At 43.6% G+C, this 130,260-nt stretch overlaps 1 protein-coding gene and 1 long non-coding RNA gene across 2 annotated transcripts; both read right to left on the bottom strand.

Moving 5' to 3' along the window:
- Nucleotides 1–17,968: 17,968 nt before the first annotated feature.
- Nucleotides 17,969–67,109, bottom strand: LOC132225499 (centriole and centriolar satellite protein OFD1-like). The gene is made up of 13 exons (XM_059680608.1): nucleotides 67,021–67,109; nucleotides 66,533–66,631; nucleotides 44,935–45,041; nucleotides 39,315–39,388; nucleotides 37,645–37,739; nucleotides 36,516–36,705; nucleotides 35,208–35,338; nucleotides 34,569–34,680; nucleotides 29,561–29,690; nucleotides 27,979–28,091; nucleotides 26,875–26,994; nucleotides 18,928–19,079; nucleotides 17,969–18,272 (listed from the first exon to the last, which is right to left on the bottom strand). Exons 3-13 carry the CDS (start codon nucleotides 45,039–45,041, stop codon nucleotides 18,057–18,059), a joined length of 1,440 nt encoding a protein of 479 aa, XP_059536591.1. The 5' UTR covers nucleotides 66,533–66,631; nucleotides 67,021–67,109; the 3' UTR covers nucleotides 17,969–18,056.
- Nucleotides 67,110–75,881: 8,772 nt separating this feature from the next.
- LOC132225521 (uncharacterized) lies at nucleotides 75,882–77,144 on the bottom strand. Its single transcript, XR_009450961.1, has 2 exons — nucleotides 77,050–77,144; nucleotides 75,882–76,660 (listed from the first exon to the last, which is right to left on the bottom strand). It is a non-coding gene; the product is annotated as an uncharacterized LOC132225521 (long non-coding RNA).
- Nucleotides 77,145–130,260: the final 53,116 nt, after the last annotated feature.

The raw sequence follows: 130,260 nt of genomic DNA, 5'->3' as shown, positions 1-130,260 counted from the left end.
ATTGACTGTACCTCTGCTACACCCACAAGCCACGCCAATCAGACAATCAGGAGCAAATATGCAAATTAACCCAACTCAGATGGCGGTGGCCACGGAGCTGGAGCAAACAGGTGACTTGGATTGACCCCAGAAATGGAGGGAGCCAAGCTTCCAGCCCTGCCCTGCTGGCCCTGAGCTCTGCTCAAGCCTACAAAGTTTCCATTCTAGAAGATAGATAAATCCCAGATAACTGCTTCCAGCCCATGGCCTTGGCCAGCCTGGAAAACAGCCATCAGTCCCTCACCCAGGCTGGCCAAACCCCCCATGTGTGAAGGTCCCCCACTGGGGGGCTTGACTAGCCCTGCAAACAGCCATAAGCCCCTCACCCAGGCTGGCCAGGGCATCCCAGTGGGGACCCCCACCCTGAAGGGGAGGTGTCGCTAGCCTAAAAAACGGCTCTCAGCCCCCTGACTCAGGATGGCAGGCATCCCATAGGGACCCCCATCCTGATCCAGGAACACCCTTCAGAGAAAAACCAGCCAGCCCCCTACCCATGCACCAGGCCTCTATCCTCTATAATAAAGGAGTAATATGCAAAATTGACCCCTAACAGCAGAATGACTGGGAATGACTGGTCACTATTGACACACACTGACCACCAGGAGGCAGATGCTCAATGCAGGAGCTGTCCCCTGGTGGTCAGTGCACTCCCCACAGGGGGGAGCTCTGTACAGCCACAAGCCAGGCTGATGGCTGCCAGTACAGCAGTGGTGGTGGGGAGCCTCTCTCCCACCTCCTCAACAGCGCTAAGGATGTCCCAACTGTTTAGGCCTGCTCCCCACTGGCAAGTGGACATCCCCTTAGGGTTTCCGGGGTTTCCAGAGGGATGTCTGACTGCCAGCTTAGGCCTGATCTTCTGGGGAAGTGGGCCTAAGCCAGCAGGTGGACATCCCCCAAGAGGGTCCCAGACTACAAGAGGGCACAGGCCAGGCTGAGGGACCTCCCCCACCAAGGTCACAAATTTTTGTCACTGGGCCTCTAGTCTATACTAATAAAAGTGGTACTATGCTAATTAGACTGGGAGACCTTCCAGGAGACCTCTGGACATTCTTCTGGACAAAGCCATGGTGGCAAGGCTGAGGAAGGGGTGGTTAGAGGCCAAGAGGGGGAGGGCATTTGTGGGGTGATCAGGCTGGTGGGGGGGCAGGGCTATTGGGAGTAACAGACCAGCAGGGGGGACCAGTTTGGGGCAAGCAGGCCCATCAGTGGGGGGTCAGTTGGAGGTGATCAGGACAGCACGGGGGGGGGGGGGGGAAGATGGCAGTTTGGAGTGAGCAGACCAGCAGGGGGGGCAGTTGGGGGCAAGCATGTCAGTGGGGAGGGAAGGTGGGGACAAGCAGGCCAGCAAGAGAGGGAAGTTGAGAGTGAGCAGGCTGGCAGGGGAGGAAGTTGGGGGGCAAGCACACTGGCACAGAGGGTAGTTGGGGGGTGACTAGGCTGGCAGAGGGGGCAGTTGGGGGCAATCAGGCAGGCAGGCAGGTGAGCAGTTAGGGGGTCAGCAGTTCTGGATTGTGAGAAAGATGTCCGACTGCCGGTTTAGGCCCAATCCCCTTCGAGCGGTCCCAGATTGGAGAGGGCGCAGCCTGGGGTGAGGAACACCCCCTACTCATTGCACGAATTTTGTGCACCGGGCCACTAGTTTTAAATAATTACATTTCTTGATAATGTAGCCTTGTTTGTAGGTCCTTTATCTTCATCACTTTGACTATTTCATGCCAATCCCATCTGACCTGGTGTTTCAGCTGATAGTCCTATGGGACCCTCCCCTTGTAGGGTAACTATCTTTATCTTGAAGCTTTTAAGATTTTCTATTTGTCCTTAACCTTTGCAGTTTTAATTATTATATGTCTTGGTGTGGGATTCTTTAGTTCCTCTTGTTTGGGACTGTGCTTCATGACTGTGCTGTTTTTCTTCACCAGGCTAGTGTAGTTTTTGTTCATTATTTCTGAAAATAGGTTCTCATTCCCTTACTCAATCCCTTCTCTTCCTGGTTCCCCTGTGATGCAGATGTTGGTACATTTTATATTGTCCCTAAGTTCCCTTGAATTATCCTCTTCCTCTCTCTCTCTCTCTCTCTCTCTCTCTCTCTATCTCTCTCTCTCTCTCTCTCTCTCTCTCTCCTCTCCCTCTCCTGTGTTAATCCTCACCTAAGAGTGTTTTTTTCCATTGTTTTTCAGAGCATGGGAAAAAGAGAGAGATCAATGTCAGACATATCAACTGATTGCTTCCTGTATGCATTCTAAACAGGGGCAGGGACAAACCCTCAACCCAGGCCCATGTCCTCAACCAGGAACATGGTGTGCAGGTTGATGCTCTAACCAATGAGCACACCAGCCAGGGCTAATTATCATTTTGTTTTTTTGTTCATCTGATTGTGTTTTGTTATACCCCATCTTCCAAACTGGTGCATCAAACCTCTGCTTCATTTAACCTACCATTTATTCCTTTCAGTGTATTCCTCATTTCAAATATCATACTAGTATTCTTTTTTTTAATGAGCAGTTAAAAGTGAGATTTTTTAAAGGTATTTTCAGGAGAGAGAAATGTCAATGTGAAAGAAAAAATAATTGATTTCCTTCAAATGTACAGATTGGAGATTGAACCCACTTTTAGTTTATGAGATAATATTCCAACTAATTTAGCCACTGGCCAGTTTCAGATATTGTATCCTTTATTTCTGACTGGTTATTTCTTATGGTTTCTATATTCTCTTCCATGTGGTTGTAGTTTTCATTAAGTACCTTGTAGTTCTAAGTTCTTTGAGCATCCTTATAACCTTTTCCTGAACTGTCAGATAAGTTGTTTGCCTCAATATTACTTAGCTCTTTGATTACATAGATCGCTACCAAATAAATGCCCCTTGAATAAATCAGGTAAAGATTTGAAGTAAAATAAAGACCACCCATTTATTTTCTGTGATAAAGGACTTTTATGGGTGCGTCTGTTTTTCCCCCAACACAATCTTTCCTTGCAGAGCCCACAAAATTGGTAACTGTAAATTCTTTTTGAGTAGTAGCTGATTTATCAAAGCCAGTTCTCAAATTACATGTAAGATGTTTATGGGAAGAAAAACTGTTCCTGGGTCTGAAAGTGTTAAATATGTTGAAATATAAGGAACTTGAAATGTAGATTTTTGTAGGAAAGATGAGGGAAATAAATGTGAAAAAGTGTTGCCACATCAACTGTAAAAATTCCCAATCAGAATTTTTATATTTTTGGAATAAAATAGTTATAAAATGAAAAATGTATTTTTACTACTAGAAATTAGTTAACACAGACTGCATGCTTTGCTTGTAATTTTTAAGTTTGATTTTGAAATTCACTTAATTATTTTATGTTAATTATGTGGTAATTATTTACCCAAAATAAACATTGTTTACATTTTTTAGGTCTTTTGTGTAATTGATTTTTATTGGGTAAAAGACCTTTCATAGGAAAGATATTTGCTCTACAGTTACTTGAAAATAACCACAATGTTTCTGAATTTCTGCATTAGTTTATGAAATTACTCTATGGTAAAAGCACCCTCTTGTTTTATATTTGCCTTTTCTTAATAACTTTGGACATTTTTCCAAGTGCATTATATCTGTATAACTTTTCTTCTGCCTTTTAATATTGACTCTACTGGAACATGCTTTCAGTATCTGATGCCTCTGATTGCAGAATGAGTATTGAACTTGGGTGGAGCAGCAGAGCCTAATCCCAGGTCCCTGCCACAGCCCACTTGGGCGGAGCCAAGACTGAGAGGCAGAGCTGCGGGGACTCTGAGGCCCATCACAGGAGGAGATATATAGATCAGAGCCTCCCCACTAGTTCAGTTCCGGCTTTGAGTCTGGAATTCCTTGGACTAGAAGATCTGTGAAATAAAGGTTAAACTTTCCTCCCTCAGAGTGTTAACTGATTGTTCTCCCATGATTTCTGCCACATTTTTGCTGTACAGAAGCTTTTTGGTCTTAGGTAGTCTCATTTGTCTCTTTTTCCTTTGTTTCTCTTCCCTTGGAGACAAATCAGAAAATATATTGCTTCAAGAGATGTCTGAAATTTTACTACTTGTAATCTTCTAAGATTTTTATTATCTTACAACTTACATTTGTCTTTAATCCATTTTGAGTTTATTCTTGTGATTGGCTTAAGATGGTGGTCTAGTTTCATTTTTTTTTTTTTTTGCATGTATCTGTCCAATTTTCCCAACATTTATTGAAGAGACTGTCTTTACTCCCTTCTATGCTCTTGCCCCCTTTGTCAAATATTTATTGGCTATAAAGGCATGGATTGAATTCTGGGCTCTCTATTCTATTCCACTGATCTATGCCTGTTTTTGTGCCAATACCAGTTTGTTGAGACACAGCAATGGCTATATATGACAAATCCACAACTAACATCGTACTCAACAGTGAAAAGTTGGAAGCTTTTCCTCTAAAATCAGAAGGATGTGTACTCTTATAACTTTTATGCAACACAGGATGAATGACCCAGCCAAAACAATTAGGAAATAAATAACCCACCTATCCAAATCAGAAAGAAGTACAAGTGTCTCTATTTGCAAATGACATGGTATCATATATAGAAATCCCTAAGTATCCTACTATTGTTGGAACCAATAAGAAAAATCTGTAAACGATGAAAAACCAACATATAAAAATCAATGCACTAACAATGAGATATTAGAAAAAAAAATTAAGAAAACTATCATTTACAACAGTATCTACACTAATAAAAGAGAAACATGCAAATTGGTGCCACTAAGCTACACCTACCAGACAATCAAGGTGAGTATGCAAATTAACCCAACAAAGATGGCAGCAGCCATGGATCAGGAGGCTTGAGTTGCCCCCGATGATGGAGGAAGCCAAGTTTCCCCCCGACCCTGGCCACGCTCAAGGGAGCGAACAACACGCAGCCGCGGCCAGGAGCCTGAGAGATCAACACAGAGGGGTGCCTGCTCCAATCCTCAGCAGTGTGGCTGGGGGCAGGCCCCCAGTGGACACGGACACACACACACACACACAAACACACACACACAGGGTGCCTGCTCTCCAAGCCTCCGACGCAGCTGGGGGCAGGCCCCCAGCATACACACACACACACACACACACACACACACACACACACGGCAACACGGCAGGCCCCCAGCATACACACACACACACACACACACAGAGTGCCTGCTCCAAGCCTCTGCTGCCAGACTGTGGCTTAGGCCCACTCCCTGTCAGTAGGACATCCACTAGGGCTCCCGGACTATAAGAAGGGGCAGGCTGGGCTGTGGGATCCCCGAGCCCCCAGTGCAAGAATTTCGTGCACCAGGCCTCTAGTAAAAATAAGAAAATACTTAGTATATTTAACAAAGATAAAACATCTATACATTGAAAATTGTAAGACACTGATAAAAGAAACTATAGACACAAATACATGGAAAATATTCCATGCTCAACTGGAAGAATGCTGGTAAGATGTTCATATTACCCAAAGAGATCTAAAAATTCAATGTAATACTTATCAAGATTACAAAGTCACTTTTTTCATAGCAATAGAAAAAAAATCCTAAAATTTGTATAAAATCACAAAACAACAAAAATCTGAATAGCTAAAATGATGTTAAGAACATAATTGGAAGCATCACACTTCTGATTTCAAAATATGTTACAAAGATATAGTAATCAAATAGTATGGTATTGGCATAAAAATATACATAGATCAATGAAACAAAATGGAGATCCTAGAAATAAATCCACGCTTATATGGTCAATTAAGTTATGACAAAGCAGCCAACAATGTACAATAAGGAAAGAAGTCTCTTCAACAAATTTTATCGGGAAAGTTGGGTAGGCACATGCAAAAGAATAAAAATTGGACCGCTATCTTACACCCTATACAGAAATCAACTCCACATGGAATACAGACTTGAATGTAAGACCTGAAACAGAAAAAAATTCCTAGAACAAAACATAAGCAAGCTCCTTAACAGATTTGGCAATTATTTTTGGGGGGTTTAAGACCAAAAGCAAAGCTAACAAAGCCAAAACAGATAAGTGGGACTACATCAAAGTAAGCTTCTGCACAGCATAGAAAATCATCAACAAAATAAAACGGCAAACTAGATAGGATGGGAGGAAGTATTCGCAATTCATCTATTATATGATAAGAGGTTAATATCCAAAGTATATATTCTATCCCTTTCATACAACTCAACAGCAAAACAAATTAAAAACAATTAATCCAGGCACTAGGAGCTACAGCTGGCATGGACCCTGCAGGGCTGGATGGCGGTGGCGGTGGCGGCAGCCGTGGTGGGGAGGACAGACCCCACTCCCAGTGGCCATTCAGGACCTTTACCTGACGGGCCCATCACTCGGGATCCAGCTGCCATTTTGCTCAAGAGAGGAAGGCGTCCCAGGACTGCAGGTACTTCCAGCGAGGATTCTGCTTCCACGGAGACTGGTGCAGCTATCAGCCCCCACAGCCCCCGGGCCACTTGCAGTGGGGCCGCCGCCATTCGTAGCCGCTTGTCACCCAGCCAGGACCCCCGCTGGGGCTGACCCGCAGGGGCTCCGAGTCCACCTACTTTCCCTCAGTGGCTGTGGGTAAAGGAGGGGCTGAGGCCGAGGCTGGCGCCTTCTGGGACACGGAGCCTGGCCTCGAGGGGCTGGCCAGCCGGAATGAGGAGCCTGGTGGCTGACATCATCTGATGGAGATCACGGCTACTCCCAGAAGTCTCGGCCTAAGTCAGACCCTGCCCAGGGGCTCTGGGCCCCACTTCAGAGCACGGACCTTGAGAGGGAGCAAGACAGCCGGTATGTTGTGTGTGGTATCTGCATGGACAAGGTGTGGGACAAGCCGGAGGGCAAGCGTATCTTCGGCATCCCGCCCAATTGCACACAATCCCACTGCCTGGGCTGCCTGAGCACATGGCGGATGAGCCGTCAGCACTTCCCGCTGAATGTCAAGGCCTGTCTCCAGTGCCGTGTCTATTCCAGCTACATCATCCCCCACAAATTCTGGGTGAGTGAGGGGGCAGAGAAGGAGCAAATCATCAGGAACTTCAAGGCTCAGACCAGCCAGATCCGATGCTGGTACTTTGCGCGGGGGAAAGACCGCTGCCCCTTCAAGTCTGACTGCATTTACCCTGCACCAGCTCCCGGACATGGCCCCGTCCTCGGCTTCTCCCTGCCCATCCTTGACTTCTCCCTGGCCCAGATTGCACATAGCCGGCCTCCGGGAGTGAGATGGTGCTGGGCTCCGCAGTGCTGCTGGAGGACGGATGTTCCTGGATTATAACCTGGCCACGGCCTTCTGGGGTTAGAACTCCTGGTGGATGGCACCAGTTCTTAACTACGGGCTCCTGCAGCCAGGACCAACGCGTGAGAGGTGGGGCTGAGGGGCAGGGTGTGCTAGGGGGAAGGTCTTTCCCCTTTTGGGGTTTCTAACACGTCTGTGACAAATGTAAAACTTGTATGGTATCTATGACGTTAACGGAGCCCACTAAGTGGGATGGAATTAGCCCCCTCTCCACCTCCATGAACATGAGAAGGGTGGAGGGCTCTGGGTAAAGGGGAGGGTTCTCACTGCCTTACTAGGGACTTGGATTTTAACTTTGCCCTTTTGTAGAAGGATTCTGACAGAAAACCAATAAAATGCACCTAAGCCAAAACAAACAAAAAAATTAATCCAAAAAATAGGCAGAATTGAAGACGTTTTTCCAATGATAACATACAAATCGCTAACAGGTACATGAAAATGTGTTCAAAATCACTAATCAGGGAAATGCAAAATCAAAACCACAATGAGCTATAACCTCACACATTTAGGTTGGCTATCATAAAAAGAAAACGAAAGACAAATGTTGGTGATAATATGGAGAAAAGGGGAACTCTTGTGCACTCTTGGTAAGAATGTACACTGGTGCAACCACTATGCAAAACAATATGGAGGTCCCTCAAAATATTTAAAATAGAACTACCATATGATCAGCAATTCCACCTCTGGGTATTATCAAAAGAAAATGAGAACAGAATACTGAAGACTCTGCACTCCAATGTTAGCAGATATAATGCAGCATTAGTCACAATAGCCAAGATATAGAAACAACCTAAGTGCCTAGTGTCTATAAGGGATGAATGGAGAAAAATATGTGTGGGTGTGTGTAAAAGACTACTATGAACAATTATAGGCCAACAATTGAACATCCTGGATAAATTCCTAGAAACACAGCCATGAGAAGAGATGGAAATCCTCGCATATGCAACAACATGGATGATTCGTATGCTAAGTGCATAAATTACAGAGACAAATGCTAAATCTCGATATGTGGAATCTTAAAAAGAACTCATATAAACAGAGACTAAAGTAAGGGTTTACCAGAGGCTGACTAGTGGGCAAAAAGAGATGTTGGCCAAAAAGCATATACTCCCTGTTAGGGAATGAGTAAGATTGGGAAATTTATTGTGTGTTATAGTAACTATAGTTATAATGCTATGTTGTATAATTGAATATTGATGAGAGTAGGTCTTGAATGTTCTCACCACAAATATTTGATAATTATATGACATGATGCAGGTGTCATTGAATGCCATCGTGGCAAACATTTTGCAGTAGTGTGCCAAATAAACACATTATATACCTTACCTTAAACTCACAATCTTCTGTCAATTTTATCTCAATAAAGCTGGAAGAAAAATAATGTTATCTAAGAGCTGTTGCAAGTCAAATTCTTGGTGGCAGTATGAGTAAATGTTTTGCTTATGCTAAGTGTGACAAAAAAAAATAGTGCTTGAATTCTTTCAATTACTTTCCAAAATATTCTTCAATAGCCCTGGCTGGTGTGGCTCTCTTGGTTGGAGTGCACCAAAAGATCACAGGTTTGATTTCTTGTCAGGGCACATACCCAGGTTGCAGATTTGATCCCTGGTCAGGCACGTAGGGGAGGCAACCAAATTGATGTTTCTCTCTGTCCCTGTCTCTAAAATTAAAAAACTAAGAAACGAAAAACATATTGTCAAGGATTAAAAATACTTCAAAGATAAATTTCTTAAAGCCTAAAGAATGACACTAAAAAGCCTTATCATTTTGTTGTAGAACTCAAGGGCTAGACAAGTATTAATGGCAAAAACAATTCAGCTTAGCTTGTATTTGTAAAGGAAGATGATCCACTCCAGGATTTTCCTGGAAGGACTGACCAGATAAATCCTTCCTGTGTTAGGCTGGATTTGGGTGAAGTGCATTTTCTAAAGGCCATTCTGGAAGAGCTTCTAGGGGCTGAGCCATTCCCAGTCCTGGGATGTATTCCATAGGAGCAGCTCCAGCACAGCCCAGGCTAGAGGCAGCTGTGCTGGTCTAGACACCTGGGTCCTGGCTGAACAACTGGATAGGAACAAGACCTTGGTCAAGTCTCTAACCTCTGTGTCCCACGTTCCCTAATCTATAAAATGCAGGCAGTCACACTTCATACGGCTGATATGAGCATTAAGTGAGTTAATACAGGTACAGGTTTAAAGAATACCTGACACACAGTAAGTGCTCAGTAACTGTTACCTTTTTCTTCTCAGGGTTTGGGTTCATTCTCAAGACAAAGATGTCAGAAATGAAGCCCAGTGTACTATGCTATTTCTGGCACCTGGAATGAAAAACCTTTGTCTTTATTTTGAGGGACAAATCAGAAGGATGGTGCTGGTTTGACAGGCAATAGCCCAACTCTGGAGAGCAAGGAACACAGAAGAAACTACCAAAATGCAGTCCTGAAATTTGACCAATAACATGATTTTCAAAGAAATATCTAACACAAAAATGGAGGAAAAAAACACGTAACAGCTCATTCTAGTGTAATGTAAGGTCTAAGTATGAGAAATTCTGATTATTTTTAATTTTATACACTAGAGTACCAAATGAAATGATGAAAAAGAAACCACCCTGTATTAAACAAACTTTTTTTATTGAGAATTGTATTTATTACATTGTGTTACATGAGAAAAAAGCTGGGCAGCACAGGTGGTTACCAGAAGTCACCTGGTTCTTCATGAGACAGGCCTGTGAAACTAAATTAGAGAAAGACAAAAATTTTAAAAATTTATTAAATTCTTGTCAGTTCATTAGGGGACCTTCCTAATGTTCTCATTCCTTTCCTAATCAGTAGCCATTTCATAACTTCAAAATGTAAAAGATTCTTTTGGCAGTCAGTAATTTTGATTAATTCAATAGTTTCTTAAAGGCAGACCTCAACATATGAACAGTACCCTTGGGCTAACAAAGTCAGCAATATGATAAATGAGTTGCATAAGAACACAATGTTGGGGAAAGCATACCTTTAATCTTTATCACTAGGGAGCAGCTTGTCCACTTGTGAGTCTTCTCTGACACTCTTTATTGAGCTCTGAAAAGAGGAGAAAGAATAATTTTGAAATTAGAGGTGTATTAATGTATTAATTTTATTAAACAATTTTGATTTCTCTGAAACTCTTAAAAAAATGATTTTGAAAATATCAGAAGATCACAGACATTCCAGAAAACTGGGATCTTAAGCCAGCCAAAGGAATGACATTTCAATTTTTCAATTTTATTTATTATTTTGTTAGCTTTTTTTTTCTTTTGGTTTTCCCCTTTTTTTTGTTTGTTCCTTTTTTTTTCTTTCTTCTTTCTTTGTTCTTCTTTTTGTTTGTTTGTTTGTTCCTTTATTTCATACTCCTGTACACATTATTTTTTCAAACACGTGAGCAAAAGACACGTGAGCGGTGCGCTCTTGTCCAGGGAGCATTAGCCCCGTGAGCAGCCTGCGTCGAGCCAAAGAGAAGCAGCCTCATGTGGCCTGCCCCTATCCAAGGAGCAGCAGCTATGTGAGCAGCCCGCTTCCCCGTCCAAAGAGCAGCAACCACATGAGCAGTCTGACCTGTCCGAGGAGCAGCAGCTGAACAAGCATCTTGCCCTCGTCCAAGCAGCAGGAGCCGCACAAGCAGCCTGCCCAATCCGAGGAACAGCAGCTGTGTGCCCATCCGAGGAGCAGCAGTTCTGCAAGTGGCCCAGCCCCATTCGAGGAGCAGTGGCAGCCCAACCCGGTCCGAGAAACAGCAACCACACGAGCAGACTGGCCACATCTAGTGAGTGGCAGCTCTACACAGCATGCACCGTAGGAGCAGAGCCACAACAGCCTGCACCTGTACGATGAGCGGCAGCCGATACTAGGAGCAGTAGCCCCACAAGCAGCCCACCACATCAGAGGAACAACAGCAGCATGCAGCCAGCCCCCAATCAAGGATCAGCAGCCACATGAGCAGTCCGCCCCAGGTCAAGGAGTAGCAGCTGCGAGTGTAGCCGGCCCCAACCAAGGAACAGCAGCCTCGTGATCAGCACATCCTCTGTCTGAGGAACAGATTCTGTGTGTGAAGCCTCCCCTCACCAGCCAGAGAAGCCACCACAGCGGTGACCAGCACCCATCAAGGGAGCTCTTGCCAACTGAGGAGCAGCTGCTATAATAACCGCCAGAGGAGCAACCACAGCCTGACGAGCCACTGCCACCCAAGGAGCAGTCGCTGAATGACTCAACATCTAGATATGTCAGTGAGATCAAACATGGGTAGACAAAGAAACCCCCGAAAGAAAGAGAAGGAGGACTCGCCAGAAAAGCAGCTAAGTGAAACAGGCATTCAGCATGACAGAAAAAGAATTCAGATTAAGGGTCCTGGAGTGCATAAACCGGATGGAGGAAAAACTCCACAACTTATGCAAGAAGCAAGAAGAAACAGATGAAAAAAAATCAATAAATTATGTAATAACAAAGAAGAAATGAAGAGTGATATAGCTGCAATAAAAAACACCATTGAAAGTTTCAACAGTAGACTAGGAGAAGCGAAGGACCGAATTAGCGAATTAGAAGACAGGGAAGCAAAACTCCCAAACTGAATTGCAATTGGCAAAAAAATTAAAAGACAGGAGGAGAGCCTAAGGGAGCTATGGAACAACATGAAGCGAAACAACATGCGAATAATAGGGGTGCCAGAACTACAGAAAGAGGAACAAGGCTTAGAAAACCTATTTGAAGAAATAATATCAGAAAACTTCCCTGAGGTGGGGAAGAAAAAAAAGTCACACAAGCAGAGAGAGTCCCAAACAAGGTGACCTTAAAAGACCCACATCAAGACACATCATAATTACCATGGCAAATGTTCAGGATAAAGAGAGAATCTAAAAGGCTGCAAGAGAGAGATGGAAAATTACATACAAGGGATCTCCCATTAGATTATCATATGATTTCTCAACTAAACACATCAGGCCAGAAAATAATGGATGGAAATTTACAAAGTGATGCAAAGCAAAGGACTGAATCCAAGAATACTCTATCCAGCAAGACTATCGTTCAAAGGTGAAGGGGAAATAAGAAGCTTCACAGACAAAAAAAGGCTAAGGGAGGTTATCACCACCAAGCCAGCAATGCAAGAAATGCTAAAGGGACCAGTGTAAAAAGAAGAAATAAAAAGCTCAGATAGAAAACAGACACAAAAAAATAGAAATGGCTACAAACAAGTACCTTTCAATAATAACTTCAAAGGTAAATGGACTAAATGCTCCAACCAAAGGACATCGAGTGGCTGAATGGATAAAAAAAAAAAAAAAAAAAAAAAAAAAAAACATGACCCATACATTTGCTATCCACAAGAGACTGACCTCAGAATCAGGGACTCACACAGACTGAAAGTGAAGGGATGGAAAAATATCTTTCAGGCAAATGGAAATGAAAATATAGCTGGGGTAGCAATACTTATATCTGACAAAATAGACCTCAAAGTGAAGGCCATAATAAGAGATAAGGGAGGCCACTTCATAATACTAAAGGATTCAATATACAGAGTATTTAACCATGATAAACATATATGCACCTAATGCAGGAGCACCCAAATACATAAATAACCCCTGGAAGATATCAAGGGAGAGATTGACAACAATACAATCATAGTAGGGGACTTTAATACACCACTGACATCACTGGATAAATCCTCTAGACAAAAAAATTGGCAAAGAAACAGCAATCCTAAATGACTCACTAGATCAGATTGACTTAATTGACATCTTCAGAACATTTCACCCCAAAGCCACTGAATATACGTTCTTCTCAAGTGCTCATCGGACATATTCAAAAAGAGACCACATATTGGGTCACAAACAAAGTCTCTCCAAATTCAAGAAGATTGAAATCATACCAAGCATTTCCTCAGACCACAAGGGCATAATATTAGAAATAAACTACAATAAAAACATCTCAAAATTCTCAAACACTTAGAAATAAAAACACTTAGAAGCTGAATAGCATGTTATTAAATATTGATTGGGTTACCAATGAGATCAAAGAAGAAATGAAAAACATCCTGGAAACTAATGACAATGAAAACACAACAATCCAAAACCTATGGGACACAATGAAAGCAGTCCTGAGAGGGAAGTTTATAGCTCTACAGGCCTATCTCAAAAAACAAGAAAAAATGGTAGTAAATCATCTAAGTCTACATCTCAACAAATAAGAAAGAGAGCAACAAGAAAAGCCCAGAATGAGCACAAGGAAGGAGATAATAAAGATTAGAGTAGAAATAAATGACATAGAGACCAAAAAAAAAAAACAAACAAAAAAAAAACCAATACATAAAATCAATGAAACCAAGAGCTGGTTCTTTGAAAGGATAAACAAGATTGATGAACCTCTAGCCAGGCTCACCAAGAAGTCAAGAGAGAGGACCCAAATAAACAAAATCAGAAATGATAGTTGTGAAATAACAACAGACCCCAGAGAAATACAAATGATTGTTAAAAAATACTATGGACAACTCCACTCCAACAAACTAGACACCCTGGAGGAAAAGGACATATTCCTAGAAACATACAACATTCCAAAACTCAATCAGCAAGAATCTAAAAATCTCAAAAGGCCAATAATTATGGAAGAAATTGAAGCAGTCATCAAAAAGCTTCCAGCAAACAAAAGCCCAGGACCAGACGGCTTCACAGGGGAGTTTTACCAAACATTCAAGGAAGAACTAAAACCTATCCTCCTCATACTACTACAAAAAATTAAAGAGGAAGGAACACTTCCAAGCTCATTTTATGGAGCCAACATCACCCTAATTCCAAAACCAGGTAAAGACAACACAATGAAAGAGAATTACAGGCCAATATCCCTCATGAACACAGATGCCAAAATCCTGAACAAAATCTTGGCAAATCGGATCCAGCAGTACATAAGAGAGATCATACACCATGACCAACTAGGAGTTATCCCAGGGATGCAAGGATGGTACAATATCCGCAAATCAATAAACATGATATACCACATAAACAAATTGAAAGAAAAAAAACACATAGTCATATCAATTGATGCAGAAAAAGCATTTGACAAAATTCAACACCCACTTTTGATAAAACCTCTCAGCAAGGTAGGAATAGAAGGATCATACCTCAACATAATAGAAGCCATATATGACAAACCCACAGCCAACAGCATACTCAATGGGCAAAAACTAAAACCATTTCCCCTAAGAACAGGAACAAGACAGGGATGCCCACTCTCACCACTCCTGTTCGACAGTGTACTGGAAGTATTAGCCATTGCAATTAGACAAGAAGAAGAAATAAAAGGCATCCAAATTGGAAAAGAAGAAGTAAAACTGGCCGATAACGGTTTGGCTCAGTGGATAGAGTGTCGGCCTGTGGACTGAAGGGTCCCAGGTTCGATTCCGGTCAAGGGCATGTACCTGGGTTGCGGGCACATCTCCAGTGGGAGATGTGCAGGAGGCAGCTGATCGATGTTTCTCTCTCATCGATGTTTGTAACTCTATCTCTCTCCCTTCCTCTCTGTAAAAAATTAATAATATATATATTAATATATATATATGAAGTAAAACTGTCTTTATTTGCAAATGATATGGTATTTATTATACATAAAAAAACCTAAACACTCCATCAAAAAACTATTAGACTTAATAAATGAATTTGGAAATATAGCTGGATACAAAATTACTGCCAAGAAGTCTATGGCATTTCTATGCACCAATAGTGAACTTACCAAAAGAGACACTAAAAAAACAATCTCATTTACCATCGCACCAAGAAAAATTAAGCTACCTAGAAATAAACTTAACTAAAGAGGTAAAAGACCTCTATTCAGAAAATATTCATGTTCTTGGAATGGTAGAATCAACATCATTAAAATGTCCATACTACCCAAAGAAATGTATAAATTCAAGGCACTTTCCATTAAAATACCAACGACATATTTCACAGACCTAGAACGAACTCTCCAAAAATTCATCTGGAATAAAAAAAAGACCCCAAATAGGTTCAGCGATCCTGAGAAAGAACAAAGTAGGTAGGATCTCAATACCAGATATCAATATGTATTACAAAGCCACTGTTCTCAAAAATGCCTGGTACTGGCACAAGAACAGACATATAGATCAATGGAATAGAACAGACAGCCCAGAAATCAGCCCCAACCAATATGCTCAATTAATATTTGACAAAGGAGGCAAGAACATACAATGGAGTCAACATAGTCTCTTCAATAAATGGTGTTGGGACAACTGGACAGATACATGCAAGAAAATGAAACTAGACCAACTTACACCATACACAAAAATAAACTCAAAATGGATAAAGGACTTAAATATAAGACCGGAAACCATTAGAATATTCGAAGAATCCAAAGGCAACAAAATCTCAGACATATGCCAAAGTAATTTCTTCACCGATACAGTTCCTATGGCATTGGAAACTAAACAGAAAATAAACAAATGGGACTACATCAAAATAAAGAGCTTCTGCACAGCAAAAGAAACCATCAACAAAACAACAAGAAAGCCCACTGCATGAGAGAACATATTTGCCAATGTTATCACCGATAAGGGTATAATCTCCAACATTTATAGGGAACTCATACAACTTAACAAAAGGGAGATTAAACAATCCAATGAAAAAAAATGGCAAGGGACCTAAATAGACACCTTTCAAAAGAGGACATTCAGAAAGCCAAGAGACATATGAAAACATGCTCAAAGTCACTAATCATCGGAGAGATGCCAATCAAAACAACAATGAGGTACCTTCTCACACCTGTCAGAATGGCTATCATCAACAAATCCACAAAACACAAGTGCTGGAGAGGATGTGGAGAAAAAGGAACACTCATGCACTGCTGGTGAGAATGCAGACTGGGGCAGCCACTATAGAAGACAGTATGGAGTTTCCTCAAAAAACTAAAAATGGAATTCCCATTTGACCCTGTGATTCCACTTCTAGGAATATATCCCAAGAAACCAGTACACCAATCAGAAAGGATATATGCACTCCTATGTTCATAGCAGCACAATTCACCATAGGTAAGATCTGGAAACAGCCTAAGTGCCCATCAGTAGATGAATGGGTTAGAAAACTGTGGTACATCTACACGATGGAATACTATGCTGCTGTAAAAAAGAAGGATTTCTTACCATTTGCAACAGCATGGATGGAACTGGAGAGCATTATGCTAAGTGAAATAAGCCGGTCAATGAAGGAAAAATACCATGGGATCTCACTGATTTCTGGATAATAAAGACCATTATAAACTTATGAACAAAAATAGATACAGAGGCAGAGCTGCCTCAAACAAACTGTCAAACTACAGAGGGAAAGCCGGGGAGGGTTGGGTGGCTGGAGGGGGGTGATAAGAGATCAACCGAAGGATTTGTATGCATGCATATAAGCATAACCAATGGACATAAGACACTGGGGGTAGGAGAGGCCAGGCGATTGTCAAGGGCGGGGAAAAAAAGGAGACATATGTAATACTCTTTGTAATACTTTAAGCAATAAAACAATAAAAATAATAAAATAAAATAAAATATCAGAGAGGAATGGAGAGGGAGAGATAGAAACATCAACAATGAGAATCATTGATTGGCTGCCTCCTGTACGTCCCTCACTGGGGATCGAGCCAGCAACCTGGGTTATGTGTCCAGACCAGGAATCAAACTGTGACCTTCTGATTCATAGGTCAACACTCAATCACTGAGCCATGCTGGTTGCGCTGAAAACTTTTTGAAATATACAGTAGGTCCTCGGGTTACATCGCGACATAATGCGATTTCCCCCGTTAAGTCGGAACCCACCTATATAAGCACCTACATCACTCACATGGAGGACATACACAGCAGTAATGAAGTGAAAGAGTAAAAAAAAAAAATTAAAGCAAGATAACAATTCCTGACCTTTACTTGTGGCAGATAATAAAAAACAAAGCACATATGTACATATGTCGAAATGACGGAACTTTTTTTTTAATACTGTAAATGGGAGATAGTGATGTAACCACAAAACAACATACATTGAGTTCAACGTAACTCGAGGACTGCCTAAAGATAATTTGAGTCCAAAAAGTTGACTTTTAGATGTGAAATTTAGCAAGCACTCTAACTATCCTGTGCGCATTCTCAATAGCCATAGTATTCTAGACTTATGTAATATATTAGAGGCGCAGTGCATGAAATTCGTGCACTCAGGGGTCCCTCAGCCCGGCCTGAACCCTCTCACATTCTGGGAGCCCAAGGGGGATGACCGACTGATCGCCTTCGCGCTGCCATAGAGGTAAGAGAGGCTCCCACCACCACTGCTGCGCTCGCCAGCCATGAGCCCTATGGGAGCGCACTGATCACCAGGGTGCAGCTTCTGTATTGAGCATCTGTCCCTGGTGGTCAGTACCCATCATAATGACTGGTCATTCTGCGGTTCAACCATTTGCATATTAGGATTTTATTATATAGGATTCATGTCTCAGATAGTACCAATCCATTTGTTTTTCATTGATAGCACTTTCATTCTTGTTCTGAAAATAATGAGATAGCTCAAATTTTACAAACCTTACAAATCAAGATCTGTTCACTCTTTGGCCCAAGCAAAAGTGATAAAATTTTGTCAGAAGTGTAATATACATACGACTTGAGGCTCCATTTGAATTTTGGATTTCCTCTGCTGTTACCTTTTGTCTCCAACTCCTGTCCCAAGGTTTTCTAACAAACCACAGAAGCCCTCACATCCTCACATACAGACCACTTGGTCCATAGCATCAGTACCTTATCCACCTTCTTCAGGTCTTGGTCCTTCTGGGTGATATGCATGTATTTCTTTAAAGCATATTCACCACAAACAGATTTGTCCTTCATTTCCTGAGCACTCACTTCTAATTCTTTCTCCATTTCAGTCTTGAAAGACTCTTCAATAATCTGCTGTAAATAGATGAACAGCAAAATAGGAGATACACATATACATTTTAAAAACATATAGTACTATAACTCTGTTTCTTTATGTGAAATGTGCATGACAGAAAACTGTTTCATTCGTTGCTACTATCAAAGTGGCAAAAATATATCATGTGATGAAGAATAGGAATTACTGTGCCTAACGTGTCTGTGTTCCAGATCAAATGAGCCAGGAATTCAAGGAACATGATACAGAAGATTAATCTACGTAAGGTCCAGCAGGCATGAGAAGTAGCAGGGTAATCCATCTGCCTGGGACCAGAATCAGGACACAGAAAGTCAAAGACAATGAGGAAGGAGGAGGGCAGGGCAGCCTGAGGAAGTCACCAGATTGGCAGCCACCTCTCCCAGTTTCCTCTGGTCCTAGCCAGCTGACCTTGAAATCCCTTACACAGGGAAGTTCTACAGCAAAGCAGAGTCCATCTCCTTTCCGAGTGTGTTTTCAGGAACATGAGAGTGCATGCTCACAAACTTGCAAAGCTCCCCTTTTCTATGAGACTCCTATTATGCCCATGTACAGCCCTTTTCAGTGGGCTTAAGCACAGGAGAGGATTGGGATGCCTGCAGCAAGCTTTTTAAAAGTTACCTACTAGCATGGAGAACTGAGCTATACTTATTATACCTTTTCTCGATGCAGTTTTTCTAGTTTTCTCCGTTCTCTTTCCAAAGCTTTCTGTTCATTCTGCCTTCTTTCTTCTCTCAGCTTGTGTTCTTTCAGCAGGTTCCATATTCTTTCTTCTTCACTCTCTTCTCTAACTTCTTTCTCATCTGCACCTAAAGAGACAGAAAATAAAGAGCAGAGACCCAGGGAGACTGCTCAACTTTCAGTTGATTGTGTTGGCCTGCTGATCCATCTTCATGGTCTCGCAGCCTCCAGCCCCACACCTGGCACAGCACCTGCCTTTTACTTTACTTAGATGAAAACAAGTCACCCTTGCCATGAACTTCAACTGTCCTCCCGCCACAACACATTTCCTTATCTTCCTCACCCCTTCTTCTGTACTCTGCTCTTTGCAAGCCTTGCATTTCTGCCTCTATACTCAGTTGTAACTCTCTATTTAGGATTCTAACTTAAACATTAGTCTGTATTTATACAGCAGTTGTATAACTCTTCCCCTAATTCCCACAAAAGCAATCGAGCCTCTCCCGCCCAGAACAGTACAAAAATAGTACAAAACCTGCACCCTGCCCTTGAACCCCCCCTAGTCATCTCACCAACATTTCCCACTTGCCCTGGGCCGATCCCTTCCTGGAGTTTTAGCTATGAGCTCTGCCCGGATCATTCCCACATCTTTTTCTCTAGCACAGATCTCTCCCCCAGTCTCATCCACATTTCTGGCCAGTTCCCTACCATCAACACTTGGAAATCCCACAGCATCAGCTTCAGACCTGAAGTTATCATTCCTGTCCCTTTAATCATGCCTTTCTACACTGCATTCACTCAGCCACCAGGGCTTACAGGCTCTAACTCCCCCAGCTACTACAATTAGAGTACCTCTCACCTTTTACCTGGACAGCTGAGCTGAAATAACCTAATCAATGTGCTCACCCTGACATCAGTCTCTCTGCCTTCAAGCAACCACCATCAGCAGCACCCTTCATTTCCTGAAAAGAAGACCTGGATTTCTGTTGCTGTCTCTGTTCTGGTGGTGTCCAGACCTTCTTTCCGGACTGACTTGAAATAGCACACTACTTCTGCACTGGGAACACTGCACCTCCAGCAGCAGACTCATGCTACCTGGATATATCTGTGCCTCCCTTGCTCTGTGCTTTGCTTTCAATCTCTCCCTAACCTAATGCTCACTTCCTCCCACCTCTCCCACACAACCCCAACACTGAGCAAGCGCCCAGGACCCTGAAAAAAGAGATAAATGAACAGAAGCATATACCATGTTCATGGACTGGTAGAATTAATATCATTAAAATATGCCTACTATCCAAAGCAATCCTTAGATTCAATGCAATCCCTATAAAAATGCCAAGTGCATATTTCACAGAATTAGAAATATGCAAAAAAAGTAAAGATACAAATTATGAACAACAAATATACATCTATCAACAAGTGAATCTAAGAATCAAGTGAATAAATAATCTGATGAACAGAATGAACTGGTGATTATAATAGAATCAGGGACATAGAAAGGGAATGGACTGACTATTCTTGCCGGGGGGGAAAGGGGTGTGGGAGATGCGGGAAGAGACTGGACAAAAATCATGCACCTATGGATGAGGACAGTGGGTGGGGAGTGAGGGCGGAGGGTGGGGCGGGAACTGGGAGGAGGGGAATAATAAAGATTTAATTAAAAATATATTTGCATATAAATTTGAATGTTCTGAACATTCAAATGAGATACAGAACACTGAAAAAGACCCCAAATAGCCACAACATTCTTTTTTTTTTTTTTTTGGTATAGCAAAGGCAGAGATTTATTAAAGAATAAGCACAGACTCCAAAGTGGGGAGGGGGAAAGAGTACCACAGAACGGACTCCCACATAGGGAGGGGGGTAGGGTCCCCTAGCCACAACATTCTTGAGAAACAAGAACAAATGAGACTACATTGAACTAAAAAAACTTCTGCAAAGCAAAAAAAAAAAATCAGCATCAAAATGAAAAGGGAATCCACTGTATTGGAGAACATATTTTCCAAAAATACATATGGTAAGGGGTTAATTTCCAAAACATATAAAGTACTCATATAATCCACCAAAAGAAAAACAACCCCATTAAATATGGACAGAAAATCTAAATAGATACTTCTCCAAAGACAACATACAAATGGCCAAGAGACATGAAAATAGGCTCAATGTCACTAATTATTAGAGAGATGCAAATTAAAATGACAATGAGGTGCCACTGCAAACCAGCCAGAATAGCTACCATTTAATAAGTCATACAATAAGTGCTGGTGAGGTTGTGGATAAGAAGGAACCTTAGCACACTTCTGGCAGGAATACAAGATACAGCCACTAAGAAAAACAGTATTCCTAAAGTGACACCTCTCCACCACCACATTTACACAGTATTTTGTACCTGCCTTGTCACAACCACATGAATCTGTTTGTTCTACATCTATTGTTCCCGGCTTTATTTGTCTATTCCCTGTAGCTCAAAGCAAAAGTCCTCAGCTGTCACAGGTTTAACTCAATGTCAATCCCACAGATGGTTATGCTTGCCTTTCTCCTCTGGCTCTGGAAGAGCCTAAGCTTTTGTAGGCTACATTTTCCCCCCAGCAATGCTAAGAGACAAATTCATAGGTTCACCAAAGGATTTTGAAGGTTTTTGCTAACAGGACAGAAACAACAGTCATTTCAGTCTCATACTCCTGGTCAAGAAATTCAAATACCAGAGGAGGCAGTTGATCATTTTCACAGGCAGAAATGCAATCTTCTTCTTGCTTGCAGACCTAAATGCCATCACTTTATCACATGGAATAGCAATCTCAAAATAGAAATGCTGTTTGGTTGCTGACTTTAAACAATAAAGAAGAAAAAAGGACTATATCTTTGCTGTGCATTGCATAACAAAATTTCTTTCAACAGACCACATATATGACAGTGGTCCCATCTTCTCTCTATATAAAAGTCCAAGCAACAGTTAAGACTGGCCGGTAGCTATGATGTGCACTGACCACCAGAGGACAGACGCTCAATGCAGAATCTGCTCCCTGGTGGTCAGTGTGCTCCCACAGCCAACCTCCCATGACCAGACAACTTCCCATGGTTGCTCCCCTGACCCCACCCCTGCCAGTAGGCCCCGATCAGGAGTGTACAAGATGGCCCTGTTCACCAGCCAGGTCAAGGGACCCCACAAAATCATGCACCAGGCCTCTGGTAAGATTATAATGGAGCTGAAAAATCACTACTGTCTAAGTGGTGTGGCTATCACCACATGGTAACGTAATACAACGCATTACTCCTGTGTCTATGGAGATGCTAATGTAAACCAACCCACTTTGCTGCCAGTCATATAAAAGTACAGCACATACAACTATGTCTAGTACCTAATACTTAATAAATATAATAAAGGACCATGTCACTGGTTTGTGTATTTACTACACTACACTTTTAATCAGTTTTATAGTGATTTTTTTTTCTAATGATAAAGAAAAGTGTGCTGTGAAACGGCATCCCATGTTATATGGGCAGCAACTTCATATACCTCCTGTTTATTACATCTCTCAATGGCGTCATTTTCTCCTGTGCTTGATTTAATCTTGTTTTGTACAGTAACATGCTGTATGTGCTTGTACCGGAGGGGCAATAGGCTACCTGGATGTACAGGAGGCTATACCACCTAGATTTACAAAAGTGCACTCTGATGTACACACCACAATGAATTCCCGAAGGACACATTTCTTAGAATATATACCTGCTGTTAAATGGTGCATGACTGTACTTTGTAGCTACCTAATTAGTATTTCCACTGGACATCTCAAAGATATCAAGTTTTGGATTTTTTCACTTCCCTTTGTATCCAAACGAAGAGGGGAAATGATGATTATAAGGGAATTTTTCAATGATCAATGTAAACATTACTTAAGAATAATTTTAAAAGCCATTGTTACAATTTTCATTCTATCTCTGAGATAGAACACCTACGAACTCAGTTGGTTTCCTTTATTGTAATATTTTTATTTCCTACTCACCCAGGTCTCTGCGAAACAACCTATCACAGCCACTCTTGGGTGGTCACTGCCCCTACTCAGTATCTATCCCATCAGAGGTCTTGGTGATGGCTAGCTGACTGCTGACTTCCCCACTAGAAGCTCCATGAAGAAAGGGCTTGGGTTGGCCCACTGCAGTATGCCCAGCTCCCAGCACACAGAAGTGTTTGTTTTTCTTTTTTCACAATTAAATCAATGAGGCGATATTGGGTGATAGAGTTTTCATATATGAAGTGAAGGTTCTCAATGAAGTCTCGCTGAATGAGTGCTTTACAGGATGGTTTACCCTGGAATCAGTGAGAACAATCCTTTCAAAGTCTCTTGTTTCCTTCGGCAATTCCTCATCTCCCTGAGTATGCTGACTTAAACCAAGAAACTACTTACAAGAGGCGTTGAACATGATAGTCCCATCCAAACACTGGAAAAACAAGAGGTGGTTTTACTTAAGAAATTTCCTTTCAAGCTTGAGGCTTAAACTCTTTAGTTCAAGGAGAAAAAGATCTGGCTCGAGTATGAGACAAAGCTCTAATCTCCCCCTAAAGCTTTCCTCCCTGATTCCACACAGGGGAGGGAAGTGTGTAAATTAGAGACAGTAAGAAGAAAGAGAAAGTGGGCCAGACACGTTTGGTGACGAGTTTTCCTCCAATGTCATCAGCTCTTCTGAAAACTGAAATATAAAGGTTCTTCTGTCATTTTATTTAAAGACATGAAGGAAACAAGGAAATATTAACATACTACAATCACACTGAAGATGTATATGGGTATTAACCGCCATTTCAATTTTATACTATGATTTCCCAAAATGGAATCGTTTTTGAAGAACTGTCTTAAGCAAAAAGGTAACTGCTTTGTCAGACTATGGACAAATAAGAAAAATACAATCTTCCAAAACTCAATCAGGAAAAATCAGAAAACCTGAATAAGCCAGTAAGTACTGATGAAATTGGAGCAGTAACTAGATAACTTCCAGCAAACAGAAGTCCTGGTCCAGATGGCTTCATAGGGAAGTTTTATCAAACATTCAAAGAAAAACTAACACCTAATCTCCTCAACTATTCCAAATATCCAAGGGAAAGGAACACTTTCTATGAGGACAGCATTACCCTAGTCCCAAATCCAGATAAAGCCACTACAAAGAAAGAGAATAATCCCTGATGAATACAGACCCTAAAATCTTCAACATAATTTTAGCAAATAAGATCCAGCAATACATTAAAAAGCCCATACATCATGACCAAACAGCATTTATCCTAAGAATGCAAGGCTGGTACAATATCCACAAATCAATAAATGTGATATATCACATTAACAGACTGCAACACACAAAAATCACATGATCATTTCAATCAATGTAGAAAAAGCATGGCAAAATCCAACACCCTTTTTTGATAAAAACTTTCAGTAAAGTAGAATTAGATCATACCTCAACATATTGAAAAGCCATATATGACAAACCTACAGCCAATATCATACTCAATGGCTAAAACCTAAAACCATTTTCCCTAAGAACAGGAAGACAGGGATGCAACATAACAGGATATAAAATTAAGACCCAGTAAACTATGGCATTTTTATATACCAATATTGAACGCTCAGAAAGAGAAATAAAAAAACAACCCCATTTAGCATTGCAACAACAAAAAATTGAGACTTATGAATAAACTTAACCAAAGTGGTAAAATACCTATACTCAGAAAACTATAGCACGCTGAAAAAAGAGGTAGAAGAAGATATAAACTAGAGGAAGAATATACCATGTTCATAGATTGGCAGAAATAAATATCATTAAAATGTCCATACTACCCAAAGCAATCTTTAGATTCAATGCATACCTATTAAAATACCAATGGCATATCTCACAGACTTAGAAAAATACTCTAAAAATTATACCAAAAAAGACCTCAAAAGCTGCAGCAAGCTTGAGAAAGAGAAAAGTTGGGGGAATAACAATACTAGATATCAAGTTATACTAGAAAGCCACTGTAATCAAAACAGCCTGGTACTGGTACAAGTATCGCAAACAGATCAATGGAACAGAACTAAGAACCCAGAAATTGAACCACACAACTATACTAAACTAGTATTTGACCAAGGAGGCAAGAGCATACAATGGAGCAGAGGCAGTCTCTTCAAGAAATGGTATTGGGATAATTAGACAGATATATGCAAAAACATGAAACAAGACCAACTTACACCATACACAAAATAAACTCAAAATGGATAAAAGACTTAAATTTAAGTTGTGAAACCATAAAAATCCTAGAAGAAATCACAGGCACCAAAATCTCAGCCATCTTACATAGCAACATGTTTACGGATACAATGCCTGGGGCAAAGGAAACTAAGAAGGAAATAGACAAATGGGGCTACATCAAAATAAAAAGCAGCTGCACAGCAAAAGAAACCATCAAGAAAATAATAACAAGAGCCCTGACTGGTTTGGCTCAGTGGATAGTGTTGGCATGTGGACTGAGGGTCCTAGGTTCGATTCTGGTCAAGGGCATGTACCTTGGTTACAGGCACATCCCCAGTGTGGGGTGTGCAGGAGGCAGCTGATCGGTGTTTCTCTCTCATCAATGTTTCTAACTCTCTATCCCTCTCCCTTCCTCTCTGTAAAAAATCAATAAAAATATTTTTTAAAAAAGAAAATAACAAGAGAGTCTACTGCATGGGAGAACATATTTGCCAATGATACATCCAATAAGGAGTTAGTTTCCAAAATATATAGAGAACTCATACAATTTAACAAAAACAAGGTAAACAGTCCAATTAAAAAATGGGCAAAGGACATAAATAGACACTTCTCCAAAGAGGACATACAGAAAGCCAAGAGACATATGAAAAAATTCTCAAAGTAACTAATCATCTGGGAAATGCAAATCAAAACAACAATGAGGTACCACCTCACACCTGTCAGAGTCGCTACCGTCAACAAATCAAATGACAACTGTTGGCGAGAATGTGGAGAAAAGAACACTGCTGGTGAGAATGCAGACTGGTGTAGCTACTGTGGAAAACAGTATAGTTTCCTCAAAAAATTCAAAATGGAATTCCCATTTGACCCAGTGATCCCACTTCTAAAAATATATTCTAAGAAACCCAATGCACTCATTAGAAAGAATAAATGCACCCCTATGTTCACAGCAGCACAATTTATAGTAGCTGAGATTTGGAATGAGCCTTAAGTGCTCACCAGCAGATGAGTAGATAAAAAAACTATAGTTCACTTACACAATGGAATATTGTGTGGCAGTAAAAAAGAAAGAACTCTTACCATTTGCAACAGCATGGATGGACCTGGAGAACATTATGCTAAGTGAAGTAAGCCAGTCAAAGAAAGATAAGTATCACATGATCTCCCTCATGTGTAGAATCTAATGAACAAAATAAACTGATGAACAAAAATAGACGCAGAGACATAAAAGCATGGAACAGACTGTGAAACCTCAGAGGGAAGTCAGGGGAGGGGAGGTGGGTAGGAAGAGCTCAATCATTGAACTTGTATGCATATGTGCATAATGCGTGAACACAAATAATGGGATGGTGAGGGCCTGTGTGTGTGTGCGCGCGCGGTGTGGGGGAGGGAGTGTGCCAGGAGCAGGCTGGAAGAGGTCAATGGGGGAAAGAAGGGGACTTCTGTAATAGTTTCAACAATAAAGATTTTTTTTTAAAGCCGTTGTTGGGGAAGATTAATGAGAAGCAATTCCTTTAATTTTCTCCTCTTTACATGTTCAAATTGGGAGTTATTTCAGAAATGTATTAACAATGGCAATACTCAACTCTAAGACTTTGAATAATTTATGCTTATAAAGGTCCTCCCTCAATAAATGAAATAACTTACTAGGAACAGACTGACATTTAGTACCTATCATACTATCTGTAGTTACAACCAAGGAAAACTTACTTGGGTGCTGAGAGCAGATAGGTCTGGCAGGAGGAGCACCCAAGGCAGTTTCCAAGGGAGGCATGTCACCAGCAGGATGGAGGCCATTCACTTCAAACTGTATCGGCATGTCCGCTGCATCTATAATAGGTACAAATGAGTGTCGCAGGAGTCCTTAACAACAGCAAAAGAAGGCAGGGCAGTATGGGGGTAACTTTGGCTGCGCTCAAGTCTCAGCCAAAGCAACCAAGCCAGATCTTTTCCTACAGAATTAATCCTAAGACTTTCAGCATACCACTTGCCGATGTATTTGCTTCTCAAAGTGTTATTACACTTGAAAGAATTAGATTTGTTTCCAAAACTAGATTTATAACCCAACAGGAAAGTGACAGAATTCACCTGACTTGCTGATAATTATATGAACTCCATTTAGATAGTAAAGCCTTAACAAAATTGTTAAAAAGTTAGTTGCAAAGAATTTCCAAATTTTACTAAGCTCTTTCATTTAACTGTTCGAAGTAGAGTACTTTCAGATTTGACAATGAAGCTCACAATGCAAAACTACAGATTATATACAAATATAAAGATTTCCTAGGCTAGAGAGAACCTTAGAGCTGACTGACTTCTATATCCTAATTTTATACTTAAGCAGTAGGCTCCCAGAGAACAATCTAAGGCAGAGCCAGAGCCAGGCCTCCAGTTTTCAGACAAGGAAGCTAATATACTTTCACTTCCATTCATTCACTAAGAATGAGGTTTCTACATCTGATACAGTCATCAGAATCTGTATAACTTAAATAACTTAGCATCTTCATATCCCATAAAAAGAAAAGAAAAAAGAAAAATCAGGTATTTTAATCTGAGGCAATCCCAAACTTGGTAAATTAAGGGTTCACTTGTGAGCTTAGCTCCAACTTTGAAATTATTGGTTATCTTGAAAATTAAAAAAAGTAACACTCAAATAGACCCATCAAAATCTGCTATATAAAAAAGTAATATATCTGTATTCATGTTTTTATCACAAAATACAAATGTTGTAATTTTTAAGGCCTTTGATTTAACGATGGATATATTTCACCAACACTTAGCTTTCTACATTTTCAACTGTTAAAAACTGGTACTTACATTTAAACTTACGTTCAAAAGATGATCCAAATTCCTCATTATCCTTAAAAGATAGTTCATCCACATTTGAAAATTCATTTCTGTCTTGAACTTCAGTTTGTCTTTGATAAAGACTGGGTTGAAAGAATAAAATTCATGAGTGTGAAGTTGTAATAAGGTAAAACCAAGAGCACAGGGCTATGAAAAGCCTTTGTGACTCTGGAAAAGGCTCTAGAGCAGTGGTTCTTAACCTTCCTAATGCCACGACCCTTTAATACAGTTCCTCATGTTGTGGTGACCCCCAACCATAAAATTATTTTCGTTGCTACTTCATAACTGTAATTTTGCTACTGTTAAGAATCGTCATGTAAATATCTGATATGCAGGATGTATTTTCATTGTTACAAATTGAACATAATTAAAGCATAGTGATTAATCACAAAAACAATATGTAATTATAGACATGTTTTCCGATGGTCTTAGGCGACCCCTGTGAAAGGGTCATTCGACCCCCAAAGGGTCTCGACCCACAGGTTGAGAACCGCTGCTCTAGAGAATGAACTGTGCTCTGTGAAAATGAAAGCTGTCCTGCACTGGGCACGCTCCATGCAACTGGCATCATTCCAAGTAATCAAGACGTTAGCTTGGGCATTCTGCAGAACCACCTTACACTGTGAGGCAGGTATTGTATTGTTGACAAGAAATAATGTGGCACTCTCAATGCGTTTATATTTTCAAGAACCACAAAACGTTTCTGAAAAGAACAAATTCTGCACAGCATCAGTATGAGTCAGCTGAAGATGCAAAACTACAAGCCCCATGTGCATCCAAGTGCCCTAACTCCCACATGGGTGTCCTGTTTCTCCTCTTGGCTTTATCATGAGAGAGCAATATAAATAAATGTACATTACATGCATTAGGACCATGATGGACACATGTGGCAGTTTTCAACTCTGTACACTGGGAGTGAATCAAAATATGCAGACAGATGTCCAGCCTGGAGCCCAGAACTAAGGAGTCAGAGTGCCTTCCATATGGATCAGGCACAGACAGGAGTCTCATATGCACCTCAATCCCAGCCTGGGTGACCCACCACGCAACTTCTACATACATTTACTCCATTCTACTTCAGCAATCAGACCCTACAACCCACTACCAATTCAGTATTTATCTCAATAGACAAATTAGACTTTTGTTTGGACTAAATGCCCAAATATTTTTTAACTGACTTATTTTTTTTGAAGGACTTTAAAATTAAAATGTGTGAAACTACTTCAAGTTTAAAAATAAACTGAATTTGCTTTTGTAGATTTTGTATGTTGCTTTTTTATTTCTATAAACCAGGTCTATTCATAGAACTACGAAAATGCTTACTGCTACCATAGTGCACTGTGTACACATCAGGTTTAGCAAACAAGGAAAAATTACTTATTTGCTAAAAGGAATTTTCCCCAAATAATTCAGATGATTCTTGAAGATTACACATCATCTTACAATCTGATTCTACACTCCACATTGCCTTGAGCATCACTTTAAAACAACGCAAAGTCAGGGCCATTCAGCTAACCAGACTTGGCTGGGCCAATCAGAATGAGGAACTTACTTGGCTTTCTGCTCCAGAAGGCTTGAGAGTGAATGGATGGAAAGGCTGTGCCTAGATTCAGTTGCTGAAGGCTGGAGCATTCTTTCAGGACAAGGACTGGGAAAAGCAAAGGACTGGGATTGGTCCAGACCTAAAGGGCAAAAGATATCAGGACAAGAATATTACAAATTACACAGTGAAAACAGCAACATGGTTCCTAAGGAGTTTAATTTGAAAAGAAATTCTATTATCCCTGCAAATAGCTGAGTATGATGTATAACTGCCCACATTATTAATGATTCAGCATTAATAAAAAAACTAATCAGCAGTAAGGGAAAAGCCATTGATTACCATTCTCTGAACACGTCTGCATGTCAAGCAAAATGCTGAACTTGCTCTAACCCGTTGCCTCCCACAATGTTATGTCACAGGGGAGAAGTCTCTGGTAAGCAGGCAGCCATAGGTGCAGTGAGGATGAAGCTACTCAGGCTAAAGATTTCCCAGGCCCAGCAAGTATAGACTTCTCCTCCTTCTTGCTCTCTACAGCTCACTCACTCTTACTCAGATAAAAGGACGATGAAAGTCCTGAAACCCTTTCTGCAGAAGCTTACCTAAATGAGCGGAGGCAGACTCTTAAATGCTAGTGGGCTTCTAGCAACAGAATACCAAAGAAAGCTTTTTCTAAGCAATCAATCTCTTGCTCTAGCTCTTTCATTCTTGCCTTGGTGTGGTTACACTAAAGACCAGAAATGGGGGAGCAAACAACTGTGCTTGTATTTGGATGATTTATGATCCTTGGTGTAACTGTCTCTCCCATCAGCTTTTCCTGTTTGAGATGATTTTTTTCAAGAAATCCCTGCTTGTTTCACCAGTAGGAGACACCATAAATCTGCTGGCAGAATGATGAAACAGAGATGGCTTTGGCTTGCAGTACACTTCATTTTCTAGGGCTGGGGGCTACATGAAAATAATGTGACCAATGAGCAGGAAAAAAAATTCAAATATGCTTGATAATTTTTTTAAATGAAGAGAGAGGTAGTAATAAGAACAAATATGCACACTAAACAATTTCTGAAGCCAATTCTTATTTATTAGCATTTTTTGAGAGCTTTTATGTACCAGTTATAACTTCATAGACCTTGTTTTTAGGTCTTTTTTTTTAGTCCTCATTTAAAGATGTATTTTCCATTGAAGAGTGAAAGGGAAGAGTAGAGGAATAGGGAGAGATAAGAGAAACACTGATGTGAGAGACACCTCAACTGGGCCTCCCACATGCACCCCCAACCAAAGATGGTGAGCAAACCCACAACTGAGGTATATTTGGTTGACAGGAATGGAACCCGCCATCTTTTGGTCTGCAAGCCATTGCTCTAACCACTGAACAAAATTAGCCAGAGCTAGGCCTTCCTTCTTAATGCATGGTATTATTTCACAACCCACAATCCACAATCATATTCATAAATTTGGTAACAAAGCCTAAACAGACCTGAATTCACTGTTGATAAACTTTACCTGATCTGATGCAAATCCATTCATTACCTTTATTTATTCTACCCAGAATGGATAGTCACATATTTGACTGCAAACATGGTTCACTAAAGGATGCTGCCCCAGAACTCCCAGGGCTGTGGCAAAACCACTATAGGGCCCAATCTATCTATGCTAATATAAGTTTATGTGGTTGTTAAGCCCTCACACCACAATGTCCTCATGCCCGCCACATCCATCATCAGGAGGCTGCGTGCGCAGGTGGGCACAGACTTGATGCTGTGTGCACGGAGGTGGGGCCTGGCAGCTCCACATGGCGAGGCCTGGGGTGCCGCAGTCTTTTTGCATCAAGGGTTCAGGAATTTGGAGAAGGGGCTGACGCATAAATGGATACACTGGACAAGAAGTATAAATTTGGAAGGCATGGGGGAAAGCCAGGCGGAAACCAGCTCTCTAGTGGAGTGGCTTGCCGAATTTCTGGACCCATGGCTTTTTATTTACACATTTTGCCCTTTAGCAAAATAAACACACATATCAAAGGTAAGGTTTGGTAAACAGTAAAAAATTATCAGGTTAGGGGAACTGCTTTTGGCCTTTCATCTAGCAGCAGGTAATAATTTGCAGATTTTCAGCCCTGCTGAATATCGAAGACCATCAGCCTTCTGGTGAACTTCTCGCATTTATTATGACCTGCTGGTCTTAGCTACTAGCACTGGGGGTCCCGAGGCTCTACATGCCATGCAGGCAGGGACCCTATTCCAGCCTACATCTTTGGGGCGATCTATCATGGGGCTCCAGAACTGAGACGGCACAGGCCAGGCTGGGGGGCCCCTTCCCCCTGACTGCAGGAATTTTGTGCACCAGGCCTCTAGTCTATAATAAAAACATAATGTGCTAATTAGACCGGACAGCCGAATGACCTTCCAGACATCCTTCTGGACAACCTTCCGGACAAAGCCACAGCTGCGAGGTCCGAGGCAAGCCACCGAAGGTGCGAGTGCACAAATTTCACGCATCAGGCCTCTAGTTTTCAGATAAGGGTATGAGGACCTGCAGCCACAACAAGATTAACAACCCTGCTCCTCCCACATTATACCTGGGGAGCTAAGGCTAGGTCATACAAGTAGGGAGGTGTACAGATGCTGGGACTCCCTAAGCAAAACCTGAACACGCATAGCCAGTCTTGTGGCCACTACTCTCCAGCAATGCCTCCAGGGCAATGCATGTGTTTAAAAGGTTCCATCCTCAAACTTTTCATCTTTTGAGATCACTGTGATTTCAGCTGTGGGCAGTTTAGCAAATAGGCTTGAGAGAAAATAAGGAACAGGGAAGGAGTCAAGAGATAAAAATGAAACTAGTGTGGAAGATGGGAAAAGGAACTGAGGAGGAAAGAGTGCAAATAGGAACTGAGGAAGGCTCCAGACCAGGAAATGTGGAAACCAGATCAACTGTTAACACACAGAAACTTTCTTTTTGAGCTTTGTATCTCAGCTTCAGTACACTTGTTATGAAGAAGAGGCAGATAGTATGCATCCTCAGGGAAAACATGCAGTAACATGATAGCAGTAATCCTTCTGAGTATCTGATGTGTTGCAGGCACTCAGCTGAGATCCATCTCATTTTGCCTTCTTCACCATGACAAAGTAGATATTCATATCCCCATTGCAAATGAGGAAACTGAGGTCCAACTGTAGCTGGAGAAATCACTGGTCAAATTTTTCCGACATTCGTGGTAGTGGGTGGCTGTTGCAATATCTTTAGAAAAAGACTTTTCTAAGACTCCCATGGGAGAATGAATGTATTTTATTGGTGTGTAATTATATTTTTTGGTTTGCAGAGTTCAATGTCCCTTAATCTACTCCTGAAAAGAGTGCAGATGGGGCTCCAGCAGAATCAAAGAGTAGGGCCGGTATCCAGAGTGTCCATTCCACGGTGGAGCAGGGCACGATTTAGCGTCAGGCTACATTTAGTACATCAGTACATTGTGTGAAGTCTACATGGCTGTGGGTCACAGGCAGAAGGAGTTAAGAACACCATAAGCTAGGAATCTGAGGTGAGCAGCGAGAGAGAGGGTCTTCTTTGTTCAGGAGCTTAAAAATTAAATATTCCTGTACTTGCGGTGGCATGCCTATTTCTGGCTACTGACTTGTTCCCAGGTGTGACTGACTGACAGATAAGCAACATCACACGTCATGCAGACCTTACTGGGCATGGGTGTATTGTCTAGTGCCTTCCCACAGTGATCTTTAGGTAATAAACTTGGAGACTATTAACTGCAATTCCCTGGCAAAGCTGTATAAATGGCATGTCTCTATTATCTAATTTTCCTTTTACTTCTTTCCTGTTAATAACCAGGTTATTATAATGGTTATCACAAAGAAGTTAAATGTGTCCAACCAAGGTTAATCAAGTAACTTCAAAATTGAGGTGCAAAAACATAAACATTGTATATAATCAATGTGATATATACTAACCTCTATCTAAAGCAACTGAATGACAGATCCACCAGTCACTATGACATGTACTGACAGCAGGGGGCAGACACTCAATGCAGGAGCTGCCCCCTGGTGGTGAGTGCGCTCCCACAGGGGGAGTGCCACTCAGCTGACTGACCTGTTCCTGGAGGCCCACCAGCCAGCAGCAGTAGCCACTCACTCCTTCAGTAGTCCTGCAGGTCCAATCTCTAGAGAACAGGCCAGGCACCAACAGACCAGTACCACCAGCACAGGGCCACTAGCCTCCTGAAAGTTGGCCTCAGGCACCGCAGCTGCTTCCCCTCCCTAGACACTCCACAAGGAAGAAATCTTGACAATCCCCTGCGAACGTCAGGGACAGATCTGGATCCTGGGCAGGCAAGGGCATCCCACCGCCTGCCCAAAGGGCAGATTGCGTTCTCCCCCCACTGCCCCTCCATCCCATACCCTTTGGGACAGGCGCCAGATGCAGGCAAGTGCCACTGCAGCAGAGGAGCTTCTCCCGATCAGGACTGACTGGGCATGAGCCTGCGGCAGGTGCAGCAGGACCAGGATGAGCGAGAGTGGTAGGCAGTAGCAGCAGGTGGCGCTGGACTGCCAGTTTCAGCACAATCCCCACAGGCCACACTGAGGGACCCCACTCATGCACAAATTCATGCACCAGGCCTCTAGTGTGACATAAGTCACCCTGCTTCTCACATATTTTACTCATCTCTCAAGGAACATGTAAAAACCCTGAAGGGTCAGATTGATCTTATTATCAAGGTAACAAATATAAAAGAAAAGCCAAGGTTCATGAATTTGGGAACCTCTGTGCCATTACACCTTTCTTATTTGGGGTACAAGGCTCTTCCAAGCCAAAGGAACCTATAAAAGCAAGTCACGTTAGCTGATGACTGACTGGTTGGTATTCCTGAAATGGACAGAGTTTTTACTTCTAAGATGACATATTTCTATGGCTTTTCCCCTACTATGAGAATTACTGAAACTTCAGTAATGATCATTACATTTCCATATATATTGGAAGTTTTACACATACACATTTATAAGTTAAAAATCTCTCTAACCTGTCTGAGTTTGCTTCAGTTGCAATTTTAAATCAGCCACCTGCACAGTTAACCTCTTTATAGAAGCATCATGATCCAATATCTGGGCCTTCAGCTTTGCAGAATGCTCAATCTGAAAAGATTTAAAGAAGGGAAGAAATCAATGTAAAATAAATCCCAGTTCACTTCAAAAGGAACAAGTCTTTTATAGGGCTTATTCTCTTTTCCATTTTGCCCATTCTGAGCAGCTTCATGCCTGTAGTCCACAGGTCCCTAGAAAACAATAGAGCACACAAACAAGTTTGCCACCTCCATTTGCACTCATCTCTAAGAACAGTTCTATAAGGTATGAGGCAGACACCAGAGTGTCAACAATCCTAAGTCACAGGGCAAGAATCAAGAGACATTACTAGAGGGCACAATCGAGACTGGGACAATTTTTGTTTATGAGTTCGCTTTCCTTGGGATTTTATTACTGTTATGAATATAGTTATATCATCACCCAAGAATTTCTCAGATGAGAAGGTTACCTTAGAATAGTGGGGGAATAATTTCTGAATTTAAAACCAATCTGATTTACACTGGTGTGACATACACCAAGCTTACATGTGTACACAGTGGATCAGACTAACACCTGACCAAATAAAGATCAGTACTCACTTCACTTTGCAGCTGTCTGTGCAGAGCCTCTTTGTGAGTTTCAAACTTCTTATGCCCTAACACGATAGCAGCTCCTGCTTTCTTCAACTGTTTCTGCAAATTTACCAGTTCAGGAGATGGCTGAGCTATAACTAAGAAGGTAAAAAAGCCTGGTGATTATCAACAGTAAGTTTTCCCATTTCACTTAGCAGAAGCAGCTAAAGATATTTTAAATTGTTCTTTCTTTTCTTTGTACACATGTAGTTAATACCATATTAATTCTATGGAATGGACTAACAGCACAAATTTCAGAAGAGTTTAATGCATGCAGAGGCAAACTTCACTACTCTTTCTAATGCGAATAAAATAAATTCTTTCAAATCCTTTAACTAACCTGAAAGCCCACCTCTTTCCTCTATCACACACAGGAGGCATAAAGGAATTCTCCATCAAAACCTGTTAAGTACCCCTAGGTCTAATCTGATCTGTGCACCAGTCAGCAACACTCAGGGTTCAAGCAGACGTCAGATGGAGTTCCACCATTTCAGTCACTGAAGAACCCCTAAAGGGTGATTCATGTAGGTTAGCCACTAAAGGTGGTATAGTTCTCTGGGCTAGTAATGGGGCCATGCTGCTAACTCCGTGGGCCCAAAGTAGGAGTGGGGAAACTTTCTTCTGCCAAGGGCCATTTGGATATTTATAACATCACTTGCAGGTCATACAAAGTTATCAACTTAATTAGCCTCCTATATTTGGTCAAACATTTAATTAACTCACCCCTAATGCCTTGGCAGGGCCAGATCAAAAGATTTTATGGATCTTCTATAGCCTGTGGGCAGGACAGTCCCCACACTTGGCCTAAAGCATCAGGGAGGGAAGAATTCCCAGAACTGGGAAAGAAAGATCTGGCACAGGCGCAGAGCAATGGTGAGAGGTCATCCTGTAAGCAATGGATCTTGCCTTGCTGAGAGGCACAGGGCCAGTCCACAGCCAATATATACAGTGGGGGTGAGGATGCAATGGTGGAGAGGGAATAATAACCTCAACCTCACTCTCATTCCTCCTTCTCAATGGCAAAATCTGAGCAGCACAAAGTGAGGGGAGATTTGTACAACCCAGAAGGCAGATTTGTAGTTTAAAGATACTTCTTAGTGACACTAATAATATACTATAGTAATAGCAAGCAAAAAAGGAAGCAACTTCAAATTGAGAATCTTAATTTTATAAAAATTTTCCTGATTGAAGCCTTCCTTACAGATACAAAGCATAGTTTCATAATATTAAGCTAATATGAATTACAAAGACATGCAAATCAGGAAAAAGGCATACGGTTTAAAAGATGAAAGTTTTCATTTCTGCTCTCTTCCAGTTGTTGTTTAAGTAATTTATTTTGAGCCTGAAGCTCTAATTTCTCTTCTTTTAGAAGCGAATAGCCACTCATCTTTTTCATCTCTTCATTCAGCAGGTGGTTTTGCTTGGTTATTGCCAAGAACTGGGCCTTGAGAGATTCGAGTTCAAGCTGGAATTGAAAAAAACTTGCATTTGAACAGTTACTGCAGTACTTCTTATGTAAAAACTGGCAGGCTGCTATAAACTGGGTGTCATAGTAAGTAAGGTCACTGGACAGAGGACTCATTCTCTGCAGTAAGAAGAGCCTGATTCCAACATGGAAGCTCATCTTTGCCCTAGAAGGGGCAGGGGAAGTTCATCCAACCTTATACTTATGCAGAACCCTGGCCTACAAAGCAAGTGCTTCAGATTAAGTTTGTTGCCCATTTTCCAGATACAACTAAGGTCCCAATAGCAATCACAGACTGCAGCAATGTTTTTAAAAATGAAAAGCTGAGCTATCACGAACATGCTGTGGTGCTTTCCTTTTTTTACACATTTCATGTTTACATACAGAAGTCTACAATGTTCTCAAATAAATAGATCATTACAGCTGCAAAAATACATTTTATGTGCAGGATATATCCAGGTACATCAAGTTCCAGCTCTGTCCTTCAGACAGCACACGTGATGAACAGCAAGAAAATAAATGGCATGTGAAAAACACATCTCATTCTGTTTTAACCTGTAAGATCCCAATGTAATGACAGGAATGTTCACCTTCTGCTGATGGGAAGGAAGAAGAGGCTAAGGCAGAAACTACAAGCACTGGCCACCTGCCATGGGCTAGGCACATAGGTCAGCTCAGCACAGAACCTCAACCACCCCAATGTTTAAGGAACTTGTTCGAGGCACACAAGCAGGAAGGACTAAAAGGAAGAACTACTAAATTAACTTAAGTTGGGCCTTCTTAGTCATAAAATAAACAGTCTAAACACATCAAGCTAAATAATGTATGGCTGAAACTACAATTTCATCTACTGCCTAAATAATGTATGACTGAAACTAAAATTTCATCTACTGCCTTGAAGTTTTATCAACTTCAAAAAACAATAGGCTTAGCAATTACCTCAAGTTCTTTCACACGAGTTGCAGAACGATTGCATTCTCCTTCCTGTTTTAAATTGGTAGCCATGGGCTGCTCTTGCAAAAGAATAGCTTTTTCTGAAAGAGAAATCCAACCAATTAAACATGTTTTTCTAGTGAATAAAAACTCATTTAAGAATTTATGTACAATGTCAGACCTAATGACCATTATTTCATCATCTAAAATAGCAGGTGTCAGAGTCAAAAATCAGTAGGGAAAGTAAGAAATAAGTCCTATTACCCAACAGGTGATGGGAAGTCTTAATGGTCACATATATGGTGAACTTTCTTCCACTACACATACCAACCAGTTGCACCAGCTGCTCAGAGCCCTCATACCCAAAGATCTGAATTTCCTTAAATACAAAGATTTGTCTTATGATTTTAGTGCCTATTTCATCATTTTCACTTCATTCAACATGAGTCTATGCAGATATATCATTAAAAAAAATTAGCTGACTACATGATGGTACTAATTCCTAAGAAGTATTAGTCTAGTTTTCACAAGATAGTCACAGAGCAGCAGCCACACACTGGGTGACCTTATGGGTCTTTATCAAGTACCCAGCTCTGGTTCCTTTGAAATTTCTACTTAAGTTCACTTCTTTTCATAGACAAGTTTCTACAAATATACTGAAATATAAAATATCAAGAGATTGAAAAATTATTCAACTTTCCTACTCCTGGGTTAGTTATAAAACAGTTTAGGAAGTTGTATGTCAGGTAAAAATATCATGAGGCATAAACATATGTTACAAGTAAAAGAAATAAGGAACCACGTCACAGGGAATGGAGAAGTTAAGATTTTCCATAAGTAAAAAATGAAGTTTCTCATGCTTAAAACCACAATGAGATATCACCTCCCACCTGTTAGAACAGCTATCATCAATAAATTGATAAATAACAAGTGCTGGCCAAGATGTGGAAAAAAGAGAACCCTCATACACTCACTGTTGGTGGGAATGCAGATTGGTGCAGCCACTATGGAAAAACAGTGTGAAGTCACACTCCCCACGCCCCCCCCCAAAAAAAAATAATAAGAGCGGCCATATGTTCTAATAATTCTACTTCTCGGTATATGTAAAAAACAAGAACATGCCAATTTGAAAAGACATACATGTGCACCCACATGTTCATTGCAGCATTACTAGTAACAGACAAGATTTGGAAGCAACCTAGACTACCATCAATAAATGAATGTGTGGATACAGAAGATGTGATATATTACTCAGCCACTGAAATGAATAAAATCTTGCCACCTGTGACAACATGGATGAATCTAAAGGATATTATGATGAAATAAGTTAGAGAAAAACAAATACCCTATGATTTAACTTACATGTGGAATCTTAAGAAATAAAAATAAACAAAACAAAACAGACAGGCCCATAAATATAGATAACAAGCAAGTGGTGGTCAAAGGGGAGGGAGGAAAGTAGATGGGGGAAGAAAAACCTCCTGAATACCCTACCTCTTCTCAGGTTAAGGTCATTTTTGATATGTAAAATTAAAAACAAAATAATGATTAATTTTGTAGTAAGAGTAAAATGTAAGCTACACACACACATATAAATTTAGAACAGGCCCGATTTGGGAAGCTAATAACCTATACCAGAAATTTACAAATGCAGCTTTCTTCTCCACAAGAATCACCTTTATTCTTCCTGTCCTCTTCACCCAGTCTGTGAGATCTATCGATGTAGTCATCCTTTAGCTCAAGTTGATACCTGAGAAGTAGAATGACTAAAATGAGTTTCTGGTCACTTTCCTGGACAGATTCCTATCAATGTATGGGTTTCTGTGGCACCCGAGCACCTAAGGGCATGAACATGGCCATGCATAACTTCAAGGACTATCAGTACTAAAGCCAGAGATCCAAATTCTGAATATAAAACCTGCTACAATCCTTTAATTTGGTTCCCAAAACTCGTTATTGTGAGGTTATTGAGAACAATTATTCCATGGTGGTCTGGATTGGCACACAAAAGTAAATTAAGTTCAATTTACACTGGTACAACTGACTCTAAATCCCAAGAATAAGAAGTCAGTCACATCCACCTGCCTTGCCTTGCACCCCATCCCCACCCCAAAGAACTTTTGCCCTAAAGGGCTGGGCATAGTGTTCGGAGCCAACTTCGACCACCCTCATATCTGGGTTAGCAATACCAAAAGCACACTTTCAAGTTTTACTTATCTCCACCAACTGCCACTAGCAGACGTTTCAGTTGAGATAGATGGTGAGTATCCTGTGAATTCCAACCCTTGCTCAAGTCATAGAGGATACCCAAACCAGACAACATCAAACAGTACATGATCTGCGAAGCACTGGGAAAATTAACATACACATTTACTCATTCATTTATTCCTAAAGGTTTAACAACTACAGACATGTCAGCATTTGCTACTATACTCGAGAAGCTGACATACTATATGTATGTCATCATTTCAAAACCTATACATGGAAAGGTACTATATTTTAATTAGAATTCTTTTAAAGAATAAGCTCAGTAGTATGTAATGTAAGTACTATGTAATGTAATCTCATGACAAATTACGGGCAAGGCAGTAAAAAGAGACCACTTATTAAGACATACCAAAAGTTAGCTGAGTCATCTCTTCACCACAAATTCATTTACTCAATGAATATTATATGAACACATGTGTGCTAGACACTACATTGAGCACTGTAGAGAAAAGTTACCATATGGGCTTGATGTCTGCACTGAGTAGTTAATCACTGCAACACATTAAAACTCAGATTATAGGGAAGTCACAGTAACCATAGTTATCATATTTTCCTTTCCCTGTATAATTTTTTTGCTCCATTGGTAATTTCCATTTATTTCTTTTGATTCTGGCTTTGCAGAATCTTGAAGGAATACAGGGCACATGTTACCTGATAAGCACTAAAACCACTAGGCAGAATAATTTATAAATTTCTAAATACCTCCATCTTAGTGGCAAGTATGAGGCGGGAGAGGAAAAGAGAACTAAAAGGGATTATAATTCCAGCCCTGGTCAGCCTGATTCAGATGGTTGAAGCACTGTCCAGTGCATTGGAAGGTCATGGGATCAATTCCTGATCAGGGCACATACAGGAGGGCAACAGATCAATATTTCTCTCTCATGCTGATTTTTATCTGTCTCTCTCCTTTCCTCCCTAAAATTATTTTTTTAAATGAATTTTTAAAAAGTTGATCAACCTGTGGGTCGCGACCCCTTTGGTGGTTGAACGACCCTTTCACAGGGGTCGCCTAAAACCATCCTGCATAACAGCTATTTACATTACGATTCGTAACAGTAGCAACATTACAGTTATGCAGTAGTAATGAAAATCATTTTATGGTTGGGTCACAACATGAGAAACTGTAAAGGGTCAGAAGGTTGAGAACAACTGCCTTAGATCAACCACTTTTATAGCTTATCTACAATGTGAGCTGAGCAACTCACAATGTGCCATAAAATGAAAGCAAATCACAAACCCTCAATACATGAGTAAGAAAGAGCAGAGGATGCTATTCCCTATACTGTAACTCTCTAAAATTATCTTAAATATTCATGGGACAGGCTTGACTGTCAATAAAAACACATATTTTTTTAAACACTATCACCACAAAATGTTAATAGTCTTATCTACTTCACTAGTATTGCTGTGTTTCCATCAACTTAATCCAAATATATTACTTGTTTAAGAACACCAAACAATTTCTTTAGAATTTCATTCTTGAGCTTTTGGTCACAGGTCTCCTCCATGCTCTTTATATTCAGGATCCTGTCTCCTAAGTGCATCAGCCACACTTTTATGATTTTCTTCTGTAGCCTCTGATATTAGCAAAAATATAAAAAGCAAATAAAAAATGTAATAGCTGAAGTAAAGACTTTAGGAGAAAAAAATAACATAATTTTAGCTCCACAAGCTAAAACTGTTATGTGACTGTCACTGCTGGGAAGTTAACTGGAAAAGAGCTGGAGTTCTCCATCTATTTTATGAACTGACCAAGTTATGTGTGATCTGAAGTAGCAGATGGAGCAGCATGGTGCACCAGGCTGCAGGGAGTGTGTAAGTTTCAAGACCAAAGTGCTTTTCATAGAAGATGATGAACACTTAAAAAATGATTGCAGGTAATAAATGGCCATAATAAATTCAGAGAAAAGCTACATACCAAACTTAAGTTAGTGTACTTTTGCTTTAGTACCTATTTCTTCAGTAAGATTATTTCTGTGAGGTTTAACTGGTCAGCCCATAGGTATGAAAGACAAAAGATTTGTTTCTGATATTTAATAATCTAGTGTTTGAATACTGAAGAGTGCTGAACAATAGAAAAAGATAGATGGGTCAATCAGAACTTCCAAATACTGAAGAATGGAATGGTCTTCCCTTTGATCGAGCCAGGTAAGTGCTAGGGAATGCTGACCATTCCAAGCAAAGGATAAAAGCTCTATGTGTTAGCACCCTCTGCTGACTGACATGTAAAGCAAAGGAGCAGTAAACTATACTTATTAGCTTACTAGATGCCTGGTGCACAAATTCATGAATGGCAGGGGTCCCTCCACCTGGCTGATCATGGTGGTCTCACACAGTCCTGATCTTCTCACCCAGTCCCAATTGGGGCTGGGGTGGGATTACAGGAGGGCTCCAGGGCAAGTCTGGTCCTGTCTTGCCTGGTCCTGATGGGCCCCACCCCAGCAGCAAGCAACTTACTGGTTGGAACATCTGCCCCCGGGTGGTCAGTGCAAGTCGTAGCGACCAGTCAGTTGACCACTCGGTCAGACACTTAGCATATTATGCCTTTATATATAGAGGTTGTAACTCACAGCACAGAATGTTCAGCATGGACTTTCCCCTGCCCCTGGTCTTGGAGACCGCATGTTCTTCTAAGGCTCTGCTCACCAAATTCAGCTGCCACATGAAGCAAATTGCATTGTGTGCATGGAAACCCTTTGCAGGCTCCATTGGTGTGTCTTTACTTCGTTGCAGTTCCAATTACTCCAACATAAAGACAGACACCCTCATTATCAGGTAACACCATCATGGTAAGACCCCTGCTCAGCCTAGTGCAGTGGTTTTTAAATAGGCCATGGGTCGCCCTAGATGGTTTGGCAGAGTAGGTAGAGCCACAGCCTGCGAACTAAAGGGTCCTGGGTTTGATTCCGGTCACGGGCACATTCCTGGATTGCGGGCTTAATTCCCAGTATGGAGCACATGCAGGAGGCGATCGATTCTCTCTCATCATTGATGTTTCTCTCTCTCTCTCGCTCTGCCTTCCTCTCTGAAATCAATAAAAATAATAAGTAGGCCATTAATCAAATGTTGCTGCTCTCCATCCAGTCCCCTCAAACCCTCTTTTGTCTTTGACCCTCCCCACACACACACTCTGCTAGGGTCTGTAAAATGGGGTCAGGATTTCTACTTCAACCAAGGGCAAAGTTTCCATATGGCCCTCCTTCCCCACCTGTCTCTGCCCCAAGTCCTGTGGGGTTTCTCCCCCCTTCCCCTCCATCTAACTTGGTGGGCCCTGCTCTGCCCCCTCCTCATGTGACCTCCTGTCTGCAGCCTCCCACTTTCTCCTCTGGGGCGGAGCTCTCCAAAGGCTGTGTGGGAATGGAGCGGGGCTGTGCAGAGCGGGGTGGGGCAGACAAGGCAGTACGGGGTGTGCAGTGGTGGAGAGCTCTGTGGGGCAAGTCCAACCTTTGGAGAAGAGCTGGGGTGACAAGTCACCGGGAGGAGGAGGGAGGGATGTAGACCTTGTCCCGTGGGAGAGGCACTGGGTTCCTTGGCTGTCCCCACCCAGCAGCTTTTCTAGGCCCCTGCACAGCTATCATCCTCCACCTCTTGCTGCCTCCGCCTCAAGTTTTGGACTCAGTTTCTTTGACTCAGCCCCACCCCCCTCTCAGCTGCGTTCCAGGAGCCTGAGGCTGCACCTTGGCTTTGGACAGGTATGCCTGGCCTGCCCCCTATAATGGTGTTACCCACTCTCCTGGAGTAGTTAGTGAAACTTAACAAATAAATATAAGCAGCTCTGAAGATTATAAATTGAGCACTGAGAAAGCCACAGACTGCGGAGGGCTGCATAGTCCAGGCTCTCAGCATAGAAGCCTCCCCAGCCACCCGGTCCCTCCTGGCTCCCGCCCCCACCTGCCTCTGCCCAGGGCTCAAGACAAACCCCAGGAACTTTCTGACAGCTCTCACCTCACATCTCACTTTCCAGTCCAGCCCACCAGTGCCCACAGCAAGCTAACCTACTGGTCCGAGCATCTGCCCCCTGGTGGTCAGTGCACGTCATAGCGACTGGTCGAACTCACAGTTGAACTCCAGTAGAGGGGATAATTTGCATATTAGGCTTTTATTATATAAGATATCAGTGGTTTTCAACCTTATTTATCTCTGACACACATAAACTACTAAAATTCTACAGCATGCCAAAAATACATTTGCCCATTTAAAAAAAAAAAAAAACAGGTATATTTTTGAATCGTTCACAATGAACAGCTATTTTGTGTTGACGGTTGTCTTTTTTTTTTATTTGAAAATCTAAGGAAAAAGAGGTTAATGCCCTTGATTACAGTCAGGTATTTCATGTTTTATATATTCTTGCAGCACACCAGTTGAAAATCGATGGCTTATATGTCACTTTCCTTTTCTGTCATGATCAATTTACCACTTCAGTACTGCTTAGAACAGAGTAATGTAGCAGAGATGAAAAATAAAATGAATTAAAGCCTATATAAATGATCTAACCACATTAATGAAGACCAGGACAAATCCACTAAGGAAGTAAGAGTCAACTAATAGTAGAACCTAATGGAAATGAAACCTGTTTCATAAACTAGACTGATGAGCTTGCTATTAATGGCAGGTACAATGTGAAGAATGAAATATTGGTGAGCACTTAGTACACACACATCCATCACCCAGTACAAATCAAGTCAGAGCCACTGCATTGAGTTACTACATGCACATGGAACCGTTAGATCTCAAAGACTAAACATAAGTGTGTGACTGAACATAATTTGTTAAGAGTTGTTAGCTTCTTCAAAGTACTGGTCTGGTTTTACTGTAGCCTGATGATGGTGTCTCACTGCTTTTCATCCCAATAACTAATATTTCAAAAGCAAAATCCTATTCTTTGTTTCTCTCAACTTATGCCTTTTAAAACTAGCTGAATGCACCTTTACAACCAAGAACTCTACTTGGCAATTAGCATTAGAATAATTACCAGTATTTGTTTTAAACTCACAGACTCTGAATAGTCAAAATGAAAACATTACTTACAAATCAAAAGCTTCAATTCTTCGCTTCAGTTCTGCTTCTCTGACTCTTAGGAAATCGATATCTTTCAGTAGAAGCTGTATTTGAGCATAAATTTCTTTTGTTTCCATCTGTAGAAGAAAGCAGTAATTGTAGCAAGCAAGCTGAAGAAAATAAGACAGATTTGAACTAATGGACTGCTTCCTACATTCCAGAGAACAAAGTACAGACATTTAGAGGAACAATTTCACTTTAAAAAAATTCCATCTCAAGGTATGCATTTTGCCTATTCTAGTTACACAAGAATTTACACCCTAGTCCTGGGGTGGGCAAACTTTTTGACTCGAGGGCCACAATGGGTTCTTAAACTGGACCGGAGGGCCGGAACAAAAGCATGGATGGAGTGTTTGTGTGAACTAATATAAATTCAAAGTAAACATCATTACATAAAAGGGTACGGTCTTTTTTTTTTTTTTTTTTTTTTTTTTAGTTTTATTCATTTCAAATGGGACAGATCCGGCCTGCAGGCCGTAGTTTGCCCATGGCTGCCCTAGCCCAATGACTGTTACGCTATATTACCCTAATATCCCTTGTGTAGAATATCCTGACACTTCCTTAACATTTCTGTAAGTTCTCCAGAAAAAAAAAAAAACCAACAAAAAAAAACAAAAAACAAAATGGGATAGAACTTAACAAAGTAGAATCCCCATGGTTCAATAGTTGTCTGAAAGTTTCAATTCATGGGCGGTTCTGACTCAGAATGAACAAGCTGGAATGAAACTGTGAAAAATAGATCACACTTATATTTGTGTGTTCACTGAGCAAGGATTTACTGAATATCATGTCAAAAAGCACAGTGAGCTGGATATGAAAAGATGAACAGCTACAGTCCCCATCTTTTAAAAAATTCACAATTTACTAAGGGAGAGAGAAATAATACTACAATGTGATAATTTCACAACCAGAGTCCAGTCTCCACGGCAGGAATGACGCCTAAACGAGTCTATCAATGGCATTCAGGGAAGACGTCACCAGGAAGCAACATTTAAGCTGAAGTTTGAAGGACAGGACAGCTTTATCAGGGAGAGAAGGGGGTGAACAGTCGGGTGGCAGAGTAAAAGTATGGTGCCTTTTATGCGGATGCCAAGCTTCTCCAGAGCCTTCAGAGAATCTGACTAAATGGAATCAGGCTGTCAACTGGTTGATCTGATCTAGTCAGTCACTCATTTTGAGGTTCAAAGTGCTAGTCTGAACACAACCCATCGTCTCAAAGACCAGTGCTTCCATTTATTTTTATAGCTAAAATTAACCCAATTCCAAGAAATGCTAGAAAAAATTGTAGAGGGGGTTCAGTCACCATTAATAACTGGGTTTTACTGAGAAGCTCCAAGAAAGGTTGACACTGGGAGGAAGGCTTTTAACTTCAACCATATCCTGGTATCAGTAGTTCTGGCTGAGGAAACCATGACCCCAACCTAGTTAGGTCTGACACCCTTGGGAAAGGAACTGTTTTTCCTAAAGAAACAATCCAATCTCTTTTGCTAGCATGCACTCCCCACCATTCCTCAACCTCTTCATGTCCTGTCCAGTCATTTTCTGGGTGACAAGATCAAATGGCCACATGGATGACACTTATAAGCCCCAGACCCTTCTACTCCAGGGACCTTTACCTTTGCTCAGATGGAAGCACATTGCATTTGGTTTCCAACTTCACCTAGAACCCCAACCTGCAACTCTGTCCTCTTGGTCCACCCTTATTCTTCTATCTGTCAGTATCCCCAGACCTACTCCTTGATGTCTGAGACTGCCATGTAGCTCTCCCTTCTCTCCTGGATTATTAGTCATCCACACTCTGCTCTGGCTCCGCTCACCATCATGCTGAACCCCAATGTCTTCAACTGAACAGGCTGCCTTTCTCAAATGAAATAAATTCAGCTCTATAAAGCTCCACTCCACAACTACCACCATTTTTCTGCCCTCATTGACCTTCCAAATCCTCCCAAGAGCTGCAACAGAACAATCACCTACAACAAGCATGTCAAACTCACGGCCCACAGGCCGCATGTGGCCCACAATGAATATTTTTGTGGCTCAGCGAATATAACAGTATGTAACGTTTTAATAAAAATTTCGTAACCTAATTTTTACAATAACCTGTTTTACATAATTATTAATTACTAACTACATTTGCTAATGACTGATTACTATATAGTTGTGTTGCATTCATTTCCCTTATGAGCTTTATGCGCAGGCATACCATTTCTCTCCATTAATACTAGCAGAGAATATCTTAGCAGCCGATGGCCACGTCATTAGTCTTGTACTGACTTGTTTGGTATGTGCAACAGGAAATACTTTGCTTTTGGAGAATGAGAAAAGTAGGTATATTTGCATTGTGCTTATTAATCTGTGCAGTTATTCAGTGTCTGGGAAGTTAATGTTCAATGAAAAATACTAATTTTTATTAAAACGTTCTATTATTTTTTGTTAACGATTACTCATTTATTTCAGCCCTTTATATTCAGCATGTCTTTATCGAAATAAACCTTTCTATGAAAATTGAAGCTTTTGTTTTGCAGCCCACATAAACTTGGTTCATTTTAGTGTTTGAAATGCTTGACCTACATGCACTTGGTTTGGTTTACTTCAATTCCAAGTTGCCCACTTCAGCAGGACCCTCAAAACAGCTCGAGAATCCTGTCAGCTTCAGAGAGCTGCTCTGCTCCTTCTCCAACCCCCCGCCACCCAGTGGCCATTCCATACCTCCGGTCCTCTCCTCAAGGTTACTTATTACTTAATTCTCACATCTGCTGCAATTTTAGTGAGATTGTCTCACGCCCCTGACTCGGACATTCACTTCCACTCTTCCTTCCAGTAATCTCGAAAAAAGAAGTCTTAGTATCCTTTTCAAAGCTGATTCTTCCAGGTGTATTCTTGACCGCAGTCCCTACTAGTCCTCTAGGTCAGTGATGGCGAACCTATGACACGCATACCATTTTGGGTGACACGCATCGACAGAGACAAAAAATTGCGTATTCATATATTTGTCTCTCGCAATGGCCAGAGCTGGGCTTCACTTGAGTAATATTATTACTCATGTTACTCATGATCAACAACGCAATTCTAAAACCAGATGTAAACATGTACATCAGTGTTGTGTAGCGAAGATACATAGTGAAAACATCCAAGATACATTGTTCCAATATTGACATTAATATAAAAAGGTTAAGAATTGCACTATAAAGAGGTTACTCTTTACTCAAGACATTTTATTTTTACTCGAGTGACAAAATGCCCAATTCTGGAAACGGCCTCATTATTGTCAACATGTGCCTCGGGTTAGCTTCCTGTGTGTTCGGGTGCATTCTGCAAATCGACGCACTTGATCGCCATGTTCATTAGGAGACAGGAGTGGGAGGATCAGAAGAAAAAGATATAAGGGGAGGAAAATGGCGGAGGTATAAACGGACGTGTCCTGTGCCTTGTCCTGGAGCAGATAAGGGTGAGCAGCTGAAACGGGTAACATACAGCCTGAATAGGCAGGGGATATTCAGCTGAGAGACAGTCTGCAGCTGGGAAAGACAGAGAACTCCCAGAAAAAAAAAGGACGGTTGGAGACTGCGGCTGAAACGTCTCCCTGTGCGCCGGCTCAGCAGCGGAGACTGTGCCATCTTGAGTGGCTGTTACAGGCATCCAGAGATCAGCTACTAACCTGGAAACAAGGGATCTCAAGCAGCTTGACTGCGTGAACTCAGACGGGCACTGCTTCTTCTCACAGAAAGGTTAGACTTCCCCGAAAGGTGCGGTTTGCAATTCAGGTTGAAGAGAGAACCGCGCGGGGCGAAATCTGCACCCCACAGAGCCCGTGGCCCTTTGGACCAGCGTGACCCGTGAGTGGGGGAGGGGCCCCACAGGGCTGCTGGCAGAAGGGAACGATAAAAATAAGCCCATAGCTGGACTGGATGCAAAAAAGCAGCCTCGGATTCTGCCAGTCTGCCGGGTGCTTGGTGCCAGGGGCGAGTGGGCGTGTGGAGTCTGCGCACAGACCTGGAAGGTGGAAGCTTGCAAATTCCCACAACTTCTCAGGCTCTTGTTGTTACAGTTCCCCTTAGATCCATGCGTTTGATTATTAAACCCAGTGCATGGGATTCCCCAGTTGGGGTCATTCACAGAGCCTGTAGGGGAAAGTTCTTTTTGGGGAGACCGGGAAACAGAGCGGGGAGTAATGATTAAAGAACCAGCTCTGGGCAGTGGACTTTCACAAACCAGTTTCAAGTACCATAGAGAAAATAAACCCTAACTACTGGATACAGAGGATGTATAGCCTCAGAGGTCAATCCAGACACACTGCCACCCAGAGGCAGAGCCACGAACTGTCTCTTCTGTAAATACAAATAAAGGCAGTCTGGTAAACAAATACAACCTGCCTTAAAATCAGGACTGTGGTTTACAGCATGGAGGGACAGTGTATCGCAGGGAAATTCAACGCTCTCCAAAACGCCTGGCAGGACTAAGGCATGCCAAAAAGAAGAGTATAAGATCTGAAGCACCTTCACTACTGCACATTTTTATCTTTTATTTTTTTTAATTCCTTTTTCACCATTTCATTAAGAACCTATTTTATTATTTTTTTTCATCACCTGATTTTACCTTTTTAATTACTACGTTTTTTAACCAGTATTATTGCTATCATTTTACCATTTTTTCAAGAGTCATTTTCTTTTCTTTTCTTTATTTTATTTTGGGATTAATGTTCTACACTCTATTTTCATTGTTCCTTTAGCATCATTTCTCTCTATCTCACCTTTACCCTTCAGCCACTCACTTTTCCCCTATTGTTGTCTGTTTCTCTTACCCTAATCCTGCTTTAGATTTTCCTATTCCTTCTTTTTACCCACTGCCTAAATTCACCCTAATTATATATCTAATTTCCAATCCCTTGCTCTAAATCTATATACACATCTCTCTTATCTTTCTTCACTATCCAATTTTTTCTCTCTCTCTCTCTGTCGTTTTGCTAGTGTTTGCTTGATTTTAAGTATATTGGTTTTTTTTTTTATGCTTGTTTGGGAGATTGTTTTGTTTTTAATTTTTAATTTTCTGTTTTGCTTTTTCTTTCTCTCGTTATTTTTGTGTTTCTGTATTCCCTTGCCTCGCTTGATATTAGTGGTTGATTGTAGTTTGCATTAATCTCCAGGGATCTGCTGCTGGAATTCACTGGGATTAGATGTGATTCTATTAGAGTTTTCTCCCCATACAAATAGCCTCTTCCCCACCTCTAATTCATTCCCTCACTTTTTTTTCTTTCTTCTCTCCCTTTTCCCAATCTTATTTCGGCATTCCTTTTTGTATTTTTTTCTTTTTCTCTTTAATCTTTTTCTCTTTTTTCTTCTTTATCCCCTAATTCTCTTCGCTCGGTGGTCACCTTTATTTGGGGTTATTAATATCGTAAATACATTTGTTTTCAGTTCCTTGTATGTTGTGCCTTGTTGTGTTGTATTTTGTGCCTTTAAATCAACGCAGCAGAAAGAGAACTACATAACCAAACACCTGGAGAAGAGAGATCATGGTGAAACAAAGAACCAACCCATATATGAAAGAAAAACAGGCATCATCAGGAAAGGAAGTAAACGAAATGGAGGCAATGGAGGCAAGCAACCTGTCAGAGAAAGAATTCAGAGAAATGGCCATAAGGTGGATGAAAAGAATAGAAGACAAATTCAACAATATGTGTAGGAACGAAGAGGAAATGAAGAGAAACCAAGAAGAAATGAAAAATGACATCACTGCTATAAAGAACTCAATAGAAAGCATCAACAGTAGACTAGAAGAAGCAGAGGACCACATCAGCGAGCTAGAAGACATGGTAGGAAAAAATACCCAAATAGAACAGCTTTTAGAAAAAAAAATTAAAAAGCATGAGGAGAGCCTAAGAGAACTCTGGAACAACACTAAACGAAACAACATCCGAATAACAGGGCTGGCAGAAGGAGAGGAAACTGAACAAGGAATAGAAAATCTGTTTGAAAAAATAATAACGGAAAATTTCCCTGAGATAGGGAAGAAAAAACACACACAAATCCAAGAAGCTCACAGAGTCCCAAACAAAATGAACCCAAAAAGACCGACACCAAGGCACATAATAATTAAACTGGAAAACACCAACAACAAAGCAAGAATCTTAGAAGCAGCCAGAGAGAGACAGAAAGTTACCTACAAAGGATCCTTCATCAGACTAGAGACCAATTTGTCAACAGAAACACATCAGGAAAGAAGGGAATAGAATGAAATATACAAACTCATGCAAAGGAAGGGTCTGAATCCAAGAATAATGTACCCAGCACGGCTATCAATCAAAATTGAGGGTAAAATCAGGAGCTTCACAGACAAAAACGATCTACGGGATTTTATTACAACCAAACAAGCAATGCAAGAAATGCTAAAGGGTATGCTGTAAAAAGAAAAAAAATAGGAAACAAAGAAGGAACGCAGCGGTAAAGAAAAATAAGGCGACTAACAAGTTTCTATCAATAATAACTTTAAATGTAAATGGATTAAATGCCCCAGTCAAAAGGCATAGGGTAAATGAGTGGATAAGAAAACATGTCCCATATATATGCTGTCTACAGGAAACCCACCTCAGAAAAAAAGACGCATACAGATTGATGGTGAAGTGATGGAAAAATGTTTTTAGGCCAATGGAAGTGAAAAAAAAGCCGGGGTAGCAATACTTAAATCTGACGAATTAGATCTCAAAATGAAGGACATAAAAAGAGATAAAGATGGCCACAAATACTAAAGGGAGCAGTCCAACAAGAAGAAATAACTCTGGTAAATATATATGCACCCAATATAGGAACAACCAAATACGTAAGAAAACTTCTGGAGGAGATCAAGGGAGAGATTGACAGCAATACAATCATAGTAGGGGACCTTAACACCCCATTATCACCATTGGACAAATCCTCTAAACAAAAACTCAGCAAAGAAACATCAATCCTAAATGACTCACTAGATCAAATGGAATTAATTGACATCTTCAAAACATTTCACCCCAAAGCCACAGAATATACATTCTCCTCAAGTGCACATTTGTCATCTTCAAAGATAGACCATATATTGGGTCACAGACAAAGTCTCTTAAAATTCAAGAAAATTGAAATCATATCCAGCATCTTCTCAGACCACAAAGGCATAAAACTGGAAATCAACTACAACGAAAACAATCCAAGAAAATCAAACACATGGAGACTAAATAGCATGCTATTAAACAACGACTGGGTTACCAGAGAGATCAAAGAAGAAATAAAAAACATCATGGCAACAAACGACAATGAAAACCCAACAATCCAAAACCTATGGGACACAACGAAAGCAGTCTTGAGGGGGAAGTTCATAGCTCTACAAGCCTACTGCAAGAAACAAGAAACAATGAGAATAAATGACCTAACTCTACAACTCGAAGAGTTAGAAAGAGAGCAACAAAAAAAAGCCCACTGTAAGCAGAAGGAAGGAAATAACAAAGATCAGAGCGGAGATAAACAACATAAAGACCAAAAAAACAATTCAAAAGATCAACAAAACCAAGAGCTGGATCTTTGAAAGGATAAACAAGATTGATACACCTCTAGCCAGGCTCACCAAGAAACAAAAAGAGAGGAACCAAGTAAACAAAATCAGAAATGAAAGAGGAGAAATAACAACAGACCACATAGAAATACAAAGGATTGTTAGAAAATACTATGAACTCTACTCCAAAACACTAGAAAACCTGGAGGAAATGGACATATTCCTAGATAAATACAACCTTCCAAAACTTAATCAGGAAGAATCTAAAAATCTCAATAGGCCAATAACTATGGAGGAAATCAAAGCAGTAATCAAAAAGCTTCCAGCAAACAATAGCCCGGGGCCAGATGACTTCACAGGGGAGTTTTACAAAACATTCAAGGAAGGCCTAAAAACTATCCTCCTCAGACTATGTCAAATGATCCAAGAGGAAGGAACACTTCCCAGCTCATTCTATGAAGCCAGCATCACCCTAATACCAAAACCAGATAAAGACAACACAATGAAAGAGAATTATAGACCAATATCCCTCATGAACATAGATGCCAAAATCCTCAACAAAATCCTAGCAAATTGGACCCCACAGTACATCAAAAAGATCATACACCATAACCAAGTAGGATTTATCCCAGGGATGCAAGGATGGTACAATATCCGCAAATCAATAAACGTGATACATCACATAAACAAATTGAGAGAAAAAAAAAAAGCACATAATCATATCAATTGATGAGGAAAAAGCATTGTACTAAATCCAACACCCTTTCTTGATAAAAACTCTCAGCAAGATATGAATTGAGGGATCATACCTCAACATAATAAAAGCCACATATGATAAACCCATAGCCAACATCATAATCAATGGGCAAAAACTAAAACCATTCCCCTTAAAAACAGGATCAAGATAGGGATGCCCCCTCTCACCACTCCTGTTCAACATAGTACTGGAAGTACTAGCCATTGCGATCAGACACGAAGAAGAAATAAAAGGCATCCAGATTGGAAAAGAAGAAGTAAAACTGTCCTTATTTGCAGATGACATGATACTGTACATACAGAACCCTAAAGACTCCATAAAAAAATTATTAGACTTAATAAATGAATTTGGCAATGTAGCAGGATACAAAATTAATGCTAAGAAATCCATGGCATTTCTTTACACCAATAGTGAACTTACAGAGAGTGAAACTACAAAAGCAAGCCCATTTACTATTGAACCAAAAAAATTAAAATACCTAGGCATAAACTTAACTAAGGAGGTAAAAGACTTATATGCAAAAAACTACAGGACACTGAGAAAAGAGATAGAGGAAGACAGAAACAGATGGAAAAACATACCATGTTCATGGATTGGTAGAATCAACATCATCAAAATGTCCATACTACCCAAAACAATCTATAGATTCAATGCAATCCCCATTAAATTACCAAGGGCATATTTCACAAATCTAGAACGAACGTTCCAAAAATTCATCTGGAATAAAAAAAGACCCCAAATAGCTGCAGCAATCCTGATAAAGAAGAACAAAGTAGGTGGGAACTCAATACCAGATATCAAACTGTATTACAAGCCACTGTTCTTAAAACAGCTTGGTACTGGCACAAGAACAGACATATAGGTCAATGGAATAGAATAGAGACCCCAGAAATTGACCCAAACCACTATGCCCAATTAATATTCGACAAAGGAGGCAAGAGCATACAATGGAGTCAAGACAGTCTCTTCAATAAATGGTGTTGGGAAAATTAGACAGATACACGCAAAAAGATGAAACTAGACCACCAACTCACACCATACACAAAAATAAACTCAAAATGGATAAAAGACTTAAACGTAAGACGGGAAACCATAAAAATACTAGAGGAATCCACAGGCAGCGAAATTGCAAACATATGCTGAAGGAATTTCTTCTCTGATAATGCTCCTAGGGCAATGGAAACTAAAGAGAAAATAAACAAATGGGACTACATCAAAATAAAAACAAAACAACAAGAAGACCCACTATGTGGGAGAACATATTTGCCAACGATACCACCGATAAGGGTTTAATTTCCAACATTTACAGGGATCTCATGAAATTTAACTAAAGGAAGATAAACAATCCAATAAAAAATGGGCAAGGGGCCTAGATAGACACTTTTCGAAAGAGCACATACAGAAGGCCGAAAGGCATATGAAAACATGCTCAAAGTCACTAATTATACGAGAGATGCAAATCAAAACGACAATGCGTTATCATCTCACACCTGTCAGAATGGCTATCATCAACAAATCAACAAACAACAAGTGTTGGAGAGGATGTGGAGAAAAAGGAACCCTTCTGCACTGCTGGTGGCAATGCAGATTGGTGCAGCCACTGTGGAGAACAGTATGGAGCTACCTCAGAAGACTAAAAATGGAACTCCCATTTGACCCAGTGATCCCACTACTAGGAATATATCCTAAGTAACCAGAAACGCCAATCAGAAAGGATATATGCACCCCTATGTTCATAGCAGCACAATTCACCATAGCTAAGATTTGGAAACAGCCTAAGTGCCCATGAGAAGATGAGTGGATTAGAAAACTGTGGTACATATACACAATGGAATACTATGCTTCAGTAAAAAAGAAGGAACTCTTGCCTTTTGCAACATCATGGATGGAACTGGACAGCATTATGCTAAGTGAAATAAGCCAGTCAAAGAAAGATAAATACCACATGATCTCACTTATTTGTGGATTATAGAGAAGAACATAGACTGATGAGAAGGGACAGATCCAAAGAATGAGAAACAGCGATCATGCTATCAATCCCCAGAAGGAAAGTAGGGGTAAGGGGAAGAGATCAACAGAAGGACTTGTATACACACATATAAGCCAAACCAATGGACATGAACAACAGGGTGATGGGAGCATGAGTTTGCAGGGGGGGCGGGGGAAAGGAGGGGAGGGGTTAGTGCGGGGATGAGGACACATTTGGAATACCTTAACTAATAAAAAAAAAAGAAAAAGATATACAGTGCAACAGTGCTCGACGAGACATTCTGCGTGTCGGATAATTGATTACAGCACCATATTTTTGTTGGTTATACATACTATTTTTGAATTGTTTTGCACCAGGAGTCAGTGCAACAACACTGCAAAAAGTTAATAGGTAAGAAAACTATCAACCTTTTATAAAAAATGCCGTCATTTATATTTATTTTTGCAGCCTTGTGATGGAGAATCAAAAAAATAAAAAAGCAAGATTGAATGATAAAGGAAGTGGAAGTAGCAGTAGCCGACCCTTTCAAGACATATGGACCGAGATATACGGGATTGTCAACAGAAACAACAATTCATGGTGCATACTATGTAATGAAACGGTAGTAAGCAGAACGTGGAATGTAAAGAGACATTTTGAAACTAATCATTGTCAGCTCTTGAAAAAAATTATTGATGAAAGGAAGGAATGCATTTCTAGGCAGCTACACCTCTATAAAAGTCAATCAAATTCCATCATTAAATTTGTAATATGCTCTACAAATTTAACATCAGCAAGTTACTATATTGCTCTCTCCATAGCTCAGCATGGAAAAGACCTCAGTGATGGAGAATTTATTAAGGAAACATTTCTAAGATGTGCACCAGCTCTATTTCACGATATGAAAAAAAAGATGATGTTATTAAAAGAATTCCTAAGTTACCACTCAGTAGAAATACTATCAAAGACAGAATAACAGATCTTGACAAAAACGTACAAAGTCAATAAAAAAAAAGACTTAAATAGTTGTAAATATGTTTTGATTTCTCTTGATGAAACTACTGATGTCACATCATATGCTCGGTTGGCCATTATTGCTAGATATTCTGATGGTCTTACAATGAGAGAAGAGTTGATAGAATCAGTGCCAATGAGTACATCAGGAAACCAAATATGTAAAGTTGTTATAAAAACATTCAGTGTTCTAAACATTGATATCTCTAAAATTGTGTCAGTCACTACAGACGGGGCACCAAAGATGGTGGGGAAAAGTGTGGGATTCCTGAAATTGTTTATGGAAGCTATTATACATCCACTTGCACCTTTTCATTGCATTATCCATCAGGAGATGTTGTGTGCCAAATCGGGATTCTCAGAATTGAATGATTTAATGTCATTTGTAACAAAAATTGTGAATTTTATAGCTTCTCGACCCCTTCACAAGCGAGAATTTTCTGTACTTTTATAGGAAGTTGATTCAACCTACAGTGGACTACTGATGTTCAATAGTGTGAGATGGCTAAGTCGAGGAAAACTACTTGAGCGATTTGTGGAGTGCTTTGAAGAAATAATGGTATTTACTGAGAATAAGGATCTGGCAAACTTTCCTCAGATCAATGGTCATAAGTGGGTCAGCAATTTGATGTTTTTTACAGATCTCTGTTCATATGAATGAACTGAACTTAAAATTACAAGGTTTTGGCAAAAACATTGACATTATGTTTGGATACATCAAATCTTTTGAAAGTAAACTTAAAATTTTCAAGCAAGATATTGAAACTAAAACTTACAAGAAGTATTTTCCTTGGATAAAAACGTATTCTGAGAAGACCACTACAACAAGTGTAATGGAGTCTATACTTATGTACCAGAATATAGTAAACTCGTTCTTTGAACAGTTCAGTGAAAGATTCAACCAATTTAGAAGCCTAGAACAGACCATTAAAATAATTAAGTATCTGGATGTAGTTTACAGTACTTTGGAATTGAATAATTTCCAATGGATGCAAATTGATGATTTAGAGATGCAACTTGCAGATTTTCAAGGTAGCATTTGGACTCATGTGTTTGTCGACTTAAGGTCGAAACTTGAAAATCTGGAACGAAATCGTTTGAAAAATGAAGAGTGCAACTATGAAGAAGGAATTTTGAGTGCTTGGAACAGAGTGCCTGACACTTTTAGCAATATAAAAAATCTAGCGATGACTTTGCTAACAATTTTTTCATCAACATATTTTTGTGAGACTTTGTTCTCAGCATTAAATAATATTGCACCAAGTATGAACCTGCAATTGAAGAATTAGCAGACAAACTTCAGCACCAAAAAAGTCACTAATTTCTAGTTTTCGTACCATTTGGTTATCATTGCTTTATTATTATTTTTTCCTAAATGTACACTGTTTTTCTGTTTTTGTTCATTTTATACATATCTTTTGGTTGATTTTTCTTTGTTAAATGGCATTTAAATATATAAAATAAATATAAAAAATATAAATCTTTTTTTATTATGGTTGCAAATACCAAAAAAAATTATGAATATTTCTATATGTGACATGGTGCCAGAGTTAAGTTAGGGTTTTTCAAAATTTTGACACGCCAAGCTCAAAACGTTCGCCATCACTGCTCTAGGTCCTCAATTGTTCCAGCAACTGTCTCATCTCACCCCTGGACTTTTAGCAAATCTACAAGCAGCTGCAGGAAGGAGCCATCCAGTAAATGATTTTAAAATATTGCCTTCTGGTGCTTTTGAATTCTCTCAAGGAACATCTTTTCCCAAGAAGGCTTCTGATTTTGCTTGACCAGCTCTCTCAACATCATTCCCAAACCACTAACTCCTCAGACTTTCCTTTCTCTTCCATTTTAATTTGTACTACTTCAGTATTTTTAAAATGCTTCAACTGCAAATTGACTACAAATCATTGTAAATAATAATACTAAACAATTAGTAACGAATTCTCCATGTTTAAGTTCAATATTCATTAATTATACAGGGTATCCCCCCCCCAAAATGTATACACACTCTAACAGCCGATAGCTCAATTGTGAAAATGTTGTTTTAATATACACTGCCTTTATAATTATTCAAGGTGTGTTTATATATTTTTGGGACACCCTATATTTATAGTTTAATTTATCTTTAATTTAATCTCATTAACTGTTCCTGTGAGACTCATTCAAAAAGCAAAAAGAAACAACAGCAAGTGGAAAGAAAAATAATAACAGTATATGTATTATCTATATAATAAAAGCCATATATGCAAATTGTCCCCTTCACCCGGAGTTCAACCAGGGGCGTGGCTGACCAACCACCTGCAGCCCCTCCCCCCAGGCCAGCCCCACCTGGCAGCAGGTGGCCAGGGAAAGGGAGGCCCCACCAGCAGGTAGCCACTAGGGACCCTACACATGCACTGGGCCTCTAGTTTATTAAAGATTCTAGATATTCCTATATGCCTAAGATTAAGAATGAAAAGATAAGCAAAAGTATCACTTTTGTTAACAGCAACAAGGTAAACTTACCCTTTCATGCATTTCTGCCTGAAGGTGTTCTAGTTCTCTCTTATATTCATTTAACTTTATTTCTAAAGTTCCTAATGTTGGATGCTGAGGGTAAGCACCTGAAAACTGATCATCAATATGTTGAAGCTTCTCAGCTATTAAAAAAACACAAACAGGGCAGAGGACTCAGGGTAGGTGAGCAAGAAGTCTGTTCAAAAGCAAAGAGTACAAGGATACGGACAAGGGGGATCTGCAATTTACTCTGAAATAGTTCAAAAAATTGAGATAGATTACTGGATGAACAGAAAGTGATCAAGCAAACATAATAAAAACTTAATGGTGAACTGTAAAACTTTCAACTTTTTTGAATGTTGGAAAATTTCCATCATAAAAGTCAGGGGAAAAGAAAGCAAAATGTAGGTCAGAAAACAATGGCATCTTTTTCCAGTCTCTAAGTGCCAAGGAGTTCTTTTATGGCCTTTGGTGAAAGCTGAGTCACATGTTCAAAACACAGATCTTAAAATGAATCAGAGATTATTAGTTTTAAGTCTTCCATTTTACAGAGGACACAGGTGCCCACACAGTGTGGGTGATTCCCAGAGGGCTTAGCAACTACATAACGGCATAACTGGGACAAAAGCCAGATCTGCTATTTCTCTCATTCCAGTGCTCTCTGCAGCAGACCCGAAGCCCTCAAACCAAATGTGGATTAGAATCAAACATTAACAGAGTGCAAAACCCACACGAGAGTGCAATCTCAATCATGTAAACACCAGTGCCCACTAAAAAGTATGCACAGGAAAGAAGACTGCCAGAATCAGATTAAGATATTTGAATTTATTGTCTAACAAGTTATTGCTTTTAATGAGTAAGGAGGAGCCCGGATTAATCACAGCACTTTAGCCACCTGTTTCCCTTCTCAGCATATGCCTAAAGGCAGGATGGTACTGTATGTAGAAAGTCTGCACCATGGAAAAGGATCTGGATCATGGACCAGAAAACTTGGACTCCAGTATCACTTTTCCTTCATCTGGTGACCTTGGTTTCCTCAACTATAACATGAAGTGACGGGCCACTGACTTCTCTAGTTTTCCGCAATGCAAATAGTCTAGAATCTTCTCACGTTAGTGGCTATACGATAAAGTTAGATGAGTCACAGGGAAGAGCTTCCCAGTTGAGGGGTCCGAACCAACAAACAAGAACATGGGCCTTTGCATCCACCTGGTGATCACAGAGGGAGGGGCAGCACTGAAGATAGGACTGTGCTGACACAATGGGAAATGAGCACTCCACCTGCACACAGTTTAGGAACACACACAACATAGGAAAGCAGATCTTTCTCTTCATTCAAAAAGAAAATAGAAACCTGAAATCATGAAAAAAGCCTAAAATTACCAAGAGAGTCTTTGCTAGGCAAAATGGCATTTGTCTGAGTGTCCATGTCAGAAGTCTCTTTAGCCTGATGATATTCTGCCATTTCTTTTAGAAACTCCACGAGAAAACCTAAAAAACACAATGTACGTAGTTTTGTCTCAAACTTTCATTCAACCATTACTCAGTCACTTTATAAATTTTGGACTTATAACATTATCCTGTTTTACGTTATGTATCTTCTAAGAATAATTTCTGAAGGAAGTCCTTCCCAAGCATGATACAAAAATCAAGAAGTGATAAAGAGAAATATTTAATAACATAAAAATTAAGAGCTTATATATGGCAAGAAATAAAGTCAAAAGACAAATGATACACTGGAAGAAAATATATGCTATAATGAGGAGAAAGCACACTAACTTTCATAATATTAAAGAGATCTAATAAATCAGTAAGACAATTTAATGTCGATAAACAAAATCCTAAGAAAATGCAAATTAATACTAAAACAAAGAGGTCCTATTTTCCCAATAAGACTGCTTAGATTAAAACTCTGATGATACTTGAAGTGCTGACAAGAAAGAGGGGAAGTTGGCAGGTTCAATCACTCAGGAGGGAAATTTGTTAGTGTTTGTGTATTCAAAAAGACATGTGTTCTTTAACCTAGTCTTTTCACCTCTAGAAATTCACACAGCTACACCTCCACAGGGAAACAAAGAGTATATAATGCATACTGCTTCTAATGGCAAAACCCAAACAATAAAACAACAAAATCTCAATCAACAGGTGGTTAATTAACTATGTTCTTCACAAATAATTCATTTAAATATATAATACCAGAGGCCCGGTGTACAAAATTCATGCACGGGGTAGGGGGAAAGAGTGGGGTAAGGGAGTGGTGAGGGAGGATCCCTCAGCCTGGCCTTTACCCTCTCCAAACCAGGACCCCTTGGGGAATGTCCAACTGCCAGGAATGGGTCTAAACCATCAGTCCAATATCCATCTCCCAATCTGGGACCGCTGGCTCCTATCCGCTCACCTGCCTGCCTGATTGCCCCAACTGCTCTCCCCTGCTGGCCTGATTGCCCCTAATTGCCTCTGCCTTGGTCCTCACCAACATGGCTTTGTCCAGAAGGATGTCTGGAAGACATCCAGTCTAATTAGCGTATTACCCTTATATTAGTACTAGAGGCCTGGTGCACAAAAATTTGTGCACTCGGGGGGAAGGGAGGATGCCTCAGCCCGGCCTGTGCCCTCTCCCAGTTTGGGACCCCTCGGGAGACAACGACCTGCTGGCTTAGGCCTGCTACCGGGTAGCAGGGGGCATGCCCAATCCCTAGGTGCAGCCCCTGGTCAGGCTCAGAGCAGGGCCGACTGGGGAGTTGGGGCGCCATCCCCTGTCATGCACAAAGCAGGGTAGATTGGGAGGTTGTGATGCCACCCCCAGTCACGCTCAGGGTAGGGCCAATTGGGGGGTTGGGGCACCGCCCCCCGTCACACTCACGGCAGGTACGATGGGGAGGTTGCGGCGCCACTCCCTGTCACGCACAGAGCAGGGCCAATCAGGGGGTTGGGGGTCCATACCCTGTCAGGCACAGAGCAGGGCCCATCAGGGGGTTGGGGCGCTGCCCCCTGTCACGCACAGAGCAGGGCCCTGCTCTGTGTGTGACAGGGTGTGGTGCCCAACACGCCCCCCCACGGGCCCTGCTCTGTGTGTGACAGGGTAGAGCCATAACCTCCCCATTGGCCCTGCCCTGAGTGTGACAGTGGCAGTGCCCCAACCCGCCCATGGGCCCTGCTCTGTGTGTGACGGGGTGGAGCCGCAACCTCCGCATTGGCCCTGCCCTGAGTGTGACAGGGGGCAGCGCCCCAACCCCCAATTGGCCCTACCCTGAGCATTACTGAGGGTGGCATCACAACCCCCTGATCAGCCCTGCTCTGTTTATGACGGGGGGAGCTCCCCAAACCCCTATCGGCCCTGCTCTGTGCATGAAAGGGGGGAGCTCTCTAACCCCCTGATCGGCCCTGCTGTGTGTGTGACAGCGGGGAGCTCCCCAACCCCCTGATCGGCCCTGCTCTGTGCATGACAGGGGGGAGTTCCCCAACCCCCTGATGGGCCCTGCTCTGTGTGTGACAGGGTACAGAGCCCCAACCCCCCTGATCCGCCCTGCTCTGTGCATGACAGGGGTGGCGCCTCAACTCCCCAGTCGGCCCTGCTCTGAGCCCGACCAGGAGCTGCGGTGCAGGCATCTAGGGATTGGGCCTGCCCTCTGCCATCCGGGAGTGGGCCTAAGCCAGCAGGTCGTTATCTCCCGAGGGGTCTCAGACTGTGAGAGGACAAAAGTGGGGCTGAGGGACACCCCCCAACCCCACCAGTGCACAAATTTTTGTGCATCGGACCTCTAGTAACTATATAATTGACTATTGCTCAGGCAAACTTAAATACAGCATATTTAAGTCTTAAGTTTTTCAAATACTAACACTGTTCAAGATTTCTTAAAACTTCTGAATAAGAAACTTTTGGACAATTACAGCTAATATAAAGAGAATTAAAACATAGGGACAACATAAAGAGTGCACCCTAATGTTAATTATGGATTTTAGGTGACAATGATGCCACTATGTAGGCTCATTGATTGTAAAAATGTTGATCATGGGGAAGGCTGTGCATGAAGGAGGAGGGGACATACAGAAACTCTCCGTTCTGTTCCATTTTGCTATGAAGCTGCTCTAAAATATTAAGTCAATTTAAAAAATATATGGAAAGTTTGCTATATCTACCTTTAAGATAAAACGTAACTAATATGTTCAAAGGCAATGGTGTAGGAATATAGTTAAAATAATTAAGAAGTGGTAAACATATGTTTTAATACTTGAGGATTAAAACAGGTTTTTTAAAAAAAATTAATGTATTCCTGCAAAACCGGTTTGGCTCAGTGGATAGAGCATCGGCTTGCGGACTGAAAGGTCCCAGGTTCGATTCTGGTCAAGGGCATGTACCTGGGTTGCGGGCACATCCCCAGTAGGAGATGTGCAGGAGGCAGCTGATCAATGTTTCTCTCTCATCGATGTTTCTAGCTCTCTATCTCTCTCCCTTCCTCTCTGTAAAAAATCAATAAAATATATTTTAAAAAAATTAATGTATTCCTTATTTCTCTTATCTAAAGAGCACATTTTAGAGATCTATATTTACTGCCCTTTGTTTCCATCTTGAAATCCTGTGAGCTTAAGCAACTTACCCACTTCTCCAGACTCTGGTTTCTCATCTGAAACACAGGTATACCTGCCTATTAAGAGGGCGCTCCTGCCCTGGCTGGCTTGGCTCAGTGAATAGAGCGTTGGACTGGGGACTGATGGGTCCGGGTTTGATTGCAGTCAAGGGCACATGCCAAAGTTGTGGGCTCGATACCCAGTGGGGGCATGCGGGAAGCAGCCGATCAATGATTCTCTCTCATCATTGATGTTTTTATCACTCTCTCCCTCTCCCTTCCTCTTTGAAATCAATAAAAATATGTTTTTAAAAAAAGAGGGCACTCCCTTCCACTGAAATGGTCGAGGACTTCCACTCAATACAGGGTGCATCAATTCACGAATGACCTGCTTTCTCAGTCGTGTCTAGCTCAATGACAAAAAAAGAAAAAAAAACAAAACAAATGGGAACAAACTTTCAGGTTTGCTGCACTAGGAATACACAGCTTTGCCACAGAAATTAGACTCGTTTTATTTCCACAGCTGTTTTAGATCCATGGCCAAAAGTTAGTACTACTTTGCTGCACACTTTGTCTCACACTATGAGATAAGCAGACCATGGATTCTGGCCAGCGAAGCTGTTATTACCTGCTTCCAAGTGAATTGCTGGTTAGTCACAACACATGAGGACTCTGTCTTCTCTATGAGCCCATTTCAGCAGTCTTTGATTCAGATAGCATGTATAAGAGAAACTTCTGTTGCTTCCTCAACTCTCTGTGGATTGATGAAGAATATGAAAATAATATTGGAAGAAATATTGGGTGCTGGTTTCGATTCTGGTCAAGGGCACATGTCCAGGTTGCAGGGCTCCACCTCCAGTTGAGGGTGTGCAGGAGGCAGCTGATCAATGATTCTCTCTCATCATTCATTTTTCTCTCTCTCTCTCCCTCTCCCTTCCTCTCTGAAATCAATAAAAATGTATTTTTTTTAAAATGCACTTCCATATACATTATTTACATCTCAAGACACTGTGAAATACAGTAATTTCCCCACATTTACAAATAAGAAAACTTAGGTTCAAAGTGGGTAATTTTCTTCAAGGTTATAATGTGTTAGTTTTCCTTTGAGCTTTAAGAAAACCTCTAAATTAACTGAACTACTGAATATTGTCCTAATCTACTTTGCATATAATCTGGAAACATATTAACTGAGCAGCGCTCAAGACTATGTTGCCTATATCCACGCAACGTATTCATATCAATACTATACAAGCAGGAAACAAATAGAGTTGCTATACCTCTATCTTCTATCCTACACCTGAAAAGAACAAGAGTATATAACTACAAGTACAGAACAGTACTTATACATCAAAAATCCTATAGTACAAAAGACATTTATACTGAGAAGAATACACATGCTCTGCCAAAGAGCCTTAAAAAAAATGCTTTGCCCTAACCCAGTGGTCGGCAAACTCATTAGTCAACAGAGCCAAATATCAACAGTACAACGATTGAAGTTTCTTTTGAGAGCCAAATTTTTTAAACTTAAACTATATAGGTAGGTACGTTGTTATTAACTTAATTAGGATACTCCTAAGGCTTAGGAAGAGCCACACTCAAGGGGCCAAAGAGCCGCATGTGGCTCGCGAGCCACAGTTTGCCGACCACGGCCCTAACAGGTTTGGCTCAGTGGATAGAGCATCAGCCTGAGAACTGAAAGGTCCCAGGTTCGATTCTGGTCAAGGGCATGTACCTGGGTAGGGGGTGTGCGGAAGGCAGCTGGTCGATGTTTCTCTCTTATCGATGTTTCTGACTCTCTATCCTTCTTCCTTCCTCTCTTTAAAAAATCAATAAAATGTATTTTTTTTAAAAAAAAATGCTTATGGCCTTTTATTTTCCAGGACTAAAGGCCTGATGCAAGAAATTAGTGCATAGGTAGGGTCCCTAGGCCTGGCTGGCAATCAGGGCTGATCAGGTTCCCTGCTTTCCTGCTCCCTCATGCACCACCACCACGCGGTTCCCCCCTCCCCTGTTCCTGCTTCCCCCTTTCCTTGCTCCCTCAGTACCCCGCCAACACCAGCTCGTTGCCTGCAATTTTCTGTGCCACCACCTGATGGTCAGTGCACATCATAGTGAGCAATCGAATTCCCGGTCTCCCGGGCTAACCTCCAAGGGAACACTTTGCATATTAGCCTTTTATATATAGATAAAGTCATACAGGAATGTAAGAATGCCACGTAACGTAGGCAAAAATGAGAAATGCAACTGAAGGATGCACAGACCTGGTTATAACCTATTCAACATTTATATTTCAGATATACTTCTGAAATATATGTAGTAATGAAAACACATTTAAACCAATTCTATTCCTGATGTTACTTTACATGTAAAGTGTATTAGTAAATTATTTTCTGCCAAGATTAAATATTCACCAGGGACTGCCTACATAAATTACTCAGACATCCAATCATGGGACACTTAAAAGGAGGGTTTCAAGGAACTTTTCGGGTCACAGGAAAATGCTCACTATACAACAGTGAACTAAGAATACACACACACACCCCGCTATGCCAATAAAAGCTGAATCAGAAAAGACTTTCTCCCTGTATGTTTTTATGGGTTTTTTCAGATAGGTATAAAGTGTTCTGTTTTGTTTTTTTAAGTTACGAAAACAATGGGGGAGAAGGAAAAACTCAGTTTTCTTTAATTTCCCCTGATAAGTGTAAAATATACTCCTAACTGTATATAGTAATGAAAACACATTTGAGGTAACCCTACTCCTTGCTGTTAATTCATACTAATAAGTATGTGCTGCCCAAGTGAGACCTTCAGACCTTTCATTATATTTTAAAGAAAAAAAGCTTTCATTCTCCAGACTATTCTACTGTAAGCAGCACACAATGTTTATTATATTGTCTCAATATCCTTCATCCAAACATGACTATTACAAAACCACGTATTAATTCAAGAACCTACGAACCAGTTTCACAAAACTTGCCTCGTTACTAAAATGTTTTCATTTTATAAAGCTACTCGCTCCTATCTGAATGTCAGTCAATAAATCTATTTGAATATGAAGACCGGGAAATCGCTAAACCGTTTGAGAATGCTTTCCAGGATAACGAGTTATACAAAACATAAAAGCGCCACTCCCCAATACCACCTGCATATCATATTATTTTTAAAACCAAGACCCAGTGGGTTTAAATGCGGACTCCCTGTTACCGCTTCCACTTGTAAAAGTTACAGAACAGATATGCCTAAAGCCGATACCTTGAGGGAGTCCAGGATACCTCGGCCCTTGAAGGTCTGGTATAGCTTTGTGCGTAGTTCGTCTTGACTCAACACGTCATATTTGGGGGGCACGGTGAGCTGGAAGAGAAGATGCCAACGGTTACCGGGCAGGCAGAGGGCACGGGAATTTCTGAAGACGAACAGTGGCTGACCTGCGGGAAAGCACGAAAGCCCAGCGGGGACAGCGCTTTCAAGACAACAAGCAAGAAGGTTCGCCTCCTCACCTGCGCACCGGGTTGGTGCTTTAAGGAAAACAAACAAGATGCTACATCTCCTCACGTGTGCTCCCGGTACTTTTTCCTCACCTGTCCTCAGAGCCCAACCGCGGTGCCGTGCCGGGAATCCAGAGGAACGGGTATACCTCAACGCTCTCCCGCCCACTCGAACTAGGAAATGGCGGATAAACACATTTCCTCCCCTCGGCTTGCCACGGGGGAGTGGGGTTGTGTACCGGGCGCGACTCTCACCAGCGGCTGGAGAGTCTCAGAGATACGGAGCGAGGTTGTGAAACCCGCGGCCCTGGAAGTCGAGGCACCACGGGGGTGGGGGGTGGGGGGTGGGGGGTGGGGGGTGGGGGGGTGTGTGTGTGGGGGGGTCCTCACAGCCGGTCCCGCCCTCTCCCGGAGACCCTTCCAGCCCAGCACGGGAATCCAGGAATCCGGGAATCCAGAGCTTTACAGCCAATTCAAGGCCAACAACCGCCGGAAACTCCGCCCACTGCTCGCGAGGGCCGCTGGGGCTAGAGCGGGGATTGGAGGAGAAGCCATGTGCTCTGGTCCACATCCGGGGCCTGCGTGATCTGGGTGTTAACCCTGTGTCTTCATCCTGTTGCGGCCTAGGGCGCTGGACCCAACCTGGCTATCCCCTGGCCAGCTAGCTGGTCCCATCACAGCCCAGGCATTGCACCCAGCGAGCTCCGCCAGCTCGGGCTTTGCTTACTTTGCCTTTCATTAAGTCACTCAGTAACCGCGGCACTGTTGCCATTTGGGACCCGAAACCCTTTGTAGGGGGCGCCATCTTGTGCACCGTGGGGTGATTAGCGGCATCCTTGGCCTCTCTGCCCACTAAATGCAGCACCTCCTTACCAGTTCTGACCTTACTGAATGTCTCAGACATTGCCTGATGTTCTTGGAGAGGCAAAAGTCACTGGTTGAAAATCAGAGCTAAACTTTAAGTATCTACCTTTTTATCGTTTTTTGGTTTTTGGTTTTCTTTATACCTCACCCAAGGAGAAAGGATATATTTTCCATTGATTTTAGAGACTGGAAGGAAGCGGGGGGGGCGCGGGGCGGGGAGAGGGGGAGGGTCAGAAAAACACCAATGTGAAAGAGACATCTATAGGTTGCCTCCTGCAGCCCCCCACCCCCCCATTCCACTCCACTGTGGGCTTGGACTTGCAACCCAGGTATGTGCCCTTGGCCAGGAATCCAATAGGTGACTCTGGTGCTCAGGTTGATGCTCTAACCACCGAGCAACACAGACCATGGCAAGTACCCACTGTTTTGCATACCGAGGAAGATAAAGGTAAGCTGGCTTACCAAGATGCTGTGGCTGAAAGGGGCCACCTGGTAACCTGACAAGCTCAGGGAAGGCCTGTATGGTGGTCTTGCAAACTCAAAGACCTGAAGTAACCACAAAGGATGATTTGAAAATAAACTTTAACCAAAAGCAGTAATAGTGGGTAGTTACATTCTAGGACAGTATCTTCACTGAGCCTATCTGTCTTTTTGCATCTATAACAACACTAGAGGCCTGGTGCATGAATTTGTGCACATTGAAAGGAAATTAATTAGAAGAAATATTTTAATATCCCTGTTCACCCTTTCTCAATAATAGAAGTGTCAACCAAATTCATGATCGACAATGACAGATTGAAATGCATGTGATTGCTGCCAATGAGAGCCTTACATGTAACACCCATGTGCGAGTCAACTTAGCCTTTTATAGATATAAAACAAACTTGTTAATTAGAGCTGCTTTCTGATTTAGCTAAACTTTTTCCAGCCCAGTGAAGCACTCCAACTTCTTTTTCAGGTAACTGTCAGCAACACAGCAGTAAATATCAACATGAAGCACATTATTATTGTAGATCACGCAGGGAGAACAAAGGGTAAAATATGTAACTTGCAGCAGTGTTTGACTATATTTTGTGCAGTGAGAAAAAACTGAAGTCATTTTTAAGGTCCACCATTTCTTTTCTTTATTGCCTTTTGAGCGGTGGGGGGGGGGGGGGGAGGTGGGGGGGAGGGTCCACCATTTCTTAATTCTTTTCAGTTGGGTAGAGTTTCTAAACTTTCTAAGTCTTCATTTTCTGGCTAATGAAAAGAAAATAGGATTCTACCAAGTCTCCTATCTACCTACTCCAGGACTTCTGTGAGGATCAAATGAGATGAGGCACAGGAAAATGCTTCGCAGACATTTGGTTAACTGTGAATGTTTCTACCTGGCTATAAAGCAAGTTGTGTTCCTGGGCTGAAGAAACTTCTAGGAGGCTAGTCGCTAGGGAGAGGAAGCTGGGCATTGCGACATAACGTATTTCCCTGACGGCAGGACACTTAGCATATTAGTCTTTTATATATATACTAGGGGCCCGGTGCACGAAATTCGTGCACTGGGTGTGTGTGGAGGGGGGAGTGTCCCTCAGCCCAGCCTGCCCCCTCTCACATACTGGGAGCCCTCAGGCGTTGACCCCCATCACCCTCCAATCGCAGGATCGGCCCCTTGCCCAGGCCTGACACCTCTGGCTGAGGCATCCGGCCCGGGCAGCGGGGACCCACAGCTGCAGCGGCCCCACGATCGTGGGCTTCGCTTTAGGCCCAGGCAAGGGACCCCTAGCTCCTGGGACTGCCAGCTTCGACTGTGCCCAGCTCCCATCGCTGGCTCCACCCCTACTTCCTGCTATCACTGGCCTGGGAGGAAAAGGCGCCTGATTCTCAGATCATGGCTGGGGGGCAGGGCAAAGGTGGCCCCAGGGCCGCCTTTGCCCTGCCCCCCAGCTCTTAGCTCCCCCCTGGGTTTCCGATCACTGTCAGTGGCAGGGGGCTTCTTCCTGCTTTCCCTTTCGCCTCCCTGCATTGTGCCTACATATGCAAATTAACCGCCATCTTGTTGGCAGTTAACTGCCAATCTTAGTTGGCAGTTAATTTGCATATAGCCCTGATTAGCCAATGAAAAGGGTAGCTCGTACGCCAATTACCATTTTTCTCTTTTATTAGTGTTGATAGACTAGTAGCCCGGTGCACAAAAATTTGTGCACTCGGGGGTGAGGGTGAGGGGTGGGGTCAGACTCCTCAGCCCGACCTGCACCTTCTGTCATGTTCCGGGACCCCAGCCACTCCTGGCCGAGGCACAGGCCTACAGGCTTGGGGCGGCCTGGCCCCCGAGGCCCCATTTTATCAAGAGAACAAAGTCGGCATTAGTTACTGCTCTCACTGAACCCAGTACACTGCATCTGTGCGTACAACTGCCTTGTTCATGTGCCTGCTTCGCCGTACTGAATTACTAACATCTTGAGGACATAGCTCTGTCTTATCCTGCTTCAACTTCAGTGCCTGGCCTGGTGCCAGGGACCTGAGAGGGTTTGCTGAGTGAGTGAGTGAGTGAATAATGAGTGAGTGAATGAGTGAATGAATGAGCGAGTAAGTGAATGAGCAAGCAGCTACGGGGCGGGAACTTCTGCCGCATTGCCATGACAATGCGGCAGAAGTTCCCGCCCCGCTCCCAGCTGCCTGCTGCAAACCCGGGGAAGTTCCCGCCCTGCTCCCAGCCACCTGGTGCCCCTCTCCTGGCTGCATAGTTCTTGCCCCTCTCCCGGCTGCCTGATACAAACCCCGGGATGTTCCCGCCCTGCTCCCAGCAGCCCCACACCCCTCTCCCAGCTGCATAGTTCATGCAGGGCAAAGGCGGCCCAGGTTCTCCACTTTTGCCCTGCCACCCGGCTCTTGCCTGCCGCCTGGGTTTCCGATCACCGTCAGCGGCAGGCAGCTTCCTCTGTCCTTCCCCTTTCGCCTCCCATCATTGTGCCTATGTATGCAAATGAACCGCCATCTGTGTTGGCAGTTAATTTGCATATCGCCCTGATTAGCCAATGGGAAGCGTAGCGGAGGTACGGTTAATTACCCTCTTGTCTTGTCTGGGTAACTTGTAACTTCCCTTTTTCTGGACCCCTTGTGGCACAACCTAATGTGCTTGGGCTCCCAGGCAGATACCACTAATTCCTTCATTGTTATCATGTTAATTGTTGACTGTTGGCTATCCTACACCCTTCTAAGTATGTGTCTATCATTTTATTTTTTATCCAGTCCCACAGGTTCTCTCCCTCACCCCCAAGCCCCCTTTGGTTTCTCCCGCCTCTCTAATCTATCACCAATGAATTTCTTGTAACCTACCTATGTCTCCTCCTTTGGTTGTAATGTATAAAAATAGAAGAAAACCCGCCACTCTCCAGAGCACTTTCCCAATCCATTGAGGTACTGCTTCCAGGCACTTGTCGACAGTTTGCTCAAATAAACACAAAATTCTTTACAGGTTTGAATGTTTCTTACGTTAACACAGTAATAAAAACATAGCCAGAGAATGGCATAAGAACTAAGATGCACTGAAGCCTTGCGGGTGTTGTTCAGTGGTTAGAGAATTGCAGCATACCCAAGGGTCCTGGGTTCAATTCCCAGTCAGAGGTACCTACTTTGGTTGCAGTTTGCTCCTCTACTCCCCTAATCCCCAGATTGGGATAATGTGGGAGGCAACCAGTTGATGTCTCTCTCTCTGCCCTCACTCCCTCCTTTCTACTCTCAGAATCTTTCTCAGCACCAGGTCCTGGGAGTCACTACCAGTTGATTAGAACTGGCTCAGGAAAGGAGACCCATTTGCCATTCCTAGTCCACTCCCTTTTCCATTATGCAGCATATCCTCTTTACAGATGAGATGAAAAACAAAATAAAACAGTTTAAACATCCTCAGTTCCTTCACTAGCTTTTGTGCAGAATATTCCCTAGGCTAGATCCCACCCTTCTCCCAACACACAGTTCAGTTATTGATTCTTTTAAAATGTGATTCCCAGAACTGAGTATGGTCCCCAGGATGATATTATTTGTGAAGAGGACATTGTCTTCTCTTAATGCAACTTAGAATTGCATTAGCTTTTTGTGACCACTGTTTCAGACTGCTGCCTCTTGTTGAGCTTGCAATAAATGAAAATGTGTTTTTGTAGATGCACTGGTCTTAAACTAGGTTATCCTGTTGTGCAGGATTTTTTTTTTTTAAAGCCCTAGTACGAGACTTTATTTTGCATCCTATTAAATTCTACTTTGTTAATTTCCCACCTAATTCTGCTAGTAGGGGAGATATTTTTGAATCTTGACTTTTGCCATATAATAAATTTGTGGTCTTTAGCATGTTATCTTTGTTTTTTCTGTTTGTTTGTTTATATTTTTACCAGTGGCCCGGTGCACGAAATTCATGCACGGGGGACAGTGTGTTCCTCAGCCTGGCCTGCACCCTCTCCAATTTGGGACCCCTCAAAGGATGTCCTGCTGCCAGTTTACAGGGATCTGGCCTAAACCAGCAGTCAGACATCCCTCTCGCAATCTGGGACTGCTGGCTCCTAACCGCTCACCTGCCTGCCTGCCTGCCTGCCTGCCTCATTGCCTCTAACCACTCTGCCTGCCGGCCTGCTCGACCCCAACTGCCCCTCCCCGACCCCCCGCTGCTGGCCTGCTTGCACCCACATGCCCCCCCACGAGCCTGATCACCACAAACTTCCCCCCCTGCTGGCCTGCTCGCCCCTCCCTTCCCTCCCCACTGGCCTGCTCATCCCCAACTGTCCCCCTGCTGGCCTGCTCACTCCAAACTGCCCCCCACCCCCGCTGTCCTGATCACCTCCAACTGACCCCCACTGATGGCCTGCTTGCAACCCAACTGGCCGCCCTGCTGATCTGCTTACCCCCTACAGCCCCGCCCCCCACCAGCCTGATCACCCACAACTGCCCTCCCCTCTTGGCCTCTAACCGCCTCTACCTTGGCCCCACCACCATGGCTTTGTCCAGAAGAACATCTGGAAGGTCTCCTGGAAGGTCTCCCAGTCTAATTAGCGTATTTCTCTTTTATTAGTATAGATATATTTGTCTGTAAATATGATTATGATTGCAGATATGAGTAGGACCAGGTAAGGTTTTATAGAATGGGCCTTTTATTACAGATGGTTTGCCAGGTATGCATTTTTTCTAAAGAAGTAAAAATTACTTTAGAAAATGTTTCAGGAAGACTTTGAGAAATTTACAGTATCTGCTTTCCTTCCAAGAAAGTTGTCACTTTTATGCCAGAGTGAGAATTATTTGTATGCTTTGTATGTCAGCACTGGGCCACTGTGACTGGGGGGCACTTAGCTTGACTTGAGAGTAATTGTCTTGCTCACTGGCTGGGAGGGAGGGTGTGTGGCAGAGGAGATAAATACTGGGTTCTGGATTATTCATAGATTGCTGATTTTCTGGGTTGATTGTGCAAGCCCCTCCCTTTATTGATGCCCACCTTCTGTTGACAGACATCTACCCTGGGAGCGAAATTAGATGAAACTCTCTTTCTTGTCATCGTAAAAAGCATTTGAATTCCTAAGGTGTGATAAGGCCACCCAGCCACCCACAGTCAAGGTACACATTTTCATGGAGGATGTTCCCACTCTTGAATAAATTAAAACAATTTTTTTCTTTTAACTTAAACTTTCTTCTATAACTGTTTTCTTGTCACTTAAAAGCTAGTTGTTTGTTTGTGTTTTTTTTGTTGTTGTTGTTGTTGTTTTAAACTGCTTTCAAAGCTCTTCAAGCTGTATATGTCCTTGGAATGAATTTATAAATAAGAATTGAGCCCGGCCAGTGTGACTCAGTGGGTTAGCATCAACCTATGAACCAGGAAGTCACAGTTTGATTCCAGGTCACGCCACATGCCTAGGTTTTGGCCTGATCCCCAGTACGGGGTGTGTAGGAGGCAGCCGATCAATGATTCTCTCTCATCATTGATGTTTTTATCTCTCTCTCCCTCTCCCTTCCTCTTTGAAATCAATAAAAATATGTTTTTAAAAAAAGAGGGCACTCCCCTCCACTGAAATGGTCGAGGACTTCCACTCAATACAGGGTGCATCAATTCACGAATGACCTGCTTTCTCAGTTGTGTCTAGCTCAATGACAAAAAAGAAAAAAACAAAACAAATGGGAACAAACTTTCAGGTTTGCTGCACTAGGAATACACAGCTTTGCCACACAAATTAGACTCGTTTTATTTCCACAGCTGTTTTAGATCCATGGCCAAAAGTTAGTACTACTTTGCTGCACACTTTGTCTCACACTATGAGATAAGCAGACCATGGATTCTGGCCAGCGAAGCTGTTATTACCTGCTTCCAAGTGAATTGCTGGTTAGTCACAACACATGAAGACTCTGTCTTCCCTATGAGCCCATTTCAGCAGTCTTTGATTCAGATAGCATGTATAAGAGAAACTTCTGTTGCTTCCTCAACTCTCTGTGGATTGATGAAGAATATGAAAATAATATTGGAAGAAATATTGGGTGCTGGTTTCGATTCTGGTCAAGGGCACATGTCCAGGTTGCAGGGCTCCACCTCCAGTTGAGGGTGTGCAGGAGGCAGCTGATCAATGATTCTCTCTCATCATTCATTTTTCTCTCTCTCTCTCTCCCTCTCCCTTCCTCTCTGAAATCAATAAAAATGTATTTTTTTAAAATGCACTTCCATATACATTATTTACATCTCAAGACACTGTGAAATACAGTAATTTCCCCACATTTTACAAATAAGAAAACTTAGGTTCAAAGTGGGTAATTTTCTTCAAGGTTATAATGTGTTAGTTTTCCTTTGAGTTTTAAGAAAACCTCTAAATTAACTGAACTACTGAATATTGTCCTAATCTACTTTGCATATAATCTGGAAACATATTAACTGAGCAGCGCTCAAGACTATGTTGCCTATATCCACGCAACGTATTCATATCAATACTATACAAGCAGGAAACAAATAGAGTTGCTATACCTCTATCTTCTATCCTACACCTGAAAAGAACAAGAGTATATAACTACAAGTACAGAACAGTACTTATACATCAAAAATCCTATAGTACAAAAGACATTTATACTGAGAAGAATACACATGCTCTGCCAAAGAGCCTTAAAAAAAATGCTTTGCCCTAACCCAGTGGTCGGCAAACTCATTAGTCAACAGAGCCAAATATCAACAGTACAACGATTGAAGTTTCTTTTGAGAGCCAAATTTTTTAAACTTAAACTATATAGGTAGGTACGTTGTTATTAACTTAATTAGGATACTCCTAAGGCTTAGGAAGAGCCACACTCAAGGGGCCAAAGAGCCGCATGTGGCTCGCGAGCCACAGTTTGCCGACCACGGCCCTAACAGGTTTGGCTCAGTGGATAGAGCATCAGCCTGAGAACTGAAAGGTCCCAGGTTCGATTCTGGTCAAGGGCATGTACCTGGGTAGGGGGTGTGCGGAAGGCAGCTGGTCGATGTTTCTCTTATCGATGTTTCTGACTCTCTATCCTTCTTCCTTCCTCTCTTTAAAAAATCAATAAAATGTATTTTTTTTAAAAAAAAAATGCTTATGGCCTTTTATTTTCCAGGACTAAAGGCCTGATGCAAGAAATTAGTGCATAGGTAGGGTCCCTAGGCCTGGCTGGCAATCAGGGCTGATCAGGTTCCCTGCTTTCCTGCTCCCTCATGCACCACCACCACGCGGTTCCCCCCTCCCCTGTTCCTGCTTCCCCCTTTCCTTGCTCCCTCAGTACCCCGCCAACACCAGCTCCTTGCCTGCAATTTCCTGTGCCACCACCTGATGGTCAGTGCACATCATAGTGAGCAATCGAATTCCCGGTCTCCCGGGCTAACCTCCAAGGGAACACTTTGCATATTAGCCTTTTATATATAGATAAAGTCATACAGGAATGTAAGAATGCCACGTAACGTAGGCAAAAATGAGAAATGCAACTGAAGGATGCACAGACCTGGTTATAACCTATTCAACATTTATATTTCAGATATACTTCTGAAATATATGTAGTAATGAAAACACATTTAAACCAATTCTATTCCTGATGTTACTTTACATGTAAAGTGTATTAGTAAATTATTTTCTGCCAAGATTAAATATTCACCAGGGACTGCCTACATAAATTACTCAGACATCCAATCATGGGACACTTAAAAGGAGGGTTTCAAGGAACTTTTCGGGTCACAGGAAAATGCTCACTATACAACAGTGAACTAAGAATACACACACACACCCCGCTATGCCAATAAAAGCTGAATCAGAAAAGACTTTCTCCCTGTATGTTTTTATGGGTTTTTTCAGATAGGTATAAAGTGTTCTGTTTTGTTTTTTTAAGTTACGAAAACAATGGGGGAGAAGGAAAAACTCAGTTTTCTTTAATTTCCCCTGATAAGTGTAAAATATACTCCTAACTGTATATAGTAATGAAAACACATTTGAGGTAACCCTACTCCTTGCTGTTAATTCATACTAATAAGTATGTGCTGCCCAAGTGAGACCTTCAGACCTTTCATTATATTTTAAAGAAAAAAAGCTTTCATTCTCCAGACTATTCTACTGTAAGCAGCACACAATGTTTATTATATTGTCTCAATATCCTTCATCCAAACATGACTATTACAAAACCACGTATTAATTCAAGAACCTACGAACCAGTTTCACAAAACTTGCCTCGTTACTAAAATGTTTTCATTTTATAAAGCTACTCGCTCCTATCTGAATGTCAGTCAATAAATCTATTTGAATATGAAGACCGGGAAATCGCTAAACCGTTTGAGAATGCTTTCCAGGATAACGAGTTATACAAAACATAAAAGCGCCACTCCCCAATACCACCTGCATATCATATTATTTTTAAAACCAAGACCCAGTGGGTTTAAATGCGGACTCCCTGTTACCGCTTCCACTTGTAAAAGTTACAGAACAGATATGCCTAAAGCCGATACCTTGAGGGAGTCCAGGATACCTCGGCCCTTGAAGGTCTGGTATAGCTTTGTGCGTAGTTCGTCTTGACTCAACACGTCATATTTGGGGGGCACGGTGAGCTGGAAGAGAAGATGCCAACGGTTACCGGGCAGGCAGAGGGCACGGGAATTTCTGAAGACGAACAGTGGCTGACCTGCGGGAAAGCACGAAAGCCCAGCGGGGACAGCGCTTTCAAGACAACAAGCAAGAAGGTTCGCCTCCTCACCTGCGCACCGGGTTGGTGCTTTAAGGAAAACAAACAAGATGCTACATCTCCTCACGTGTGCTCCCGGTACTTTTTCCTCACCTGTCCTCAGAGCCCAACCGCGGTGCCGTGCCGGGAATCCAGAGGAACGGGTATACCTCAACGCTCTCCCGCCCACTCGAACTAGGAAATGGCGGATAAACACATTTCCTCCCCTCGGCTTGCCACGGGGGAGTGGGGTTGTGTACCGGGCGCGACTCTCACCAGCGGCTGGAGAGTCTCAGAGATACGGAGCGAGGTTGTGAAACCCGCGGCCCTGGAAGTCGAGGCACCACGGGGGTGGGGGGTGGGGGGTGGGGGGTGGGGGGTGGGGGTGTGTGTGTGGGGGGGGGTCCTCACAGCCGGTCCCGCCCTCTCCCGGAGACCCTTCCAGCCCAGCACGGGAATCCAGGAATCCGGGAATCCAGAGCTTTACAGCCAATTCAAGGCCAACAACCGCCGGAAGCTCCGCCCACTGCTCGCGAGGGCCGCTGGGGCTAGAGCGGGGATTGGAGGAGAAGCCATGTGCTCTGGTCCACATCCGGGGCCTGCGTGATCTGGGTGTTAACCCTGTGTCTTCATCCTGTTGCGGCCTAGGGCGCTGGACCCAACCTGGCTATCCCCTGGCCAGCTAGCTGGTCCCATCACAGCCCAGGCATTGCACCCAGCGAGCTCCGCCAGCTCGGGCTTTGCTTACTTTGCCTTTCATTAAGTCACTCAGTAACCGCGGCACTGTTGCCATTTGGGACCCGAAACCCTTTGTAGGGGGCGCCATCTTGTGCACCGTGGGGTGATTAGCGGCATCCTTGGCCTCTCTGCCCACTAAATGCAGCACCTCCTTACCAGTTCTGACCTTACTGAATGTCTCAGACATTGCCTGATGTTCTTGGAGAGGCAAAAGTCACTGGTTGAAAATCAGAGCTAAACTTTAAGTATCTACCTTTTTATCGTTTTTTGGTTTTTGGTTTTCTTTATACCTCACCCAAGGAGAAAGGATATATTTTCCATTGATTTTAGAGACTGGAAGGAAGCGGGGGGGCGCGGGGCGGGGAGAGGGGGAGGGTCAGAAAAACACCAATGTGAAAGAGACATCTATAGGTTGCCTCCTGCAGCCCCCCACCCCCCCATTCCACTCCACTGTGGGCTTGGACTTGCAACCCAGGTATGTGCCCTTGGCCAGGAATCCAATAGGTGACTCTGGTGCTCAGGTTGATGCTCTAACCACCGAGCAACACAGACCATGGCAAGTACCCACTGTTTTGCATACCGAGGAAGATAAAGGTAAGCTGGCTTACCAAGATGCTGTGGCTGAAAGGGGCCACCTGGTAACCTGACAAGCTCAGGGAAGGCCTGTATGGTGGTCTTGCAAACTCAAAGACCTGAAGTAACCACAAAGGATGATTTGAAAATAAACTTTAACCAAAAGCAGTAATAGTGGGTAGTTACATTCTAGGACAGTATCTTCACTGAGCCTATCTGTCTTTTTGCATCTATAACAACACTAGAGGCCTGGTGCATGAATTTGTGCACATTGAAAGGAAATTAATTAGAAGAAATATTTTAATATCCCTGTTCACCCTTTCTCAATAATAGAAGTGTCAACCAAATTCATGATCGACAATGACAGATTGAAATGCATGTGATTGCTGCCAATGAGAGCCTTACATGTAACACCCATGTGCGAGTCAACTTAGCCTTTTATAGATATAAAACAAACTTGTTAATTAGAGCTGCTTTCTGATTTAGCTAAACTTTTTCCAGCCCAGTGAAGCACTCCAACTTCTTTTTCAGGTAACTGTCAGCAACACAGCAGTAAATATCAACATGAAGCACATTATTATTGTAGATCACGCAGGGAGAACAAAGGGTAAAATATGTAACTTGCAGCAGTGTTTGACTATATTTTGTGCAGTGAGAAAAAACTGAAGTCATTTTTAAGGTCCACCATTTCTTTTCTTTATTGCCTTTTGAGCGGTGGGGGGGGGGGGGGAGGTGGGGGGGAGGGTCCACCATTTCTTAATTCTTTTCAGTTGGGTAGAGTTTCTAAACTTTCTAAGTCTTCATTTTCTGGCTAATGAAAAGAAAATAGGATTCTACCAAGTCTCCTATCTACCTACTCCAGGACTTCTGTGAGGATCAAATGAGATGAGGCACAGGAAAATGCTTCGCAGACATTTGGTTAACTGTGAATGTTTCTACCTGGCTATAAAGCAAGTTGTGTTCCTGGGCTGAAGAAACTTCTAGGAGGCTAGTCGCTAGGGAGAGGAAGCTGGGCATTGCGACATAACGTATTTCCCTGACGGCAGGACACTTAGCATATTAGTCTTTTATATATATACTAGGGGCCTGGTGCACGAAATTCGTGCACTGGGTGTGTGTGGAGGGGGGAGTGTCCCTCAGCCCAGCCTGCCCCCTCTCACATACTGGGAGCCCTCAGGCGTTGACCCCCATCACCCTCCAATCGCAGGATCGGCCCCTTGCCCAGGCCTGACACCTCTGGCTGAGGCATCCGGCCCGGGCAGCGGGGACCCACAGCTGCAGCGGCCCCACGATCGTGGGCTTCGCTTTAGGCCCAGGCAAGGGACCCCTAGCTCCTGGGACTGCCAGCTTCGACTGTGCCCAGCTCCCATCGCTGGCTCCACCCCTACTTCCTGCTATCACTGGCCAGGGAGGAAAAGGCGCCTGATTCTCAGATCATGGCTGGGGGGCAGGGCAAAGGTGGCCCCAGGGCCGCCTTTGCCCTGCCCCCCAGCTCTTAGCTCCCCCCTGGGTTTCCGATCACTGTCAGTGGCAGGGGGCTTCTTCCTGCTTTCCCTTTCGCCTCCCTGCATTGTGCCTACATATGCAAATTAACCGCCATCTTGTTGGCAGTTAACTGCCAATCTTAGTTGGCAGTTAATTTGCATATAGCCCTGATTAGCCAATGAAAAGGGTAGCTCGTACGCCAATTACCATTTTTCTCTTTTATTAGTGTTGATAGACTAGTAGCCCGGTGCACAAAAATTTGTGCACTCGGGGGTGAGGGTGAGGGGTGGGGTCAGACTCCTCAGCCCGACCTGCACCTTCTGTCATGTTCCGGGACCCCAGCCACTCCTGGCCGAGGCACAGGCCTACAGGCTTGGGGCGGCCTGGCCCCCGAGGCCCCATTTTATCAAGAGAACAAAGTCGGCATTAGTTACTGCTCTCACTGAACCCAGTACACTGCATCTGTGCGTACAACTGCCTTGTTCATGTGCCTGCTTCGCCGTACTGAATTACTAACATCTTGAGGACATAGCTCTGTCTTATCCTGCTTCAACTTCAGTGCCTGGCCTGGTGCCAGGGACCTGAGAGGGTTTGCTGAGTGAGTGAGTGAGTGAATAATGAGTGAGTGAATGAGTGAATGAATGAGCGAGTAAGTGAATGAGCAAGCAGCTACGGGGCGGGAACTTCTGCCGCATTGCCATGACAATGCGGCAGAAGTTCCCGCCCCGCTCCCAGCTGCCTGCTGCAAACCCGGGGAAGTTCCCGCCCTGCTCCCAGCCACCTGGTGCCCCTCTCCTGGCTGCATAGTTCTTGCCCCTCTCCCGGCTGCCTGATACAAACCCCGGGATGTTCCCGCCCTGCTCCCAGCAGCCCCACACCCCTCTCCCAGCTGCATAGTTCATGCAGGGCAAAGGCGGCCCAGGTTCTCCACTTTTGCCCTGCCACCCGGCTCTTGCCTGCCGCCTGGGTTTCCGATCACCGTCAGCGGCAGGCAGCTTCCTCTGTCCTTCCCCTTTCGCCTCCCATCATTGTGCCTATGTATGCAAATGAACCGCCATCTGTGTTGGCAGTTAATTTGCATATCGCCCTGATTAGCCAATGGGAAGCGTAGCGGAGGTACGGTTAATTACCCTCTTGTCTTGTCTGGGTAACTTGTAACTTCCCTTTTTCTGGACCCCTTGTGGCACAACCTAATGTGCTTGGGCTCCCAGGCAGATACCACTAATTCCTTCATTGTTATCATGTTAATTGTTGACTGTTGGCTATCCTACACCCTTCTAAGTATGTGTCTATCATTTTATTTTTTATCCAGTCCCACAGGTTCTCTCCCTCACCCCCAAGCCCCCTTTGGTTTCTCCCGCCTCTCTAATCTATCACCAATGAATTTCTTGTAACCTACCTATGTCTCCTCCTTTGGTTGTAATGTATAAAAATAGAAGAAAACCCGCCACTCTCCAGAGCACTTTCCCAATCCATTGAGGTACTGCTTCCAGGCACTTGTCGACAGTTTGCTCAAATAAACACAAAATTCTTTACAGGTTTGAATGTTTCTTACGTTAACACAGTAATAAAAACATAGCCAGAGAATGGCATAAGAACTAAGATGCACTGAAGCCTTGCGGGTGTTGTTCAGTGGTTAGAGAATTGCAGCATACCCAAGGGTCCTGGGTTCAATTCCCAGTCAGAGGTACCTACTTTGGTTGCAGTTTGCTCCTCTACTCCCCTAATCCCCAGATTGGGATAATGTGGGAGGCAACCAGTTGATGTCTCTCTCTCTGCCCTCACTCCCTCCTTTCTACTCTCAGAATCTTTCTCAGCACCAGGTCCTGGGAGTCACTACCAGTTGATTAGAACTGGCTCAGGAAAGGAGACCCATTTGCCATTCCTAGTCCACTCCCTTTTCCATTATGCAGCATATCCTCTTTACAGATGAGATGAAAAACAAAATAAAACAGTTTAAACATCCTCAGTTCCTTCACTAGCTTTTGTGCAGAATATTCCCTAGGCTAGATCCCACCCTTCTCCCAACACACAGTTCAGTTATTGATTCTTTTAAAATGTGATTCCCAGAACTGAGTATGGTCCCCAGGATGATATTATTTGTGAAGAGGACATTGTCTTCTCTTAATGCAACTTAGAATTGCATTAGCTTTTTGTGACCACTGTTTCAGACTGCTGCCTCTTGTTGAGCTTGCAATAAATGAAAATGTGTTTTTGTAGATGCACTGGTCTTAAACTAGGTTATCCTGTTGTGCAGGATTTTTTTTTTTTAAAGCCCTAGTACGAGACTTTATTTTGCATCCTATTAAATTCTACTTTGTTAATTTCCCACCTAATTCTGCTAGTAGGGGAGATATTTTTGAATCTTGACTTTTGCCATATAATAAATTTGTGGTCTTTAGCATGTTATCTTTGTTTTTTCTGTTTGTTTGTTTATATTTTTACCAGTGGCCCGGTGCACGAAATTCATGCACGGGGGACAGTGTGTTCCTCAGCCTGGCCTGCACCCTCTCCAATTTGGGACCCCTCAAAGGATGTCCTGCTGCCAGTTTACAGGGATCTGGCCTAAACCAGCAGTCAGACATCCCTCTCGCAATCTGGGACTGCTGGCTCCTAACCGCTCACCTGCCTGCCTGCCTGCCTGCCTGCCTCATTGCCTCTAACCACTCTGCCTGCCGGCCTGCTCGACCCCAACTGCCCCTCCCCGACCCCCCGCTGCTGGCCTGCTTGCACCCACATGCCCCCCCACGAGCCTGATCACCACAAACTTCCCCCCCTGCTGGCCTGCTCGCCCCTCCCTTCCCTCCCCACTGGCCTGCTCATCCCCAACTGTCCCCCTGCTGGCCTGCTCACTCCAAACTGCCCCCCACCCCCGCTGTCCTGATCACCTCCAACTGACCCCCACTGATGGCCTGCTTGCAACCCAACTGGCCGCCCTGCTGATCTGCTTACCCCCTACAGCCCCGCCCCCCACCAGCCTGATCACCCACAACTGCCCTCCCCTCTTGGCCTCTAACCGCCTCTACCTTGGCCCCACCACCATGGCTTTGTCCAGAAGAACATCTGGAAGGTCTCCTGGAAGGTCTCCCAGTCTAATTAGCGTATTTCTCTTTTATTAGTATAGATATATTTGTCTGTAAATATGATTATGATTGCAGATATGAGTAGGACCAGGTAAGGTTTTATAGAATGGGCCTTTTATTACAGATGGTTTGCCAGGTATGCATTTTTTCTAAAGAAGTAAAAATTACTTTAGAAAATGTTTCAGGAAGACTTTGAGAAATTTACAGTATCTGCTTTCCTTCCAAGAAAGTTGTCACTTTTATGCCAGAGTGAGAATTATTTGTATGCTTTGTATGTCAGCACTGGGCCACTGTGACTGGGGGGCACTTAGCTTGACTTGAGAGTAATTGTCTTGCTCACTGGCTGGGAGGGAGGGTGTGTGGCAGAGGAGATAAATACTGGGTTCTGGATTATTCATAGATTGCTGATTTTCTGGGTTGATTGTGCAAGCCCCTCCCTTTATTGATGCCCACCTTCTGTTGACAGACATCTACCCTGGGAGCGAAATTAGATGAAACTCTCTTTCTTGTCATCGTAAAAAGCATTTGAATTCCTAAGGTGTGATAAGGCCACCCAGCCACCCACAGTCAAGGTACACATTTTCATGGAGGATGTTCCCACTCTTGAATAAATTAAAACAATTTTTTTCTTTTAACTTAAACTTTCTTCTATAACTGTTTTCTTGTCACTTAAAAGCTAGTTGTTTGTTTGTGTTTTTTTTGTTGTTGTTGTTGTTGTTTTAAACTGCTTTCAAAGCTCTTCAAGCTGTATATGTCCTTGGAATGAATTTATAAATAAGAATTGAGCCCGGCCAGTGTGACTCAGTGGGTTAGCATCAACCTATGAACCAGGAAGTCACAGTTTGATTCCAGGTCACGCCACATGCCTAGGTTTTGGCCTGATCCCCAGTACGGGGTGTGTAGGAGGCAGCCGATCAATGATTCTCTCTCATCATTGATGTTTTTATCTCTCTCCCTCTCCCTTCCTCTCTGAATCAGTAAGAATATATTTTAAAGAGAGAGAGAGAGAGAGAGAGAGAGAGAGAGAGAGAGAGAGAGAGGAGTATAAATGTTTGTAAATAAAAAACATGTATTTGATGCTCTTAGAAAGTCTTATTTTCTTTCATTAAAAATGTGCAGTATAGGGAACTCCATAGATTCTCTTAATTTGAAGAAAGTTAGAGGTAAAAGTACTAATTCAGAGTTTCTTGGGAAAATCTGTCACTTATATCCTGGGGAAGGCATCATTGGATGTTGAGGATGACCCGTATTTCCAAATGAGCTCCTAGGTCCTCCTTGCAGCTCCCAGCCAGGTTAGAATGTGCCTTCTTTACTCAGGACAATACAATCACAGTTAGCAGAACATGATTAATATTTTTTATAATTAACTAGAGGTCTGGTCCACGAAATTTTTGCACTCATGTGTGGGGGGTCCCTCAGCCTGGCCTGCACCTGCTCACAGTCCAGGAGCCTTTGGTGAGTCGTCCTAAACCATCAGTCAGACATCCTTAGCACTGCTATGGAGTCAGGAGAGGCTCCCGCCACTTCCACTGCACTTGCCAGCCATGAGCCCGGCTCCTGGCCTGTCAGTGCTCCCTCTGTGGGAGTGCACTGACCCCCAGAGAGCAGCTCCTGCATTGAGCATTTGCTCCCTGGGATCAGTGCACGTCATAGCAACTTGTTGTTCCACCTTTTGGTTGATTTGCATATTAACCTTTTATTATGTACGATAGCTAGTCTTGAATGTTTTATTTCTGCCCCTAACAAAGTCACCCTAGCTACTAGAGACAGATGCTATCTTCCCCACAGGTGCCAGTCAGGGCTCCCCTACCTTTAGGGAACAGGCCCTGTCCCTTGTAATGAGGATTGCTTTATGTAAGTACCTTAACAACTTCAGCCGGGTCTCAAAAAGGTGGTGATAATTGCTCAAACACAGATTTCAGCTATCAGGCCTCTGAGACCACCCCTTTCCTCCATGCCCTCAAAGCTCCTCAACTGAGCTAGTCAATCCCACCCTGCCTTTCATGCCAGCATTACCTCTGCCCTATTCTCAGGGTCATCTTATACTGTCTAAATTACAGTCCCCTCCTTGCAGCTGCATTCTGCAAACATTGAGCACTTATTATATCCTGGGCTCAGTGTTAGGTATTCAGGCTGAAAAAAAACACAACCCTGTTCTTTTCCATACTCTTTCTCCATACTGCTGTAAGTAGCTCCATCTTGATGCACCATTGTGCTCAGACCAACCTTTCTGACAAAGTTTTACAATCCATGTGCCATGGTAAATGAACTCCCTCTATCCTCACTTTCTTTTACCTTTTTGCTGACACTTCTCTAAAAATTTTTTCTCATGCCTGCAAGGGTTTTTTAAGCTTTGAAATGTGTGTTAGCTTTCTACTGCTGCCATAAAAAATTATCACAAATTTAGTGGCCTGAAACAATGCAAATGTGTTACAGTTCTTAGCACAGAAGTCTGATGTGGGGCTCACCAGGCTGCAATCCAGGTATCAGGAGGCTGCATTCTCTTCTGGAGGCTCTTGGAGAGACTTTCTTTCCAGCTTCTGGAGACCACCCATATTCCGTGACTGGTGACCCCTTCTTTCATCATTAAAAGCCAGGAATATTGCATCTTGTGACTCTACTGAAGTCACATCTCCCCCTCATTTCCTCTCATGCCTCCCTCCTCCACTTTTAAAGCCCCTTATACTTGAACTAGAGGCCCGGTGCACAAAAATTTGTGCACCTGGGGGGCGGGGGGGTGGGTCCCTCAGCCCGGCTTGTGCCCTCTCACAGTCTGGGACCCCTCGGGAGATAATGACCTGCTGGCTTAGGCCTGCTCCAGGGTGGCAGAGGGCAGGCCCAATCCCTAGGTGCAGCCCCTGGTCGGGCTCAGAGCATGGCTGATTGGGGATTTGGGGCGCCGCCCCCTGTCATGCACAGAGCAGGGCGGATTGGGAGGTTGCCATGCCACACTCAGTCATGCTCAGGGTAGCGCCAATCAGGAGGTTGGGGCACTGCCCCCTGTCACTCACAGAGCAGGGCCCATCAGGTGTGTTGGGGCTCCATACCCTATCATGCACAGAGCAGGGCCCACCAGGGGTTTGGGGAGCTCCCCCCTGTCATGTAAAGAGCAGGGCCAATCAGGGGTTTGAGGAGCTCCCCCCTGTCACTCACAGAGTAGGGCCAATAGGGGAGTTGGGGTACCGCCCCCTGTCACACACAGAGCAAGGCGGATCAGGGGGTAGGAACGCCACACCCTGTCACACTCAGGGCAGGGGCAATGGGGAAGTTATGGCTCTACCCCATCACACACAGAGCAGGGCCCTTGGGGGAGGGGGGTTGGGGTGCTGCACCCTGTCACACACAGAGCAGGGCCAATCAGGGGGTTGGGGCTCCGCACGCTGTCACACACAGAGCCGCAAGGTGGTCAGGGGGTTTGGGCTCTGCCCCCTGTCATGCTGATCCTGGTGCCGGGAGGCCTCGTGGTTACGCTGATCCTTGTGCTGGGAGGCATATTACCCTTTTACTATATAGGATAGAGGCCTGGTGCATGGGTGGGGGCCGGCTGGTTTGCCCTGAAGGGTGTCCTGGATCAGGGTGGGGGTCCCCACTGGGGTGCCTGGCCAACCTGGGTGAGGGGATGATGGCTGTTTGCAGCTGGTCTCACACCCTTCAGGGTGGGGGTCCCCACTGGGGTGCCTGGCCAGTCTGGGTGAGGGGCTGAGGGCTGTTTTCAGGCTGGCGGGTGACTGAAGGTCCCAACCGCTCCTTTTTCTTTTTTTATTCTGGGCCAGCTTTTGCTCTGAGGCTGGGCTCCAGCTCTTAGGCCTCAGCTGCTGAAAGCAGGTATCTGGTTTGTTTGGGTTCTATATTCGAAACACTGTTTCAACTGCAGCTCTGAGATCCTGGCTGGCTGAAAGCAGGTTTCTGGGGTTTTGTTTAGCTTCTATATTTGTAACAATGTTTCAAACTGCAAGCTCAGAGGCCTGTAGCGGCAGGCGGGGAACACTGGAGTCCTCCGTCACTGAAGCAAGCAAGCCTCATGTTTGCTTCAAGCTGCCTGGCTGCCAGCCGCCATCTTGGGTGGCAGTTAATTTGCATATTGCCCTGATTAGCCAAAGGGAAGGGTAGCGGAGGTATGGCTAATTACCATGTTTCTCTTTTATTAGATAGGATTGGGCCCACGTTGGTACCCAGAATCATCTGTCTTAAGGTCAGCTGCTGAGCAATCTTAGTTGCATCTGTAGCCTTAATTCCCCTTTACCTGGTAAATTAACATTCAAAGGTTCCAGAGATTAGAATGTGGACATATTGGTGGGGGGAGGGGACCAGAGAGTTATTCTGGCTATCACCCCGTGTTTAAAACTGACATGTATATTTCCTCTTCCTTCCCTTATTTCTTTTCTCAGTGAAGGGCATCGCATCCTGATTATTAGGGTCACCGAAGAAGAAATACATGAGGCCAGAATGGTAAGGGATTATAAATTTACTAGAGGCCTGATGCACAAAATTCATGCCAGAGTAGGCCTTCCTTCCCCTGGCTCCTGGCACCAGCTTCCCTCTGGCCACTGGCAGGCATCCTGGGCCCGGGCTTCCCTTGCAGCCCTGGCTTCATCCAGATGGACACCTAGTTTAATTAGCATATTACACTTTTATTATTATAGATTCGGTCATCTAGATAGCAGAAGGACTGAGCCCCAAAATGGATCTAGCCCCAAGGATTGGGGAGTCAGAGGTTCTAAAGGATTCTAGGCCAGCTTTTTTCTGGGCCTAGAGAATTCTGAGTGGGTCCAGATTCTGGGAAAGATATGGTTTTAACAAATGGAATGTTGTCTAAGTGAAAGGGAGTGTCTGTTGTGAAGTGGCCTAAAGTCAGTTCCCAGGAGAGGGATATCAGTTCAATTATTTGACCAAACCTAACATTCCAATCTTTATTTTATTTTATTTTTTTTATGGAATAAGGATAAAGGTCATATCTTCTGTAGTTACTTCCGTCTTGGGAAGTGGGGCGGGGTGTTGAGATCACAGGGAAATGGACTTTGATTATAGTCAGCTAGGACATTCCTGGTTGGAGTGAGGGATTACAGCAATATAGCAACATGATTTCTCCAGGAGACTGGTTGGTAAAATCTCACAAAGTGGTCCTGAAGGAAAGATGCAAAATAGCACAGAGTACATGGGCCAACAACAAGGATGAGGAATAGGAATGTTAATGGTCCTATGAAGGGAAGTAGCCAGGTATACCAATTTACACTCTTAGCTAGTAATCCCATAAATTTGATTGACATTCTCTAATCTTTTTGCCCTTTCTGTTAATTTTTGGGCAGCATCCTTGACTAGACCAGACTGACATAAAAACAACATTCTTCCTCCATGGAGACATACACCCTCTTTCTCTGAAGTTAGGAGGTCCAGCCCAGTTTTGAAGAGTGACAACTGCCAGTGAGTAACTGATTCTGAATTTGAACTAAACTTTTGTCATGTAGGCTTTCTTGTAGGTCCTGAGATAGAATTTCTCCCCTGCCCCGTGAAACCCTCCTGGGTTTCATTACCAAATGTTAGGGTTAGCAAAGGCCAAAGTGGTAAGGGATTAGATCATCTGGATGTCAGATAGGCTGAGCCTCAAAATGGCGCCAGCCCCTATGGATGGAGAGTCAGAGGTTTTAAAAGACTATAAACAGGGTTTTTCTGGGTGGATAATTATCTGGGCAGGTCCAGAGAGGATAAATAATAGTTTTAGCAAGTGGAATGTGGTCTAAACAAAAGGCAATGGCTATTATGAAGTTACCCAAAGGTCAGTTCCCAGGGGAGAGGTGTCAATTCAATTATTTGATCAAATGTAACACTGATATTCTACTTGATCACCTCGGCCAAACATTTGGAAATTTCCTCATTTTCCCATTCAACCCATTGCCAGGTTCTGTGTAGCTCTCCCCTTCACACCTCAAGATCTCCTATCCTCTGGAAATGCTTGAAAAGATGAAGTTGATGTGAAAGTTGAGCAGACAAATACACAGCTCACACAAACAGCTGTTGCTGTATTTGTATTGCTTTTGTTACATATTGGAATTTAAGTAATACTTCATGGTGGAGATATGATAGAGAAGATCTCAGAACTTAAAAGGTTTGGAATCTTTGGTCTAGAGATAAACTGTCCAATACAGTTGCCATTAACCACATGTGGATATTTAAATTTTAATCAATTAAAATTTCGAATGCAGTTTTGCATACACACTAGCCACGTTTGAAATGCTCCTTAGTCTCCAGTGGCCACCCCATGAAACTACACAGACATAGAAAATTTCCATTCTAAGAGAAAGTTGCATATATATGTGAAAAAAAGCAGGCACATGCTAACCTGAAAAGATTAGGGAAAGCTAGAGATCTAAAATGACCACAAAGGATGGTCTGAAAAAACCCCAAAAAACCTGTTAACAAAAAGCAGTTTAAAACAGGTAGTCAAATTGTAGGTTAGAATCTTCTCTGACAAGATAATATTTACCTTAACTGAACCTATGTATTGTCTTTTGCATCTACTATATTATTTTTTTTGAAAAGTCAGAGTAACTCCCTTTTTTTCTGGACCCCCAGGGCACAACTAAAGCACCAGAGCAGAGATTGCAAATCCAAGTTGTTATTTTTATTGTGTTAATTTTTGGCTATCCTATTTCCACTATGTAAAAGTTGTATCATATTACTTTTTATCTAGTTCCAGAGGTTTCCCTGCTTTTCTCCTGCCTCCCTAATCTATCACAAATTACTTTCATGAAACCCACTATGTCTTCTCTTTTGATTGTAAAGTATAAAATAAGATGCAAACTACTAGTCCCTGGAGCATTACCTTGGTGTGTTGAGATTATGCTCCTGGCAGTTGTCCAGAGTTTGGTTCAAATAAACTCTCAAAAATTATTTATAGTTTTAATGTTACTTATGCTGACTTATAGGACAGCACAGAATACTAGAATCTCTCCCATTTTCCATTACCTAGGTATAGTAAGCCCTCTAACATTAAATGATTGGGGGGGAAGGGAGGGTCCCCCAGCCTGGCCTGTGCCCTCTCACAGTCTGGGACCCCTTGGGAGATAACGCCCTGCTGGCTTAGGCCAGCTTCCAGGTGGCAGAGGGCAGTCCCAATACCTAGGTGCAGCCCCTGGTCGGGCTCAGAGCAGGGCTGATTGGGGAGTGGGGGCGCCGCCTCCTGTCATGCACAGAGCAGGGCGGATAGGGAGGTTGCGATGCCACCCTCAGTCACGCTCAGGGTAGGGCCAATCAGGGGATTGGGGCGCCGCCACTGTCACACTCAGGGCAGGGCCAATGGGGAGGTTATGCCTCTACCCCATCACAAACAGAGCATAGCCCGTGGGGGTGGGGGGGTTGTGGCACCGCCCTCTATCACCCACAGAGCAGGGCCGATCAGGGGATTAGGGGCACCGCCACTCTCACACTCAGGGCAGGTCTGATGGGGAGGTTATGGCTCTATCCTGTCATACACAGAGCAGGGCCAGTGGAGAGGGGGTGGTTGGGGCGCCCCACCCAGTCACACACAGAGCAGGGCCAATCAGGGGTTTGGGACACCGCACCATGTCACACACAGCCACAGGGTGATCAGAGGGTTGGGGAGCTCCCCCGTATCAGTCACCGAACAGGGCTGATCAGGAGGTTGGGGCACCTTCCACTGTCACAAACAGAGCAGGGAGGATAGGGAGGTTGTGGCCCCGCCCCCTGTCACACACAGAGCCTCAAGGCGATCAGGGGGTTTGGGCACTGCACCCTGTCACGCTGATCCCGGTGCCGGGAGGCCTCGCGGCTCCGCTGATCCTGGTGATGGGAGGCATATTACCCTTTTACTAAATAGGATAGAGGCCTGGTGCATGGGTGGGGGCCAGCTGGTTTGCCCTGAAGGGTGTCCTGGATCAAGGTGGGGGTCCCCACTGGGGTGCCTGGCCAGTCTGGGTGAGCGGGTGAGGGCTGTTTTCAGGCTGGCGGGTGATGGAGCTCCCAACTGCTCCTTTTTCTCTTTTTTTCTTTATTCTGGGCCAGCTTTTGCTCTGAGGCTTGGCTCCAGCTCTGAGGCCTCTGCTGCTGAAAGCAGGTATCTGGTTTGTTTGGGTTCTATAAGGCAGGCGGGGAACATTGGAGTCCTCCGTCACTGAAGCAAGCAAGCCTCATGTTAGTTTCAAGCTGCCTGGCTGCCGGCTGCCATCTTGGCTGGCAGTTAATTTGCATATCGCCCTGATTAGCCAATGGGAAGGGTAGCGGTAATACACTAAATACCATGTTTCTCTTTTATTAGATGGGACTAGAGGCCCAGTGCACAAAAATTTGTGCACACCGCGGGCGGGGGTACCTCAGCCCAGCCTGTGCCCTCTCGCAGTCTAGGACCCCTCGAGAGATAACGACCTGCTGGCTTAGGCCTGCTCCAGGGTGGCAGAGGGAAGGCCCAATCCCTAGGTGCAGCCCCTGGTCGGGCTCAGAGCAGGGCGGATTGGGGAGTTGGGGCGCTGCCCCCTGTCATGCACAGAGCAGGGCGGATTGGGAGGTTGCGATGCCACCCTCAGTCACGCTCAGTGTAGGGCCAATTGGGGGGTTGGGGCACTGCCCCCTGTCACACTCAAGGCAGGGCCGATGGGGAGGTTGTGCCGCCACCACCTGTCACGCACAGAGCAGAGCCAATCAGGGGGTTGGGGCGCTGAGCCCTGTCATGCACAGAGCAGGGCCGATCAGGGGGTTGGGGAGCTCCCCCCAGTCACGCACAGGGCAGGGTCAATCAGGGGGTTGGGGAGCTCCCCCCTGTCACTCACAGAGTAGGGCCGATAGGGGAGTTGGCGCACCACCCCCTGTCACACACAGAGCAGGGTGGATCAGGGGGGTGGGGTGCCACCCTCTATCACCCACAGAGCAGGGCCAATCAGGGGATTGGGGCGCCGCCACTCTCACACTCAGGGCAGGGCCGATGGGGAGGTTATGGCTCTATCCCATCACACACAGAGCAGGTCCCGTGGCGGGGGAGGGGTTGGGGCGCCGCACCCTGTCACACACAGAGCCGCAGGGTGATCAGGGGTTTGGGGAGCTCCCCCCATCAGGCACAGAGCATGGCCGATCAGGGGGCTGGGGCGCCTTCCCCTGTCACAAACAGAGCAGGGCTGATAGGGAGGTTGTGGCCCTGCTCCCTGTCACACACAGAGCCACAGGGCGATCAGGGGGTTTGGGCGCTGCCCCCTGTCATGCTTATCCCGGTGCCGGGAGGCCTCTCAGCTCCGCTGATCCCGGTGCTTGGAGGCATATTACCCTTTTACTATATAGAATAGAGGCCTGGTGCATGGGTGGGGGCCGGCTGGTTTGCCCTGAAGGGTGTCCTGGATCAGGGTGAGGGTCCCCACTGGTGTGCCTGGCCAGCTTGGGCGAGGGGATGATGGCTGTTTGCAGCTGGTCACACACCCTTCAGGGTGGGGGTCCCCACTGGGGTGCCTGGCCAGTCTGGGTGAGGGGCTGAGGGCTGTTTTCAGGCTGGCGGGTGATGGAAGCTCCCAACTGCTCCTTTTTTTCTTTTTATATTCTGAGCCAGCTTTAGCTCTGAGGCTTGGCTCCAGCTCTGAGGCCTCAGCTGCTGAAAACAGGTATCTGGTTTGTTTCGGTTCTATAATCGAAACTCTGTATCAACTCCGGCTCTGAGATCCTGGCTGGCTGAAAGCAGGTTTCTGGGGTTTTGTTTAGCTTCTATATTTGTTACAATGTTTTTTAAACTGTAAGCTCAGAGGCCAGGCAGGGAATGTTGAAGTCCTCCGTCACTGAAGGAAGCAAGCCTCATGTTCAGTTTAAGCTGCCTGGCTGCCGGCCGCCATCTTGGCTGGCAGTTAATTTGCATATCTCCCTGATTAGCCAATGGGAAGGGTAGCGGTCGTATGCCAATTACCATGTTTCTCTTTTATTAGATAGGATTGTCCTGGCCTCACCCCATTTTAGCATCCTTCTCTTTCCTGCTTTCTTTCCCTCCCTCTTTGAACCTCCTGCGGCCCCTCTCCCTCCCTCCCTCCTCCCTTCTCTCCTTCATTCCCAGTGTCTGTCTCCTTCTTACTCCTCCCCCCTCTCCCCCATTCACCTTTCCTTTGTGAACTTGAACACTGCATCCTTTCCTCCTTCCCTATTAGTACCTCCCTCCCCACCATGTTCACTGGCTTGTCTTTTAAACCTTCCCCTTTCCTCTCTGGGACCTGCTTCCAGACCCTCCTGAGAACACTTTGTTATTAAAGCTTCTATTCGAGGGTGTTAATCCCCAGCACAAGGCCCAGCCCTGGCCAGGCCTTTGCTGCACTCCCTTCCCTGGCCTCCTTGCTGCTGTACTCCTCCCATTCCCTGCCTGGGACGCCCCAACTTCTAGTCAACCAAGTACACTTAACGTGCCACCAACCTAATCCTGACCAGTGTCTTTGGTGTCCAGCCCTTGGGGATGAAAGCGGTACCCTCCTTAGCGTCTGACTTTGCCTCAGCTAAGCTGCACCTCCTCTCCCAGTGTGGGGTGCCCAGCCCAATGAGGGTGGCCAAGGCCCATGCAGCTTGGGTGCTGCTGCTGTGGAGCAGAAGTGTCTCTGCCTGGAAGGCCTTGGACTGTCCACACCTACATCCCAATTGGTAGCACAGTGGGCCACCGCCCTCTTCCCATGTCTGGGCAGGGATCCCTGCTCCACGCTGCCTGTACCCTGCCCCTCGTCAGGGACAGCTGCTGCATCCCCCAATTTTCACCACCCCCTCCTGCGTGCAGCCCCACATTTCCTTCCCTTTTCCATTCCTGTGTCTTTTTCTTGTTCCCTTTCTGTATTTCTGTTTCTCCTCTTAGCCTGTCTGCATGCAGGCCTCCCTTCCCCTCCCTCTCCTTTCCTTTCCCTCCTATAGTATGCTATCCTACATACCCCGGGCCTTGCAGCTGCCTGAGCAGGGGGTGAGGATGCACCCTGCTGAATGGTCATTATGTGATGGTGTCCCGGACAATTTTTATATTCCTCTATTAGTAGTATAGATTTTTCATGCTATTAACTGTAATTGTTTTTTTTTTCTGATTAAAAAATGCACATTTTACCCTGGCAGGGAGTTGCACACAGGACCTGGGAGCTCACCTGCAAATGCAGCACATCCTCTCTATCTAGGAGGCACTTATTATCATGGAACGGTTACCAACCTTATTGCCGAAACCAGAGGTGCCAGCCCTTTGTATACTCACAGGCCTTTACAAATCTCCAGCCTGAATTACCTGTAAAATGCCCATTTGGCATTCTGCCTAGTTACCCATGTAATCTTTGTCCTTTTACCCAATATAAGCAGCTGGCTGACAGTGGGAGGCAGAGCAGATTTTTGTGGACTACCTGCTGCTTTCCCATACTGCTGGCAATATTGTAATATGCACTCACATATAATTCAACCTTGTTTCTGCTTAATTGGCTCAAGTAGTGACAGGCAGACCAGATCCCTTAATTGTCTGGTTACATATTCTGGTGACCACAAAGGAATGTACCGTGGATCCTGTTTGCTGCCTGGACTGGGGGTTTCCTGGGGCTGAGGTCTGGATTTATTATTTTCAGCACTGCCAGGAATTTTCCTATTTTAAGTTCCAGCCACAGCCTCAGCAATCCCCCATCGTCTCACTTGAGACCTCAGATAAATCAAGCATTTTTGTAAGACAGAAAGAGGAATTGTGTTTGTATGGTACAAGAAGCATTTGCTGCCTGTCTGGATTTCATTGTTTGACATGGGAAGCATATACTGTGTAAGGCATGTATTTACTGGTTGAGCTAGATCAGGTCCAGGTGGCAAGAGACCTCCAGTGGTCCTTGTCTGGTCTCTGAGCCCTTAGTCTGATGCACTCTGGGATGAGAGACATTGCTCTGCTACAATGTTGTTGTTGTTTTTTAATTTTTATGCAGGACATTCTGAGGTTTCTGTGGCTGGACAGGCAAGGAGCATTATGTGAAGCTCCTGTCTTTAAGATGTGCAAACATGTAAATATTCTATACTAGTAGCCTGGTGCACAAAAATTTGTGCACTTGGTGTGGGCTGTCCCTCAGTTATTAAACATTTATCGGCACAACACTGACCACATTGGCGGTGGTGGTGGTCTTGTCAGAATGTGTTATATTATGCAGATGAAAATCTATTTAAACAGATTTGATGTAGATATTTTCAAAGATGGAAAAATTGTCCCTGTCAACTATCTTAGTTGATTCATATTTTCAGTAATTGTCATCATTGCAAAGTTTTCAGTCCCCATATGAGTTGCTGGACATAATAGGTCATGTGGTGTCCCTGTCCTTTGTAGACTTTGTTACCATAAGGACTCTAGTTTTCCATTTATATGTTTAAGTACCAACCTTACCAGCTTAAAAATGTAAGCTTTTAACACTGCTCTCTCTGTTCCATATCCTTCTGATGAAAAGTGGAGTTGGGTTGCAGCACAGGAGAGAAATTCAGAAGGAGAATATTGAAGTAATGACTGCAGTAGGAGAAGAGAGAGCCTATTTCCCTGGCCACAGGTGCTGGCGCCTGGACAAAAGGTGGGCGGCTTCTTCTTCTGGGAGCTTCTACTTCCTCTGTGCTTCCAGGGAGGGCAGTCAGTTATGTGTATATGTGTGTGCATGCAAACATAGGCGTGTACACGTGTGTATGTAGAAATCTGCTGGGCAAGTCATAACCATAGAAGAGTTGCCCCCTGTCTCTTGAATCTTCCAGAGATATCCCCCACTTTTTTATTCTATCACTACTGGAGAGTCAGTATTTGCAGCCAGCCAGCCAGTAACTCTCTCAGTGTCTATTTCTGACTTCTTCTTTCCCTGTCTTCCAACCCCTAATCATATTTCCACCTGGATGCATCATTTTTACTCCCAATATGCTGTATAGAAAAGGAGTCAGGATGCTGTCTCCCCATGAATAGTACTCAGTAACAAACCAATTGCATTTTAGTTGGGCAATGCCCCTACCAACCCTTCAAATCCCTTCCACCATGCATTTCTGTTTCCCTTTTTGTTTGTTGGATTGTTCTGCTGCTCCTTCTCCTCACCCCACCACCCTTGTATCGTAATGTAAAATTACCATGTCAAGAAATTATTAAAAATACAGGTAATTTGAAAAAAAATACAGGTACTTCTCCGATCACCGGCGGGGGGGAGAGGGGGCAGGGAAGAGGCGGCTGCTGGTGGCCCAGGGTCTACGTGGCAGCACATAGCAGCCAGGACCCAGTCTCATGGGTTTTACCCACGCAGTTTGAAAGGTGATCACGATCTATGTGTTGGTATGTAGTGGCCAGGAACCAATCTCATGGGTTTTACCCGCACAGTTTGTAAGGTGCTTGCGATCTATGTGGCGGAACATAGCAGCCAGGACCCGGTCTCATGGGGTTTTACCCGCGCAGTTTGAAAGGTGCTACTGATCTACATGGTGGTCAGGACCCAGTTTCATGGCTTTTACCCACGCAGTTTGAAAGGCGCTCATGATCTATGTGGTGGTACGTAGTGGCCAGGACCCGGTCTCACGAGTTTTACCCATACAGTTTGAAAGGTGTTCACGATCTACATGGCGGCCAGTACCGGTCTCACAGGTTTTACCCATGCAGTTTGAAAGGTGCTTGTGATCTACATGGTGGTCAGGACCCAGTCTCATGGCTTTTACCTGTGCAGTTTGAAAGGTGCTTGTGGCACACAGTGGTCAGGACTCAGTCTCATGGGGTTTTACCTGGGTAGTTTGAATGGTGTTCGTGATCTACGTAGCGGTCAGGGCTGCCTCTTCCCTGCCCTGCCTGGCTACTCCGCCTTTGCCCTGCCACACGGCTCTTGCCTGCCACCTGGGTTTCTGATCACCATCAGCAGCAGGTGGCTTCTTCCGTCCTTCCCCTTTCACCTCCCAGCATTGCTCCTATGTATGCAAATTAACTGCCATCTTTGTTGGCGGTTAATCGCCATCTTTGTTGGCAGTTAATTTGCATATCTCTCTGATTAGCCAATGGGAAGGGCAGCGGACGTACGGCTAATTACCATGTTTCTCTTTTATTAGATAGGACTAGAGGCCCGGTGCACAAAAATTTGTGCACTCGAGGGGCAGGGAGGGTCCCTCAGCCCGGCCTGTGCCCTCTCTCAGTCTGGGACCCCTCATGGAATGACCACCTGCTGGCTTAGTCCCACTCCCCAGGGGATTGGGCCTAAGATAGCAATCAGACATCCCTCTGGCAGCCCGGCAGCCCTTAGGGGATGTCCACTTGCCAGTGGAAGCAGGCTTAAACTGCAGTTGGACATCCTTAGCACTGCTGAGGAGGCAGGAGAGGCTCCCACCACCACCGCTGTACTGACAGCCATCAGCCTGGCTTTGGGCTGAGCAGAGCTCCTCCCATGTGAGAGCTCCCTGACCACCAGAGGGAAGCTCCTGCATTGAGCATCGGCCCCCTGGTGGTCAGTGTGTGTCACAGTGACCAGTCATTCCCAGTCATTCTGCTGTTAGGGTCAGTTTGCATATTACCCTTTTACTATATAGGATAGAGGCCTGGTGCATGCGTGGGGGCCAGCTGGTTTGCCCTGAATGGTGTCCCAGATCAGGGTGGGGGTCCCGCTTGGGTGCTTGGCCAGCCTGGATGAGGGGATGATGGCTGTTTGCAGCTCTTTTATTAGATAGGACTAGAGGCCCAGTGCACAAAAATTTGTGCACTCGAGGGGTGGGCATCCCCACTGGGGTGCCTGGCCAGTCTGGGTGAGGGGCTGAGGGCCGTTTGCAGGCTGGTGGGAGACTGAAGCTCCCAGCCTCTCCTTTTTTTCTTTTCTTTTTTTTCTTGCATATTTGTACTTTACTTTCTTATAACAAATGTAATTTATTTGTAGTTTGCTTTTGCTTTGCCATGAACATAAGAGAATTGAATAATAATGGCCCATATGGAACTTGTCTCCCATTCTTCTACTCCTGTATCCATAATACCTACATAGGGCTAAGTAACCAATGACTTTAACAAGTCTTGCTGGTTGAATGACCATTGTAAAAATGGAGTGAAGATGCCTTGTTATGGAGTTGCATAATTTTGCACTGAAAGTAAATTTAGAGATTATTTAATCCAGTACTTTCTAAATTGGTGTTCCATGAAATATTTCTTCTTCTTCTTTTAAATATGTTTTTATTTATTTCAGAGAGAGGAAGGGAGAGGGAGAGTTAGAAACATCAATGTTGCAAGATCAGCTGCCTTCTGCACGCTCCCTACTGGGGATTGAGCCTGCAACTGGGGCATGTACCCTGACTGGGAATGGAACCGTGACCTCCTTGTTCATGGGTCAATGCTCAGTCACTGAGCCCACTGGCTGGCAATATTTCTTGTTATGATATTAATAGCATGCTGCCATAAATGGTTGGGGCTCAAATAAATGTGGGAATCTCATGTTAACAAAGTTAATCAGATGTGCTTACTGTGGGGCTTCTTGGAGACTTTACTATATCTCTAGTAATCAGTGATTCCTGGAGCATTCTTTGGAAAACACTGATTTAGTCTACTCTCCTCATCTTACAAATAGGAAAAGAGAGGCTCTCTGGAGCCTGTTCAGGTATGGATGGTGAGAAACTAGAAAGGACCTCAGGATTCTGGAGCACCATGCACCTGCATTATTTTAAACCCAGGGCAGGGGGTGGGATGGGAGTCAGACACAAGCATCTCCTGTGCAGATCTTTAAAGGTTTTCTGATCCTTAAGACACCTAATAAGTGGGCTCAAGTGTTGGCTGGAGCTAAAGAAAATTTAAACAGATATAGACCATGAGTTTCAGTGGCATAGTGATCCCAAATTGAGCAATGGCAATGTGATTATACACTCATTCACATTTGTACAGTGTTTTCTAATAAATAAATATTTCACCTTTTATTTGATTCTCATAACTACCTAAGAGAAAGATAAGGATGGGATTATTAACCCCATTTTATGACAGAGAAAACTGACTCTCAGAGAGTTCCCTGTACTTATACAGCAGGTGAATGGCAGAGTTAGAAAGAGAATCTAAATTTCCTGTCTCTAAGGTGAGGGCTTTTCTCACTATATCACATAAACTGGGCAAATTTTGACCGAGTACAAATTTAATTCTTTTTTTTTAATTTTATTGATTTTTTACAGAGAGGAAGGGAGAGAGATAGATAGTTAGAAACATCGATGAGAGAGAAACATCGATCAGCTGCCTCCTGCACATCTCCCACCGGGGATGTGCCCGCAACCCAGGTACATGCCCTCAACCGGAATCGAACCCGGGACCCTTCGGTCCGCAGGCTGACGCTCTATCCACTGAGCCAAACCGGTTTCGGCCAAATTTAATTCTTTAATGATACATTCAGTCTGCTCCACCTGGCTCAATTAAAAATAGGATCAGTTCTCAGAGTGCTCATAGATGGTGGCAGAAGCAACATCCCAATTACTGGAATTATAAGGTCCTATTTGGGTTCAGTATATTAGTACTTCTGAGAGAGTTATGTTGACAGGAAGAGGGGCTCATAGAAAATTCCTGCTGGGGAGGCAGCATGGCCTATTTTTACAAGCAAGGAGTCAGATAGACTTGGTTTTTAATCCTGGATCTATCACTTAATTCTATGATCTTATTCAATGTGCAACCCTTCTGTGCTTCATTTCTTCACTTGTAAAGTGGAGCCAACAATATATATTTTGCAAAGCTGTTGAGAGACTAACGAAAGGAATTAGAGGGATAGCATAGTGTCATAGTCAAACCTATAAGCTCTGGAATTATACTACCTGGATTTGAATCTCAGCCCACTTCTTGCTAGCTGTATATCTTTGTATAAGTCACTTATTAATGTCTCAGAAGTTCAGTTTTCACATATGTGAAATGAGGAAAATAAATAGTGCATTCTTGGTTTTGTGAGCATCAAATGAGATATTTGTTAAGAACTTGAACACAGAGAGAGCTCTCTTTCCCTTTCCTCCTAAGAGCAGAGCTGCCTAGAGGGGCCTCCTCACAGCTGTGCAGCTTCACAACCATGCTGCTTCCTAGTTGAAGTAGCACGCTTGAGCTCTTCCATAGCTGGGCTGTATCACAATGGAGCTGTTGTGCTCTAAAGCAGAAAAAGGAAACCTGAATTTCTAGAGTTAAGTTTACTGATTTCAGAATAGATGGGCTTCAAGGGTTCTTCTAGCTTTGAGATTATTTGACTCTGAAATTTCTGTTCAGTGCTCATGGTTGATTCAAGTTCTTTATGTTTTCTGACAAAAATATTTCTCTCGCCCTTCATTCTTCTTAGTGGTACATAGCCACTGGCCAAATTCTCCTTCAATGTCATAGACATCTGCATCAGATATTCAATTTGCCAAATATTCCTAATTGCAGAGATGATGGTCTAACAAAAATGTCAGCAGTAGCATAGGAATTGCCCCCATACTGATGCACAGCCAGGGGCCACGTAGGCAATCATTGTGTTTCCGGGTGTCATTTACAGAATGCCCTGGGGCAGAGTATTGGTACCCTTACTGATATCCCCAGACATTCTGGTTAATGACATGTCTGTTTCATCTGGAAGTTTTTAAGGAATTACACAAAGTTTACTTTTTGCCTTGTTACTTTCCCCCTCCTATTGTTCTTCGCTGACCAGAGACTTCATTTCATCCAGTTCTTCCTCCCATCCCCATCCCTCCTTAAAAATAACTTTTGTGTGCTGCTGATTTCAAGTAAATTAAGTTCTAATTGAAATAATTTCCCCCCTACGGGAAGGAAGGCTGGTAGATAAGGCTGGTTTGAATGATCAGCCAGCTTGACACTCTCAAGGCGAATTTGCTTTTTCAATTGTTGTTAATCAAAATAAATCCCTAAATAAGTCATGAGTCATTGTTATCAGTGAGTGTGTACATATCCCTGAACTTTTCAGGGGCAGAAAAAAGGATTGAGAATCTGTTTAAAAGATTCTTGAAGAAACAGCCTTAGTTTTTTTTTTATCTTTGGAAAACAATGCTGCGAGTGATCTGCTCTCTCATTGTTCCTCATTTCCTGGAACACGGTGCGTCTGTTTTTACTATTAAGCTCTTTAACGTGACTATGTAGTTATTGAAAGATTATAATAAGTTCAGTTCTTAATGCTTTTTTTTCTCTTAAAAGTTTAGTTTTCTAAAATCTGATTTTATATCTAAAATATATAAAATTCCCACCCTTTCCCTGGTTTACTTTCTCTTTGTCACTTGTCATTTGCTCTGAAATTTGTCAGAGTGCTTTGAAAATAGTAAATGGCTGTACTAATCTTAGGGGATATTTTTATTACTGGCTGGTTGGTTGACGCTGGCAGAAACACCAGTGAAGGTTGAATCATCTTCTCCATTTGTTCATATAAAAACTCCTTGCTAGTTCGTGGACATAGTTGGTATGTGTAGAATCTTTTACTTGGAGATTCTGATGCACTGACCAGATAGTAACAGCACTTTCTTGGGGTTGGGCAAAGGAGATTGTATAGTTCTTGTCAAATCTATGACACTTGTTACTAACATGTTGGATTTCCAAGCTCATGAGGATTTATTAATGTTTATCCCGTCTGTGTTACATTATGTCATGAATCCATGTTTTCTCAGATATGCAGCCTGTTAACAGGTAATTATTTGACCTGATTCCTACAATCATTTAATCTCAAATATTTAAGAGTTGGTGAACTAACTTTAATATATTAGAATGGGATTTTCCTACATTTCAACTTTTTTTCACATAATTGATCATTTATTCTGGGATGTCAATCATTTCTTCTTCCTGCTCAAGTGGGATTGACTTATGTTTCTGTCTTCCAGTTTAAGGATAGTCCATAGTTTGCGCAGCTTTTATGTGGTCCTTCTAAAATAGTAGGAACTATTTAATGGCAAACGTGCTGGCTTGAGTCTTAGAATTAGTCATAGATGGTTCAGATGTGTGTAGGTGTTACCATTGTCCACCTAGTAGATCGTGTAGGAGAGCACAGAATGTCATTAATGGCAGTGCAGGGTGCAAGAGCCCATTTAGGTTAAAAGTCAAACAACACTTACAACCTCTTAATATGTCGTACCATGGAGAGCTGCCCCACTTTTACTTGGTTAAATCATTGCAAGGTTATCTGTGGCCCTTCGGCTACATTTTTTCTTTGTATTTTCTAACCTTTTTTTCCATTTTGTTGTTCATTCGATTAACATTTTTTTAGAAGGCTGGTAGATAAGGCAGAAAATATAAAACTAAAGCATTCAATATAACTTTTAGGAATTAGTGACTGAAAACATGACAGCTAGAGGAACCTGTAGAACAACACTTGGGATATAATCAGCAAGATCCAGACTGTTAGAGATTATATCAGACCTGGCTTTGTCACAAATATATGACAGGAAAAGGCAGGAAAGCCTTTAAATCACAAGAGATTTAAGATATCTATTAGCTCAATATAATGTGTGGACTTTCTGATTTAAACAAATCAGCCATTTAAAAAAAAAAAGACTCCTGGCCATTGGAAAAGTTTGTACACTGTCTGGATATTTGTGATATTAAGGGATTAGTGGTTAATATCTTTAAGTGAGGTAATGGTATTTTAGTAATTTAATTTTATGAGAATTTTGATTTCTTATCTAAAGGAGCTTAACATTTTTTAATAAACCCAAAACCTAGATTCATGAAACATCTTTCTTTAGTTATACCTACCATTATTTAAAAAAAAAAAGAACTTGAGCACAGTGGTGGTGGTAGTAGTGGAAAATCCAACACCAATTTATCTCCCAAAGCAAAATTAAGAAAGTTACTTAGTCCTGTTCTTTTCCATTTACTCTTTTCCCTCTTTTATCTCCAGCTAGAAGTTGGAGAGGAAAGAACACCAGACTAGAACACCAGACTAGAAGTCAGAACACTTGGCTTTGAATATCAGTTCTATTTATGTGATTTTAATAACTTCCTTGAGGTATTTTTCTTCACCTGAGACATTAAACTAACTATATGTAGTTTACTTACTGTACCAGGTTGTTGTAATGAATTTATGGATTTTAAGGCACTTCATGAACTACAAACCATTATACTACAATGTGAAGAATGACTTTTTATCTACCACAGACTGTACGATAGATGTTTTTACCAGTAAAAAGCAATTTTGTCACCAAGTTTTTTCTCGTGGACAATTTGATCCAGTATGTTTTAAAAGATGTTGGTAGTTGCTCCTTTCATCCACTCAATGAATATTATTCCTTTAGTCACATCAAAGTTGTACTTGAGGAATGGGCCAGGACAAGGGGTCTTCCAGTAAAATTCCTTGGCAATGTCTCCCCAAAACTCTTGCGGCTCCTCCATGGAGACTCGGTGCAGCTCACAAGAGTGCTGCAGCGAGGAGACATGCACAGAGCGGCTGAGCTTGGGCGGCGGCGATCAACTCCATGCCAAGCTCCATGCCCCAGCCTGCTCCCAGCCCCTGCTGCCACTGCTGCTCTGGCCCCGCTCCTCAGGAAGCCCCATCACACCTAGTTCTCTCTCTCTTTTTTTTAATTCTGGGATTTATTTACCTTCTATGGCTGTCACTGGAACTGAGAGCCGGCTTTAGCTCTGTGGCTTGGCTGCAGCTCTGAGACCTTGGCTGCTGAAAGCAGGTCTCTAGGATTTATTTACCTTCTATAATTGAAGCACTGTTGCAACTCCAGCTTGGCCGGTTGGCTGAAAGCATGGGGATTGCTTAGCTTCTATAATTGCAACATTGTTTCTTAGAGTGCAAGCTCAGAGCCCAGCAGCGGCAGGCGGGGAATCTTGGCTTCCTCTTTCACTGGAGCAAGCAAGCCTCCTGTTTGCTTCAGGTGCCTGGCTGCCGGCCACCATCTTGGTTGGCAGTAAATTTGCATATCTCGCTGATTAGCCAATGGGAAGGGTAGCAAAGTTACGGTTAATTACCATGTTTGTCCATTATTAGTTAGGACTAGAGGCCCGGTACACAAAAATTTGTGCACTCGGGGGGCAGAGGGGGTCCCTCAGCCCAGCCTGTGCCCTCTCGCAGTCTGGGGCCCCTCGGGAGATAACGACCTGCAGGCTTAGGCCTGCTCCCGGGTGGCAGAGGGCAGGCCCAATACCTAGGATCAGCCCCTGGTCGGGCTCAGAACAGGGCTGATTGGGGAGTTGGGGCACCGCCCCCTGTCATGCACAGAGCAGGGCAGATTGGGAGGTTGCGATGCCACCCTCAGTCATGCTCAGGGTAGGGCCGATTCGGGGGTTGGGGCACCGCCCCTTGTCACACTCAAGGCAGGGTCTATGGGCTGGTTGCGGTGCCACCCCATGTCATGCACAGAGAAGGTCCAATGAGGGGGTTGGGGCGCTGCGCCCTGTCACTCACAGAGCAGGGCCCATCAGGGGTGTTGGGGCTCCGTACCCTGTCACGCACAGAGCAGGGCCCATCAGGGGGTTGGGGAGCTCCCCCCTGTCACACACAGACAGGGCTGATCAGGGGGTTGAGGAGCTCCCCACTGTCACTCACAGAGTAGGGCCGATAGGGGAGTTGGGGCACCACACCCTGTCACACAAAGAGCCGCCGGGTGATAAGGGGGTTGGGGAGCTCCCCCCAATATGGCACAGAGCAGGGCTGATCAGGGGGTTGGGGCGCTTTCCCCTGTCACGAACAGAGCAGGGCATATAGGGAGGTTGTGGCCCTGTCCCCTGTCACACACAGAGCCGCAGGGCGATCAGGGGGTTTGAGCACTGCCCCTGTCATGCTGATCCTGGTGCTGGGAGGCCTCACGAATTCGCTGATTCCGGTGCTGGGAGGCATATTACCCTTTTACTATCCTATCTAATAAAAGAGAAACATGGTAATTGGCGTACGACCGCTACCCTTCCCATTAGCTAATCAGGCCGATATGCAAATTAACTGCCAGCCAAGATGGTGGCCGGCAGCCAGGCAGCTTAAACTGAACATGAGGCTTGTTTGCTTGCTTCAGTGACTAAAGACTGCAACGTTCCCCGCCTGCCTTGCCGGCCTCTGAACTTTCAGTTTAAGAAACAGTGAAACATATAGAAGCTAAACAAAACCCCAGAAACCAGCTTTCAGGGGGCTGGGATCTCAGAGCTGGAGTTGATACAGAGTTTCGATTATAAAAACGAAACAAACCAGATACCTGCTTTCAGGAGCAGAGGCCTAAGAGCTGGAGCCTCAGAGCTAAAGGTGGCCCAGAATAAAAAAGAAAAAAAAAAGAAAAAAAGGAGCAGTTGAGAGCTTCAGTCCCAGCATGAAAACAGCCCCCAGCCCCTCACCCAGACTGGCCAGGCACCCCAGTGGGGACCTCCACCCTGAAGGGTGTGTGACCAGCTGCAAACAGCCATCATCCCCTCACCCAGGCTGGCCAGGCACCCCAGTGGGGACCCCCAACCTGATCCAGGACACCCTTCAGGGCAAATCAGCCAGCCCCACCCATGCACCAGACCTCTATTCTATATAGTAAAAGGGTAATATGCCTCCCTGGGATCAGCGGAGCCACGAGGCCTCCCGGCACCGGGATCAGCTTGACGGGGCAGCGCCCAAACCCTCTGATTGCCCTGCAGCTCTGTGTGTGATGGGGCGGGGCCACAACCTCCTTATCTGCCCTGCTCTGTTCCTGACAGGGAAAGGTGCCCCAACCCCCTGATCGGCCCTGCTCTGTGCCTGATAGGGGGGAGCTCCCCAACCCCCTGATCGCCCTGCGGCTCTGTGTGTGACAGGGTGCGGCACCCCAACACCCCCACTCCACGGGCCCTGCTCTGTGTGACGGGGTAGAGCCATAACCTCCCCATCGGCCCTGCCCTGAGTGTGACAGTGGCGGCACCCCAACCCCCTGATCGGCCATGCTCTGTGTGTGATGGAGCAGTGCCCCAACTCCCCTCTCGGCCCTACTCTGTGAGTGACGTGGGGAGCTCCTCAACCCCCTGATGGGCCCTACTCTGTGCATTCAGGGGAGAGCTCCCCAACCCCCTGATCGGCCCTGCTCTGTGCGTGATGGGGTAGCACCGCAACCTCCCCATCCACCCTGCCTTGAGTGTGACAGGGGGCGGTGCCCCAACCCCTCAATCGGCCCTACCCTGAGCGTGACTGAGGGTGGCATCACAACCTCCCGATCCGCCCTGCTCTGCGCATGACAGGGGGCGGTGCCCCAAGTCCCCAATCGGCCCTGCTCTGAGCACGACCAGGGGCTGCACTTAGGGATTGGGCCTGCCCTCTGCCACCCGGGCGCAGGCCTAAGCCAGCAGGTCGTTATCTCCCGAGGGGTCCCAGACTGCGAGAGGGCACAGGCCATGCGGAGGGACCCCACTTCCGCCCCCCCGTGCACAAATTTTTGTGCACTGGGCCTCTAGTATAGGATAAAGGCCTGGTGCATGGATGGAGGCTGGCTGGTTTGCCTTGAAGGCTGTCCTGGAACAGGGTGGGGGTTCCGCTTGGGTGCCTGGCCAGCCTGGATGAGGGGCTGAGGCCTGTTTTCAGCTGGTCACACCCCTGAAGGTCCAGGACCTGAAGTGGGGGTCCCCACTGGGGTGCCTGGCCAGTCTGGGTGAGGGGCTGAGGGCTGTTTTCAGGCTGCTGGGTGACTGAAGCTCCCAACAGCTCCTTTTTTCCCTTTTTTTTAAATTAAATCTTTATTGTTCAGATTATAACATTTGTTCCTCTTTTTTCCCCCCATAACTCCCCTCCTCCCAGTTCCCGCCCCACCCTCCGCTGTCACTCCCCACCTACTGTCCTCATCCATAGGTGCATGATTTTTGTCCAGTCTCTTCCTGCATCTTCCACGCCCCTTTCCCCCCAAAAAATAGTCAGTCCATTCCCTTTCTATGTCCCTGATTCTATTATGATCACCAGATTATTTGTTCACTTGATTCTTAGATTCACTTGTTGATAGATGCATGTTTGTTGTTCATAATTTGTATCTTTACCTTTTTCTTCTTCTTCCTCTTCTTGAAGGATACCTTTCAGCATTTCATATAATACTGGTTTGGTAGTGATGAACTCCTTTAGCTTTTCCTTATCTGTGAAGCTCTTTATCTGACCTTCAATTCTGAATGATAGCTTTGCTGGATAAAGTAATCTTGGTTGTAGGTTCTTGGTATTCATCACTTGGAATATTTCTTGCCATTCCCTTCTGGCCTGCATAGTTTCTGTTGAGAAATCAGCTGACAGTCGTATGGGTAGTCCCTTGTAGGTAACGGACTGTCTTTCTCCTGCTGCTTTTAAGATTCTCTCTTTGTCTTTTGCTTTTGGCATTATAATTATGATGTGTCTTGGTGTGGTCCTCTTTGGATTCCTTTTGTTTGGGGTTCTCTGTGCTTCCTGGACCTGTAAGTCTATTTCTTTCACCAGGTGGGGGAAGTTTTCTGTCATTATTTCTTCAAATAGGTTTTCAATATCTTGCTCTCTCTCATGTTCTGGCACCCCTATAATTCTGATGTTGGTACGCTTGAAGCTGTCCCAGAGGATCCTTACACTATTTTTGTATTCTTTTTTCATTTTGCTTTTCTGGTTGGGTGTTTTTTGCTTCTTCGCATTTCGAATCTTTGACTTGATTCTTGTGCTCCTCTGGTCTGCTGTTGGGTGTCTGTATAATATTCTTTATTTCAGTCAGTGTATGCTTAATTTCTAGTTGGTTCTTTATCACAACATCGAGGGTCTCATTAGATTTCTTGAGGATCTCACTACATTTATTGGCATTTTCTAGAAAATTATTGAAAGACCTTAAAATTGCGGTTTTTAGCTCTATATCCTCCATTTCTGTCATGTTTCTTTGTCTCCGCATTTTTTATGCTATCTTGGTGCACCCCCTTGTGGTCTTTGTGTGCAGTCTTGTTGTAGTTAAGCCTTGATTGTTGACAGCAATATTGGCAGTTATTTGACCTCCAGGCCCACTGGCTATGAGAGTCAGCTGTGTCTTCAGTGGGAGAACTTCTGTGTGGTTCTCTAGGGTGGTGCTAATCCAGCGTTTGCCTGAGGCTATCGGGCAAATGGCTCTGCACAGGGCTTGGGCGGGTCCCCGGGGATATATAGGGTTGGCTGGAGCGAGCAGTTATGGCTGCTCTCAGTTCAGTCGCTAGGGGCTCTGCCTCACAGAGTCCCAGCAACCACTGCAAACCTTGGAGAGAAAGCTGCCTTCGAGTTCCGATTGAAGCCAAACAGTCCCGCTTCTCCTGATTGAGTCTGGGTCCCTAGACACTCATCAGGATCTGGAGCTCAGAGTCTGAAACTCCCTCCCGATTGAAAACAACAACCGCGCCCTCTGCCGCCAACCCGCTCCGTGCGCACTCCGCACCTTAGTGTTTCACTTCAGCACTGCACCTCCTCTGAGTCTGGATATTCTCTTTCCTCCTAGTTGTATAATTTCCACTCAGCCAGCCTTCCTGTGGTTCTGGATGATGTGTGTTCCGTCTTTTAGTTGTATTTTTGATTGGCTGTTCGAGGCAGCAATCTCCGGCGTTAACCGATGCTGCCATCTTTGTTTCTCTCCCTTTTTTTTTTTTTTTATTCTGGGCCAGCTTTAGCTCTGATGCTTGGCTCCAGCTCTTAGGCCTTGGCTGCTGAAAGCAGGTATCTGGTTTGTTTGGGTTCTATAATTGAAACACTGTTTCAAATCCAGCTCTGAGATTCTGGCTGGCTGAAAGCAGGTGTCTGGTTTGTTTGGGTTCTATATTCGAAACACTGTTTCAACTCCAGCTCTGAGTTCCTGGCTGGCTGAAAGCAGGTTTCTGGGGTTTTGTTTAGCTTCTATATTTGTAAAAATGTTTCAAACTACAAGCTCAGAGGCCAGCAGCGGCCGGTGGGGAATGTTGGAGTTCTTCGTCACTGAAGCAAGCAAGCCTCATGTTCGCTTCAAGCTGCCTGGCTCCGGCCGCCATCTTGGCTGGCAGTTAATTTGCATATTGCCCTGATTAGCCAAAGGGAAGGGTAGCAGAGGTATGGCTAATTACCATGTTTCTCTTTTATTAGATAGGATGAGTGTGTCTGTTGAGTGTTGCTTTATGTCTCTTTGTTGTTTGATTTAGTGGGTCCACCTACATATGGCAGGGATTGCAGGAATTTCCCAATAGTTGGCAAGAAATCTTTATGTTGGGGATGCTTTCTCCTCTCTCTTTCAAGGTATCAGCCACCCAAAACTTTTAGCTAGTTAGAGTTCTTGTTTCTCTGTAATGTAACTTTGGTTACTGATGTTCTTTGCTTGCTTTCTATCTTTTGGTCCTCACTGTTTTATGAATAGAAGGAATCCTCTGTCTCTACTATCTGCTTAATGGAACTCAGAACCAATTGTGGCTTTATTAACTACATAAATTCATTTGCTGTGCAGAGTTAGTGTAAGATAAGATTAGAAGGCTAATGTCCCATCCATCCTTTTGAGAGTGCTCATTTATTTACTGTAGGGTTGGGGTTTTTGTGTTTGTACTTGTTTATTTATTTGTTTTGAAGATCTTTTCTTACATTCAAGATTTCATATTGTTACAGTCTACTAGGAAAGAAAAATGAGACTAATAAAAACATCTAAACCTACCAAGTCTTTCTCCTAGGAAGACCAGATCTGCAAAAGTACTATCCAGCAGGCTGCAAAAATAGCAGAGGGGCCACTCCCATTTTTGTAAAGGAAAAAAAAATAGTACTTTCACTTTAAAGTCACTGGATACCTATGAGTTATCCTTGTTATCAAATTAGCCAAGAAAATGCTGTGGGTAATAAAAATTGGCTTTATCAAAATTGTTAAGACATAATATATAGACTAGGGGCCCGGTGCACGAAATTCGTGCACTGGGTGTGTGTGTGTGTGGGGGGAGTGTCCCTCAGCCCAGCCTGCCCCCTCTCACATACTGGGAGCCCTCAGGTGTTGACCCCCATCACCCTCCAATCGTCAGATCGGCGCCTTGCCCAGGCCTGGGCAGGGGACCCTCATTTCACCCCATCACTGGTTCTGCTCCCAGCCCAGGCCTGACACCTCTGACCCAGGCTTCAGGCCTTGGCAAGGGTTCCATCATATCCCCCCAACCCCCAGAAGCCTCGGCCGGAGGAGTTGACCCTCATCACCCTCCGATCACCAATCACCGGATTGGCCCCTTGACCAGGCCTGAGACCTCTGGCAGAGGTGTCAGGCCTGGGCAGGGGACCCCCAGTTCCCCGCGGTTGCAGGCTCCACCCCTGCCCAGGCCTAACGCCTCTGGCCTAGGTGTCCGGCCCGGGCAGTGGGGACCCGCAGCTGCAGCGGCCCCGCGATCGTGGGCTTCGCTTTAGGCCCAGGCAAGGGACCCCCAGCTCCCGGGACTGCCAGCTTCGACCGTGCCCAGCTCCATCGCTGGCTCCACCCCTACTTCCTGCTATCACTGGCCAGGGCGGAAAAGGCACCTGATTCTCCGATCATGGCTGGGGGGCAGGGCAAAGGCAGCCCTGGGGCCGCCTTTGCCCTGCCCCCCAGCTCTTAGCTCCCCCCTGGGTTTCCGATCACTGTCAGTGGCAGGGGGCTGCTTCCTGCTTTCCCTTTCACCTCCCTGCATTGTGCCTACATATGCAAATTAACCGCCATCTTGTTGGCAGTTAACTGCCAATCTTAGTTGGCAGTTAATTTGCATATAGCCCTGATTAGCCAATGAAAAGGGTAGCGTCGTACGCCAATTACCATTTTTCTCTTTTATTAGTGTAGATATAACTAAAATAAAGGTTAATGAGAAAGCTTTTCAGAGGTAATTATATATGAATAAACATAATTTCCAAAGTCTTTGATAACATTTTTTTTTCGTTGTGGGCCACATGTGGGCTGCAATTTTTTTTAAATTCATTTTATTGCTTAAAGTATTACAAAGACTAGTACATATGTCTCTTTTTTATCCCCCCTTGACCTTCTCCCGGCCTCCCCTACACCTCAGTGTCTTGTGTCCATTGGTTATGCTTATATGCATGCATACAAATCCTTTGGTTGATCTGTTACCTTCACCACCCCCCCCCCAACCATCCCTGGCCTTCCCACTGTAGTTTGACAGTCTGTTCGATGCTTCTCTGCCTCTGTATCTATTTTTGTTCATCAGTTTATAATGGTCTTTATTATCCATAAATGTGTGAGATCATGTGGTATTTTTCTTTTATTGACTGGCGTATTTCACCTAGCATAATGCTCTCCAGTTCCATCCATGCCGTTGCAATGGTAAGAATTCCTTCTTTTTTATGAAGCGTACTATTCCATTTTGTAGGGTACCATGGTTTTCTAATCCATTCATCTGTTGATGGTCACATAGGCTGTTTCCAAATCTTAGCTATGGTAAATTGCGCTGATATGAACATAGGTGTGCATATATCCTTTCTGATTGGTGTTTCTGGTTTCTTGGGATATATAACTAGAAGTGGGATCACTGGATCAAATGGGAGTCTCATTTTTAACTTTTTGAGGAAAGTCCCTACTGTCTTCCAAAGTGGCGGCACTGTCTGCATTCCCACCAGCCGTGCAAGAGGGTTCCTTTTTCTCTGCATACTCTCCAGCACTTGTCCTTTGTTGATTTGTTGATGATAGCCCTTCTGACAGGTGTGAGATGGTATCTCATTGTTGTTTTGATTTACATCTCTTGTATGATTAGTGACTTTGAGTATATTTTCATATGTTTCTTGGCTTTCTGAATGTCCTCTTTTGAAAAGTGTCTATTTAGGACCTTTGCTCATTTTTTTATTGGATTGTTTATCTTTCTTTTGTAAAGTTGTATGAGTTCCCTGTAAATGTTGGAGATTAAACCCTTATCGGTGATAACATTGGCAAATATGTTATCCCATGCATTGGGCTTTCTTGTGGATTTGTTGATGGTTTCTTTTGCTGTGCAGAAACTTTCTATTTTGACGTAGTCCCATTTGTTTATTTTCTCTTTAGTTTCCAATGCCTTAGGAGCTGTACCAGTGAAGAAATTGCTTCGGCATATGTCTGAGATTTTGTTGCCTTTGGATATCTCCAGTGTTTTTATGGTTTCCGGTCTTACATTTAAGTCTTTTATCCATTTTGAGTTTATTTTTTGTGCATGGTGTAAGTTGGTGGTCTAGTTTCATTTTTTTGCAGGTATCAGTCCAATTTTCCCAGTACCATTTCTTGAAGAGACTGTCTTGACTCCATTGTATGTTTCTTTCTCCTTTGTCAAATATTATTTGAGCATAGTGGTTCGAGTCAATTTCTGGGCTCTCTGTTCTATTCCATGGATCTATATGTCTGTTCTTGTGCCAGTACCAGACAGTTTTGAGAACAGTGACTTTGTAATACAGCTTGATATCTGACATTGATATCCTGCATACTTTGTTCTTCTTTCTCAGGATCACTGCAGCTATTCAGGGTCTTTTTTTATTCCAGATGAATTTTTACAGAGTTTGTTCAAGATCTGTGATATATGCCATTGGTATTTTAATGGGGAGTGCAATGAATTTATAAATGGCTTTGGGTAGTATGGCCATTTTAATGATGTTGATTCCACCAATCCATGAACATGGTATGTTTTTTTTATCTGTTTATGTTTTCCTCTGTCACTTTTTTCTTTTTTCTTTTATATATATATGTATATATATATTTATTTATTATTGATTTTTTACAGAGAGGAAGGGAGAGGGATAGAGAGTTAGAAACATCAATGAGAGAGAAACATCGATCAGCTGCCTCCTGCACATCTCCTACTGGGGATGTGCCCACAACCCAGGTACATGCCCTTGACCGGAATCGAACCTGGGACCTTTCAGTCCGCAGGCCGACGCTCTATCCACTGAGCCAAACCGGTTTCGGCCCTCTATCATTTTTTTCAATATCCTGTAGTTTTCTGAGTAGAGATCTTTTACTTCCTTAGTTAAGTTTATTCCTGGGTATCTTAACTTTTTTTTGTGCAATGGTAAATGGGATTGTTTTTATAATCTCTTTCGGTAAGTTCGCTGTTGGTGTATAAACATGCCACAGACTTCTTGGCATTAATTTTGTATCCTGCTATGTTGCTGAATTCATTCATTAATCTTAATAATTTTTTGATGGAGTCTTTAGGGTTTTCTATGTACAGTATCATGTCATCTGCAAATAACAACAATTTTACTTCTTTTTCAATTTGGATACATTTTATTTCTTCTTCTTGTCTGATTACATTGCCTAGCATGTGAAAGCAGGCATCCCTGTCTTGTTCATGTTCTTAAAGGAAATGGTTTTAGATTTTGCCCATTGAGTATGATGTTGGCTGTAGGTTTGTCATATAAGGCTTTTATAATATTGAGTTATGATCTTTCTATTCCCTCTTTGCTGAGTGTTTTTATCAGAAAATGGAGTTGAACTTTGTCAAATGCCTTTTCTGCATCAATTGATATGATTGTGTGATTTTTGTCTCTCAATTTGTTTATATGGTGTATCACATTTATTAATTTGCAGATATTGTACCAGCCTTGCATCCCTGGGATAAATCCTACTTGGTCATGGTGTATGATCTTTCTGATGTACTGCTGGATCCGATTTGCTGAGATTTTGTTGAGGATTTTGGCATCTATGTTCATGAGGGATATTGGCCTGTAATTCTCTTTCATTGTGTTGTCTTTACCTGGTTTTGGTATTAGGGTGATGCTGGCTTCATAGAATGAGCTTGGAAGTGTGCTTTCCTCTTCAACTTTTTGGAATAGTCTGAGAAGGATTGATTTTTGTTCTTCTTTGAATGTTCGGTAAAACTCCCCTGTGAAGCCATCTGGTCCAGGGCTTTTGTTTGCTGGAAGCATTTTTATTACTGTTTCAATTTCATCAGGAGTTATCGGCCTATTCAGGTTTTTTGATTTTCCAGGTTGAGTTTTGGAAGCTTGTATTTTTCTAGGAATGTGTCCATTTCATTGAGGTTGTCCGGTTTGTTGGAGTAAAGGTGTTCGCAGTATTTTTTACAATCCTTTGTATATCAGTGGGATCAGTTGTTACTTCACCTCTTTCATTTCTGATTTTGTTTATTTGGGTTCTCTCCCTTTGTTTCTTGGTGAGCCTGGCTTGAGGTTCATGAATCTTGTTTATCCTTTCAAAGAACCAGCTCTTGGTTTCATTGATCTTTTGTATTTTTTTTGTCTCTATGTCATTTATTTCTGCTCTGATCTTTATTATCTCCTTCCTTCTGAATAATGTGGGCTTTTGTTTTTGCTCTTTGTCTAATTGTTTAAGTTGCAGGGTTAGGTAATTTATTACCATTTTTTCTTGTTTTTTTTTTTTGTTGTTTTTGTTTTGAGGTAGGCTATGAACTTCCCTCTCAGGACTGCTTTCACTGTGTCCCACAGATTTTGAAATATTGTGTTTTCATTGTCATGATTCTTTTTATTTCTTCTTTGATCTCTTTGGTAACCCAATCATTCTTTACTAGCATACTATTTAGCCTCCAAGTGTATCTTTCTTCCATTGTTTTTATTGTAGTTGATTTCTAGTTTTATGATACTGTGATCTGAGAAGATGCTTTTTATGATTTCAATCCTCTTGAATTTGAAGAGACTTTGCCTATGTCCTAATATGTGGTCTATCTTTGAAAATGTCCTGTGTGCACTGGAGAAGAATGTATATTTTGTGGCTTTGGGGTGAAATATTCTGAAGATGTCAATTAAGTCCATCTGATCTAGTGAGTCATTTAGGATTGCTGTTTCCTTGCTGATTTTTTGTTTAGAGGACTTATCCAGTGATATCAGTGGGGTATTAAAGTCCTCTACTATGTCTGTATTGCTATCCATCTCTCCCTTGAAGTTTTTTTTTTATGTATTTGGGTGCTCCTGTATTGGGTGCATATATGTTTACCAGAGTTATATCTTCTTGTTGGATTGGTCCCTTTAGTATTATGTAATGGCCTTCCTTATCTCTTGTTTTGGTCTTTACTTTAAGGTCTATTTTATCAGATATAAGTATTGCAACCCTAGCTTTTTTTCTCATTTCCATTTTCCTGAGAAAAAATTTTCCATTCCTTCACTATCAGTTTGTGTGAATCCTCTGTTCTGAGGTGGGTCTCTTGTAGACAGCAAATATATGGATCATGTTTTCTTATCCATTCAGCTTGGGACATTTAATCCATATGGAATTAATGTTATTATTGATAAGTACTTGTTCATTATTTTTATTCTTAATATTGTCTTTCTTCTTGCCTTTCTGTTTCTTCTTTTTACAGCAGTACCTTTAGCATTTCTTGTATTGCTGTCTTGGTGGTAAAAACTCTCTTAGTCCTTTTTTGTCTGTGAAGCTCCTGATTCCACCTTCAATTTTGAATGATAGCCTTGCTGGGTATAGTATTCTGGGACTCAATCCCTTGCTTTGCATCACTTTGTATATTTCATTCCATTCAGTTCTAGCCTGGTGTTTTCTCTGTGTTTTCTCTTGAAAAATCTATCGATATTCTAATGGGAGATCCCTTGTATGTAACTTTTTGTCTCTCTCTGACAGCTTTTAAGATTTGTGCTTTGTTGTTGATGTTTGCTGGTTTAATTATGATGTGTTTTGTTCTTTTTGGGTTCATCTTTTTGGGGACTCTGTGCTTCTTGGATTTGTGTAGTTTTTTTCTTGTCAATATCAGGGAAGTTTTCTGTCATTATTTCTTCAAACAAGTGTTCTATTCCTTGCTTCTCTTCCTCTCCTTCTGGTACCTCTATTATGTGAATGTTGTTTTGTTTTGTGTTGTCACAAATCTTCCTCAGGCTCTCCTCTTGCTTTTTAAATTTTCTTTCCAGTTGTTGCTGTGTTTGTGTGTTTTGCCCTACCTTGTCTTCTATTTCACTGATGCGGTCCTCAGCCTCTTCTAATCTACTGTTTAAGCCTTCCATTGTGTTCTTTATTGCAGCTATGTCATTCATCATTTGCTCTTGGGTCCTTTTCATATTGGTGACATTCTCATTCAACTCCTTATAATTCTCATTGAGTTGTGTGTATTTATCATCTAGCCATTTGAGCATTCTTATAATCATTACTCTAAATTCTTTCTCTGAGAAGTTACTTGCCTCAGTTTCATTTAACTCCCTTTCTGGTGATCCTCATTTTCTTTCCTTTGGGGATTGATTTTTTGTCTCCCCATGTTCTGCTCTAACGTTTTAATCATTTCTGTGTCCTAGATCTGACTGCTTTGCTATCAGGTTCTTTTGAGGATGGTGCTGATGGTGTGATCTCTCAGGTGTCCTGAGCTTGGTAATCTAGCATAGCTCCCTACTTGAGCTATTTGGGTTTTCTTGATGTAGGCCTGCAAGCTGGAAAGGTGAAACTGCAGTGTCCAGATGTCAGCGGCTGGGGAGGGGGATGTCCCAGTTTTTGCTGCCTTGCATCCTTGGTTGAAATCACACGTGCCCAGCAGGGGCTCATGAAGGTACCCAGGAGCTGTCTGTCATGATGGTGGCTCAGGAAGCCTGTGCACTTGAAAGGCATGACTGTGGTGTCCATAGTTCTGTAGCTGTAGGGTGGGAAGACTCAGTTTTTGCTGCTATGCCTGTGGTTGGATACACACACTCCCAGTGGCAGCTCACTGGGGCACCCGCATTGTGCTTCAGGGCCCTGACACACTCTGAAGGGCCCTGGTTGAAGCCAAGCAATCGAGGTGTCTGTGGACAGGTATCCAGGATGAGGATATTAAGAATTTCTACGGCTGGGGGCAGTGTATCCTTGTTTCAATAAGAGCATGCCCAGGAGGGGCTCACTGCAGCAACCAACAGCTGCCTGTGGAGTAGTGGGCTGAGGAGGCCTGTTCGCTGGAAAAGCACAACTGTAGTGTCCAGAGTTCTGCAGCTGTGGGGTGGGAAGACTTAGTTTTTTCTGCTGTGCCTGTGGTTGGGTGCACATGCTCCCAGTGGCAGCTCACAGGGATACCTGTGATGCATTTACAGCGTGGAACTCTGATGTACTCTGAGGGGCCCTGGTGCTGAAGTTGTGTGATAGTGTCTGTGGGCAGTTATTCAGGAAAAGTCAATCCAGAGTTTCTACTATGGGGCAGTGCATCCCTGTTTGCACAATATTGCACCCTGCGAGGTTTGCAGTGGCTCCCAAGATCTACCTGTGGTTTAATGGGCTCCAGATGCCTGCCTGCTGGAAATATGCCTCTGTGGTGGTACATTTGCATCAGGGAGCTCTGATGAACCCTCAGGGCCCTGGCACTGAAGTTGTGCAACAGTGACAGTGGGAAATTATTCAGGAGAGTGAATTCAGAATTTCTACTGTGGGGCAGTGCACCACTGCCTGTTCAATATCGCACACAGAGGGGGCTCACAGCAGCTCCCAGGAACTGCCTGTTGGGTGTTGGGCTCTGGACATCCACCAGCTGGAAACACGCATCTGTGGTGGTGTGTTTGTGATGCAGAGCTCTGACACACCCTGAGGGGCCCTGGTGCTGAAGTTCTGTGACAGTGTCTGTGGGCAGTTATTCAGGAAGAATGAATTCAGAATTTTTACTGTGGAGCTCTGGACCCTCATTTGCACAATATCACACCCAGAGGGGGCTTCCAGTGGTTCCCAGGAGATGCCTGTTGGGTTGTACACACTGGAAATGCATGAATGTGGTGTCCCAAGGACTGCCACTGGGGAGGGGAAAGCTGCATTTACTGCTGTGGGAGCAGTGCTCCTAGGTAGAGGTCCTAGGATCTGTGGGTCTGTGGGTGGGGCTGTAGGATTTTGGCTGGAGTGGCTGCTGGGTCGTGGGCAGTGTCCAAGGGCTGTGTGGGTGGTGGTGGTAATGAGTTCCTAGACGAGGCCACATTCCCTTTCAAGATGGCATGGATTCCATGCCTGAATCCCGCAGCCCTGGGAGTGTCCGTGGTGATGGTAGGTGCTTCTGTCCAGAAGATTCTGGTCTGCCAGCCCCTGCTACTCCTGTTGGATTTAACTGTCCCTCACTCACTCACACACACACCACACACTCTCCTTTCACTCACTCACATCCTCTCCCTCACCTCTGTCTTGCTAGCTGCCATGTTCCTCCAGGCTGCAAATTTTGTCTTTGATAACTTAAAATTTTGGAGTTTGCTAGGCTAAATTTTGGAATAACCAGATGCAAAATATTAATAAATCTGAGTTTGCATACTTTTATATTTTTATGGTAGAGAACCTAGAGAATAGATTTCAATATATTCATGAATATATCTTGTGTTTTATTTGAAATATATCTTAAAAATGTGAATATATTGCAAATCTGAGAAACATTTTCTTTTTTGTCACCTAATTTTAAGGTTTCTAAGAGTTAAAAATTCTAACTGGAAAGAAATTGTGTGGCTTTGGTAATAGAAGGCATGAGGTATAGAAGTCCATTTGTGAAGGGAAAAAGAAAGTGAGTTGTTCTAAAGCTGAATGGGTAAGAAGGTGTTTGAAAGATATAGGAGGACTTTAAAGAGAAATTTTAATGAAATTATAGGTAATATGAAGAGTAAATTTAATTAGATAAATGAATCTAAAGTAATACAGAATTTTAGTCCTTTTCCAGCCTGTTAAAAGAAAAAAAGTTTTTCCTGTATTTGCCTAGGAAGCAAACCTTCTTTAAATTGTTGAAATAATTACGTTATGTTATTTCAATCAGGTACTTATTTACTTTAAAAAAAGTGGTCTTAATTATGGGAACTGAAGTTTTGCTAGCTTATGGTAGTGTTTAATACCCTTTTGTCACTTTGAATGAATAAATAGTCTAATACTGTCCTATATAATAAAGAGGTAATATGCCAATTAACTCTCATGCCCTCACAAGATGGCTGCCTAGGACCAGCCTGGTAGGGTGGTTAGTGAGGGACGACCAAACGACTGAACAAGCAGGCTGCGTGAGGCAACCAGGCTGGCAGGGGGGTTAGTGAGGGACGACCAAACGACTTAACAAGCAGGCTGCATGGGGCAACCAGGCTGACGGGGGGGCCATGAGGGGTGACCAGGCCAGCATGGGGGACAGTTGGGGGCAACCAGGTCAGCAGAGGGGGCAGTTTGGTGTGACAAGGTTGGCAGAGGGCAGTTGGGTGTGATTAGGCTGGCAATGGGGGTAATGAGGGATAATTAGGCTGGTAAGGGTAGGGCAGTTTGGAGTAACCAGGCCAGCAGGGAGCGTAGTAGGAGCAACCAGGCTGGCAGAGGAGGTCATTTGGGGGTGATCAGACCAGCATGGGGGGCACTAAGGGGTGACCAGGCTGGTGGGGGGGGGGCGGCAGTTAGGAGTGACCAGGCCAACAGGGAGGGCGCAGTTGGGGGCAACCTGGCTGGCAGGGAGGGGGCTACTAGAGGCGACCAGGCCAGCAGGGGGGACAGTTAGGGGTGATCAGGCTGGCACGCAGAGGCAGTGAGAGGCGATCAGGTCTGCAGGGGGCCAGTTGGGGCAACCACGCCAGCAGAGGGGGGCAGTTGGGGGTGACCAGGTCAGTGGGGAGGCAGTTGGGGGCAATTAGGCTGGCAGTGGGGACAGTGAGGGGCGACTAGGCTAGCAGAGGGGGTCATTTGGGGGCAACCAGGTTGGCAGGGGGGCACTATGGGGTGACCAGGCCTGCAGGGGAGGACAGTTAGGGGTGACCAGGCCAGCAGAAGAGGGCAGTTAGAGACAATTGGGCCAGCAGGGGAGTGGTTAGGGGATAATCAGGCTAGCAGACAGAAGCAGTTAGGGGCAATCAGGCAGGCAGGCAGGCCAGTGGTTAGGAGTCAGCAGTCTCGGATTGTGAGAGGGATGTCCCACAGGGATTGGGTCTAAGTGGGCAGTTGGACATCCCCTGAGGGGTCCTGATTGGAGAGGGTGCAGGCTGGGTTGAGGGGACACCATCCATGCACAAATTTTGTGCACTGGGCCTCTAGTCCTATCTAATAAAAGATAAACATGGTAATTAGCGTATGACCGCTACCCTTCCCATTAGCTAATCAGGGCAATATGAAAATTAACTGCCAGACAAGATGGTGGCCGGCAGCCAGGCAGCTTAAAGTGAACATGAGGCTTGCTTGCTTCAGTGATGGAGGACTCCAACGTTCCCCGCCTGCTGCTGCCGGCCTCTGAGCTGCAACTCTAAGCAACTATGTTACAAATATAGAAGCTAAACAAAACCCCAGAAACCTGCTTTAGTTGCCGGGCTTCAGCCAGCAGGATCGCAACATTGTTTTGAATACAAAGGCCAGATACCTGCTTTCAGGAGCGGAGGCCTAAGAGCTGGAGACAAGCCTCACGGCTAAAATGGCCCAGAATAAAAAAGAAAAGAAAAAAAAGAGCGGTTGGGAGCTTCTGTCACCTGCCAGCCTGAAAACAGCCCTCAGCCCCTCACCCAGACTGGCCAGGCACCCCAGTGGGGACCCCCACCCTGAAGGGGGTGTGACCAGCTGAAAACAGCCCTCAGCCCCTCATCCAGGCCGGCCAGGCACCCAAGCAGGACCCCCACCCTGATCCAGGACACCCTTCAGGGCAAACCAGCCGGCACCCACCCGTGCACCAGGCCTCTATCCTATATAGTAAAAGGGTAATATGCCTCCCAGCACTGGGATCAGCGGAGCCGCGAGGCCTCCCAGCACCAGGATCAGCGTGACAGGGGGCAGCGCCCAAACCCCCTGATAACCCTGCAGCTCTGTGTGTGACAGGGGGCGGGGCCACAATCTCCCTACCTGCCCTGCTCTGTTCATGACAGGGGAAGGCGCCCCAACCCCCTGATCATCCCTGCTCTGTGCCTGATAGGGGGGAGCTCCCCAACCCCCTGATTGCCCTGTGGCTCTGTGTGTGACAGGCTGTGGTGCCCCAACCCCTTGATCGGCCCTGCCCTGGGTGTGACAGGGTGCGGTACCCCAACTCCCCTATTGGCCATACCCTGTGAGTGACAGGGGGGAGCTCACCAACCCCCTGATTGACCCTGCTCTGTGCGTTACAGGGTACAGAGCCCAACCCCCCCTGATGGGCCCTGCTCTGTGAATGACAGGGTACGGAGCCCCAACCCCTCTGATGGACCCTGCTCTGTGCGTAACGGGGTGGCGCCGCAACCTGCCCATCGACCATGCCTTGAGTGTGACAGGGGTCAGTGCCCCAACCCCACAATCGGCCCTACCCTGAGCGTGACTGAGGGTGGCATTGCAACTTCCCGATCCGCCCTGCTCTGTGCATGGCAGGGGTGGTGCCCCAACTCCCCATCGGACCTGCTCTGAGCCCGACCATGGGCTGCATGGAGGGATTGGGCTTGCCCTCTGCTACCCGGGAGCGGGCCTAAGCCAGCAGGTCGTTATCTCCCGAGGGGTCCCAGACTGCAAGAGGGCACAGGCCGGGCTGCGGGACCCCCCCTTCCCCCCGAGTGCACAAATTTTTGTGCACCGGGCCTCTAGTTTAATAATGATGATATGTAATCTTTTGGTAAAGTAAATTTGACAATCTTCCCAGGGTTTGAATTTTAAGAAACTTTTATTTGATATAGAATTAGCTGTTGGTCATTCCAGTAGGCCCCGAAATGCCTCAAAGATTTGTTTTCTCTCTTTATGAAGGAAAATTTTATACTTAAGGTACATGGGAAGCTTTGTCAAAGACATAATAACTATATTCTATTTTTATATGCATATTATTAACATAGATTCTGATATGCTTTCATTTATAACTGTTAATTATAATATTGTATAATATTGTGTTTTGCAGAAAAAGACAAGATTTTATTATAATCAAAACCAAACTGTCTCATTTTAAATCTCTTCTTGTCATTTGGAGACAGTCACTGTTTCGTTATAATGCATTTGGAAAAATGGTACATCTGAGGCATTCATGGAAAGGACTCTGACATATTCAGATCATCCCCTTCAAACTGGATAAAAATTATTAGAATGTAGTGTAGACTACCTGAATTTATAGAAATACTAGCAGGTAAAATTAGGAGTAACAAAAATAAATGATTATGTGACTAAGTGAACTAAAAATAACTATATAGATTTGTAACTTTTGTTGAAAGTACTGCTAATTCTTAAAGCTTTTTGTTTTTCAGATATAGGGAAGCAGTTTTAAAGCAATTTGGTAAATTATATATTTTTCTCCCTATCTATCCCTACAGAATTTTGCAGTTCTTAATGAGTGAGTCATGGCAGTACATTTCTTTGCATGAATTCAGTTTCCCATTGTGGCTTTAGTAACGAAGACTTGGACTGTCAGATCTAACATACCTGGATTCTGGATATCACCAGAAAGTTTTAAGGAATGAAGCCAATAAAAGCCCCTTGGATAAAGCCTGGTACATTGCTTTGTCACATGGTTCATGGCAGTCTTTCCAGGTAAGGAATGAAGGTTACTTTCCTGAAAACTGGCAAGGAAGGCACCTTGAGACATCATTGCGGTGGTCCTCAAGAATTTGAGGTATTGCAGGCAAGTGTGATGGCAACTAGGTGGCTTAGCTTCTTTGCCCTTTGAGATATTTACATGTATAGCCCAGACATGTATAGCCCAGAAAATATATACTTAAAAAAAGGGAGTGGGGGGCTGTGTGATCAAGTGTTATTCTATTGTGTTTATGCAAATGTCAGGCCAAATTGTAACTAGACTTAATACAGTAAATAAATTGGTCTTAATTTGGATCTTTAATAAAAATGAGAGTGATTTTAGGGGGGGATTGTGTTTCAATAGGGAATTATTAGAACTAATATGTTTTTTTTCTTCCATAATTCTTGCTGTTCTACCTTTTGCTCAATAATACTAAAATTTATAACACAATTTGTCTCCACCAGGTTACAAACCCTACTCACAAGTAGGGAATACCATCTCTAGACACCATTGCCATTTTTTTTTCATGCCCAGACCTCATTGTTCCTCTGACAGAGAGCAAGGATCTCTTGGCTCTGAAAGAAACCTCCACCCTTCTTCAGCATGAAGCAGCTGCAGAAAATATCCGATTACCCTTTTCTCTGAAAGAATTCAAAGCCAAGATCCTTGAGGGGATATGGTAGGCAGTTAGACTGACATAACCAGAGTAAGGACAATAGGCCAACCAGAGGAGAAATGGATGGGACCTGAGATCTGCTTCTCACCACTTCAACTTCTCTGAAGCTGGCAATGGAGGAACCTATGTAGAACAGACCTTCTATTTTTCTGAGTAAGAGTTGGGACACCTATGTATGGCGCATATATAACTATTCTATTAAGAAGAAAGTCACAGACGGGTACCTTTATATGTTGGGATTCACTGTCCTGGAAAAGGATGCAGGGATGTTTTCTCTAAAATTTGCTGCAGTATCTTCCTGTGGTGAATGTCTGACTTTTACTGGGTTATTAGTTACTAGGGGCCCGGTGCACGAAATTCGTGCACTGGGTGTGTGTGGTGGGGAGTGTCCCTCAGCCCAGCCTGCCCCCTCTCACATACTGGGAGCCCTCAGGCGTTGACCCCCATCACCCTCCAATCGCAGGTTCGGCCCCTTGCCCAGGCCTGATGCCTCTGGCTGAGGCGTCCTGCTCGGGCAGCGGGGACCCGCAGCTGCAGCGGCCCCAGGATCTTGGGCTTTGCCTTAGGCCCAGGCAAGGGACCCCTAGCTCCTGGGACTGCCAGCTTCGACCGTGCCCAGCTCCCATCGCTGGCTCCACCCCTACTTCCTGCTATCACTGGCCAGGGCGGAAAAGGCACCTGATTCTCAGATCATGGCTGGGGGGCAGGGCAAAGGCGGCCCTGGGGCCGCCTTTGCCCTGCCCCCCAGCTCTTAGCTCCCCCCTGGGTTTCCGATCACTGTCAGTGGCAGGGGGCTTCTTCCTGCTTTCCCTTTCGCCTCCCTGCATTGTGCCTACATATGCAAATTAACCGCCATCTTGTTGGCAGTTAACTGCCAATCTTAGTTGGCAGTTAATTTGCATATAGCCCTGATTAGCCAATGAAAAGGGTAGCTCGTACGCCAATTACCATTTTTCTCTTTTATTAGTGTTTATTGTCTTTAAATGTCTAATAACTACAATATGGATTGTTCTGATAATTTCACCCTCCATTATAGTAATGGACAGATGCAAATGCAGTCCAGCAGGATGACTTTTTTCATCTAAAATTAATCTCATAGATATGAGATTATAGAAATAGTAGTGGGGAAATGAGAGGGGAAGAAATAGAATATTAGGGATCAGCTAGAATTGTAAGAAATATTAATCATGCTCTGTTAACTGTGATTGTTTTGTTCTGATTTAAGAAGGCACATTCTAACCTGTCTGGGAGTTGCACATGGGACCTGGGAGCTTACCTGCAAATGTGGCCCATCCTCTACATCCAGGCCTATTATCATGGAAAGATTAACAACCTTATTGCAAACATTAGAGGCACCAGCACTTTGAAGATCCCCAGACTTTTCATACCCATAGGCCTTTTCAAATCTCCAGCCTACATTACCTGTAAACTGCCTATGGGAACCATGCCAGGTCCCCAGATAGTCAAGGTCAGTTGGAGCAGAGAGTCCTTGTTATCAATACACTCCGAATCTGTGCCAAAATGGAATGTTCAAGGACTCTGAACCTGGAAATCCTGATCCAGCCAAGATACCATGAGCTGGTGCAATGACACATGGTACACTGTGCCCTTCTATAGCAAATATGATTGATGTCACAAATCCTTCTTTGTCTAAATGACATAAAAATAGGTTACCGGCCATCTACTTGGCTGAAGTAGGTTGGAGTGAGGAGTCTGCTGGATATGGAGAGACTGCAGCTAGGATGAAGTGTGTAAAGAAGTCTGCTAGAGAGAGCAGCTAGGATGGAATGTGTGAAGAAGTCTGCTAGAGAGAACAGCTGGGCAGGAGAGACAGGAAAAGCTGCTGAGCCGGAGAGCTCAGATACCGCTCTGATGTGAGGCGGTGAATCTAGGAGGCAGAGTGCAACTGCTCAGATAAAGCTGTGGGTACAGAGACTGTTGCTGCTTTATGGGAAAGATATGCATTTACCAGCTTGAGTATGGACTTTGCTGTGAGAGACTGTTCTTGTCTGATGGCTATGGCCACTGGCTTCAGCAATAAAGACTTCTTCTTACACACCCACAACCTCTCATGGCTTCTCCATCTAAGACCCAGAGTTCTAGGAGGCCCAGACCCAGGCAGGTGGGCTTGGTCCCAATACCTACCTGTTACTGTGAGCAGAGGATAAAGGAGGAACTTGGACTAAGTTCCCAACAGTTAGTACAGTGGGCAGGGGTCAAGTAGGAACCAGCTCTGGCATAGTCAAATGGGAGAATTTAGAATACATGGACTCACCACCACTAAGAACAACTCAGAGCTAGTCAGACCAGCAGAGCTATGCAGTGCTCTTGCTGCTGACTCCAACACTGTCCATTTGGCACACACTTTTGCCTACTCCCCCCTGTAATCTTTGTCTTTCTTTCCAATATAAGCAACTGGTTTATGGTGGGAGGTAGAGAAGATTTTTTTGGTAGATGACCTGCTGCTCTCCCATACTGCTGGCATTATTAGCATAAACACTCATATATGTTACAATTCTGTCTCTGTTGAATTGGCTCAGGTAATGACAAAAAGTCTGGGTCCATTGATTGTCCAGTTATAAGAATTGAATTGATTTACTTCCCTCCTTCAGCTGAATTTGAGTGTAAAATCAAATTTTTGTAGTTCAACTTCAGCCTAGCTGTGTAGTTTGTGATACAAGCTTTAAGTGATATATCCTTCAGTACCTTTTCTGTTTATCCTCACTCTGTACCAAGCACTCAGTTTCTCTCCCATTCATAAATTTCCATTCAGGGAAGTGTGTTGGGAGAAGGTAATCTTCCTTATTCAGTAAATCCTGGATATAATAGACTAATTTGGTTGAGGGGTTGTCCATTAAAGCTGAAAATCCATCCTATATAATAAAAGTGTCATATGACATCGTCACAGATGGGCACCGTCATGTTGTCACAAGATGACCGGCAGGGGAGGGCAGTTGGGAGCCACCAGGTGAGGGCAGTTGGGGGTGACCTGGCCTACAGAGGAGTGGTTAGGTGCAATCAGGCAGGCAGGCAGGCGAGTGGTTAGGGGCCAGCAGTCTAGGATTGTGAGAGGGATGTCCCACAGGGATCATCCTAAACCAGCAGTCGGACATCCCGCAAGGGGTCCCAGATTGGAGTGGGTGCAGACAGGCCAGAGGGACACCCAGCCCATGCACAAATTTTATGCACCAGGCCTCTAGTTATATAATAAATAGTTCTGAAAATTCATGTTAGAAACTGACAAATTAGTTTACTTAAATTTACTTATGTAGATACTGTGTAATTAAAGTTTAGTTTAATTTCACAAAAAACATTTTCTATATGTATTATTATAATTTTAAATTTATACTAGTAAATGCGTCCATTCACCAGTCACCTGAGTGAACAAATGCACTCATCTGGGGTGTGTTTACATTGGGACATTGGTGGAATGCCTTAAAACTGCAGAAAGTCATGCCATGTGAGTGCACAACATAATATGATCATGTGTTAATCATTCACATGATCTATAGTTGTAGATATATAATTATGTGAGCCAAATTTAAATATCTACCATTGTAAATATATATTTATATATGTGAGCAAAATTATTAGAGTTTTTCCCTATGTATGGCCTATTTACTAAAATTGGCTTAAAAATGGTGAAACAATAACAAAAAATAACCTGTTAATTTAATTACAAGCAAATATTCCTTAAAAGCATTTAAAAATTAACAGGATATTAATGTTCACACATGACATACAGACTGGAAATTCTGTCCATTAAATCTGAAGTCTGTTAAATCAAGGATTTACCATACATATTTATCTTCTGCTGCTGCTTCTTAAATGTGTGTGGATGAAGGTGTCTGCCTTTCTCTCTCTCTCTCTCTTCTGATGCTTCTTAAATGTGTGGAAGAAAGAAAGCCCTTCACTTGGCAAACTCTAAGTAGGAAATCTATTCCAACAAAAGTGAATGATACACGACTATCAGTTTTACCCAGGTATTATTCAAAACTAAAATATCAAAAAAGAAGTTCCATTAAGGTGAAATTACTATTTAATAATGGAACATTTTTATCAAGACTTAGAAATGTGGTCTTCAGACTATTGTTTTTAATGTCTTTTCTTTAGGGACCTATAATTTTTCTGTCTTTTTACTCTGACAAACTAATACTTCTTTTTTACAAAATATTTTTATTGATTTAAGAGAGGAAAGGAAAGGGAGAGAGTGATAGGAACAACAATGATGACAGAGAATCATGGATCAGCTGCCTTCTGCATGCCCCATACTGGGGATCAAGCCAGCAACCCAGGCATGTTCCCTGACCAGGAATCAAACTGTGACCTCCTGGTTCATAGGTCAATGCTCAGCCACTGAGCAATGCCAGCTGGGTTAATACTGTCTTCTTTCCTAATTTGCAATAAATCCATTTTATGAACTCAAAGAAATCCAGTGAATTTGACAGAAGGTTCAATTACTTGTGAATAAACACTTTTTAAGCTGAAAGTGGAAAAATTCAGAAATAATGTCACTGCATTGGGTTATACTCAGGAATGTGTACATTTTAAGTTATTTAATTGCCTGGGAATTTTTTTTCTTTTTTTGTATTCTTTTGCCTATTTTAATTTTTTTAAACCTTATTGTTGAAAGTATCGCATTTGTTCTTTTCCCCCCACCATTGACCTCTCCCAGGCCATCCCCAGTCCCCACTTTAGGCTTTCACAATCCTATTGTCTGTGTCCATGGGTTTTACATACAAGTTCATTGGTTGATCTCTTCCCACCTCCTTCCTTCCCATGCCTTCCCTCTATGGATTGACATTCTGTTCCATGCTTCTGTGTGTCTGAATATTTTTTTTTTTTTAGGAAGAAAACCATTTTTAAAAATATATATTTTTATTGATTTTAGAGGGGGAGGGAAAGGGAGAGAGAGATAGAAACATTAATGATGAAAGAGAATAATTGATCAGCTGCCTCCTGCATGCGCCACACTGGAGACCAAGTCTTCAACCCAAGCATGTGCTCTTGACCAGAATTTAACCCAGGACTCTTTGGCCTGCAGGCAATGCTCAACCTACCAAGCCAAACTAGCTAGGGCTGGATCTATTATTGTTCATTGGTTTATTTGTTAACTAGAGGCCTGGTGCATGAGATTCATGCACTGGGGGAGGAGAGAGAGGATAAATCAGCCTGGCCTACACCATCTTGCAATCTGGGATCCCTCTCGCAGTCTAAGACCCCATGCTCCTTACCTCCTGCTGGAAGTGGAGGCAGCAGATGCTCCCACCACTGCTGCTGTGCTCACCAGCTGTGAGCCCAGCTTCTGACTGAGTGGTGCTCCCACTGTGGGAGCAGTCTGATCACCAGGAGGCATGGAGCATCTGCCCCCCTCATGGTCAATGCACTTCATAGTAATGATCGTTACACACATCAGTTGATTACCATATTAGCCTTTTATTATATAAGATTATTATTTAGGACTAGAGGTCTGGTGCAAGAAATTTGTGCACAGGATGGGGGGTCCCTCAGCCCAGCCTGCACCCTCTCCCTAAATCAGCAGTTGGAAATCCCCCTCAAAATCTGTGACTCCTGGCTCCTAACCACTCACCTGCCTGCCTGCCTGATCACTCCTAACCACTCTACCTGCCTGCTTGATTTCCCCTAACTTTCTCTGCTTGCCAGTCTGATCACCCCCAACTGCCCTCCTGCCAGTCTGATCACCCTCTAACTGCCCCCCTGCAAGCCTGGCTACCCCCTAACTGCCCCCCTGCTGGCTTGACTGAACCCTAACTGCCACATTTCTGGCCTGATCACCCCTAACCACCTCTGCCTCAGCCCCCACCACTGTGGCTTTGTCCAGAGGGAAGTCGGACGTTCGGAAGATGTCTGGTCAACCTGGTCTAATTAGCATATTACCCTTTTATTAGTATAGATTAGACTCCACATATGAGTAAGATCATGTGATACTTATCTTCCTCTGATTGGCCTATTTCACTTAGCATAATGCTCTCCAGGTCCATCCATGCTGTTGCAAATGGTAAGAGTTCTTTCTTTTTTATAACTGTAGTATTCCATTGTGTAGATGCACCATAGCTTTTTAATCCACTCTTCTGCTGATGGGCACTTAGGCTGTTTCCAAATCTTAGCTATTGTAAATTGTGCTGCTATGAACATAGGGTTGCAATATTGTTTCTGATTGGTGTATCTGGTTTCTTGGGATATATTCCTAGAAGTGGGATTACTGTGTCAAAGGGAAGTTCCATTTTTAATTTTTTTTTTACTTTGATGTCTCCATATATGTTTCCTGGTTTTTTTTTATTGCTTAAAGTATTACAAAGAGTATTACATATGTCTCCTTTATTTTCCCCCACCCTTGACAATCTCCTGGCCTCCCCTACCCCCAGTGTCTTATGTCCATTGGTTATGCTTATATTCATGCATACAAGTCCTACGGTTGATCTCTTACCCAGCCCCCTCCTGCCCTCCCATCCTCGCCGGCCTTCCTGCTGTAGTTTGACAGTCTGGTTGAGGCAGCTCTGCCTCTGTATCTATTTTTGTTCATAAGTTTATAATGGTCTTTATTATCCAGAAATGAGTGAGATCACGTGGTATTTTTCTTTCATTGACTGGCTTATTTCACTTAGCATAATGCTCTCCAGTTCCATCCATGCTGTTGCAAATGGTAAGAGTTCCTTCTTTTTTACAGCAGCATAGTATTCCATCGTGTAGATGTACCACAGTTTTCTAATCCATTCATCTACTGATGGGCACTTAGGCTGTTTCCAAATCTTAGCTATGGTGAATTGTGCTGCTATGAACACAGGGGTGCATATATCCTTTCTGACTGGTCTTTCTGGTTTCTTGGGATATATTCCTAGAAGTGGGATCACAGGGTCAAACGGGAGTTCCATTTGTAGTTTTTTGAGGAAACTCCATAGTGTCTTCCATAGTGGCTGCACCAGTCTGCATTCACATCAGCAGTGCACAAGTGTTACTTTTTCTCCACATCCTCTCCAGCACTTGTCCTTTGTTGAATTGTTGATGATAGCCAGTCTGACAGGTGTGAGATGGTACCTCATTGTTGTTTCGATTTTCATCTCTCGGATGATTAGCGACTTTGAGCATGTTTTCATGTCTCTTGGATTTCTAAATGTCCTCTTTTAAAAGGTGTCTATTTAGGTCCTTTTCCAATTTTTTGATTGGATTGTTTATCTTCCTTTTGTTGAGTTGTATGTGTTCCCTATGTTGGAGGTTAAACCCTTATCAGTGATAGCATTATCAAATATGTGCTCCCATGTAGTGGGCTTTCTTGTTGTTTTATTGATTGTTTCTTTTGATGTGCAGAAACTTTTTATTGTGATGTGGTCCCATTTGTTTATTTTCTCTTTAATTTCCAATGTCCTAGGAGCTGTATCAGGGAAGAAATTGCTTCGGCATATGTCTGAGATTTTGTTGCCTTTGGATTCTTCTAGTATTTTTATGGTTTCCCGTGGTATATTTAAGTCCTTTATCCATTTTGAGTTTATTTTTGTGTATGGTGTAAGTTGGTGGTCTAGTTTCATTTTCTTGCATGTATCTGTCTAATTTTCCCAACACCATTTATTGAAGAGACTCTCTTGACTCCATTGTATGTTCTTGCCTCCTTTGTCAAATATTAATAGAGCATATTGGTTGGGGCTGATTTCTGGGCTCTCTATTCTATTCCATTGATCTATATGTTTGTTCTTGTGCAGGTAACAGGCAGTTTTGAGAACAGTGGCTTTGTAATACAGCTTGATATCTGGTATTGAGATCACACCTACTTTGTTCTTTCTCAGTACCGCTGCGGCTATTCGGGGTCGTTTTTTGATCCAGATGAATTTTTGGAGAGTTTTTTCTAG

Source organism: Myotis daubentonii, chromosome Y (genome assembly GCF_963259705.1).
Source record: "Myotis daubentonii chromosome Y, mMyoDau2.1, whole genome shotgun sequence".
Lineage (NCBI taxonomy): Eukaryota > Metazoa > Chordata > Mammalia > Chiroptera > Vespertilionidae > Myotis > Myotis daubentonii.
Note: the sequence above shows the minus strand (reverse complement) of the source record. Positions and strands in the feature narration are given on the sequence as shown.

Bases quoted from the DNA above. Each gene is read 5' to 3' on its own strand.
- LOC132225499 (XM_059680608.1), bottom strand. From the start codon at position 45,041: ATGGAAACAAAAGAAATTTATGCTCAAATACAGCTTCTACTGAAAGAT. The intron at 37,740-39,314 runs GTGATTCTTGTG...TTTCTCTTTCAG, and splicing joins AGAGGACAGGAAGAATAAAG to AAAAAGCTATTCTTTTGCAA. The intron at 35,339-36,515 runs GTATGCCTTTTT...TTACCTTCTTAG, and splicing joins AAACTTTCATCTTTTAAACC to TTATAGCTCAGCCATCTCCT.